At 41.1% G+C, this 144179-nt stretch overlaps 1 protein-coding gene across 1 annotated transcript; it reads left to right on the top strand.

Moving 5' to 3' along the window:
• Positions 1 to 38805: 38805 nt before the first annotated feature.
• Positions 38806 to 143952, top strand: SGPP2 (sphingosine-1-phosphate phosphatase 2). The gene is made up of 7 exons (XM_069466884.1): positions 38806 to 38993; positions 64023 to 64048; positions 72304 to 72313; positions 82031 to 82189; positions 114335 to 114514; positions 116308 to 116397; positions 143233 to 143952. Exons 1-7 carry the CDS (start codon positions 38811 to 38813, stop codon positions 143782 to 143784), a joined length of 1200 nt encoding a protein of 399 aa, XP_069322985.1. The 5' UTR covers positions 38806 to 38810; the 3' UTR covers positions 143785 to 143952.
• Positions 143953 to 144179: the final 227 nt, after the last annotated feature.

Raw genomic sequence — 144179 nt, 5'->3', positions numbered from 1 at the left:
CTCTTCCTCCAGATTTCTTTTGAACTTAGGGGTTTTACGGGATGCAAGACTTTTAGTGCTAAACTGGGAGAGTCCTAAGCACACTGGATGAGTTGGTTACCCAGCTAGAATAAATACTCGACAGTGGCAGGAGTCTTGGTTGTTTATTAGTGTTTCCAAAGCCCCTAGAAGAGAGTCTGGCATATGGTAGATGCTCAGTAAATATTTGTTGCAAGAATAAATGAATATCATGTGGAGCCAATTCTGGCAATGGGAGGCAGTGAGGACAGCCATACAGAGTTTGCAGAGGCAACATCCAGTATCAGGGTTGATCGTACTAGAGGAAAAAGATGCACTGTATAGTGGAGACAACCATGGTATTTCCACCAGATCACTACTGGGGGATTTTCTTGCCTGTGTAGCCTCTGAGCGTGGTTCTTGAACCCTCCCAATATATTATAAACTACCCAATATCACTGTAATAAAGTTGGGACATGGTTGTTTTAAAAGATGATAGGAAAGAGGTGGGTGCAGCCTATAGACTGACCCATTTAGATATGATGCAGTTGAAGAATCCACATCAGGGAGAGAGTAGATGAAAGCATTGACATAACAGAGGGATGGAAGGAGGGCGCGACTGTCTTGAGAGAGACCATCATTGAGACCAAGCCAGTATTCTAAGGCTTACTCTGAAGTAATGAGGATTCATGCCAACTAGAGTCATGAGGATCACATTAAGGGGGAAAATTGTTAGACTATTCAGGGCCAGAGATGAGGGATGCCTCAAATATAATTCCAGTTCAATGTCTGCTTCCAATTAGGGGGTAGAAAGTCATAATAGACTATAGTTATCATCCTAATAACCAAGTCAAGCTAGAAAAGCTACAAATAATATTTTTTACAAAACTTATGAGAGAGCTGAGGATGCAAACAAACCTAAAGGAACCAAAAGCCAGAAAGAGACAGGCTCTTTTTAGGAGAAAAGAGAACCACAGTTGCTCTTAGCCCTAACAGAGGGGCAAGAGAAAATGAATGCAGCTGAATTTTTAACAAACTTAATGGCATGTGTGAACAGATGTGACAGATGGGGATTCCAAGCAAATGCAGGCATGGAGTGAGTCTGCACCCACCTACCAACACTTTCCCATGGGTCTTTGTCAAGTTCACTGATAGAGTTTGCTGAAGGCTTACGGCAGGGCAGGAGAACTGAGAGAAATCTGTTCTGATATACCTGGATCCCCCCCATGTTCGAGGCAGCTGCCTTCTAAAGATGGGCAAGAGCAAGAGAACTGAGAGAAATTCTTCCAAGCCTCTCTAGGCTTCCAGCTACCAGTGGCTGTGGATGAGACAGGAAAGCAGAAAGCATCTGCGGCATTCTGGGCTTTCAGCAACTCATGACAAAGTAGAACAGAAAAGCTGGAAGAAATCAAGAAACCGCTTGGAGACACTTTTCTAAAGCATTTTGGATCTTTACAGAGTATAAGGTAGCAATCCTCTGAAGGCTGGAAGGAGAGAGATCCTTCAGCTCCAAAAACTGAGCATGAGATTGAAGAACAAAAAAACTCCCTAGTGAATTGAAAAGCTGGCAGCCACATTATAAAGCTGAAAGAGATCTCCCACCATTTGAGAGCTGACGGCTCAGATACAAAGTACAAAGATCTCTGATATCCTATAGCACTCAAATCCCAAGATCTGCTGAAAGGAAAGAAATATTAATACTATTTTCAAACTATTCGATGTTAGTGGTGAACTTAATCAAACTAAATCTGTGACAAAGTCCGGATCTAGCTCCACTACAGAATTGTCAGACAGAGGTTTTAAATTAACTGTAATAAATAATAAAAGTGTTATGTATATATTGTAAAAGATAGAAAATGTGAAAAAAGGGAAATTTCAGCAGAGAGATGGAAACTATGCAAAAAAAGAAAAAAAGAAAAGCTAGAAATGAAAAATATGAGACCGGAAATGAAAAATTCATTATGAGCTCAATAGCAGGCTGGATCCAGCAGAGGAAAATGTTAAGGAACCTGAATATAGGTCAATAGAACATACCCAAACTGAAACGCAAAGAGTGAGGCAGGGGAAAACTCAGAATAGAGCATGTGACATTTGTGTCACAATACCATTCAGTCTAATGCATATGAAATTTGATTTCCAGAACTAGAGGAGAGAGAGAATGGTGGCAAAAGAAATGTGTGAAGAGAGGATGTCAAGAACATTATAAAACTGATGAATGATATTAATCCACAGATCCTTGAAGTAACCAAAAGCAGGCTAAATAGCTCCCAGTATAAATGCTGATGACAATCACTGCAACCACCAAAATACTGTCCATTGCTCCTCACATTTCCAAATGCTCCTGAAGGCACCGTACCACTGGATATGAAAGGGCTCCCCAACCTTAGCAATATTGACATTTGGGGCCATATGAGTCTTGGTTGTGGGTGGCTGTCTTGTGCATTGTAGGATTTTTAACAGCACTCCTGGCCTTTAATCAGTCAATGTTTAGGAGCACCCTTCTCCCAGTTGTGATAACCAAAAAGATGCTAAGACATTGCCAAATGCCCTTTGGGGGTGAAATTCCACCTCCCTTTTTCCCCATTAAGAACCACTTGTATTTGAGATAGCAAAAAGGGTGAATCTTTAAAAGGAGGAAATGAAGCACAGTATCAGAAACAAGAAAGAGGTAAAAGAGAATGTTTGCAAAAAAGAAAACACTTTCAATACAGCAGTGGATACTGAGGTCAGCTTGTAGGGTGTTAAAAAGAGGATCGATTGTGTCAAAAGGCAACAATAGTCTGGATGTGGTGGCTCCTAGCACTGTAGGAGGCCAAGGTGGGAGGACCACTTGAGGCCAGGAGTTCAAGACCATCCTGAGCAACATAGTCAGACCTACAAAAAAAAAAAAAAAAAAAATTAGCCAGGCATGGTGGCACATGCCTGTAGTCCCAGCTACTTAGGAGGCTGAGGCAGGAGGATTACTTGAGGCTGCAGTGAGCTATGATGATGTCATTGCACTCTAGTCTAGGAGACAGAACAAGACCCTATCTTGAAAAATAAAAAAAAAAACTAGCTTTACTCTGAAATCATGTGAATACAGTTGACATTTGATTAAGCAAGTAGGTAGACATGATGTAGGAATTATATAAAGCAGTGTTTCTGCACCTTCTGAAACCCATCTGCCATTTTATAAAATAAGGCTGTTATCCCTACTTTGTTTATGACTGAGACAAATCAATGGGTCGGAGCTTTACTTTGTTTTTTTTTTTTTTTTTTTTTTTTTGAGACAGAGTCTCACTCTGTTGCCCAGGCTAGAGTGAGTGCCGTGGCGTCAGCCTAGCTCACAGCAACCTCAAACTCCTGGGCTCAAGCGATCCTACTGCCTCAGCCTCCCGAGTAGCTGGGACTACAGGCATGCACCACCATGCCCGGCTCATTTTTTCTATATATATTTTTAGCTATCCATATAATTTCTTTCTATTTTTAGTAGAGATGGGCTCTCGCTCTTGCTCAGGCTGGTCTCGAACTCCTGAGCTCAAACGATCCGCCCACCTCGGCCTCCCAGAGAGCTAGGATTACAGGCGTGAGCCACCGTGCCTGGCCTACTTTGTTTTTAATCTACGTATGACCTTCCCTCTCCCAGATCTAATACCCTCCCAGAGTGAAGTGCTTCCTCCAATCCCACTCCAGTTAGAGAATCACTGATTTGCAGCATAAAGGTAAAATCAGTTTTCTCACTTGCAGACAGTGACTAATGAGATGAAGGAGGAGGAGCTGGAAGGGAAAGGGGTCCAGAGAGGGTGAGGGTTAGAGAAAAAAAGGGAGAAGACAGAGAAGAAGGAAAGGGAATGAAGAAAGAGGAGGAAGTGGAGGAGGACATGGCTGAAGAGGAGATATTTAATAGATTTAGTTGAATTTTAGTGGTCTCAGTAGTTAATGTACAGGAACCACCCCCACTAGTAAGAAATAGAGAAAGATAGTAGATAACTCTAAATTCGATAGGGGGAGCTAAGTTCCTATCTCACCTCCTATACCAAAATAAATTCCAGATGGGCCAATATTAAACTTAAAAATTGAAATTATAAAAGTGTTGGAAGAAAATGTGGGTAAACTTTTTAAAATGATCCAGTCATATAGAAGACCTTCTAAAGCACATTACAAAATCTAAATTCCACAAAGGAAAAAAAGTGCTAAAAACAACCATAAAAATTTTAAAATTCTACATGGTAAAAACAACATCATAAAAGTCAAAATATAAAAGACACTGGAAAAAAATTGCCACACATATTATGGACAAAGAGCTATTTTTGTGACTATACAATGAACTCATAAGCAAGTAAAAAATATGGAAAAAGAATATAAAAATGAGCAAATGACTCAGCAGACCATAGCAAAAGAGATACAAAAGGGCAATGAACATTTATAATTACAAAAATGCAAATTAAAATAATATGCCTTTTCCACTTACCAGATAGGGAAATACTTAAAATATTGAAAATGCTCAATATTGGCAAGTGTGTAGCAAACTAATTTCATATCCTCTTAGAGGGCTTTTAAATTGATGACCTTTCTCTGTAGGATAATTTCAGAATATGTTTCAAAATTAAAAACGCACAACCCTTTGACCGAGCAAGTATACTCCCAGGAGCTTTTCCAGAGACATTAACAGAAAACCTGCACCAAAATGAACACCACATCCGAAAGCCCACTGCAGCCTTGTTTCTGAGAGCAAATGCTAGGAACAACCTTAAGTGTCCTGCAGCAAAACTGAGTCAATACTGATGCCGATTCCTCTTGTCAGGGCCAGGATTTTTTCCTAGAGAGTGAAGCAGGGCTTAGAGCAGTGAAGAGAAGGCCGGGGTAGAAAGTCACTAAAACACACATAGCATCACCCAATGCTTATTCTCAGCTATTTTAATTTTCTTTAAAGCATCAAATAGAAAAGCACACTAGCATTACTCTTACCACACTGCATCTTTAGTAAGCATAGGGGCTTGAAAAGCCACATTGAAATCCATCTGGGGGTCCTGCTCTAAGCCATATCCTAGTTGAGAACATGGTTGATATCAGAGCCCACATAACTCATCTTCCAATCCAGTACCTTTTCACTAGAAAAGGCATGGTCATATTTATTATTAATATCTTCTATGTTGGAACGCTCATACATTTGAATAGGACTTGAACTAAATATTCTTAGCATTTCCTACTGATTCTTGAAGCTTGACACTTTAAAAATAAACGCTGTAAACCTCTTGTTTTATGTTATCAGTGGCAAGCTACTCCTGTCTGTTTCACATGGGAGCGAATTTCTGGCTAATTATGCTAATGTGAAACTGGTTACCACGCTTAAAAGCAAATTTACATCAGCACAATTAATTACTGAATTAATTTCTCTAGTATGAATAAGCTCATGTCATATTTGATATCATTAAATTAGAGTTTGGAAAAAATGGTTGTTTCCATAAAGACATTTCATAAGGATAAAGTTGGTGAACCAAAGACTAAATATTTGAAAAAAAAAATGTGTATCCAAAATACTTAACATAAATTAGAATGGGTGGAGCACCTGAGAATCTTGAATAAATTATACTGAAACTCAGTGTTGCAGTTCCCATAAAATGGAGACAGATTGCAACGTCTCATTTGGAGAGTATCTCACATCAATGTTTGCATCACTTTTGGCATTTTAAACAATACCTACCTATGTCTCTTGCCCAGATTGAGTTCAAGATATGGATCAATACTTAATTCAATAGTTCTTAGAAGTTTACTCTGAATATATTCTATACCAATGAAAACATTTTCTATGTTTCAAAAGCACAAATCAATATATACTTTCTTAGGGCATGTTATTGCTGTTTTTGTAATTCGCCTAATGTATCTATGGTAAGGATTATATTATGGTCAATATAGAAGTAGAAACTTTTCATTTTGCAGTGAAAGTGATGGTCACAGTAATTATCATTTGTATGCCTGTATCCTCCTTCCTCCCTAACACACACACACACACACACACACACACACACACACATCTTTGTAAACCTTGGGCCATGCCCTAATATGACATACCCAACAAATATTTTTTGGATTACTGATGAAATGTTCTGTTCAACAGTGGGAGACGCCAACTGTTATCTAGTCAATATCCATTCTTGCCTCTGTTCCTCCTGTGAAGAAAACCTTGATTTCTTCAGTTGGTGACGGGTCTCTACCCCAACCCAAGGCAGAATTGTGATTGGTCTAAACCAGTCATTGTAATCTCATTCCCTTTCACCAATGTTGGTCTAAGAGTGGCCATGAAACCCAGTTCTGGCCATTGAGATGTAAGTGAGTCTTCTGAGTGAGGCGTTTAGAACGTCTTTTGCTTTCCCAATATAACAGATCAGACTCAGCTGGCAAAACCCTCTGCCCACCTCTTTCTTCCTGACTGGAATGCATGGGGTGCCTAGGGGGCAGCAGCCATCCTCCAATCACAGTAAATAAAGACAAAATGCCAACACCTTGGAAATGGCAGAGATTCAGAAAGATAGAATCCATGACAGCGTTCTAGAGCAGCTGCCCTGGCTCAGAGAGGGAAATTGCTTATGCTATTGTTAGTTGAGGATTCCATTCCTTGCAGTCAAAAGCATTCCTTGCTGATACCCCCCTTAAATGTATATAATTACAAGAAATATATGTATTTGCTGACAGGGGGGGCCACTACCAGCTCTTCCTGTCCTCTTACTCTCTGTAGCCCATTAGTTGCTGAGTTTCCTTTCGTAATATATCTTGCCCAAGTTTCCCTTGTACTAGTTTTCTATTGCTGAATAAAAATCACTCCAAACTTAACGAGTTAAATCACTAGCAATTCGTTATCTCAGAGTTCCTGTGGGCTAGGCGTCCGAGCACAGCTGAGCTGAATTCTCTCCAGGAGCACCTGGGCAGGCTCACTCTTGCATGTCATTGGTCAGGATTGGGGCGCATGACCACCCTGGCTTCGTGGGACGCTAAGAAAGCGTCTCTGGCAGAAGGCAGCCGAGGAAAAAGGAGACCAGAGGTATCTCTTGGGTTTCTGTTCTCATGGGATTTATAATTTTTTCACTGTATATGAGTACTTTGCTATTCTTTTTTAGAGACATTTGTATTTTAGTGAAGAGTTAGGGTTATGGTTAGCTGTATATAATGTCTCTCCACGAAGACAGTCATATTTAACTGACTCTCAGGAATTATTTGAGGATACGAAAATAGGATTGTGATTATTTCTAAGACCTCTATCTTTTAAAGATACCTTCTGAAATGCTTACAGGTGAAATTGTATGATATCTAGGATATGTACTGCAAAATAATCTGGGAGGGAGGGAAGCAGATGGGGGTACGATGGGGCAAGCGTGGGCTGTGGGAGGTGATTGTTGGGGCGAGATGAGGGGCATGCAGGGAATTCGCTACCCTATTCTGTCTGCTTTTGCATGTGTTCTACATTTTCAATAACAAAAGTATTTAAAAGATAACTCTAACATCAGTCACACTAGTAGCAGGCCTAACTAGAGCCTTAGTGATGGTGATGACCCGTCTGTGGAAAGACTATCTTCTGAGAGGAGAGCGCGTGCCGGCGGTCAGTGCAGCCAGGCTGAACCGTGTTCCCCCGGTATTGTCTGGGGGAATCTGCCCGTCATAGGGCTCGAGAGGCAGCCCCTGGTTCAGGTCAATCCCCGTGCAGATTTTGAGTCCTCAAGTTCTCTGACTAGACCCAGCTGGCCGTGAAGACTGCTCAGCTAGTGGCATTCCACTCTCTGCTCCCCAGAGGGACGTTCAGAGGGGAGAATATACAGACTCAGAATTCGAATGTCAGGCCCCGTGGGATTTATAGTCACTTTTTCTCTGTAAATAAATAATTCGGAATTTTTAAAATATACATTGGATTTCTAGTCATTTTTTTCACTGTAAATGAATAATTTTACACCAAAATACATTAGTATATTAGTATTTTGGTGTAAGAGTTAGGGTTATGTTTAGCTTCATATAAAGGAAATCCAAAATAAGAATGACTTGCATACACAGAGTTTCTGCTCACTTGCAAAAGTTGTTCACAGGTAGGTAGACCAGGGCTGGTATGGCTCCACAAAGTCAGTAGAGACCTCAAGCTATTTTTGTCTGTCCCACTGTATTAGTCTGTTTGGGCTGATATAACAAAAATGCCACACACTAGATGACTTAAACAACAAACATTTATTTCTTGTAGTTCCGGAGGCTGGGGAGTCCAAAAGCAATGTGCCAGCAGACTTGGTGTGAGGTGAGGATCTGCTTCCTGGTCCGTAGATGGCTGTCTCCTTGCTGTGTCCTCATATGGTAGGAAGAAGTGAGACAGCTTTCTAGGGTCTCTTTTATAAACGCACTTATCCCATTCCTAATTACCTAATTGCCTCCCAAAGGCCCCGCCTCCAAATGCCATCATATTGAGGATTAGGATTTCAACATAAGAATTTGGGGGTGGGCGGATACATAAATATCCAGTCTATAGCACTTACCATCCCTAGTGATCAACTCTATATAGTCACCTCTGGGTTCAAGATTGCTGTTGGAGCTCCCCCTATCACCTGTATTTCAGGAAGCAGGAAGAAAGAAGAATGTAATACTCCCCATTGGCCAGAACTTTGATGATGGCCACATTTATCTGAATGAAAGACTGAGAAAGGTAATTCCCAGCCGAACACACTGCCATTCCAAATAAAACAGGGTTTAATTACTAAGTGAAAAAATAGAGGGAAGGTACAGTGGGTTGGCAACCCACCCACTGTTTACTATGATCAGTCTTCAGAGTCTAGTTGACCACGAAGTTGACCCAAGTTGTTACACTTGCAAAATCAAAGGAAGGAACTGGTAGGTTCACCAAGGCAATAACTCTACGAAGAAATTCAAAGAAATTAAAAGCTTGGGTAAAGTGAGGGTATATTTGATAAAAGAAATTTAACTAAAAGAAAAATATAATAGAAAAGTCAGGAAATAATCGGGTTTTAGATTTAGTTTGATCCAGAGGTTCATGTGGCCATTAGGCTTTAGCCCTGTTTATTTGTGTTTCTTAAAGCTGTGCTCTCCTCCAGCTTCACTCTCAGGATGACTTTGGCTGTGGTAGTTAAGGTGGTTGACAACAGCTATGAAGTCATCTATTCTTTCCCTCCTCCCTTCCTTCCCTCCTTCTCTCCCTTCCTTCCCTCCTTCCCTCCCTACTTCCTTTGAAGTGTAAAGCCTTAGTGTCTTAATTCAAAATTTCCCAACCCTTTCCCAGCAACTTGTAAAGTATCTTTAATACAATAATGGCTCTCCAAAATGTCTACATCTTAGTCCTCATAACCTGTGAATATGTCACTTTCTATGGCAAAAAGGGCTTTGCAGCTGTGATTAAGTCAATCACCCCTTGAGATGGGGTGATTATCTTAGACTATTTAAGTGGCCTGGTATAATTGCCGGGGTCCTTAATAAGAGGGAGGCAGAAGAGTTGGAGTAAGGGAAGGAGAGACAAGTGGAGCAGAGAAGAATGTAAGCAGCCTCTAGAAGCAGAAACACAGCTCTGCAACACCACAATTTTGCCCCCGTAAGACCCATTTTGGACTTCTAGTGTCTGGAACTGTAAGACAACACATTTGTGTTATTTTAAGTCACTAAGTTTATGATACTTTGTTTCAGCAGCAATAGAAACTTAATAGTCCTCAAACCAATGCTCCAAATTATAATGTTCTGTGAACTTGCTTTACGTTATCCCTGCCTAAAGGGCCCAAATATTTTAATCCTATTTTAAAGTTGTTTTCACATATTTACCAATTGTAATATTTAGATATGTGATATCTGGTAGCACAAAATAATATCTACTGGATAGATCAATAAACACTTGTGAACCCACTGCCAATTTACAAATGAGAGCATTACCAATTTCGTTAAAGCTATCTGCATGCTTCATCTGATCTTATCACTCCCCCCAAAGATAACCATTAATACTATCCTGAATTTGCAATTTATAAAATCTTTATATATAATTTTAATATGTATCACTAAGCAAGACGTCGGTTGCTTAATTCTCGTTTTTGAAAAGGGTGGTATTGTAAGTTGTTTCCTATAAATTACTTTTTAGAAAAATTGTTTCTAATATTTACCCGTATACTTATGTGAACCTATAATTCATTTAACTTTACTGCTGAACTATATTCTGAGACTGTATCACAATTCATCCATTCTGCTGTAGGTGAATATTTACAATGCTTCCAGTTTTTTGTTGTTATGAACAATGCTACTATGGACATCTTTGTATATGCCTACTGGTACACACATGTAAGAGTCTCTCTACTTTACAAGATAATGCCAAATTGTTCTCCAAGTGATTATAACAATTTGCATTTGCACTAGCAATGCCAACATGCCCCCATTGCTCTAATTACCAACATATGGTATTTTCATACCTCTTTATTTTTGCCATTTTATGAGTATGAAATGAAGTTTCATTACAGTCTTAGTTTGCATTTTTATGACGACTAATAATGTTTAGCATCTTTCCACCATTAGAGTTTCTTTAATTATGTGTTTCAGGTCTTTTATTCATTTTCTATTGGATGGTTTATCATTTTTTATTGACTTGCAAATAAGATATTGTTATATAGACTTGTAAGTATCTTCTCTGAGTGTTGGACTTCTCTTTTTATTTTCTTTATAGCGTCTTCTGCTGTGCATAAATTATTAATTTTAATATATTCAAATTTATCAATATTTCCTTTCACAATTAGTAATTTTATCTTATTTTTTAAAAAATCCTTCCTATTCTGAAAATATATTTTCTTATATTGCCTTCTAAACATTTTTAAGGTTGGGTTTTCATGTGCAAATCTATGTTCTACCTGAAATTTATTTTTGAGAGTGGTGTCAAGTATGAGTTCAGATTTATTTTTTCTATGTGGATACCCAGATACTGGCACCAACACTGAATTTTCCATACTTTTCCAAATGATCTGCAATTCCATATTGTCATATTTAAAGTTAGCATAAGTAGGTAGATACATTCTGGGCTCTATATTAGTTTTTAAATTTAATTTCATTTTTAATTATTATGGGTACATAACAGTTGTATATCTTTATAGGGTATATGTGATGTTTTGATACATGCATATCATGTGAATTTATCAAATCAGGATAATTGGGGTATCCATCACCTCAGACATTTATCATTTATTGTGTTAGAAACATTCCAATTCCACTCTTTTAGTTATTTTAAAGTATACCCTAACTTATTGTTGATTATAGTCACTCTATTGTGCTATCAAATATTGTTCATTCTAACTATATTTTTGCACCCATTAACCATCCTCACTATATCCCCCATCCCGTTACCCTTCCCAGCCTCTCATAACCATCATTCTACCCTCTTTTTCCATGCGATCAATTGTTTTTAATATTTAGTTCCCACATATGCATGAGAACATGTGAGATTTGTCTTTCTGTGCTTGGCTTATTTAACTTAACACAATGTTCTTTAGTTCCATCCATGTTGCAAATGGCAGGATTTCATTCTTTTTTTGTGGCCATATATTATTCCATTGTGTATATGTACCACACCTTCTTTATCCATTCATCCACTGATGGAAACTTAGGTTGATTCTGAATCTTGGCTATTGTGAATAATGCTGCAATAAACATGGGAGTGCAGATATCTTTTCAATATACTGAATTCCCTTCCTTCGGATGTATACCCAACAATGAGATCACTGGGTCATATGGTAGTTCTATTTTGAGATTTTTGAGGAACTTCTATACCATTCTCTATAGTGGTTGTGCCAATTTACATTCCCACCAACAGTGTGCAAGGGTTCTCTGGGCTCTATATTCTGTTTCACTGGTCAATTTGTCTCTCCCTGAGCCAACACTAGTGGACTTAATTACTCTGGGTTTGAAATAAGTTTTGACATGTGATACTGTGGACATTTATAAAACTGGAAAACTATGTAATACAACAGCACAGGGCTGTGATCCCTGAGAAAATAAAACACAGAAGGGGAGTTCCACATCTGACTGTCTTTCTGCCTGCAGGCATTTTTAAAACCATAGCATAAAGAAGTAGAGCCTAAACAGAAAGCTGTGCTCTGGCTGAATGGAGGAAAAGAGATTAGATCTGGGGGCTGCTGAGGCCTGGAATTTGTGAAGCAGGTATGGGAAAGAAGGGAGATATTAGAGAAGGACTCTAAAAATCTGAGTGTTTGGTTGAATACTAAGCTCAACCTCTGAAGGTTTCACAGTGATGAGGTCACTAAAGTTCTAGCCAGCCAGAGTGGAGATCCCTTTCTGGACACCACAAGCAATGAGTTGAGATCCCAGAGAGAATACTTTAATGAGTAAAGCTACTCTAGTCTCAAAGTCAGGGCTTTTAAAGCTGATCTTTCAGCAAATTAACTTCCTGCAAGAACAAAGCTCAACATTCCTTAAAGGGGGAAAACAAAATCCAGAGTCTCAACAACATAGTACGGGTCGAGCATCCCAAATCTGAAAATTCAAAATCCAGACGTTTTTGAGCAACAACATATGATACCACAAGTGGAAAATTCCACACCTGACTTCATGTGATAGGTCACAGTCACAACATAGGTGCACAACACACTTCAAGAAACAAAAGGAAAAACTGTTCAAGTTTTATGCTGAGAGTGATGAACAGAAGTTAATTAAAACTAGAAAAAAAAAAACACTGCATAAAGCTAAAAAATGAAGATCTCAATTGCGTATTGAAAGAGTGGGTCCATTTGCATCATAGTGAACACGTGCCACTTAATGGCATGTTGATCATGAAACAAAAGGATCTATCTTAATGATCTGAAAATTGAAGGACACTGTGAATATTTAACAGCTGGTTGCAGAAATTGAAGAAAAAACATGGCATTAAGTTTTTAAAGATTTGTGGTGAAGCATCTGCTGATCACAAAGCAGCAGAGAAATTCATTGACAAGTTTGCCAAGGTCATTGCTGATGAAAATCTGATGCCAGAACAAGTCTATCATGCTGATGAAACATCACTGTCTTGGCTTTAATTGCTCCAGAAAGAAACTGATTACAGCTGATGAGGCAACCCCTACAGGAATTAAGGACGCCAAAGACAGAATAACTGCTGGGCTGTGGTAATGCAGCAGGCACGCATAAGCATAAATTTGCTGTGATAGGCAAAAGCTTGGGTTCTTGCTGTTTTTAAGGAGTGAATTGTTTTGGCATTCCGTTATTATGGTAACAAAAGGCACGGGTCACCAGGGACATCCCTCCTGATTGGTTTCACAGACATTTTGTATCAGTGGCTCATGTTCACTGCAAGGAAGCTGGACTGGGTGATGACTAAGATTTTGTTATTCCTTGACAACTGTTCTGTTCATCTTCCTGCTGAAATTCCCACCAAAAGTAATGTTTATGCCTGTACTTCCCCCCAAATGTGACTTCTTTAATTCAGCTATGTGACCAGGATATCTTACAATCAATGAAGAGCAAATATAAAAACACTGTCTTGAACAGCATGCCAGCAATGGGAGGTGTGGAAATTTTCAAAAGGAGTTCAGCAGGAAGGATGCCACATATACTGTTGTCAGTGCTTGGAAAATAGTGACTAAAGACACAGTTGTGCAAGCCTGGCACGACCTCTGGCCTGCGACTATGTTCAGTGATGATGATAGACAAGGTGGCGACTTTGAAGGAATACATATGTTAAGTGAGGAAAAAAAGTCTGACCTCCTTACATATGGAAAAAATATGCCTTCAGAGTCCATCAGTAAACTGGAAGAAGTGAATACCAAAGAAGTTTTAATATTGATAATGAGGTTCTGGTTGTTATTCAATGACCAATAGTGAAATAGCCAAAATGGTTTGAATCAAGGAGATTGTGATAATAGTGATGATGAAGATGACGTTGTTAACACTACAGAAAAAGTGTCTATAGATGACATGGTGTAAATGTATGATGAGCTTATTGAAGTATTAGAGCAGCATGCATTTGTAACAAACAAGAAATCCCATCAGTTTATAAAACCAAAGAGAGACCTCCAAGACAAACACCATTGTTAATGAGGCAAACAAAGCTGGAGGAAACATTTTAAAAAGCCATCCAGCAAAAGGCCTCCTCACCACTAGAGGACTCACTTTCTGGTCCCTCAACTGCTTCTGATGTTTCTTGCCACCTAAAAAAATAAAATACAGTGTACAGTATCTTTCTAATCAAAGCACAGAATCCTAGGTGGAGACTGAAACCCTGCCATTGTTTGTTGCTGTTGTGCAACAGCTGATATGGGTATGCTGGTGATGCTACTGTGCTGCTTAGTTACCCTGAACACATTTTTTTTCACAGTATTAATGATATGTCATATTTTGTGCCAAGTCCTTATGTGTAAGTGTAAGAAATGATTCCTTATCAATGGCATATAACTTCGGAGTCTGGAATGATGGTAATATCAAGCAACCACAGGTTGTCCCCATGGGTGGCTGAGACAGTGATACCTTTGCTTTCTGATGGTTCAGAAAACTTTGTTTCATGGACAAAATTATTAAAAATATCATATAAAATTACCTTTAGACCATGTGCATAAGGCGTATATGAAATAATGAATTTTGTTTAGACTTGGGATACATCCCTAAGATATCTCATTATGTATAAGCAAATATTTCAGAATCCCAAAAAAAAAAAAAAAAAAAATCCAAAATCTAGAACCCCTCTGGTCCCAAGAATTTTGGATAAGGGATTCTCATTCTGTATCAAGAATGGCCAGCATACCATAAAAAATTACTCACTATGTGAAGAAGCAGGAAAACATGAGTCACAACTGGGAAAGAGAAAGTTAGCAAACAGAGACCAGGAGATGACCAGATGTTGGATTTAATAGACAAGGACTTTATAGCCATTATAAAATATGTCCAGGACTATAAAAAAAAAAGCCAATCCATGAATATAATGAGAAATCAAAATGGGAAATGTTAATGCAGAAATGGAAATTCTAGAAATTAGTAATAAAAAATTTGAAATGAAAAAGTCACATTTTCAGAAAATAATGAATGGATTAAGATTGGAAATTGCAGAAGAAAAGATCATTGAACTTGAACAGAGATCAATAAGAATTCTGTACTACTTTGGTAGGGCTGCCATAGCACAATACCACAGGCTGGGTGGCTTGAACAAGAGCTAGAAGTCCAAGATCAGGGTGACAGCAGGGTTAGTTTCCTTTGAGGCCTCTCATTATCGATGGCCACCTCTTGCAACCTTTTCATATGGTGTCACTCTGTGCACATATACCCTTGGTGTCTCTTCTCTTATAGGGACCCCAGCAGGTCAGATTAGGACCCCACCATAATGTCCTCATTTTAACTCAATCACCTCTCTAAAGACCTTATATCTGACACATAGTATTTGTACAGGTCTATAAAGCGCATGTGATATTTTGTTATATCTATAGAATGTGTAATGATCAAGTCAGGATATTTGGATCTCCATTACCTCAAGTACTTATCATTTCTATGCATTGAGAACAATATCATAATGCTTAAACTATCTAACTGTTCAATAATTAAGAATATTTAAATAACCACAATGTGTCCACATAATGAAATGGCATGCAAGCATTAAAGTAATCGGTGTGGGGCCTTACTTTGGGATGATGAAAATCGTCTAAAATTGATTGTATTAATTGTTGCTTAACTCTGTGCACTGTAGTCTTTAAATGAATGAATTGCATGACATGTGAATTATGTTTCGATAAAGCTGTTACCAAATAAAAACTAAATATAGAAAAAAAAAGACCTTATCTCTAAATATGATTATATCCTGTGATGCTAAGGATTGGGACCTCAACATATAAATTTCCTGGAGACATAATTCAGTCCCTAACACTATCCACACTGAAGACAAGAGAAATTTTACAAAGCTGAAAAAAATGAAAAGCACCTCAGTGACCCGTGGCAAATACTAAGCATTCAAATATATAAGGAATTATAGTCCCAGAAGGAGAGAATCCAAATATTAGGACAGAAAATATTTGAAGAAGTAATGCCCAGAATTTTTCCAAATTTGATGAAAAATATCAAAAAGTTCAGCAAAGCCCAAGCAGGACAAACCCAAAGAAAAATACACCTAGACACACATTAGTCAAATTCCTGAATCAAGTAAAAAGATATTACATTCAGGAAATAAACATAAGAATGACCACAGGCTTCCCATCAGAAACAAGGGAAGCCTAAAGATAAGAAGAAAACATCTTTAAAATGCTGAAAGGGGGAAAACTCTGTCAACACTCTGGATTTCTATGTCCAGCTAAAGTATATTGCAATACAAAACCAAAATAAAGACCTTTTCACATAAATGAAAGTTGAGACAATTTATCTCAGTAGACCTGCATTGTAAGTTTTTCAGCCTCAAGGGAAATTATACCAGAAGAAAAGTTAGATCTTCACAAAGGAATGAAGAACACACAAATATGTAGGTAAATTGAAATAAATTTCATTTCTGGTAGAACAAATCCCTTTATTCCTTCCCCTCCCTATTCTTCCTTCTCTTCCTCTTCCTCCTCCCATTTTTTTCATGAGTGTCTGGACTATTCTTGGTCTTTTCTATCAATTTTAGAGTCAGCTTGTGTGATAGATATTCGTATTGCATAGACCTCCTTCAGGGAAGAGTTGCTGGCTCGCTGAAAGGAATGCAGTTGGTTTAAGGTCAGCCTTAGCTTCAGAGAACCACCGCAGACGAGGCTGTGCCTTTCCAGGGGCAGCCTGTATCTGGTGATTGAGTGGGGTGAGGCCATTTTGGCCTGAAGTAGGATGCTCCAAAGGGCAACACTTGTCTCGGAGCTCCCAGCAGGGTTGGCTGAGATTTGTCAGAGGTGCATCATAGTTTAACTTATTCTTCTGCCTAGTCTTGATTTCTTCTTGTTCCTATCACAGATTCCTAGTAAACATCTAGCACCCCAAACTCCATCTCAACGTCTGCTTCTGGAATACCCAACCTATCAAGTTCCTTGAAAAAACTTATTTTAATTTTCCTCGCAAATTCATTGATAGTACAGAACAAGTTAGAAGTGAAACGTTTTTATATTGTCATTTCAACTTACTAATATGATATTTCTTCATTTAGGTCTTCTTTAATATCTTTTCTTTATCTTTTTTTTCTTTTTTTTTTTTTTTTTTTTGAGACAGAGTCTCACTTTGTTGCCCAGGCTAGAGTGAGTGCCGTGGCGTCAGCCTAGCTCACAGCAACCTCAAACTCCTGGGCTCAAGCGATCCTCCTGCCTCAGCCTCCCGAGTAGCTGGGACTACAGGCATGCGCCACTATGCCCGGCTAATTTTTCTATATATATTTTTTTAGTTGTCCATATAATTTTTTTCTATTTTTAGTAGAGACGGGGTCTCGCTCTTGCTCAGGCTGGTCTCAAACTCCTGACCTTGAGCGATCCACCCACCTCGGCCTCCCAGAGTGCTAGGATTACAGGCATGAGCCACCGCGCCCGGCCAGTATCTTTCAATTAAGTTTTTTTTTTTTTTTTTTTTTTTTTTTTTTTTTTTTTGAGACAGAGTCTCACTCTGTTGCCCAGGCTAGAGTGAGTGCCGTGGCGTCAGCCTAGCTCACAGCAACCTCAAACTCCTGAGCTCAAGCGATCCTCCTGTCTCAGCCTCCCGAGTAGCTGGGACTACAGGCATGCACCACCATGCCCGGCTAATTTTTTCTATATATATTTTTAGCTGTCCATATAATTTCTTTCTATTTTTAGTAGAGGTGGGGTCTCGCTCTTGCTCAGGCTGGTCTCGAACTCCTGAGCTCAAACGATCCGCCCACCTCGGCCTCCCAGAGTGCTAGGATTACAGGCGTGAGCCACCGCGCCCGGCCTCAATTAAGTTTTTATATTTCTCATTAAAGGTCTTGCGCATTTTAAAAAATTGTTTTGATTGATACATAATAATTGTACATCTTTATAGGGTACATGTGATAGTTTGATACATGCACACAATGTGTAGTGATCAAATCAGGGTATTTTAGGCTATTTATCACTTTGAACATTTATCATTTGTGTTGAGAATATTTTGAATCTTTTCTTCTAGCTATTTTGAAATACATAATTTATTGTTGTTAACTATAATCACCCCACTGTGCTACCAAACACTAGAACTTATTCCTTGTATCTAATTGTATATTTGTACCCATTAACCAACGTCTGTTCATTATACTTCTTCCCAGACTCTGTAACTGTCATTTTACTTTCTGCTTCCATGAGATCAGCTTTTTTAGCTCCCACATATGAGCGAGAACGTGTGATATTTGCCCTTCTGTGCCTGGCATATGTCACTTAACATAATGACCTCTGGTTCCATCCATGTTGCTGCAAATGATAGGATTTCATTCTTTCTTATGGCTGAACAGTATTCTACTGTGTATACATACCACACGTTCTTTATCTGTTCATCCATTGATGGACAGTTAGGTTGATACCATGTCTTGGCTATTGTGAATAGTCTTGTACATATTTTGTTAGACTTTTTTCTTCTAGGTAGCTTATATTTTTTACTACATTTACATATACATGCATACACATATGTGCTTAAAACATGTTTTCTAAATATTTGTTGCAAGTTTGTGAAACTGTAACTGGGTTTTGTATATTGATGATATGTATTTTCTTATTGACACACAGAGCAGAGAGCTATTTTCATACTGTGACAACCAAACAAAAGAATTAAGCAACTACCAAACAAAAGAATTCAGCTTCACTTTGATTGGACCAACTTGACAAATATTTAGGTTGAATTCCCTATTTTATTTTCAACTCAATTTAGATTCAAGAGAAAAAGGATGAGCAGAGTTTCTGTCAGACACTCTGTTTTGTTATTTTATTCTATTTCCACAGTATCCATTGATTTTTATTAATTCCATTTTATAGAAGAGAAGACTAAGTCTCAGAATAATCCTGTGGATTCTTGCACTAAGTAATATGGCTACTAATATATTGTGACTCAAAATCTAGTATCTACTGAGTCACAGAACCCAATCAGGTGAATCTGGTCTTATTGTATTAAAATAAATGGTCCCTGTTACAATGACTATTTTGAGGATAGAAATTGTTACTATGTATATAGTATCATTTGGATTACTCACTCGTCAGATCTCACATTTCTGTGAGCATTTTCTTCCACTAGCGTGTGGATAATTTTGTGTTATTCTTCTTGATGTTCCTCGTAAGTGGAAAAGCTGTAGGAGATATTTTAGTTTTGCCAAATGGGGTCTGACAGCCAAGATACAGTGCTCTATTATTTCAACTGTGTCCCAGCGTACCTTGTTGCAGCTATTTTGCAAGGTATTCTTAGCTTCGTGCATATGGTCCTGTGTCAGCCCATTTGTTATCTTAAGAGCCAAACGCTGGTGTGTATTTTTAGCAACGTGATTATGCTTCTTCCTTTATCTGCAGAAGCCGATCTCTTTGCCAATTATAGGATCCATTAGCTGACCAGCTGCCATGTGAGCTCTGTCCCTGATAGTAGACACATTTTTCTTCTTTACGATCATTTTTAGAGGAGGAGCTATCCTCTCCTGAAACAACACAAGTTTTGCCGGATAATATACCCGAGGTGAAGGATTCACTTATATAATCTTTATTCATCTAATTACAGTGGTACAATGAAGCTTTTTTCCTTATATTTTGAGATTAACCTATTCAGATATGAACCATTTGAGAAAACAATGGATTCTAGCCCATTTTTATGGTGTGATATGAACCAAGCACATAATTTTTTTTTTTAAAATGTCCCATTTATGTGACCAACATCTACTGGTACTGACTTCTGAGCTAGGGCTAAAACATAGGGAAATCCTTTCTTAAAGTATTTAATCACTGCATGGGGACCCACTCTAGTTCTTAAGATGATAACTGGTTTCACTTTCATGGTTTTATTTTATTTTATTTTATCAGAGTAAATTAAATTTTTTTTTATTTCATCTTATTATTATGGGGGATACAGAATTTCAGGTTACATACGTTGCCCATGTGCCGCCTGTCCCCCCAAGTACTTTCATGGTTTTAAACCAATGCATGTTGTTTAGTGACTATGCTAGTGTTGAATAACAACATTTTTTGAAAATTTATACTTGGTAAAATGTTATCAACGTCCTTCATAATTAAGTTTACTAATTAGAAAAATATTTGTACTTAAAACTATCATATATCAATTTTTAAAATGTACAAAAAGAAAAATATTTGGACTATTGGCGAGAATAAAATGATTTGATATTTCAATTTTATCCTTATATAGCCTGTCTGTCAATGGCCACCATTTACTGAGTGCCTACTGTGTGCCAGGTACTTTCTAAGTTGGCAGGTTACAAATATTATCTCTAATTATTGCAGCAACTGAAAAATTAGGAAAAGTTACCACTGCCCTATTTGACAGATGAGAAAACTGAGATTTGGAAAGTTAAATCAAGTGGTATAAAATATAACTTTAACCTATTAGACACTATTATCAACACTCTAGTAGCCTAACCATTAAGAAATAATCAAGTACTTTAGTACAAAAAACCCAACTTTTCTTTCTTTAAGCTGCGGTTGGGGAAAAGTTCCATTTAACCCTCCTATCTAACTGGCAATCACCTATAAAATTATTGGGAAAGCCAACATTATATGCTAGACTGGTAAATAATTTTTTGCACAAAGTGACGAAGGCAGGCTTGAACTGGTCCATTCTGAAGGGATGCCCGGTTGGATGGTCTGCTCTCCTCTCCTCTCCAGTTGGTTTCCACCTTCCTTCAGGATGTGGGACTGTGTCTATGCATTTAGTGATTCCGTGTCTGTTAACACATTCTCCCAGTGTTGTTTAAAGGCCATTTTAATTCCAGGATCTACAAAAACCATGCAGTGGAATCCCAAATTCCTGTTAGAGAAGATCAAGGAAAAAAAAAAATAGGATTCCAATTCAATGCTGAATTTTTCAGCATCAGCTAAATGAAAAACACCATTTTAATGCTTTAAAAGTAGAAAGTTGAAAAAAGAAATCAATATGGTTCTTGTCATACATGAATAGTCTGTATATAGGTAGATATGGTAATAACTATAACAGCCAAACTGTGATCTAAGATGGTACAATAGGATAAGGGAGGTAGAAATTAATTACAATCAGGAGATTAAAGAAAGCATGATGATATTCCCTGAGAGGCTTGGAGTCCAGCAAAAAGGGTAGGTGAAGCGTTTTTTTTCTCCCACTCTCACATCTCTGACACTTGGTGGGCTTCCAAGCTGCTGGAGAGGCTTTCTGCCCCTGCGAGTCCAAAAGCTGCTGCCGCTAGGGAACTGGGAGCTTCCTGTGGACGAAGTACTAATACCAGGCTCCCAGCCCCTGTGGGGTGCTTCCCATCACCACAGAACGAAACTGAGACAGCAGGAGCCATATTGCTTCTCTACCTTTGTCCTCCCTAGGGGGCTTCAGCCTCTCAGTTTTTGGTTTGCTTATTCCCATGCAAACATTTCCCAACTCTGGCCCCAACTGCAGAAGTCACAGGGGTCCTGTGAATCCCCGGAGGATTTGCGTGACCCTGGAGCCTGGACATTCCAGGGAGGCTGCCTTGCGAAGAGGGGGACAGAGATGACCAGAGTACTAGCTTTCTCCATCCAGACCCTTTTCTTCCCCTTCCCCTCCACCATCTGCAGCTGCCAGAGAGACAATTAAGCCACCACACCAAGACTTCTGCAGAGAGTGGGGCTCAAACCATTTCCCCTTAAAGTCCTGCAGTGGACTAAGGAGTGCTTGGATTGTGAGCTCTCTGCTCACAAGCCCTCCCTGGTGCTCCATGCTTGGTAACTCCATTAAAGCAGGGCACACACCAAAATGGACGGACAGCAAACCTGTTTGAGTACCCCATTGGCAACTAGGAACCTGCACACTTCTTCCTGGCATGGTCAAGGATTAATCTTTGGGGACCCATGGGCAGGCCTGCAGGACTGATCCCATACCCTCAGGACTTGATTGTGTTGCTTGGAGGTAGGAAGGGGACATTTGTGAACTAATCTCAGGAGGTGAGGGAGCCTGCGTGGGCAGAACTGAGAGGAGAGTGCAGTGTGGGTCCCAGCTGTGGTGTACTCATGGAGAACCCCTCCCTCCATAGGAAGGCCATGCTCTCAGCCCAAGCTGGGATCTTGGGTGGGGAAGTTCCCCAGCCTGCAGTGCAACATGGGGGAACTTAGCTAGTTCAAGCTCCTGCCTGCTGGCAGAGGTTGAAGGAAAACTGTGGAGCAGGGAGCAGGGAGCAGGGTGAAGAGCCAAACCCACTCCTGACAGCCAGATTGTGAATCTCAGATGGCTCTGTCTCCACAAGCAGTCTTTCTGGTTGGGTGGGCCCACTTCAGCCCCTCCCTGGTGGCTTTCACCAAAAATTGGGAGTGGACTTTTGACCCCTGCCAACACAGCTATATTGCCAACTTTTATAGAGCCTGAAGGCAGGTTCACCCAACCCAGCCCTGCCCAGCCTCACTCCCCCACCCACCTCTGCTGTGGCAGAGAATGGGGACACACCTGGAAGTTCCAGGGCCCCACCCACCACTTGGGGCCTTTGAGTGCATCTCCTGAGGGACTAGAGCTGGTCAAAGGTCCCCAAAACAACAGTGCAGTTTATGTCTCCTGGCAAGTACCACGTATTGACAGGGAGGTCAATCTGCACAGTCCTTTACAGCATCTGTTGACTGAATCTTACAGGGTGTGGTTGGTTCTCACCCACAAGCACCTCCTACGGTCTCAGAGATTAAACTGGGTGTGCCAATACAATTCATACTGTTAAGAAGCCCACAGGGCTGGGGAAAGAGAAAGGATTTCAAAGACCTCTAGCCTCCCCCATCAAAGAGAGACAGGGAATCTGCCCACTCACATGGCTCACCTCTGCTAAGCCTACAAATGACTAGCAACTGAGGAAACCATCACATTAAGGATATCTATAACTAAGGTATCCATCAAGAAACTGGAGTGCCATCAAAGCACCCACAAACAAAGCCAAAGTTCTTACTCAACATACGCTACAAACATGCCCATACAAGTGAGGGAGGAGGGAAAAGCCCCACCTAAGCAAAAGAAAATTCAAATATAAGAAGCAACGGCTGCTCCAAATGAGAAAGAATCAGTGAAAGAACTCTGGGAGTATGAAAAATGAGAGCAAAAGGACACCCCCAAAAGGGAATACCAGCTTTCTAGCAATAGGTAGCAATCAAAACAAAAATATTGAAATGACAGATAAAGAATTCAAATATGGATTGCAAGGGAGCTCAATGAAATCCAAGAGAAAATGGAAAACCAACTCAAAGAAACCAGAAAAACAATTCAGGAAATGAATGAAAAATTCACTACAGAGGTCGACATGTTAAAAGAAAACCAAATGGAACTTCTGGAAATGAAAAATTCACTTAAGGAATTATAAAACACAGTGAAAAGTTTTAAGAATAGACCGTACAAGGCAGAAGAAAGAATCTCAGAGCTTAAAGACACCTCTTTTGAATTAATTCTGTCAGTCAAAAATAAAGAACAGAGAATTAAGAGGAATGAAGAAAGCCTCCAACAAGTATGGGATTATGTAAAATGGCCAAATATAAGAATCAGAGGCATCCCTGAGGGTGAAGAAGAACATGCACAAGGGCTGGAAAACTATTTGAGAGAATAATCGAGGAAAATGTGCCTGGTTTTGCTAGAGATTTAGACATCCAGGTACAGGAAGCTCAACAAACACCCAGGAGACTCATAGCAAAGAGGCAATGAGCCTTCAGGCTGGAACTACAACATTGGCTTTCCTGATTCTCAGGCCTTTGGACTCAGACTGGCACTTCACCATCGGGTCTCCTGGGCGTCTGGCTCACCGACTCACCCTGCAGATCCTGGCACTTACCAGCCTCCATAACTGCGTAAGCCAATTCGTTATAGTAAATCTCTGTCTTTGTATATACACAACCTATTGATTATGTTTCCCTGGAGAACCCTGACTAATACACTATTTGATGTAGCAAGAGGTTTAACACAGGGGTTAGAAGCTCATTACCCATCGGAAGGACTGGAGAATCGTAAATTATGGAATCCACCACTGACATTTAGATAATCAGAACACGAAGGAATCACAGGATCCTGTGGTGATTCACAGGATGTGGGTGATTCGCAGCGAGACACCCAGCCAAACTTCACGTCTGTCATCTGCTGAAGTGCTCACACCAGGCTGCCTGCGCTGCGGGAGCACGATGGCATCTGCGTTTCTCTCACCTTCAACCATCTCACCAGTGCCTCGCAGGAGAGGAATCAAAACCAGAATTCTGCCAGTAAGAGTGAGTGTGGAAATGTAGTTTTTAGGGCTCCAACCCGTGTGATAAAGGGGAGGGCTTAGAAGGATCATAAAGAAAACATTAGAGAATAAAAATGAATCAATAGGGTGAAATCCCATTGACCTGAACAATGACAACAACAACAACAAAATGTCTTCCTTCCTCACACACCGCAGAGGCACCAATTTGGGCGGGGGTGGGACTCTAGCAGGGGGTGTGAGCACTCCTGCTCATTGACCCTATGCAGTGTCCATGTGCAGTGTCCATGCAGTGTCCAGCACTCTGATTCACAGTGGCAAAGCCACTTTCTCCCGGAAGTCCTTGAGACATCATCAGCTTTCCTGGTTCTCAGGCCTTTGCACTGGGTAATAGTTGCTGTTTGTAGGTCAGTGACATTTGAACAGATTCGGCTGTACTATTTCCCTGACACTGACCACCATAGTGAAGGTGAACCAAGTACAGAAAACGAAATTGGAAATTTAAGCCAGGCTAGGGAGAAGATTTTACATTCACTAAAAAGTAGAACAAGCTCCCACAGCCCACTGCTGTGGAAGCAATCTGCAAAACAACTAAAAGAACTCTCTAGCATTCTGTCTAGTGGTCAGCGAATCCAGATATCAATTACATGTACACAAATGGTATTTATCATGGTTAATAAACTCAGTTCATGACAAGACTGTGGATTTATAAAGCTCCGTAAGTATTTATTAACCAAGTAATACACCAGTATTTTAATGGGGAGCACAATGTCAACAATAAAGCATTTTGTAAAAGCTGTAAGTACTGAAGACTCTACAACGTGCAGGTAATGCATGCAGTTCAGAAATCAAAGTGTGTCTGATCATCTGGTTAGCCTCCTGTGACCAGCTGATCATCACGAGGGCTGTCCTTCATTGCACACTAACCACAAAGGTTAGCAATAAGCAGAGTTTTATGGCATTCAAACAAAGCTTTTTATTTTGCCTAACAGAGTGGCTCCAACCACGAATTAACTTAATGATGTAGGTTAAACTGTGTTTACGGCAATGCAGATAGGAAAAAGTTTGCAGAGCTGGAGAAAATCCTATTATGTTTAAAATAAGGAAGAAAGAAGCATTCCATTAACTCCATGAAATGCTCCTTCGAGAAAAGTATCCCAGTGGTATAGATGGTTCAGCTGGGGCACAGAGAAGTAAGAATTACCAAGGACTAAGAGACCTGGATTTGGATCTGGGTGTGCCTGACTCAAAGCCATGCTACTAGATCAGTCTGCCTCCCAGCATTATTGGTAACAGAAAGGGCATTATTAGCAATAAGGAAGGATATTATTAGCAACAAGAAAATACCATGTGCAAAATTATAAACAAACATTCTGTTAATTATTTTTATGGGGAGATAAGTATTTACGTAAGACAACATACCTTGTTAAAATTGCTAGTAAACATGCTGACTCCCCTTGAAAGAAACTACCGCAAATGTCAAGATAGGTAAAATTTAAACATATGTAAAAAAAATTCAAATACAGGATCATTTCCTAACAGACAAAACTATGTGAAGGAAACCAAGATTTGGGAGCCAAATATATAACTAATTTAAATGATGCCTGTCCTATCTCCTCTGCTGTATTATAGATTCCTTAAGGCAAAGACCTGTGATTTCTTTTTGGATTAAACATTGGGAGATGGGATTCCAAATGAACAACATTGCTAATTGGCCTTTCTTGTTTTAAGTGTAGAGGTTGTAAATGCAAATGCTTGAGGGGGAAGCTGGCAATGAAATGAGCAATGGGGCAGGGTGTGGAATCACACAGGGTGGTGAGAACTGTGGAACCCCCCCCAGGCATGCCTTGTCTAAAGAGAGCAGCCGACCTTCAGCTCGGGGGGATTGTTCACGATGAATGCTGGCCCAGTGATGTCAGATCTTCCAGCTTTTTAAGAGAAGATAGAGATCTATATTCTATATTTTATATGAAATACTCTGATTCTTGATATTTTTATTTCTTTTTTTTCAAATTGAAAAAATTGCATATATTTATGGTGTACAGCAGGAAGTTTTGAAATAAGTGTATGGTATGGAATGTCTAAATCAAGCTAATGAACATATGCATTACTTCATATACATTTTTGGTATGGTAAGAACCCTTAAAATCTACTCTCTTAGCAATTTTCAAGTATACAATACATTGCCGTTAGCTATAGTCACCATGATGTATTAGATCTCTTGAACTTATTCCTCCCATCTAACCGAAATTTTGTATCCTTGGACCAGCATTTCCCCCTTCTTCTCTACTCGCAATGTCCTGGTGAGCACTATTCTGCTCTCTGCTTCTATGAGTTTGACTTTTTCTGATTCCACCTATAAGTGAGGTCATAGGGTATTTGTCTTCCTGTGTCTGGCTTATTTCACTTAGCTTAATGTCCTCTAGGTTTATCCCTGCTGTCACAAATGACCGGACCTCCTTCTTTTTAAAGGCTGAATAGTATTCCATTGTGTATATACGCCACATCATTTTATTCATTCACACATTGATAAAGACTTAGGTTGATTCCATAGCTTGGCGATTGTGAATAATGCTGCAATATATATAGGAGTACAGATATTCTTCGACATACCGATTTCATTTCCTTTGAATCTATACACAGTGGTGGGATTGCTGGATCATAATTTTAATTTTTTGAAGAACCTCCACACTGTTTTCCATAATGGCTATACTAATTTGCTTTCCCACCGATGAAACCATCTGATTTTTAAAGGTTGGCAATTAATTCCATTTTTAAGATGACAGTGTGGGCTGTCCACGTGGGTTCCCGCGTATGGGCAGCTCTGACGTGCGTCTGCAGCCTGTTCTGCAGACATTCACTCTGATGAGTGAACACCACTGGCTAAACTAAAGCCACAGTGTAGCCTGCAGTTCCTTCTGGTTCTGAGAACCTACACCGGCAGGCATGATAGCCGGGGCCTCTGTTTAGAGTGGGCGCTGGAGTCCTATGTGCACAGGCCAGTTATAAGATTGGTCACCTGCCTATTGTAGATAATAATTGGAATTACAGATTTAGTTGGATGAACCTCTGTTAACCTGCCTCCTAACATGGAAAACACCGAGATCCAGGGAATCAAGAGAAGCACCCAGCTCCTCCACACTCCCCTCCCTGCCCTGGGCCCCTCTCACCACCCCTAGATGACTTAGAGATCAGTCAGTTGGAAACCCACATGTTTAAAAATAATTTTATTGTTTATCAGGTGAGTTTGGCAGGCGTATTGTCAACTTTGCAAGAAAGATACTCTTGAGATGTGTGGTGGTGCACGGCCACCTTTCAATGACTGTAATCTCTCAGTGTAATTACTCACAACGATCTCTTTTGCATAAGCATCTTAAAAACCTGTTTCTCTCCCTAACCAAGCCTAACCAGTTAGAACAGTTTTAAAAGAACAATAAATCTTTTTAATTACAAAAGTAATACATGTCTGTGAAAAATTCAAACAAATCCCAAGTATGCAGAGTAAAAACTGGAAGTCCCCCTTAGCTCCTATTCTACATCCCTCCCTACAGGTAGCTACTGTTAGCAAATGGGTGTTTTTCTCTCCGGATCTTTTTCTATTCTTTTGTATGCAGACACACACACACGCACACATGTATACACACACGTGTATTTTAATATTTTAGACATAAATAACATGCTATATATGTGCTCTATTATTCTGGGATGTGCTTTGTTTATTAGACAATGTGTGTTAGAGGTAATTATCTGGGAAGTTGTCCAACCAACTTTTAGCTTTTAGATTATTCATGTAGTTGAATATATTAATGTGTATAAAATATAACCAAAAGTGCTTCACTTAGATTTGGAAGCTTATCCAGAGGGACATGAGGCTTTAAAATTTTTGATAACTAAATGGTCCAGCTCTACGCAGACTTATATCCAGCTCTACCCAGACTTAGGTAGTGAATGTTGTCTTAGAAAGTGTTGTTAGCTGAATTTGTAAACTGAATCATGTTATAAGTGTCCAGGAATCTGGCTATTGGAAAGGATTCAACAGTGAGTGATTTCTTTGAAAGAAATCAGTTCCCCCATATTCAGTGGCTCCTTATCTCACAGAAAAGTCAATGGCCTTACCTATCATCTTTTCAATTTCTCTATGACTCAATTTATTCTACTGCTGCTTCTCTCAGGCTGCCCTTTCCTCTTCCTGAATGCTCCCACCACACTGAAACCACGGGGCCTTTGCACCTGCCATTCTCTCTGCCTGAAAAACTCTTTCCTCAAATATCCAAGTGGCTTACTTCTTCATCGACTATAGATCAGTCCTCAGATATCACCTCATCAGGGCTTTCCTGAGGGCCCTAATGGAAATTTTATTCTCTCATAGTCCTGGAGGCCAGAAATCCAAAATTAAGGTGTTAGCAGGGCTATAATCCTTCTGAGACTCAGGGTAGAATCTTTCCTTGCCTCTTTGTAGCTTCTGGTAGTGGTGAGCGACCTTTGTCATTCCTTGGCTTGCAGCTGTATCAGTCCAATATCTGTCTCTGTCCTCCACATGGAGTTCTCCCATGTGTCTGTGTCTTCATCTGTGTCCAAATTTCCATCTTTTTAAGGACACAAGTCATATTAGGGCCCATCCTAGTCCAGTATGACGTCATCTTTTTAAAAAATTTATTTCATTGTGGCAAGGACACTTAACATGAGATTTACCCTCTTAACAATTTTTTAAGTATATAATTATTGTTGACTATAGGTACAATATTGTTCAGCACATCTCCAGAGCTTATTCATCTTGTTTAACTGAAACTTTATTCCCCTTAATAAGTAACTTCCCCCTTCTCCCTCCGCACATCCCCTGGAAAACACCATTTCAATCTTTGATTCTACAGCTTTGACTATTTTAGATACCTCATATAAGTGGAATCATGCAGTATTTGTCTTTCCATGTCCGGCTTATTTCACCTAGCATAATGTCCTCAAGGTTCATCCATGTTGCCACATATTACAGAATTTCCTTCTTTTTTAAGGCTGAATAATATTCCCATTGTATGTATATACTACCTTTTCTTGTATATATAATAACATTCATCTGTTAGTGCAAATGTAGGTTGTTTCCACATTTTAGCCATTGTGAATAGAGCTGCAACGAATATGGGGGTGCAAATATTTCTTTTGAGAGCCTGATTTCAATTCTCCTGGATAAATATCCCATAGTGGGATTGCCAGATCATATGGTGATTTTACTTTTAGTGTTTTGAGGAACTTCCATACCATTTTCCATAGCAGTTGCACCATTTTGCATTCCCACCAACAGTGTCCAAAGTTCCAATTTCTCCACATTCTCATCAACATTTGTTATTTTTTATCTTTTTGATAATAACCATCTGGACAGGTATGAGGTGATATATCACTGAGGTTTTGATTTGTATTTGCCTAAAGATGAGTGACACTGAGCATCTTTTATATACTTCTTGGGCATTTGTGTGACATCTTTGGAGAAATGTCTAAGTCATTAGCCCATTTTTAAATCAGGTTTCTTTTTTCTTTTTTTCTTTTTGCTATTGAGTTGTAGGAATTCCTTATATATTTTGGAGATTAACCCCTTATCAGATATATGGTTTGCAAATATTTTCTCCCATTCCATAGGTTGACTTTTCACTGTTGATTGTTTCCTTTTCTATGCAGAAGTTGTTTAGTTTGATGTAGTCCTACTTGTTTACTTTTGTTTTTGTTGTCTGTATAACTGTTTTCTCTTAAAGCAAGGTTTTAAGCTGAAATTTCCCCCAGCCTGAAAGGTCTTTATTTTTTAAAGAGAGAATTTATATTTGATGGTTTATTGAAAATGTCCAAATAGAAAAAAAATATTTTTCATTAAAGAAAAGAAAGGGGTTCCCCCTTAACGACATGGAATGAATTCCATGCTTTACATCCCAAAATGCCAGTGAACTGGATAGGCCATGCAGCCAAAGTTTTGACCAATTTGTCAACAAGTGATATGTCTCTAATCATCCTCAGCTACTTTATATAGCATAGACGCAAAGATACAAACGAGTGTTTACAAAAACCCTGCCTGTTACTGGATTCATAGAAAGGAGTCTGCATATTTTGAACGGGCTGTGCACCGAAAGTATGGTTGGCTCCCAAAATGCATTGCTCATATACAGTGGCTAGATTTCCAGCAAAGCCCAGGAAGCAATATGATTTATCATGAGGTGAATTAGTATCAATAGATTCCCTGAGTTCCAGAATCTCCTAGGAACCCCGGGCTCTGCAGCCCTCTACAACACCCCAAGGGGCTGAAGTGGGTAGAAACTGGTAGTTTCTATGGCAGCAAAAAGCTGCCTCAGCAGTGAGATGGGGGATGGGGGGAGTTGGCTTTGGTGATCCAATGACTGTGACATAAAGGTGGGAAGCAGCTCAGCTTTGAGTCTTAGAGACTGTCTTTCCATGCTCTGCCAGTTCCTAGAGTCTGAGTATGGCCTCTTCAGGCCACAAGTAACAGAAATAGGGAATTTGTTAACAAGAATTCAGGGGTAGCTCAGGGAACCCAAAAGCAGGAAGAACCTCACAGAGGCTGGAACCAGGCACCAGAGACTGTCTGTCAGGGGTAGGTCGCTCACCTTCTCTGATAAAACAACCCTGCCGACATATTGATTTTGGACTCCTGACCTCCACAAGTAAGGGTTCTGCTAATAAATTTAATAAATTTCTGTTGTTTGAAGCTACTCAGTTTATGCTAATTTGTAACAGCAATCCTAGGAAACTATAATACTTGATCAATTGATGAAAATTAACATTATTTATATTAATAATTTAGCTAACATGGCAATAACCTAACTTCCAGTGGTAAAGGAGGCAAGCAGTAACCACACAACTATTTTACTGGGAGGATTCTCTACAGCTTTGCTACCAGACCCACCGACTTAGCCCTGGGTTGGAGCAGGTTTTCTAGACCAGGTTTGGTCCCCTTCCCAGTCCCCAAGGTAGGCCTATGGCTTCCAAAGATACTCCAGGACCAGCATCAACTCTAGCACTGTGGTAAACATTGGACTGGAGCTTCCTCACATAGTAGAGTGAACATGGCATTCAAGTCAGAAGACTAGGGATCTAATACTTTCCCTGCAACTGACTGGGATAGGACAGTGTTCTTACCCAGATCTGTCATTCAGGGACGAGAATAGACCCTGATGTTTCTATCCAACTCCATGAGAAAAAGGTGGCTAGCCTCACTCACCATAAGAGATATGCAAATTAGAATTACCATGAGATTCTGCACTTGTGATAGCAGATTGGCAAAGATCAAAATGTTTGGTAATATGGTGTAGCCAAAAGTATAGAGGAACAAGCAATTTCATTGACTGAAGTGGAAGTTGGTACATCATTCCCTAGAGGTCAGTTTAGCAATATCTAACAATTACAAATGCACGGATCTTTTGACTCAGGAATACCATTGCTGAGAGTTTATTGTATAGAAGTATAGGTGGGGACAAAGGTTATTTATTGCAGCACTATTTGCACAATAGTATCATTGTTTAGAAACCACCCAAAGGTGCATCACTGGTAAAATAAATTAAAACATATAGAATAGAATATTGTGCTCAGTAAAAAAGAATGAAAGAGGTATTTTTATACTGAATTGGAATAATTTCCAAGTCTATTGTAAACGAGGAAAGCAAGAAGGAGAACATTATGTAAGAATGCTACCATTGCCGTAAAAAAAGAAAGAGAGAAATCAGTAGATTCATGTTTGGTTACATATGCAATTGAGTGAAATTTCTTCCACTTGAAAAAGCCCTTTTAAATCTGAATTATAGAAATGGGCTTGTAATGAATTCCCACATCTCCAGCATTTCCCTGATTCCGGACACCACTCATCCAATAGCAAACTGCCCAATTAATTTTATGGAAACACTGCCTTTTTCATGTTCTTTATTTTCTTTTCAAAGACTTCTCATTGCCTCAAACATATACTATAAACTCTGTAAGCTATGAAGCCTGGAATTCAGGACTTATTGCTGGGAAGTCATGATTTATCTTTCCCACATTATCTTCCATTACTCAAATACATAAACTTTCCACCCACCCAAAAGCATTTGCCCACTGACCCCAGACACACCAAACATTCCTCATTTAGTAAGGAGTTTTGACAAGAGTGAGTGTTAAATTTTGACAAATGACTTTTCTACATCTGTCAAAAAATTGTGCATTCATTTCTTAGTGCTGTTATAACAAAGTACCACAAACTGGGCGGCTTAAAACAATGGAAATGTGTTGTTTCACAGTTCTGGAGGCTGGAGGTCCAAAATGAAGTGCCATGCTCCCTCTGAAATGTGTGGGGGGATCCTTCCTAGCCTCTTCCTAGCTTCCGGTGGTTTGCCAGCATCTTTGACGGTCCTTGGCTTGCAGCAGCAAAACTCCAACCTCTGCCTTCATCATCACAGGGTGTTCTCCCCGTGCACGTCTGTCTTCACATGTGTGCAAAAGCACATAAGGCATCATGCATCACAGGTCCACTCTGTCCCAGGTCCAGTATCTCTTATCCAAAATGCTTGGGTCCAGATGTGTTTCAGATTTCAGTTTTTTGGATTTTGGAATATTTGTATTATACCTACTAGTTCAGCATCTCTAATCTGAAAATCTGAAATGTTCCAATGGGCACTTCCTTTGAGCGTCATGTCATTGCTCAGAAAGTGTCAAATTTTGGAGCACTTGCAATTTTAGATTTTTGGATTAGGTATACTCACCTGTAGAGTATGACCTCATCTTCTTGACTAATTACATCTGCAATGGCCTTATTCCCAAATAAAGTGACATTCTGAGATATTAGGGGTTAGGATTTCAACGTATCTTTATTTTTTTTTATGGGGTGGGGTGGGGACAGTTCAATTCATAACAGAGCATATGATTTTTCTCCTCAGTAGTATTAAAATGATAGATAATATTGATGGATTTTCTAATATTTAACCCCCTTGCACTACTGGAATAAATCTCACTTAGTCATGAAGTATTGTTTTTTAAATGAGCTGCTGGAGTCTGACTGCTGATATTTTAAGATTTTTGAATCATATTCACAAGCAAAAGTATTCTGTTGTTTCATTTTAGTATGATTTCAGGTTTTAAGATCAATAAAATTGCTTTATAAAAATAATTTTGGAAACTTTCTTCATCTATATTCTGGAGTAAGTTAAGTAGCATTGAGATTATCAATTTCTTTATTTGGAGATAGGGTCTCTCTCTGTCACCTGGGCTAGAGTGCAGTAGCATCATCATAGCTCACTGCAACATCAAATATCTGGGTTCAAGTGATCCTCCTGCATCGGCCTCCTGAGAAGCTGATGGTGTGTGCCAAGGTGTGCACCACTATGCCCATCTAATTTTTCTATTTTTTGTAGAGAGGGGTTTGACTCTTGCTCAGGCTGGTCCCAAACTCCTGACCTCAAGCTATCCAACCGCCTTGGCCTTCCAGAGTGCTGGGATTACAGGGTGAGTCACTGTGCCTGGCCGGATATTATCCATTCTTTAAATGTTGGGTAGAATGTTTCTGTGAAACCATCTAGCCCTGGTGCTTTTTATGAAAAAGTATTTTAACCCGTTCTCTAGCTGTTTTATGATAAGTAGTCTGGTTAGATTTTTTTTACTGGGGTCAATTTTAGTAAGTTGTGTTTTCCTTTAAAAGTATCCATTTCATCTATATTTTTATTTTCACATAGGTATACAAAGTAGTCTCTAAAGCCTTTAAAAATTTCCATGTTTGTAATAATTTTCCCTCAATATTTATAATTTTGTGCTTTTTTGTTCTTTATTAGGTTAGCCAATGGTTTGTGTGTTTTGTTGATTTTTTCCCCAAGGACCATATTTTGCATTTATTTATTTCATTATTTTTCTCTTTTCAAACTTAAGAATTTATGCTTTCTTTTGTTTTAAGGTATCTGTAATTTTGGCAGATTTGTGAGGTAATTCTGATCCCAGATTTGGGAATTACAGCTGTGGTACCTGTAGTTTTTTACAGGAAACTAGTCATCTGATGCCCTATTTCTTCCATTATACCATTATTTTCAAATTATTGCATATTTTTTCCTGTGTGTGTGCATCTTATTTCTGCAACAGATGGAAGCCTTTTGAAGTCAAGACTATGTATAATATTTCCTTTGGACAAAAAATACTGATATTGTGGCTAAGTTAGAGAATTAATGGAAATGTGAAGAACTTGTATTAGGCAGCTTCTGAAATGGCTCCCAACAACCCCTGCCTCTCAGTGTTCACATTCTTGTCTCACTCCCTCTGTCCTTGAGTGTAGGCTGGACCTAGAGACTTGCTTCTACGAAGTAGGATATGACAAAAGTATTGGGATGTTACCTCCAAGATTAGGTTATAAAAGACTTCTACTTTATCTTGTTCGGATTCTCTGTATCTCTAGATTGGCTTGTTTTGATGAAGAAAAGGGCCATACAATGAGCTGTCCTATGGACAGGAAGGAAAAGCAGCCCCTGGACAATAGCCCGCAAGGAACTGAACTCTGCCAGCCACCACTTGGGTGATCATGGAAACTGATCCACCTCCAGTTGAGCCTTGAGATGACTACAGAGTAGACGGATGCCTTAATTGCAACCTTGTGAGAAGCCCAGTGCCGGCTAAGATGTACCTGGATTCCTGACCCACTAAAACTTCGAGATGGTAGATGTTGTTTTAAGCTATTAATACTATTTATGGGGTAATTTGTTATGCAAAAATAATCAATACAGAGCCCAAACTTTGTATAACTCTCTTGAACCAGGAAACATCGCCCAGTTGAAAACCGAGTGGTCTAGTTGTAATTTGGAAGTAACCTGCTCTGTAGAGAAATAACTCTAACTCAGAATTTAAAATGCAGTAATGCAATTAATACCCAAACTTTTCATTTAAAAGTGAAGGTATTTTAACATCATTTTCTTTTAATTCTTTCATTGTAATTCATTAAAGCCATATCAGTTGTCCCTTAAAATGATTTATTTTTCACACCTTCTTTTAAAAAAATTGTATCTGTACATGAGTATTTAGAATGTGCTGAATTAATCACAAATTACCTAAATAAAATGCACAGATCATGGCTAAATTATAACACAGAATTTTATTGTACAAAATTTTAACCAATATTAGTTTGTTTCTATACCCTGGTAGAGACTGCTGGTTGACCACCAAAAAATATATCCTCCTCTTCTTGTTGTTTTTTTTTCTTTTCTTTTCTTTTTTTTTTTTTTTGTTGTTATTGTTGAAACAGAGTCTCACTTTGTTGCCCAGGCTAGAGTGAGTGCTGTGGCATCAGCTTAGCTCACAGCAACCTCAGACTCCTCGGCTTAAGCGATCCTACTGCCTCAGCCTCCCGAGTAGCTGGGACTACAGGCATGCGCCACTATGCCCGGCTAATTTTTTCTATATAGATTTTTAGTTGTCCATATAATTTCTTTCTATTTTTAGTAGAGACGAGGTCTCGCTCTTGCTCAGGCTGGTCTCGAACTCATGACCTCGAGCGATCCACCCGCCTCGGCCTCCCAGAGTGCTAGGATTACAGGCGTGAGCCACTGCGCCCGGCCTTTTTTTTTTTTTTTTTTTTTTTTTTTTTAAATAGAGATGGTGTCTCTGCTCTGTCACCCAGGCTGGAGTACAGTGGCACCATCATAGCTCACTGCAACCTTGAACTCCTGAGCTCAAGTGATCCATCTGTCCTCAGCCTCCCAAGTTGCTGGGACTATAGCCAGAACACTGTGCCTAGCTATCCTCCTTTTCTTCCACGATAATATAGTTTATGCTGGACATAAGGCTGTTGTGCTAGAGATGACATTTCCAATTCTTTCTTGAGGCCATGTGACTACATTCTCACTGATGGAATGTCAGTGGAAGGGATGGGTGAACTTCTGCCTCACTTGCTTAACAAGAAATTGCTGCTCAGGACACTTGTTCTCTTCTCCCTTTCAAGAGTTGGACCTCAGATGTCCTCTGACTCAATTTCAACCATGCAAAAGAGGACAATGACCTAGGGCTCAGTCCCAGGGCATGGTGGAGCAATAAGATAAAATGTACCTAAGTCACTGAGTGGGGTCAGGGAGCAGAGCTTCCTACCAACCTCAACTGCTGGCCTTGGAACTGTACTATGAAAGGGAAGTATTCTTTAAGCCATTGAATTTTGAGGTCTCTTTGTTATAGTAGCTTAACCTTTACCCTAAGTAATACATCCATCATTGATTCTTTCAAAGTATGTCATTTTGTATAAAATTGTTATATACACACAACTGAGTGAAGTACAAATAACTGGATTTCTGTTCTGGGGGAAAAAAAACAAAACATCAAAATGTATTCTCCCAGGAACGACTAATATTAAACTACCAAAGAACTACAGGTTATTTCTTTGGCATCAACTTTTTGTTTTGTTTTGTTTTTTGTTTGACTTCACACTATTATTAATATTTAACATCTCTGCCCTGCTAGAGCAGTCTTTTAGCCCTATCACTTCTCAAAGATATTGATTTTTGTTAGATTGGTTGAGAAATTTACGTTCATCGGCCTGTGCTTGAGAAGAAAGGCTCCGGGAAGTGTCCCCACCACTGCCCACAGGCTTCTCAGGATCACTCAAGGTGTTTAGAGCCAAATTCTCCTGAGGATTCCTCCCTCAAATGATGGGTCCAGCACAATACACATTGTTATGGCTATCTCACCTTATCTTGAGATTTTTCACAAGAGCCTTACAAGAAAGATAAGAAGTGAGGACTCTTGTCTCATTACAGGAATGAACCAAGGCACCGGTGACTTGCTCCAGGTGATGCCATGAGTCACTGGAAGCTACAATCAGTACCTGCTCCTCTAAGGACATAAAATGCTCTGCCTGCAAATACACTTCTTTGGCATTAAACTTACGCCATGTGTGCCACATTTTGCTTTGTTTCTTTTTCTTAATTGGGAGAAAAAAAATGAAGCACTAAATAGGGGAGGCACACCATGCCAGTGCCTTCGTGGGAGAACATATTTCTTTAACACAAACAGAACAGGTCCTGAACTACTACAACTCCAGCTTTTAAAATTAAACCACAGGGTTTTGTTTCAGTGCCTTTCGATGACAGCATTGGGGAGAGAGGCTTCTGCCTCCTGAGCAGGACAGCTCTGTGTGTGACACAGCTGGGGTATGACAGCGTCTCTGTGTTCCTTCTGTAAGAGGAAAATGCTGTCCCTCCAGTACTTTCTCAGTCCCCTTGACCTTGCTCTCCAGGCAAGACTGAGAAGCAAGAAAAGCAGAAACTAGGGCTTGGGGGAGAGCAACTCATGGCAGAAAGTCACACCCCAAAGACTCCCAGGCCTAAAAGGACAACTGGTTAAGTATTTACAAGGCAATGGCAGGTGTTCACTCATCATGATTTATACAACCAAATACTTAGTAGGCTTTGCACGGGCAGCCAGGAAATTCGCAGCCGTCTGCTGCAAACTGAAGACAGGAGGACTGAATTGCACTTTTATTGCAGGCTGATCACCTGGGCCTAATTTGTTGCCTCTCACTCCCTGTGAGGAGGTGCAGAGGGCCTCTCCCGCGGGATTTCAGAGCCCCAGGAGGGAGATGGGAAACCCAAGGCCTCTCTGCAGGTCATTTCCCTGCTGCTCTCCCGTTGAAAGCTCTAAAGCTGGCGCAGGTGCAGGTGAGATGCCCAATCCTCTTCCTAGTCCGTCAGCACCTTGTTTTCTTTGGGCCTGAAGTCCCCAAAGGGTCTGGGTCGGTTGTCCCAGGGTCATTTTTTAAATAGAGCGAAAAGAAGTAGGAGAGAGGAGTAAGCATCTTCGTTCTCAATGCGGAAAGCCGGGAAGGAAGCGCGTCTCCTCCCCACCCACCTAAAAGTGTTCCCCAGTTGCCAAATCACAAGGGCAGGGGCAGCTATGAGGAGGGTGACTCAAGGTCCGCTTTGAACCTTTTCGGTTCTTGAGCAAGGTCGAGGGTGCTCGGGCCTCTGGGGAGACGTTGCATCACGCAGAGTTTGGAAAGGACTTGGGAATTTTCCCTAGGGGGCTCGCTGTACTTCCTGGGAGCGAGTCTTGCAAGAAGCCACAGAGGTGAAGTAGTCGGCTGGGTGTGGGAAGCCGGCATGGAGGGAAATCCGACCTCACCTTGGGCTCAAGAGTTGAAAGGAAGGTCGCTACGGGATGGGCCTGCGCTTGGAAGGATGGACTCGCGCGGGTGCTGGCGTGGGCGGCTGCTCCCCATTAGTGTCACATCTGAGCCCGGTGGGAGGGCGGAGGGCGCGTGCATGCAAAGAGAGGCGCAGTTCAGACACCTGTACTCCTCCTCCCAGTTCCCGGCGGGCCGGACGCCGTGACCGCCCGAGCACGTAGGGTCGGAAAGGAAGGGGGACGTGCCTCGCGCAAGGTGGAGGCGGATACCTGGGCATCGCGCGCGGGGGGCGGGCGCTAGGACCCGGGCGGCGCACCTGTTGGCCCGGCCCAGGGCCCCGCCCGGACTGCGGGCCCCGCGTGTGCCAGGCGGGAGCAGCGGCGTGAGCGGAGGGCACCGGGCGACCCGGCGTGGTGGCAGCGGCAGCAGCGGATCGCGGGCCCGGGGCTCACCATGGCCGAGCTGCTGCGGAGCCTGCAGGATTCCCAGCTGGTCGCCCGCTTCCAGCGTCGCTGCGGGCTCTTCCCGGCGCCGGATGAAGGCCTGCGGGAGAACGGCGCGGACCCCGCGGAGGGCGCGGCGCAGGCCCCCGGGATCGGGCATCCCCCCGCGGCCAACCGGCTGCAGAGCGCCGCAGTCCCGCAGGTAACCGCGGGCAGGTGTCCGCCGGGGAGGGAGAGGGCCGTGGCCCCGCAGCCTGCGGACGTGCGGGGCTGGGTGCCTCCAAGACAAGCCAGCGGGGCGGAGAGGGCGCCGTCCCCGGCCGCGACCTGGCTCCCGCAGCTGTGTGTGGAGGGGGCGGCCTGATGGTTCCAATCAGCAGGATGCCACCCTCTGACGCTGCCAGGTGGCAACGGGGTCTAGTCGGACTCTAAATAGACCCAGAACATTTAAATGCAGTCTATGTAGTCTTTCTACTTTAAAAAGTAGTTAAATTCACGTCCATGTATATTCCAGCAAATATGCAGGAGTTACGTAATTGAAAAGAGCGCAGATGTCCTTGGCACTTACCTGGGGAGACAGTCTTAGAATCTCCGTGTATTCTTGAGTTTCCGTCACCCCCTCCCCGCCCCCCGCCCCATCCGCACAAATGAGGGTGTAGCTGGGCTCAGCGTGCTCTGAACCTTGCTGCACCGCCAGCCCGGAGGACGGAACTTCAGGTTTACATATTACTCCCAGAGAGACTCACAACCTCCTGGGCTACCCACCCCCCTCCGCCGTGATGCTGTTCTAGCAGCACCTCCCTCTCATCCTCCCCCTGAGTTTCGGGGTCCCTGCCTGGTGGGTCTTTTATTTAACTGGCACTAGTGACTTTTAATAGATGCTTTTGGGAGGGAAGCTCCCCACGCTTCCCGCGAGGTGTTCAGAGTGTGATTATACAACTCACTGCAGCTTTGGGGAAACCAGCATGTGTTGTCGCAATGCACAGGGACTCCAGACAGAAGGGACAAGACAGGCTGCACATGGCTACCGAGGACAGTATCTACCCTGGGCACTGGCAGAAGCTGCCCTTTCCCTGGGCAAAGTAAAAAGTGTAGCAAATGAGAACAGAAACAACATGTTAACAATTCTAATTCCTTTCTAAAAAGCCACATTTTGTTCTTCCTGGAAGATTTTGGTGACAGGAAGGTGGCATTTATTTATGTGTAGATTTCTAGATCTAGTAACTGAGGAAGAACCTGGCTTCTTTTATGTGAAAAGAAATATTATGGGCATTGAATTATAGAATTAGTTGGGGAGGGCAGGGGTGGGATGTGTGTTCCACTCCAGAGAAATCCCCCTCTGTGTTTTTTCTCCTTTTATTTTCCTTCTTTGTCCCATGTGACATTCCACTAACTTTTAGATGAGTTTGAGACACTCACCTTTCCTCTTGCCTTGTCTTAAAACCGGGGCAGAGTAGAGGGATAAGAACCAGTCACATGGCTGAAGGTGCCATGGCATCTGTGCACACACTGTTTACACCCACAGGTGTAACAGACGGACACATTTCTTGCGCTCTCTCCACTAGTTTCTACCCTGTTTCTCTAATTTAGGAAGCTGAAAAAGAGTGAATTGTTCCACTAGTGCTTTTCAAACTGTTTGAAACATTACCCTTGGTAACTTAATTTTAAATTCGAGAGAGGGATCCTCTTTTAAAAGCCAGATAGGCAGATTTCTTGCAGTGTTGTCTTCTTGCTGCTGGAAGGGCCTGGGTCTTCAGTGAGTCAAACTGTAGGGATTTCCCCCTTCCCGTCCAACACAGGACTTCTGCTCACAGATGGAGAAAAAATAGGAGAGAGCTAAAAATCCAAGGTGCTGGTATATAATGGGGAAAAATGAACTTGAGAGCATTTGATAAATGAAAGGTTAATGAATGCTTTTAAAGGTGGGTTGCTTTCAACCCATTTGGAAGATATTAATCTTTACAAATACACATGGATTTCCCAAAAGAAAATGATTGCCTACCTGCCCCCAGGTAATTTACAGGACTTTAAGGGGACAGTTGGGAAAACTTTTCTCCAGCAGCTTTGCTTCCCTCTCTGCCTCAGGCTGCACCAAGGCTTGGCCCACCTGAGCCACCTCTTCTTTCTCTAAATTCCTTCCACCCACGCTTCAGTTTCCAAAGGTCAATTCCTTGATAGGCTAGCTAGGAACTGACCTTGGAAGCTAGCTCCCCCTTTTAGAAGCTCTCTCTGCTTGCTGTGTTTCTTCATTCCTGCATCGTGTAAATATGCCTTTGTGTGGTATCTGATTAGTGCCAGCTCCTCTAGTGGATGGTAAGCTCTAAGAATGCAGAAAACTGGTCTGTTCCACTCATTATTTTCTTTCCATGATCTGGCACATAGTAGGAGCTCAGTAACTTCTGTGAATACGTGAGTGCACATTGCAGTATAAATATAAAGTCTGTAGTTTTTTTTAAACAGAAGAGTGAATGCTGAAAATCAACTGATTTTTTGTACAGCCTAGAAGGCAGCACTAGGACATTGATTTAAGGCCCTTCCAACAATAGAGAAGTTGTTTTCTTTAATTGAGTGTCTTTAGATCTCAGTGAATCTAATGCACCTTCTATGTTTTCTATATTTATTTTAATCCTTAAAACAGGAAAAATGCGAAAATGACTGAGTAACGACTTCCTCTACAAATTCTCATTATAACACACAGCTAGTTTAAAGCTTAACTGGGTCCTTTAGAAACCAGGACTGGGCTGGGCTTGCATAAACCTGTCATGAATAAATTGGACTGGGTCTTGGAGACTGCCTAGTAGACATGAATTTCACAGAAAGTCTAAGTCCTAAAGGGTTAAGTGATTTGTTGAGTACTTCTCAGATATCCGCACAGTAAGAGGAAGCCAGATCTTTTGACTCCCAAGTCTAAACTTCTTTCTACTGTGCAGCTTCCAGGGGAAAAGTCCAGGGCCTCACGTTATCTGGTTCACTGAGAAAGTGTGAGGTGTTGGTGCTGGCTGGGGGTGAAAAGAGGCAGTATTGCTTTTAGTTTGCAAGAGTAACCCGTTTGTGAGTATAACCATAGGAGGACATTCTTGGTAGTTGCCTTGGGAAGTATTGCCCTGAGCAAAAGGCAGGGCTCCTAGGACCTGGCTATGAAGGCAAAGTCATGTTCAGAATTGTTTATTTATTCTGGGGTAAAGCCAGCTTTAGATACAGTGATATTTTGATTTTCAACATCTTTGCTTGCCCAATATAGTTTTATTTAGTTAGACTTTGCAGTTTCTTTACCCCTTATTAGAGTAGAGCTAATCTTTCCAAATATCATTATGTTCAATATTTTTTGATAACTGCTCAGACATAGTTCTAAAGTTGGATTGGGAAGAGAATCAAAGATAGGTTGTTTTTAGAAGTCTATTCTCCTTGCTTCCCTCTTGAAATATTTGGGGCTTTCTAAATGTGTTAATCTATAAAACCCCACCCTTGATTTCACTGGATTGCTAAAGTGCAGAGAATGTATCTTCAGTCGGGTGTGGTGGCTCATCCCAGTAATCCTAGCAGGAGGCCAAGGTGGGAGGATCCCTTGAGCTCAGGAGTTTGAGACCAGCCTGAGCAAGAGTGAGACCTTCTCTCTACTAAAAATAGAAAAAATTAGCCGGGCGTGGTAGTGTGTACCTGTAGTCCCAGCTACTCAGGAGGCTGAGGCAGGAGGATCGCTTGAACCCAGAAGTTTGAGGTTGCTATGAGGTAGGCTGATACCACTGCACTCTAGCCCTGGTGACAGAGTGAGACTCTGTCTCAAAACAAAACAAAACAAAACACCCCAACAATACATCCTGCAAATTAGGAAACCTGAGTCTGGTTCTGCCTCCATGTCATTTTGGACTTTTCTGGGATTCAGTTGTTCCATCTGCAAGATGGGCAGAGTAGAAAAGAACCATGGTTTTCCAACCATGCCTCTACATTACAGTCACTGAAAGGAGCTTTAAAACAAACAAAAAACCGATGGCCGGGGACCAGGTCAGAAGTGAGGCCCAGATAAGCTGGCACAGAGAGGTGGAAAGCTCTGAATTCTCTTCTCCTGAGACCCATCACCCTTAGTGTGTTCAGTATAAGGATGGGAGTGGCTGGAGGCAGAGGTCATGGCAGGTGTGATATTTTGGCTTCATCATAACTAAACTGGCCAACAGGTCAAACTTCAGGCTTTTTAAAAATTATGATTTCTTTATTTTTTGAGATGGAGTCTTGCTGTGTTGCCTAGACTGGTCTCGAACTGTTGGGCTCAAGCAATCCTCCCATTTCAGCCTCATGAGTAACTGGGACTGCAGGCACACACCACTACACCCAGAAAACTTCAAATTTTGATTATCCTTAGTTGTATGTTCAGATCTGAAGTGGCAAAATGAGCCACTATATAAATATACTTTTGATCATTTTCTTTCAAGTTACAGATATCATTGTTCACAGGAGAAACCTAGGGGGAAAAAAAACAAAAAGTTAAATCTATGCCCATTATACCATTCCCAAAGATAATCACTCAGTAAATGTTCAGCCTGATTTTTAATGGCTATGTATTCCTCCATAGCATGGATATGCTATAATTTAGTAGGCCAGTTCCTGGGCCTTTATGTTGCTGCCAGTTTTTGCATTAACAATAACATCTTTGTATGACTGTCTTTCTACATATCTTTGATTATCTTCTGGATAAAATTTCCAGACTTGAAATTGCTAAGTGAAAAATATGCATATATTATGGCTTTTAATGGATATTACCAGTTCTCACAGAAGGGTGTGCTAGGATAAACAACTATGAGTGCAAGTGTTCCCACACCCTCACCAACAGTAGGTATTAATACTCTGTTTAATCTTTGGAGAAAATAGGCTGCTTCTGTTTCTGCTCATCTTTGCTTCCTTTGTTTCTAACCAGCATTAATTGATTAGCTGTTATATTCCTGGGATAGTCCTAAGCCTTAGAGATATAAAGAAAAATAAAATTTAGCTTCTGCCCTGGGAAAGCCCAAATAAAATGGTGCAATACAAAAAAATACTAGGAAAAAAGCATGAATACAGGGACTGAGAGAGAGCAGGAGGAATTTGCCTTCCCTAGGGGAGCCCATGAAATCTTGAGTTGGTGCTTAAAGAGTGAGTAGGAGTCAAATAGGTGAAAATGGAGGTCTTTCTTTTACCTGGAATTGTCCCGTGCTAAAACAGAAAGATACATGTCATTTTTGGTGAATGGTGACAAGTTCAGCTTGGGTATCATCAGAGTCTCAGCAGGAAATAGTTGGCCTACTTAACAAGGGCAATTGAAACACTTAAAAATAGTTAAAATGGTAAAATTTTATGTATATTTTACCTTAGTTAAAAAATAAAAAGAACATAGACTCTACTACCCCTTTAGGGAGGTGAAGCATAGCTCCCTAATTCTTAAATGTAGGCTGCACATGGTGACTTCCTTCCAAAGTGTGCAACATGGAAAGAGGAGGGAAAAAGTAATTTTACAGCATAGAAACTCGCAGATGATCAAGGTTAACATCAACAGTGGTAAGTTATGTTGATAGTATGTTCTCTCGGTGCGTATTGCAATTATGTACTCTTGATACATGTTGAGGGATATTCTACAAAATATGTGACCAATACTCTTCAACACTGCCAAGGTCATCAAAAACAAGAAAATTCTGAGAAACTGTCACAGCCAAGAGAGGCCTGAGGAGACACGATGACTAAACGTAATGTGGTATCCCAGATAGGCCTGTGGAACACAAAAAAGGACATTAGGTAAAACCTAAGGAAGTCTGTATAAAGTATGGACTTTAGTTAACAATGATGTGCCAAATTTGTAACAAATGTACTAATGTGAGATGTTGATAATAGAGGTAATTGGCTGCAAAGTATCTGGGAAGGATGGAAATGTATGGAATTCTCTAGCATCTTCTAAATTTTTCTGTAAATTTAAAACTGTTCTAAAAAATAGTCTATTTAAAACTTTTAAAAGGTGGAGGTAATTGAAGGGAGTTCAAAGATGGGACCATTTACAAAGATGTAATCAGGGTCGGGTGGGGAAAAACTAATACGTGAAAATGAAGCGTCTTGGAGCAGGCAACTTCAGCCTAAAAACTCAAGAAGCAGGCGTAACCCTAGACCCAGCAAGAGCTTAGATGTTAGAGAGCAGCTGAGGCTCTTAGTAGAGAAAGGCAGCCCCAACCAGGCAGGGAGGAGTGGGGGAAATACATGTCAAGCTCATTCCCCATGTGCCCACTCTCAAACCCCGCACCTCTTTAGCCAAATCCAGTCAGAAGCCAGGGAGCTTAGGAGCCTGGCTGATACAGTCTATAAAGTTCAGCTTCCCTGGAGAAAGGGGGAGAGTGGACCCGGAAGGACAAAGGGAGACTGTCTAGCACAGGTTGTGTAAGGAAATTAGTGTGTTAATGCAGCTGAAGTTTTGGGCTGCACCCAGAGTCTTAGGCTGAAACCTTAATGAGGCTTACTGCGGAATTTGGACTTCATCTTATAGACAGGGGGTTGGCAAATCAGCCTCATCCCACGTGCAAAATTAGAATTGGCAACTTGAAGCACTGTGTAAAGAAGGGATTTCAGGGTGTCTCTGTGCTAAGTGGGAAGGAGTGTGGGATTGACGGGGATGCCTGCATGAGTATTGAGGGAGCCTAGTGCTGAAGCCCCTAGGAAATGGTGATGTTGAAACCAAATGGCAACAAATATAGGACTAACATGAACTCAAACCTTAATGTCTGTTTTGGGTTCTTTTTTTTTTTTTTTTTTTTTTTTTTTTTTTTTTTTTTTTTTTTTTTTTTTGAGACAGAGTCTCACTCTGTTGCCCAGGCTAGAGTGAGTGCCGTGGCATCAGCCTAGCTCACAGCAACCTCAGACTCCTGAGCTCAAGCAATCCTCCTGTCTCAGCCTCCCGAGTAGCTGGGACTACAGGCATGCGCCACCATGCCCGGCTAATTTTTTTCTATATATATTTTTAGCTGTCCATATAATTTCTTTCTATTTTTAGTAGAGATGGGGTCTCGCTCTTGCTCAGGCTGGTCTCGAACTCCTGAGCTCAAACGATCCGCCCACCTCGGCCTCCCAGAGTGCTAGGATTACAGGCGTGAGCCACCGCGCCCGGCCTGTTTTGGGTTCTTCATGTTACTTGTATTGTCACTTCTAACCATCGACGCCTTGCGGGAGAGAGAGCACAGATGCTTTCTTAAGATATAGGTTGCAATGTCCTTAGTCCTGGGACCCCATCATTATGGCTGCAAGCTGGTGGGATCAGGGATCAGCCTGTGATGGAAAGGCAGCTTTCCATTGTCTGGTCAGCATTTTATGGCATGAGAACTTCATCCAAGTAAGATGTTGCATATTGGATACGCAATAGTGACTAACAGAGTCAGTCAGATTACTCCCTTTAGGGAGCCTGAATGTAAGACCCAGACACAGGGGCATAAATGGTAGAGTCCTCCCAAACCTCCAAGAAAAGGGGGAGGCCATAGACAGAAGCCTCGAGATTCAGAAAGCAATCGGAGCACAGAAGCCCAGGGTAGAGAGGAGAGCAAAAACTCTGCAGAAATAATCAAAGCAGAAGAAAAATTTCTTAGTGGAGAAAGAAGCCGAGACTAGAGTATGGTAGATTCCACTTCTGAGCATGAGCCGCTGGAGGGATAGTCGAATTTCAGGGTAGAATTGTTTGGGGGGGACCTTGGGAAAGGAACTGGCTGCATGGCTGTGGGTGCTGTTTCTTTACTTTTTGAGGAATCATATGCAAACCTCTCACTGGAGCGAGCCTGTGTGCATCTCCCTGTGCAGCCCGAATGTGCTGGTCCCTACGACTTTGCAGGGTTTGCACATAATTGCAATTCGGTCATTATTTCTATCACTGTTGTTTAGTTGTGAATGGTACTTAGCGGGAAAGAATAATCAGGAATTGAAGTTAGTGCCCTCCTGCTCACCTGTGTGTTCTCAGGGCCTAACCTGTGCCTGGAGCACAGGCAGGTACTTAATACTGCCTTTGAATGGAAGCTTGAAGGGAGTGCTAAACTTGCTCTTTTCCTACTTGGCAGAAATGCGATCTTCTGTCTCCTCTCAAAGGAGGGGTAATTTTATCCCTGAACACTTTACCTGGTTGTGTTTTCTTTTAGCGTGATGATTTTTTTTTTTTCCAGTGTTGGTTCCTTCCTTTTTATCCAGGAAACCGATAGAGGGTTTTGATTAATGAATAACTTTTTAATTGCCTTCTGATAGACACGGTGAAGGGAGTTTAGATATTTCTTAAATGTTGGTTAATGGTGAAGCATCTGTCAAGCTTAAAAGTGTGGCTCAATTACTATGTTTTAGAAAGGCCGTTGACAGCAAGCCTAGTCTAATTTTAACTTTCTTGACTTATAATTAAGATGTCAAGACGTTTGCATTTTGAAAAAGCACTTTCACTTCTGTTGTTATAGTTTTTGTTAATGATTAAATCCTCTGTGGTTTCGATAAGAATGATGTCTCGAGCAAAGGCATTCTTGCATTTTATTTAGCAGGAGATTTTCCTGGGAGAAAACACTGTTGCTGTTTCCAGGCAACACATTGGGAGCACTCCTATCTATGTTAGAAATCTATGAAAATGCTAAAATTTGGGGCAACCACTGGTTTTTATTATTCTTCTTGCCTGGTGAGATACATTCCATATATTGAAAAAATGAAATATTGAAAAATCCAGCCAAAACCAATTTATATTTTTTTGTAATTTTTTATAATTACTGCATAATAATTGCACATATTTATGGGGCACAATGGGATGTCTCAATGTGTGGGTATGTGACTCACATTTTCCCCTCTTGTGGCAAGCATAGTATAGACTAATTGGCAAAGTGTTTGAAAAACAAAGAAAAAATCCTTAGGTTTAGACCTTGGTGGATGAAAAGAAAACGCAGGCATCAGCCACCTAAGATCTTGAGGATGGGGCTTGGGAATCTTGGGAAAGGGCGGAATGGTTTCCTTGAACTGTTTTAAATCCTACCTCTAGATGTTCACTGGCAGTGTTATACACCTGTTGTTTAATTCAAAAACAAAACACCCAGTTGATTGCTGCCTTTGTTCGTGCTGTTTATTTGGTAATCATGTCTTCCTGAGAAATGCCCTCTCTGTAATCTCCAGGTATGTTTTGATTTCTCCAAACGACAAAAGCTTTGTTTCCATAGAATTTTATGGGAAACAGCCCATCAAGGCAGGGATTCCTGTAGGTAGGAGGAAGAAGAGATGATGGTAATAAGAAGCCTCCTGGGGATAACATGTTAGGAGCTCAAAAAGGCCAGGCCTTAACTGGCAGAGAAAGTGCTTAGGTGAAAGATGACTTAAAAGGTGACTATGAAATAGAACATCAAATATTTTGTTAAAAGCATGAGAAAGGAAAGGAGGCTTTGTTAGAAGTTGGTCAGTTTTCTTTTTTTCTCTCTTTCTAACTTTTGATCTCTGGCCGATTTTTAGCTAGGAAGATACCAAATTTTTTGAAATTAATTTTTGTAATTTCTAACTAGTACATAATACATGCTTATGTCAGAAAATCGTGGAAGACACCAAAAAGTATAAAGAAGAAAACCAAAATCCCCTCATAATTTTGTACCCCAGAGAAAAAGATCATGAACATTTTAGAGTATTGCCTCCTTTTCTTTCCCTGCACATATAGAGTGTTTAAGTTACGAACATGCTATGTACATACAATATTGGAAGTAGCTTTTTTCACTCATTTCGTGAGCATTTTCCCACATCACTGAATGTTCTTTATATAATTTTAATAGTTGCATAATAATTCATTATATGGTTATACCTTTTAAAAAACTATTTCCTGGTATACGTATTTAGATTGTTTCAATGTTTATATCTCAACTTGAGTCCAAATATCGACAAGCTTATTTCAGAGTTCTTCACACTTCCACTTCACATTTACTGCCAAATGGGCTTTTGGAAAATGTGTATCAATTATTGCTCCCAATAGCATCCCAAGACTGCTCGCCTAACATCAGCATTTAGTATTACCCTCTTTTGTTATTTTTATTTGTATTTATTATAACTTTCATATAGTAAATGTGCAGATCTTAAGTGTACTATGACTTGATAAATTTGACTATACGTCTGCATCCTCATCCAACCAAATGAAGACATAAAACAATTCCAGAAACTCCGAAGTCTCCTTCAGCCTCCTGCTAGTCAATACCACTCTCACTCCTGGTAACAATTATTTTTCCCTTTATTACCATGAATTAGTGTCACCTCTTCTTGAACTTCACATAAATGGAAGTATATAGGAGGAGTAGCAGTAGTGTTTTCATTTTTCATAGTGTATAGTATTCATTGCATGAATATATGACAATTTATCCACTGTATTGTTTATGAACATTTGGGTTAGGAATAAAGAGCAGCATGAAGTATTACCTTTAATTCTTTTTATTTTTAACTTTTTGATATAATTTCAGACTTTTAAATTTTTGCAAAAATAGTTCAAAAAATTCTTGACCCATGTTCTTCTGATGTGAGCATCGTACATAATCACAGTATAATTATCAAAAGGTGTAAATATGTAATCTATGGACCTATGGACCTTATTCAAATTTTGGTAATTGCTCCACTAACATCCTTTTGCTCTTCTAGGCCCTAATCCAGAATCATAAATTGCATGTCATAAGTTGATTTGTCTCTTTAGTCCAATCTGGACAAGTTCCTCAGTCTGTCTGTGTTTTTTTCTGACTTTGACACTTGGAGAGTCCAGGCCGGTTATTTTGTATCATATCCCTCCATATGGGTTTGCCTGATGTTTCCCCATGATTGCATTCAGTTTCTGTATTTTTGGTAGGCATACCATAAGCAAGATATTGCGTCTGTCCTAGTGTATCATACCAGGAGGCACATATTGTTGATTTATTCCATTGCCTGTGATTTTAAACCTCTTTAAGGAGGTGTCTTCCCAGTTACTATTTTTCTCTTTGTAATTAGTAAGTATCTGGTAGACTGATATTCTATAGTATTATAAATATCTTGCTTCTCTGCATATTTCTACCCAATAATTTTGGCATCCATTAGTGAAGTGTTATCTTTTACAAAACCAATCTGCCAATTTGATAGCAAAATAAAAGCATCACATTTATTTTACTTTTGTATATCTTTTATCTCTAATAAGACTGAATATTTTTCTTATGTTTGGTAGACATGTGTATTACTCTTTTTGTGAATGATCTGGTTATGGACTTTACCCACGTTTTCCACTGTGATTTTAGTAGTGCGTCCATTGTGCATCAAGATCTTCCATTGTACATCAGTTAACAAAAGCTTACTGTTGATATATTTCTACTTTTCCTTATAAAGAGAAAATATCTGGAATCTGAGGGAGAGAAGGGAAGTAAAGCGGGAGTGGTAACTCCTTGGAGGGTATCTGCGGGTTTGGATAAGTCATGCTGGTTCTCTTGTCCTGCCAGGTGCTTTCCAGGTAAGGCCCATCATTTGCATGGTGTGAAATGTTTGTGACATTTGAGTAATCTGGGGCAGGGGTTGGGGATTCCGAAAGGGTTAGGGAAAGCGTACATTCACTGGCAACTCTTAAACCAAGAAGACAATAATATATGCTTGGAGGGTATTACCTGCATGTTGTAATATTATGATATTGAAACAAGAAAATGAATTAGTCCTGTGCACTGCAAGGGTGGCAGACAACTCTGGGGACCACACCTTAGTCTCCTAACCTTGGGTCTCCTCCTGGATGGCTACTGGGGTGGTTTCAAGGGCTTCCTTCTTGCCATTCGCAGTGATATCACACGTGTCCACAGATAGAGTAGAATGGCTGTCCCCTGTAGTTATTCAGTAGTGTATTTCTGAATAATCATTACTTTTGGAGAGGAGGGACTAACATTCCTTGATGACTTCATTTTGCTTCCGTCTAAGCCCATTTGATGCCACATGTCATATTTTATTGTCTAACAATTTTGCTCTTGAAGGAATTGCCTGAATTTTTCTGATATGTTAGGCTATAAATGGTCCAGCCCTGATTTCTTCCTGCTTTCCACCCCGGGGCCATTGCAGGGATAGAAAGGGGACTTCCCACACTAGACCCGAGTATTTCCTGGTATAGCAGGTATACCTGCATTGATTATGCTGCCCGTGTGTCGTAATAAGGCCCAGCCACACAATATCCTTGCCTAGATCTAGAATGATTTATTTGGTAATCAATGCCTTTTCTCCCCAATGCCACCTGACCCCAGGCCCAGTTAACTCACTAGATAAATAATCTGTTATGGGAAAATATTACTTTAGAAAAGAGAAACTTATGTCTTTAATATTTCAAAGTTAGTACTAAATGTACATTTACCATGTAACCCACAAATTGCACTGCTGGGCATTTGTCCCAGAGACAGGAAAACTGATTCACACAAAAACCTGCACATGATTGCTCACAGCAGCTTTTTTGTAATAGTCAAAAGCTGGAAACAACCAAAACGTCCCTCACAAGATGAATGGCTAAATAAACGGCGATACATCCGTACCTTAGAATACTGCTCAGCCATAAAAAGGAGTGAACAATTGGCACACACAACAGTTTAGATGAATCTCAAGGGCATTAGGCAGAGTGAGAAAGCCAGTCTGAAAAGATCACGTACTGTATGATTCCATTTATGTAACATTCTGGAAATGACAACATTATAAAGAGGGAAAACAGGGATAAAGAATAGAGGGATGCCTACAAAGAAGTAGTCTGAGGGAGATCATTGTGGTGGTGGAACAGTTTTGTGTCTTTGATCACGGTAGTGGTTCCAGGGATCTGTACCCGTGACAGTGGCATAGAACTATGCACACACGTGTGCCAACATCAGATCTCTGGTTTTGATATCACGGTATAGTTATGTAAGATGAAATCATTGGGAGAAAATGGGTGAAGGGTATATGAGACTTCTCCCTTTGCAACTGAGCTGCTTGTGAATTTATAATTATTTCAAAACAAAAAGCTTTTTTAAAAAAATTAATACTGCCTTATAAAAATTGGTTCTGCCATCTTTCTCCCAGCTTTCCCTGTCGGCATTCTTTGCACACTCTGCAGGAAACCGAGGAAGGGTAGAGTAGCGTTCGGGAGATTTTCCTCTGAGGTGCCTTTTGAGCCGGCCGTGCTGCTGCGTGTTTGCAGAGCCTCAGGGCTTGGCTGGGAGCCTCCTGCTCACTGACCTCTGCTATGTGCCAGGGAGAGCACACAGAAGTGTTTCAGTGTCAAAACGCCTTTGTCCTTAATTTTATCTTGACTGACTTGTTTTATAGCTTCAGGTATTTTGTGTGTTTTAAAAAAATTTTTTTTTGTTGTTTTATTTTGTTAAGCTACTTTAAATTGGTGTTGCAAGTAGGTCAAATCCTCACATTGCATCTTCGGTCTCTCTTCCAGTTGTCTTTTTTTCCCTCAGTGTACAAACATGCTCATAATCATTAATCCCCTTCTTCACCCACAGTAGAACATCTACTTTCAGCCTAGCAGCCCTGGAATCTGATACTCTCTCACCTTCGTTTAACCACGAAACATCTTAAAAAGAGTCATCTGAAATCTACACTCCCTTCTACTTTTTCACCCATGTTTATTCCTGCTGTGTGGCTTTAGCTGGTATAGTATGTATGAACTACAGTAAAATAAAACCAGGAGAGCATATTTAGCATAAGATATAATTTTTGAGGCTTCCTTTTTCCATGGGTAATTTCATTGAAAATAAATTAAAATTATGAAAGAGATAATTCTCTTCTGATACACATAAAAAGTAAAGTCTATTTCTCTTTATTAAACTGCACTCCAGATACAAGGCCTGGGGCTATGGCAGGGAAGCTGACTCATACTTTAAAGGCTGCTTTTCCTGGTCCCAAGGTCAACAATATCTAGTCCCTGGCTGGGTATAGTGGCTCACGCCTGTAACCCTAGCACTCTGGGAGGCCGAGGTGGGAGGATCGCTTGAGCTCAGGAGTTCCAGACCAGCCTGAGCAAGAGCGAGACCCCGTCTCTACTAAAAATAGAAAAATTAGCTGGGTGTCTTGGTGCATACCTGTAGTCCCAGCTGCTTGGGAGGCTGAGGCAGGTGGATCGCTTGAGCCTAGAGTTTGAAGTTGCAGTGAGCTACAGTGATGCCACTGCATCCTACCTGGGGTGACAGAGTGAGACTCTGTCTAGAAAAAAAAAAAAAATCCAGTCCCCAAGTGGTAGAATTATTACATTTTTTTAATTGCTAGATTTATTTTCTTCTCCCACAGGTAGTTTTCATCACCAGGAAGTGTTTATCAAATAACTCATTGTAAAAGGTTTTTTCAACTGTGTTCTGTAAAGGGAAAACCTTAATCATAATACCCAAAGGATATAAAAGGAATTAAAATTCTATGTATTTCTAGACATAGGAACACATTCAACCAAAAAAAAAAAAAAGACTAAAAAGTGACGTTTTTAATATGACCCAAATTTTAAAACTGTATACGCATATATTTGAATATGTTTTTAAAAAAGATCTGGGGTGATGAACCAAACGTCACCACTGGATCTCTAGGCACAGTGATTTAAAAGTCATGTTTATTTTCTTATTCATGCTTTTCTGTATTTTCTGCATTTTTTACTGTAAGAAGGTAGGAGTTTTATGCTTAGAAAAAATTAAGTTCTTTTTATTGTATATAAAAAAATTCTAGATTCCAGGGCTGCTAGATGTACTTTTGAGGAGTATTAGATAGTTACTGAGATTACTACCATTGTTTCATATTAGAACAAAAATTATCATTGATGTCTTTGTAACAAAGTGCCAAATATCAGCTGTATTGATTATAGTCCTTACCTTGAGGGCACTATTCATTAAACTGTGTGAAGTACTCCAGTAGCCGTTTTAAATGGAACAAAACGGTGCCCCCTCTGTCTCTGCAGAAAGACCTCATGTGAAATTCCAGTATATCTTTTCTTACCCCGTCCAAGCAACCATATGAAATGCCAAGAGCTTAAAATACACAATGTTCTTTTGCACTAATGGGAACTTCTTAATGTGCTGAAAGATTTCAGCCTCAAAAAGATCTCTTCTTGGCCAGAAATGCATTATTAAAGAACTCAGGAACATCTTAAGAAAAGCAGATGTTGAATGATATTTCACCCCCTCCCTTCAGGAAATTTTTGGCACGTATTTCTTGTAGTTTCTTCAAAATTTGCTTTATGACACCTCTTTTTGATTATTGTAGGTCCCGGTTCTAGCTGTTTAGTCACCTTCAGGCAATGTCTTGGGCATGTTTTGTGTTGGATCTTGGTTTCTCTTAATCTGGTGACAGAGGTTGAAGTAAAGGAATCTTAAAGTAGGATGCAATTTAGGAGCATCACAACTAATATTTTCAAGTAGTCAATCTGGTTCTTAATTGAAGAACAGGAATTTTTTCATTTTTATTTTAAAAATAAAATGTAATTACTGACTTTAAAAACTAGAATGAAAGGATTTTTTTAATGAAAATTCTAAGAATAAAACCTTTTTTACTTTCCCAGAGAAATGCACAATAATTTAGAGATATTAATTTTCATGAAAGTTGTATTAAAACTGTAGGTTAATTTGGGCATAATTGAATCTTTATGATATAGAGTCATCTTATCTCTAAATATGGTATGTCTTTCCATTTACTTTTTAAAAATGTTTTTCAGTAGAGTTTTATAATTTTCTCCACAAAGTCTTGCTGGATTTATTCCTAGGTACTTTATTTTCTGTTACTATTAAAATAACATTTTGAGATCGAATTTTCTGTTTTCTACTGGTGTGTTGGAATGCAATTGAATTTTGTGTATTGACTTGGTAATCTTGCTAAACCTTTATTAATTCTAACAGATCACATCTTATTTTGGGGGAGTTGCTATGAAAACAACCAAAAGAACAAGGTTGGTTTCTTCTCTTTCAATTCCTATACCTTTCTTTTCTTCTTCTTCTTTTTTTTTTTCTACCTTACTGCACAGGCAAGAACCTCCAGTATAATGTTGAGTAGAAGTGGTGATAGCAAACACTCTTGTTCTTGATTTTAAGTGAATGATTTTAACATTTCACCACAAATTAGTATGTTTTATATAGTCTTTTTTCCTGTTAGAGCTAGTTTACTAAGAGATGTTTTCATGAATTATGATTAAATTTTATTGAATTTTTTTTCTGTATCTAATAAATAGCAGTATGCTTTTTTCTCCTTTAATCTTATAAAAGGGTGAGTTAAAAGAGATTTTTCTATTATTGAATCAACCTTCCGTTTTTGAAATATACTCAGTCTTTGTCATGATATAATCAATAGCAACATTTAGTGCTTATAGCAGACATTATAAAACTATTATCTAATAGACTTTTTGTACTAGTATTATTTTAAAAGTATCTTCTTACCCCCACCCTTGACTTTCTTGGATGATGATTTTTCAAAAGCACAAAAAACACTGGACAACTTAATTGTGTAATTCATCTTTATGTGTCCATGAATATTGGACACCAGAATCATAAAATTTGCTTAATTATGAAAACATCCATGAACATAAAATATCCGGTTCCTAAGGTGATAACTAAATTAGTTTCCTTTCGTTAAAAATCCAAAATTTGTTTTAAGATGTAGTTTCTTTTTGCAATGTGTTTCTGTACTGATATTTGAACTCTGAGGCATCTAGCAGTTTATGACTCCACTGTAATACGATGGTGTAACATTGGAAAGATTTGACTCAGGGGACCCTTAACTTCATCCTCCCTCAGAGCAGACACTGTTTTATAGTGCTCAGTAGTATTAAGGTTCAGACCACAAGTTCAGCAAGAATCAATAGATCAGTTAGAGTGAAGCCTGGCTGGACAAACCTGAAATTAGAATGATCAAATATTGAATCACAATATTATACTAAGGAACGCCTCAGAAGGAATTGTCACATTTGAGTGTAGTGACCTTTATAAAATACCCACACTCGAAAATGACATTTTTAGGAGCTTCTCCCCTAAAAATTATCACAATCTTAAAATTGAAAATATACTACCAGGATGGTGGTGTGTTGTGAAGGGGAAGCACTACATCATGAAAAGGAAGTGTACTTGGCTCTGCCCTATGAATCATGTTTTTTTAAATTTCAGCTTATTTTATTTCTGGAGGAAAGGATTTATGAGGGGCCACCAGAGAGAGAAGGAGTAATATCCTTTCCTATTATTTCTTCTCTCTGGGGGTTCCTTTGGAAATCTGCATTATGCCAGAAGCAGGTATTGTAGTTTGTTTTCCAGTTTTATTGTTTTTGGTGCTGTTGGCATAGTTTGTGTGCTGCAGGGAGTGCTGTGCTTTGGGCAGTGTGATAGGCTAAGGTGGTGCTTGGCTTCTTACACGTCCCAGCAGTGTCACCTTGGGCGTGTCACATAACCTCTACTGCCTTGGTTTCCTTCTCTGTGAAATGAAGGGGAAACAAGCACACATAACTCCGAGATTTCTGCAGTATAAATGAGATCATCAGTGAGAGTGCTGAACACACGGTGTCTGGCATCAAGTAAGCCCTCAAAGCCCTCACAGGTTATTTTCACTATTGTCTCTCCCATCCCTCCACCACCGGTGCTGCTGCCACTGCTACTAGTGATGCCACTTCTACTATTTTCTGGAATGAAGTTGATCTCTTGGAGGAGGGGCTTGTACCATATAGATGGTGCAAATCTACCTTTTTATGCCACTTCATGATGGTAGACCCCAAAATTTGGGCTAATCATATGCTTTAAATTGTTGCATTGCAGCACATTGAAGCATTTAACCATGATGTTTTCCAGAATTTGCATGGTAGGAATTTTATAGTCCTTCTTTCTAGTAGTCTCTGTGACCCAATCATTTGTCATAAAAATGCTTTTCCAGGTTCTGTTTCCCTTTATCTAAACTTACTGAGTTACGGAAGGTATACTTTAGAGTGTCTCTTATTCTGAGATAACACTAGTAATATTCGGCCAATATCTATGAAGTGCATGCGATGTCCTGGATTCTTGAATTACACTCTGAGCCCCCTGGGAGGGATGTGCCTGCTGCCCCTACTCTTAAAGAGCTCTCAGTTCATCAGGGGAGACAGGTAAACAGATGAGCATCACATAAGAGGGAAGAGGACAAATTCTTTTTCAAAGATCATCAAAGTTCAATTGAACAAAACCTTTTTTCCCCAGATTCCTTGGTTCCCCATAAGAAAACACTCAACCAACATCGTGAGAGAAGTTGCATCTAAGATTTCTGATGGAAATGTTAAGAGGATTTGAAACTTACCAAACATAGAATTAGGTACAACAGAAGATCCCAGGTTTTAGAAAACAATACATATGGACTTTGTATGGGGAAAAAAAAATCCTTGGAGATTTTTTTTATTAGAGCATATGAAATATAGATTTCATGTTTAAGACTAGAATATTTTAAGTTAAGAGAATTTAAAAATAAAAGAAATTTTTTTTTTATTTCATCTTATTGTTATGGGGGATACAGAATTGCAGGTTACATACGTTGCCCATGTACCGCCTTTCCCCCCAAGTCAGAGCTCCAGGCGTGTCCGTTCCCCAGGTAGTGTGTGTTGCACCCATCATGTAGGTATATGTCCCTCGCCCCCACCCCCCCTTCCCGAGTCAGCACCTTCAAGTGTTACCATTCCCCGAACGGTGTGCAATGCACTCATTGTGTAGGCATGCACCCATCCCCTCCCCCACCCCCCACCTCAGTCTGATATCCGATTGGTGTCGTTCCTAGATGTGTATAATAAAAGAAATTTTAAGCATGAGTACTAAGATAAAGCTGCGGGCATGTGAACATCTGGACTCCTGTTAGTCTGTGGCCAGACCCCTGACCCAGGAGAGAGTTAACTGTTCAGTGACCAGGAAAAGGAGGCTCTTTTAACAGTCCCTGACTCTGTGTAGAGGTATGAGAATAGAGCCACCCCTGTAGAGCCCCATGTGGGTAATGGTCATCCCTGTAAGGTGAGGGTAGTAGCTTAACTGGTGCTGCTGGGACCTGGCTTCGCTGAAGCTGGTGGCCCTCATTGAACCTCAGAGCTGGGGTCACAAAGCAGGACCTGTTGGACCAAACATGGACCACAGACATGCTTTGTTCACGTGTGGTTTTATTTGCGTGACCTTTCTAGATCTTCTGGCTTCTGTTCTTTAAGCAAATGGGAGACACAGCAGCACTGGCCTGCATCCCTGCACAACCTTGAGAGGTCGGTTTCCAGTTACAGTTGCCTCCTTGCTCCATAGCAGACCTCCCAGTCCCTGCCACGCCTGCTTGTTTCATACTGGCAATTGTTTTGTTGACTTACCCCCTTTGCTTGACCCATGCAGGCATTTGAATTTGCTACCCCTGGTCTAGCAAATTCTAGAGAGAAGAAGAATAGCCAGGGTTCCCAGGGTAGAAGCTACCCCAGGGACTAGGATGTCCCTAGCTCATGCTCTCTGATGTAGGTGGTGGTCCCCAGGGGAGAGGCTCAGGATCACTTTGGAGTGATTAGGCCATACAGAGCCACTGCTGTTGATAGGAGTGTGTGTGGAAAAGGCTGATGGCCACTGATTGGGTGTGAAGTCATTCCGTGCCTGCTCTGTGGATCCAGCAGCCTTGAACTTTGTCTTCTCCTCTGAATCTTCCCAGTCCCTGGCTTAAATGCTGCCTGTCTCATCCATGCACCAGTCCAGGAGCTCCTTTCTCGGACTAGGCTTGTGAGAAAGGATACAGTAGGGCCGGGTGCCATGGCTCACACCTGTAATTCTAGCACTCTGAGAGGCCGAAGTGGAAGGATCACTTGAGGTCGGGAGTTTGAAACCAGCCTGAGCAAGAGCCAGACTCCCCCCACCCCCCATCTCTACTACAAATAGAACGAAATTAGCTGGGCAACTAAAAATAGAAAAAATTAGCCGGGCCTGGTAGCACATGCCTGTAGTTCCAGCTACTTGGGAGGCTGAGGCCGGAGGATCACTTGAGCCCAGGAGTTTGAAGCTGCTGTGAGCTATGATGATGCCACTGTACTCTAGCCCAGGCAACAGAGCAAGACTAAGTCTCAAAAAAAAAAAAAAGAAAGAAAGAAAGAAAGAAAGGATGGATGGATATGGTGGGCTTTGAAGAACATGATGGATTCGGGTTGTCAGCAGTGAACATTCCAGGAGGAGGGAACCATGGAGTAAGGTACCAATGGTGGGAATAAACGTGCCTTGTGAAGGAATATTTGGGAAACCAGACTAACGAGAATAAAGGAAAGTGTGGAAATAAAGTTGGTTAGGTGTCTGCGCAATCTGTCCTTGAATGCTAGGCTGAGGATTTAGGGGGCTTAATCCTAGAGGAACCAGTTAACTTAAAGAGAGGAGTAGCATGAAGAGTGTAGATGATGAGAAGGGTTAATGTGGGGGCTAAGTACGGGACAGGTTGAAATCGTGAGATAAGAGGTGGGGGAGCCTTCGGAAGGCAGTGGCTGAAGGGTTCCCCTTGGATTCTGATAATGGCAGGAGAGTGGAGAGACAGGGATGAGTCAGAGACACTAAAGACAAAAACAAAACAAAATAAGCAAAGCTTTTTATTCTTATTATACAAGGAGTGTGTTTACTACAGAAACTATAAATACTCAAAAGTTTTAAATAAAACAGTCAATCTCTTGGCCAGGCACGGTGGCTCACGCCTGTAATCCTAGCACTCTGGGAGGCCGAAGTGGGAGGATCACTCAAGGTCAGGAGTTTGAGACCAGCCTGAGTAAGAGCGAGACCCCGTCTCTACTAAAAATAGAAAGAAATTATATAGACAACTAAAAATATATAGAAAAATTAGCCGGGCATGGTGGCGCATACCTGTAGTCCCAGCTACTCGGGATGCTGAGGCAGGAGGATTGCTTGAGCCCAGGAGACAGAGGTTGCTGTGAGCTAGGCTGACACCACGGCACTTAAGCCAGGGCAAAAGAGCGAGAATCTGTCTCAAAAAACAACAACAAAAAAAAACACAGTCAATCTCAATACCCAGATCACTCAGAGATATTCATTGTTACTAGCTGGGGACATAGCTTTCTAGACATCTTTTCTATGCATATGTTATATCCATCTTTAACAAAAATACTGTCTTCTAGGCCGGACATGGTGGCTCACGCCTATAATCCTAGCACTCTGGGAGGCTGAGCTCAGTAGTTCGAGACCAACTTGAGCAAGAGCGAGACCCCATCTCTACAAAAAAAAAAAAAAAAAAAAGGAAGAAATTAGCTGGACAACTAAAAATATATAGAGAAAATTAGCCGGGCATGTGACGCATGCCTGCAGTCCCAGCTACTCAGAAGGCTGAGGCAGAAGGATTGCTTGAGCCCAGGAGTTTGAGGTTGCTGTGAGCTGGGCTGACACCACAGCACTCTAGCCTGGGCAACAGAGTGAGAGAATGTCTCAAAAAAAGAAAAAAAAAGTCTTCTAGCCTGATTTTCTAAATAACATATCTTGGGCTTTGTTCCACATCAATAAACATTCATTTACAATATTTTAATGACTGTATAATATTTCACTTCTATCCATTATTTATCATGATTTATCTTTGCCAGTCAGTTAAGATCCTTTCCATTTTTGCTAATGTAAACACAGATATCTTTGTGCATATCCCTATTGATTAGACCGAGACATTTTAAACAGATTGACAGGACTTGGAGATGGATGCCTTCTTTGTGCTTCATATTCAAAGATAACATTTTGAGCCTGAAAGATTTGGGGCCTTGATAATGATATTATGGATACAAATGGGAAAATAAGAAAAAAGGAAGACTATAAACTCAGTAGATCAATTAAGGATTTTTTGCTATAGGTTAACGGTAAACTCTGCTGATAGTTGTTTGAAATTTTTATTTTTCTCATATAACAAGAGGTTTAAATGTTGGTGAATTCTGACATTTGTCCAGCAGCTCCACGATATCATCAAGGACTCATGCTGCTGCTTTCTTTCTGCTCATCCATCTTACGCTTGTTGGCTTGTTGCCTCGCGATGCTAAGATAGCTGCTGTTGCTCCTGGCATCAGAACCATGTTCAAATTAGGGACAAGATGGAAGTAGTGACAGCTGCCTATATCCTTTTTACAAAGAAAACAAAAGCATATCCAAAAGACTCCCCCACCCCAATTCTCGCTGACAGGACTGGGTCACATGGATACCCCTAATTGCAAAGGAGGACCTGTGTCTGTGTTCTGCTAGCAAGCCAAAAGGAAGTGAATGATATCTAGTAAGCAATTAATGGTGTCTGTATGCCATGCTTTGAGAAATTGAGTTATACTGGGACATTCAGGAGGTATTGCTACAGGCAGCAAGGAACCCTGATATCGAGGCCAAGGCTCCACAATAAAAGAGAAGATTGGAGTGATCATTGCATAACCATGGAGGTAACCCAGGTGGATAAATCAGACACCTAAGACAAAGTTTAATAGCAGATTATTCAGTGTGAAGGAGAAAACCTTGTGAGAAGTAGGAAGAGCTAATCTTCACTACATTTTACATAGGTGGTTTCATTTAATTCTCCTAGTGATAACTTAGTCAACCTACAAATACTTACTGAGTGCTTACTGTATGCCAGGCCCTGAGCTAGGCACTGGGGATACAGTGGTGAGTAAAACAGACAAAGCCCCTTCGCTACTGACCTTACAGTCTGGTGAAGGAGCCAAAAACAAAAACAAAAAACCCCCAAGAGAAGCAAATAACAAGGAACGTCAGGTAGAAATAAGTACAGTAAGGAAACCTACAGCTAGACGCAGGGATAGGGAGCGGGGAGAGTTGCACCTCCAACACCATGAAGCAACTTCCACTCTCACCCTGTTACTGCCAAAGACACTGAGGCGGGCAGGCCGGTATCCAAAGTGACCAGGTGGGATTTAGCTTCTGATCCAGGCTGGACTCTGAAGCACACACTTGGGAGTATATGATACAGCTGGGAATTGGGCGACCATTTAGTGTGTACATCTAAGTGGAGACCCGAGGTCTCTTGTAGGACTCTGCAAGAAGAATTCAATCTCAGTGACATAAAGCTCTTTTGGGTTTTATCTTTGCACTAAGTCAGGAGCACCACATCTGATTTTTACCATGACGACTTGGTCTCTCCTGGCCATGTGTGGCTGTTGAAATAAAAAGACTGTATTCCACCGTGTCGTGAGCTGCGTGGATGCACCAGCCCCTGGTTCATGTGCGGGATGGAGGGCTGGCTGAGAGAGCACAGGCTCTGGAGTCTAACTGCTTGGGTTTAAACACTTCTCTCCTATTCATTGGTTTGTAAACATGGGCAAGTTAGCCCCTGTGGGACTGAGTTCCCTTACCTGAAAGTGGGACTAATTGTAATTCCTAACATGGTGTTGTGAAGAGCATGGCAGATTATGCCGATAATGGAAGCACAGGCAGCACTTAATAAATGCTAACTTGGTGTGTTGTTTTCGTTGGTGGCATTTAGAGACTCTTTGCATTATCCGATGTTATGCTCATGTTGCGGAGCTAGTGTTGTTGTTTTTCCATGCAGAAATCTCCCATTCACAAGGTTATTAATTGTGAACAGCCTGGTGACATGACAAGGGACTGTGTTCCCCTGATGGCACATTTCTGAAGCACAGCACGCTCAAAATTTTATCTCCCCGTTTTACATGCTTTTGCAGACAGCGCAATATGGAAACGGTCAGACTCCTAATTATGACAGCAGTCCAGAGCCAGAATCCAATCATCCAGTTGACAAAGAACTTGGTACAGAGAACGGTGACCAGCTGTTCCCCATCTCCAGTGAGCATCGAGTAAGAGGAAATAGGTTTAAGCTGCATGAAGGATTTGGGTTATTTATGGCAGAATTTCCTGACCGTGAAGGTTGCTCTGCATTAGGACTGGATTACAGAGAGAGGTTGCAGAATTCCCGGCTGTGGGGATTTTGAAAACATGTTCTTGTTTGTGAGATTGCTCCAGACGCTGCCGCCCAACTGTGCTTTCTGTCTTGTCCCCTCCCTCTCTACCCATATGGTCCTTGTAACCACATGAACCTTCTCTGAAAGACCAGGGAGGGGGAGACCGCTATGTAGAGAGGGAAAGAGGGTTTCCAGTTAACATGTCAGAATATCATCCACTTTTTGACACTTGGATTGCAGGCTTTGCCATTCTGGGTGAGGACACACAAACACAATTTTATTTAGTTAACCTAGGACTGAAAGCCCACCCGGGCCAGACGAAAAATTAAAATGGTCAAAGGTCTATGACTTTGATGAACATGGAGAACACGTGCCCCATTCTTAAGGCTGCAGCCCTTACTCACATCAGCTGGTTCCTATTGCAAGTCCCGTGGGAATGCACACTGTTGCCAACCTGATTTTCAAGAGGGGTTATGAAATCTGGGGAGTTTTAAAAATTCTGGCAACTCATTTTTTAAAAGCCAATTGTGTGCATGCCAAAGTGAGTGTAGATCTGGGGGTCATAATTCTGTGTGCGGGGTGTTCGTTTGTGACCTCCGATCTGTGAGGTCACCTGGGCACACTGGCCCCATCAGCCAGGAGAAGGCTGAGCATCTTTTCAACTGCAGACATGGAGTTGAGCTGGCAGAATTCCTCTTTTAAAATGGAGAACCTCTATATTTATGAGTTGAAACATAAGAAATTGACATCTTCTGGGTCAAAAATAAATACTGTCAATTCCATATGCTTCAGTCTAATCATCCACTTAAGGAAACTAAGGATATAAAATATAGACTGTGTTCTTTCCTGCCACATTGTAGCGCCTGTTCTTCCAGCCCCCCACTGTATTTACCAGCAAACCGCGCCTGGCAGATGAAGATGACATCAGCGATTGCCTGAGTAACACCCTGTCTCCTCTGTACCAGGCAGCTTCGTGTCCGCCCTCCCAGGACTAATGGCTTTAACGTTGCAGCTCTGTTCACAGCAGCACAGGCATTTGTGGAAACTCCTCAAAGAATCATCATCCTTCTCTTCTTTTCTCTTTCTTTCACTTAGTTATAGGCTACCATTTTCTACCAATATCGTTAGTCTGGAATCAACTAAGCATAGCTGAGGCTAAAGTAATTATCTGCAGGCAGGCAGATTTCCCACTCCAAAGGCAGGGAGAGTTCAGTCTCTTCTGGGATCTGCAACTACGGTGATTCAGCTGGACTCAAATTGCTCACTGGTGGTGCTTTCTCTTAAACAAAAAAGTGTATTGGGGAGATGAGGCTGGCAGAACTCCTGATCGGGGAGGTTCTCTCTGATGCCGCGTCTCCCTGCTACCCCCAGCCTAACTCCTGGGGAAGGACGGGGGCCCGTGCCAAGCCTTTGTCAGGTTTGAGGAGAAAGACGTGAGAAGAACCTCCCTTTTCTCTCGGCTTTCCATTGCGTCCTAGAACTCAAACTCTGACGAAAGCATTTCTCCAGTTCCGAGAGCTCCCTGGATGAATAGGGTGACAGGTTTCTTTTTCTTCTCTTCTTTTTAACCATTTAATGTTTACTCCATATTGATTTATAGATATTATGCCCTTTGTGTATTTTCTTCACGATATAGAGCGGGTGTTTTGACCAAATGCATAATGTGTTCTATTCTCTTAATTAATTGGAATTCTAACACCCCTTCCCCCATTTCTTCACTTTCAGTGAGAAGTAGCAAATGAATTAAAACCATACTAAACAGAAGAGAGAAGGAGGGGGGAGCTGTAACCAGAGACTTAATAAAACTCCCCACTAAAACAAAACTTCCCAGAAATAATCTTCAAAGTATCTATGAAATCAATCATCTGGGGGATATTTTGAAAAAGGAAAAGTGACCTGTAAAATTATTAGCTTATTTTCTTCATGTGACCTAAAAAGTATAATGTACTCGGCACCCCACTGATGATGAATACCTTGAAAGTCATATTAATCATTTAGAAAACATGTGACCACACATAACACTCTCCAGCTGCCTCTTTCTCTAGTCTAATAAGTGTGTAAAGAATTATTTTGATGTGCCCATCGAGCCTAAACCCTACACGTTGTGTGGCTGAGAAATGGCAGAACAGACGCCTGGAGGGCTGATGTGCGGAGCCCTGGGCTGTCCTGTGAGCCACAGCCCTCTCCAGATGCAGCCGACGCTCCTCTCCTCTGAGGGTGCAGAACCTGGTGCTTGCTATACTTTCCTGCAGCCTCTTAGCTTTGTGCCTTAGTTTGCACACTGACAGCTTTACAAGGGCTTTAAGGCCAGGCGAGGTGGCTCACACCTGTAATCCTAGCACTCTGGGAGGCCGGGGAGGGAGGATCACTCAAGGTCAGGAGTTTGAGACCAGCCTGAGCAAGAGCCAGACCCCATCTCTACTAAAAATAGAAAGAAATGACCTGGACAGCTAAAAATATATAGAGAAAAAAATTAGCCGGGCATGGTGGCACATGCCTGTAGTCCCAGCTACTCGGGAGGCTGAGGCAGGAGGATCGCTTGAGCCCAGGAGTTTGAGGTTGCTGTGAGCTAGGCTAACACCACAACACTCCAGCCCAGGCAACAGAGCGAGACTCTGTCTCAAAAAAAAAAAGGCTTTAAAAGTAAAGGAAGGTAAATATCAAACTCTTAAATGAATGGAAGGAAGGAAAGGGAGGGAAAAAATAATATGTAAGTTTAAAAAATATATTTTCCTGTTCACTGAGCATGGTAGCAGAGATACATGGAAACCTATTGCCTTGCAATTGTTTAATGTCTTGCAGGGTGAAGTAATCATCATTATTATTAACATCAACAACTTACATTAACGTCAAAAACTTTCTTTTTTAATCAATTAATTATTTTTAACTTTTTTTAGAGACAGGGTCTCATTCTGTCCCCCAGGCTGGAGTGAGCTCATAGCTCACTGTAGCCTCAAACTCCTGGGCTCAAGTGATCTTCTTGCCTCAGCCACCACCATGCCTGGCTAATTTTTTAATTTTTTGTAGAGACAGGGTCTCACTATGTTGCCCAGGTGGGTCTTGAACTCCTGGCCTCAAGAGAGCCTCCTGCCTTAGCCTCCCAAAGGACTGGGATCATAGGTGTGAGCCACCACACCTGGCCACTCAGAACTTCCTATACATTAGGCACTGTCTAAAGGCTTCACATACATTGATGCATTTGATTTTCACAGCTGTGTAAGTTAGAGAGAGTTGACCCTTGAACAACACAGGCTTGAACTGTGTGGATCCACTTATGTGCAGATTTTCTTCTGCCTCTGCCACCCCTGAGACAGTAAGACCTTTTCTCTTCTTCCTTCTACTCAACGCGAAGACACGAATGAAGACCTTTATAATGATCCGCTTCTACTTAATGAATAGTAAATATATTTTCTCTTCCTCATGATTTTCTTAATAACATTTTCTTTTCTCTAGTTTATTTTAAGAATATAGTATATAGCATATCAAAATATGTGTGAATTGACTACTTGTGTTGTCAGTAAGGCTTCTGGTCAAAGCTAGGCCATTAGTAGTTAAGTTTTGGGGGAGTCACAGTTATATGTTGACTTTTGACTGCACAGAGGTCAGCACCACTAACCTCTGCATTGTTCAAGGGTCAACGGTATTATATTCTCTATAGGTGAGGAAACACAGAGAGATTAACTCACTTGTCCAGGGCCACACAGCGAGTGGATGGTAGAGCAAGGATTGAAACCCAGGTTCTTAACCAACCGTTGTCCTGACCTGCCTCTTTTGATAAGGGTGCTTTTGGAAAAAAGCACAGATGCATTTTGTGATCCTTTTCTTTTGTTAACAATTACCATTGAATTTTCCTCTGTAACAAGCAGGTTCTTTCGAAACCTTTAGAAATGGGACCATTTTTACTTCATGTCTTTTTTGCCAATACAAATCAGAAAATTTTCTCTTTATCCTGCCAGCATCTAAAGATAAAGAGAGGAGAACCTGGAAGAGTTTATCTTTCTCAATAAATAAATAAATAAGGGAAGATAAAACCCAGGTGGCTCTTGGTGGATACGCTTCCCATTGTCACTGTCCAGTGTTTTATACCGTTCTATCGGGGTTAAACTCTGGAGAAAAGCATCCATGGTGAAATGTGCTGCAGCTCTCTGCTGAGGTGGAAACCTCGATACTAGGAGAACTTGGAAGAGGAAGGAGGGAGTTCAGGCATAACATGACTCTATTTTGTGATTAATTTTAAAGTGGCCTGTTATGAAAGGTCTTTCCAGACCCGTGGTTCCAACTAGGTTTTCCTTAATGCGCCATGGAGATCTCTGCAGTGGAGGATCCAAAGCACACGTAGACTTGTTCCTGGGTAGCTGAGCTTCTCGGACTTGACAACCAGGCTTCTTGCTTGACTGGCTAAAAACTCAGGCAGGTCTGAGCCTCGTTACCTCCTCTGAAAATCAGGCAATTGGACCAAACAGCAGAGCTTCTTAGAAAACAGACCAATTTAGGCCTCGCTCCAGATGTAGGAAATCAGACTCTGGGAGTGCAGTGCAGGCGTGTGTATTTTCCAAAGCTCCCGGGTAGTCATCAAGAACCCCTTGGTGGCTATTTTCCAAGCAGAGTATGTGCTGATGGTGGGCTCACTCTTTGTCTCTCTGTGTGTTCTTACACCAAATGTTTATTGGATGCTTACTGTGTGGTGGGCAGAACAGCAGTCATTGTGCTGGGTGCCAGGAATTCCGCAGGAACAAGGTGGTTGAGATCCCTGCTGTCAAGGAGATTGTGGTCCAGTTCAGACAAACAAACTAGCAGGTACAGGAGTGAGGGAACTTCCCGTGGGCTACAAGCTATGAAGAAGATAAGGCCGTGCTGGGGAGCTATGGAGGTTGCAGCCCAGGAAGGCATCTCTGAGGGTGGAGACATTTTAGGGGACATCATCTCAGATGAGAAGGAGCCAGCCAGGAGGAGAACATGCTCAGGACAAAGCCATGAGGCTGGAATATGCTGGACATGCACGAGTAAGAGATTATACTATAAGGCCAGAGTGGCTGGAACATAAAAAAGGAGGCAGGAGAGATGAGTGGAGCTCAGAGCTCAGCCTTTGACCATGATCATGCATTTGCACTTTATTCTGAGTGCAGCTGGGAGCCATGGCAGGATGGGGTTGTTTGTTTTTAAAAATAAATCTGTTGTCTCCGATTTACATTTGAATAAGACCATCTTGGCTGCTCTATATGATACTTGACAAGATGGTTATAATATCATTCCTTGATATTTGACCAATTAGGCTTTATTTAAAAAATTGGGGTATAATTTATATACTGCAAAGTTTACCCATTTAAAATGTACAACTCAGTGGTTTTTAGTGTATTCACAAAGCTCTGCAACTATCACTATTATCTACGTCTAGGATTTAAGAATAAATTGCTTTAGGTTGCAAATATGTGATGGTTTGGGAAATCACAGTACCAATGCCAGAGTGAGTAAAAGAAGACCTGACTGAGATTACAGAAACAACATTCAGACTCTTGTATTCAGCACGTCCAAGAGAACTTTCCAGTGATGATGGGCAGCTTGTACATTGCGCTGTCCAAATTGGTAGCCACCAGCTCATGTGACTGTTAAGCACTTGAAATGTGTCAAGTACAATCAAGGAGCTAGATTTTTTATTTAATTAAATTTAAAAATAGCCGCATATGGCTACCATATTGAACAGCATGGCTCTATGGCAATTTACAAAGTCGTAGTCTTATCTGAGATCATTTTCCCCATCTCCCCTACCTGCCCAGTGTCTAAAATGATTGAAATTCTGAAGCATGTGCTATACAATTTGTTGTATTTAAACCTAATCCTCACTACAAAGAAAAAGCTGGAGAGCTCCCACAAGGAATCCAGAGGACAGGAGGCATAAGGGACGGGGTAGCATGTTCTGAGTGTCTTCTGGGCTAGGATATATCTGAGTGGGTGTCAACCCCTCTGGCACCAGGCTTGGGTAACATCTGTGCGCTCAAGGGAAGCAAAGGGAAGTTGTGAGCTTGGCCTCAGCTTCTCAATTCACAAAGAATAAACACAATTCCCAAAGCAGAATATTCTGAGAGGGCAATAAAGTAAGGTTGTTCCTCCTGCTCAAGTTTTGGGTTGACACATGACAACAAGAACAAAATCACCCCTTCTGGGATTATGTCACCGAACTCTTAGTTAAGAAGAATCAAAGAGCCATGAAAGACGCTTTAAACCCTCATGGTTAAACTCATTAAGTCCCCCCTCCCCAAGTTCCATTTAAGCTCTTTCTGTTATTAAAAAAAGAAAAGTCTCCAGAGGCTTGAATTTTTTTTATAAAAGATTTGCTCCTTCAGAAGAAGAAAAGTAGCCCAAGAGGAGCCTTAAACTTTATCAATATTGTAAACTATTCAGTGGTTTTTTTTCATCATTTTTCATTTCCTGTTTTATTATGTTTTTAACTACCATGTTTTGCAAATATGAGGCATACGTGAAAGTAAACATATTTAAGATGCTCCTTGTCCTACAACTTCCTATATTGTTTTGGAACAAAAAATAAATCTTTGGTATTTATTATGTATGAAGTCATGAAAAGATGAGATGGCCTTTAATGCATAATTAATATTTACTTATAAAACAGCATGTTGAGGGGAAGACCAAAAATACTCACTTATTGCTTGACAAACTTGGAAAGAAAAAACAATCAGGCGACCTCTAAAATTGCAAAGTTTTAAGGCAAGGGCACACAGGTAGACTGAGATTCCATAGGTCAAAATGTTTTAGAAGTTATTTATTAAGCTAACCGTTAAAAATAATATTTGACTTCCTACTTTGATGTCTGTATCTTCATGTGACCTGCAAAGTGAGGCTCAAATTTAGAATTCTCCGACCGCGCAGGGTTCACCACTGAAACGTGGCAAAGCGAGGGAGGCAGCCTGTTGCTTATGGGACTGTGCAAAGGCTCCGTCTGGGTTCTGCGTTCCCACGAACAGCCATGCTCAGCTGGGATGTTGTGTCGTCATCCATCCTGGGGAGGACAGACCTGGGGCAGAGACCTGTGTAGGCATGGGACGTGGGCTCGGGCATTTGGGTAGGAACTGCTGGAACTGCAGATGCCTAAAGAATGGTCTAGAAGACTGGGCATCTTCTCTTGCTTTGTGGGGCAGAACATGGCTGGAGGAGCATCAGAATTGGGTGTCTGAGTCACTCTGGACATGCACGCTAGCTGCCTGGGTTTAGGGGAGGTGCTGAATCTTTTCGTTTTAGGAGCCAGTGACCATTTTCGTGCCTCTTCGCTGAAAGAAACTCCGCTCCCTAACATTCGCTTTATGGAACCTCACTAAGCTGGGACGATAGAGCGTCACTTATTAGAGTTATTCCTTAAGATCTGGACATACAGGTGGTCTCTGCTACAGTCAGGAGTCTTCAGTTTGGTATTTCCAAGGCTGCTGAGTGCTTTTCCTTTTTTTTTGAGCTTTATTGAGACAGTTCACAGACCATGTAATTTGCCTACTGAAATGACTTTTTGGTATATTCACAGAGTTATGCAACTATCACCACAATCAATTTTAGAACATTTCAACCCCCAAAAGAAACCCATGCCCGTTGGCAGTCACTCCCTTTCTCCCCACCTCACCCCCAGGGCCAGGCAGCCATGACTCTACTTTCTGCCTCTGAATATTTGCCTGTTACTCACTGAGTGCTTTCGTGCTTGTAAGTAGTTTCCCTGCGCATGTGTGCACATCAAGTAGGCCCAGGTAGAACAGCAAAATCTCAGTACATTCAAATATTTTCTTTTCTCAGTAGATGTGGATCGGTGCTTCTCAAACTTTAATCTTCTCAAACTTAAATGTGCGGGAGAATCACCCAGAGAACCTAATTAAAATTCCCAGTGATTCTGCAGGTCTGGGGTAGGGCTGGAGATGCTGAATTTCTGACAAGTGGTGCCCATGCTGCTGGTCTGGAGGTCACACTTAAAAGGACAAGGACGCAGATGATGCTGACGTCATTATTTTGCCCAGAGCAGCCTCCATTTCAGACAGTGTCTCAGGACCTGAGATTTATAACTGGTTTAGTATGGCAGGTTCTTATTACAGCATATGAAACAGGGTGGAGGAGTGTGGCGGGTGTGTGTGTGTGAGAGAGAGAGAGAGACTTGGGCAGTAGGTAGGGGCCTATGTCCATGGACCTCTGTCTACCATTCTGAAATGAGGGCTGTGAGGACCCCAGACATTCTCTCTCTCCCTCTGGCCGCCAAATCCATGCTCTCCCTGATCCTCTGTCATCCCTGTGTAAGCAAAGATACCGCAGGTTGTTTACCTTGGTCTGGTTCCCTTCCTTATCAAAGCTGCAAAACCATGTCTCTCTGCCCATCTCTGACGCAGCAGGGTCATCATTTCTGGTCACACAGCTCTTTCTGGAAATTCCTGTGAAAAGAAATGATAACCACATTTTCCACACTTTGATATTTTCAACGAGTTTTGTTTCCTTGGGTCTAGGAACCGCAGTCCCTGTGTACAGAGGAGGAATCCGAAGCACGCGGCACTCAGTGATGGAGCTTGGTTAAAACCCAGGGCCTCCGGGTCTATTCAGGGTGGGTCGTCGCACAGCCTGTGGCATTCGGTCGCCATCCATGGAGGGAGGACTCACTTTCTCTGGGTTTCATCAAATTGTTTTTGTTTCTGTGGTTTCTTGCTAAATAACTGTATCATCAGATGCCACATGGCAAAGCCAAGGCCAAACACAGAAACCAAGCTTTATTCATCTTCCAGGACGGCCCACAGAGACTCCTGAGCCCCTAGATGTTATTTCAGACGTGAAATGGGAGCACGGGGAGGCCCAGATGGGCCTGCTGGGCTATGGGTGGCGGAGGCCAAGTTGTGTATAAAACCCTCTGAGAACACTGCGTGAGTGGCTGAGGCTCATGGGCGTGTGCAGCAGCGTGTCTGCGACTTCTCCTTAAGGCAAATTTGCATCTGAAAAAGATGCAGAATCACTGAGGAAGGATAAGAATATGAGTACAGTGGTAGCCAGTTAAAGTAGCGCATCTCTGATCACGTCATTTCCTGGCTGAAGCACTTTCAGGGGCTCCCCGTTACCCATGTGTGAAGCCCGACCTTATTACAACTGCCAGGGCTCTTCCCGCTGGCTCTGGGCTCTACTTCCAGCCTCGCCACCTACAACTCTGTTTACAAGTACCTTATACTCGGGCTACACTATCCTGGGCCATTCACTGCCCCTGGAACGCTGTGCCTTGCAGCTTCCATGCCTCTCTTCCTGCTGTTCCTTCCTCCTGGAATGTCCCTCTTTTCTTCCTCTTTCTGGCAAAATCTGGGTCATCCTTCCAGGATGAATGACCTGCCTTCTCCCCTGTGATGTATTTTCAAAAATCTTTTTAATTTATTTATTAATACCTTCTTTCTCTCCTCTGTGTTCTACTCTAATGGGATATTCTTCTGACATTTTATTATTATTAATATTTACATTGTTAACAAAGCAATGCCAAACACAACTACCATTTATTGAGCACACTCTGTGTGTCTGATATGGTATGATGTGGTTCACATAAGTGACTGCATTGCATTTTCTGCATACCTCGATAAGGAAGCTGGTGTTATACCCGCCACGCAGGTGAGGAAGTTCAAACTTCCCCAGAGTTGCCAGCAGGTCTGACATTGAGCCCAAGAGTGGTGCCAACCCCAAGATCCCCTCCGGTTCTGTTCGTATCTGTTTATCTCAGCCAGAGCTGGCTGAATCAGACAAAGGCAGGCTGTGGTTCGTGTACAAATCCCCAGGACTTCCAACCATAGAGGACTTGGCTTTACCTATGCGAGATGGCACAGGGGACCATCCCTCCACCCCAGCATAGCAATTGTCATGGGCCATGCCTGCCCCCGGGTCATTCTTTATTTCCTCAGCAGCGTGTCTCTGAGCTGTCGCCCTTGGAAGGCGTTAAAGTGTATCCCCAGAGCTTTCGAAAAACATGGCAGGGAGACCTTCGGTCCTGGAAAACAAAACAAGCAAGCATCGGCAAGTCCAAGAAATTCAAGCAGGTGGTTGCAGGAAACATCAGTGTGGATGCTTATTTGGTCAGGTCAAGGAATGATCGAGGTGGAGAGAGAGGCCTATTGGTGCCTCCGTGTGCCCCAGCAGACGTGGGCAGGGAGCTGGTTAGAAAGGGTGATAAGATTCGTGCTCACATCAGCGTCTGCCCTCTGGCAGGCTCAGGCAGCTGTTGGATCTGCTGTGAGAACAGGTGAGTGAGAAGGTGGAACACAGCAAACATGGAGCTAAAAAGTTGAAAAGTAAAGCTCAACCAAAATCATCTAAAATAACATTTGGGGACCTAGGGAAATACTTCAAAATGTAAGATTCAGTGCAATCACAATGTTGTTAAAATACATACCGCCACAGGCATTCGCATTTATGTGTGGGGAAAAAGACCAGTGGGGACATTCAAAGGGATTGAGTCTGAGGGGTGGGACAATGAGCAATTTTGATTTTATCTTTATGTAGTTTTTAAACTTCCAGATGTTCTGAAGGAAAATATGTTAATCAGGAAAAAAATAAGTAATAATCAGATAATCAGGAGAAAAAAAAACCCTAAGTGATATAAAAAACAAAAATCCAAAACTTTAACTCAAAAAAATTAAGAAAAAAAAAAAAACAACTTTCCAGGGCACAAAGAAATCAGAGTGTCAGGGACGGGCAGGTTGGGGAGGACCATTGTTCCCACCCAGCATGGTTTTCTTCTTAATGTTCTTTTATGTGTGTACACACAATTTCAAAGCTTTTCCTGACTTTATTTTTGCAACAAATGGCTTTAAAGTTCCTCAGAGATAGCCTTCCAGTGGGGTTTGAACATGTGACGGAAATTGATGGAATGTCTTGAAGTTTTTAAATAGACAAGGCTCAGGAGGAGCGTGGAGAGAGCGAGACCCTCTTGGCAAAATGTCCTCTCGCCTTCATCACGTTCCTCCTTGGTCTGTGCCATCCCTGCCTGACCACAGGTATCCACTAGCACATCTGGACATTCACCCCAGGCACTGAGATGGATCAAGAAAGGAAAACCATTCCCAAGTGCTGTTGTCACCATTTTGGGTTCCAGAGCTCTGGAAAGTGAAGGGCTGGACTGAAGAAATGGGGAGGGAGGATGTACCTTTTCTCTTCATCCTCCTTCGCCATCTACACACACACCTACTTAAAACGATTGTCTTAGATAAAGAAAATCCCAAGCTACAAATTTTGTGGCCCTTTAGCCCAAATAAAGAGAGAAGCAGGAAAGCACTTGGATAAATCCTCCTTGATTTTAGTGACAAACTAGTGAGACTTGAGTTTTGTTTTTGTCTGATTTAAATGTTTGCTTTTAAAATCTTCGTATGTAGGCCAGGCGCGGTGGCTCATGCCTGTAATCCTAGCACTCTGGGAGGCCGGGGAGGGAGGATTGCTCGAGGTCAGGAGTTCAAGACCAGCCTTAGCAAGAGCGAGACTCCGTCTCCACTAAAAATAGAAAGAAATGATCGGGACAGCTAAAAATATATATAGAAAAAAATTAGCTGGGCATGGTAGCACATGCCTGTAGTCCCAGCTACTCAGGAGGCTGAGGCAGGAGGATCGCTTGAACCCAGGAATTTGAGGTTGCTGTGAGCTGGGCTGGACGCCACATCACTCTAGCCCAGGCAGCAGAGCAAGACTCTGTCTCAAAAAAAAAAAAAAAAAAAAAAAAAAAACCAGAAAGAAAATCTTTGTATGTAAAAAATTATCAAGAAGAAAACCATATATGTGCCTAAATAACCTTCTTACATTTTGCTGGTGCCTTTTAAAGCTTTAGAAAATGGTTTTGGGAGGGAATTAGGAATGGGTGAGGACACGCTGCCGGATTAGAAGACTCTGAGTCTACCCTCCCAAGTTCTGAATTCTATGTATGTACGTTGGGGTGGGGGGTTGGGAGATTCCTGGATTAGAACTAATGAACCCAAGTTCATAGGACTCCTTCTTGAACATCATATAGCTCTTCCAAATGTCATTTTGATAAGTTAATATAAGAGAATCAGAAACATGTGCCCCCCGAATTCCCCTGAACACACAAGGGCTTAACAATTAAATGGAAGAATGTTCAGCACAATGTGTTTCAGGTTTTAGTGGATCCAAAATGTTTTGAAAAACGGTTAAGTTCTTAAGACATTTTGATTATTTAAAGGGCAGCTGGTTCTCCCACCCCCTTTACAAAAAAAATGGCAATGGTTATTTCTGCTCTTTGTGTCGATTCCTGTTGCTCTTACTGTCTGTGGAAGAAATTCTCTAACAGAGGCTCACGCTCTCTGGTCTCTGAAATGATGGCTGCAAATTGCTGTTCTAGCCAGACGGACGGCTCGCTTCTGACCCTCCCCTGTCCTGTTCCTGCATTTTCTTCCTCAGCAAACAGTGTGTTGCAGGTGCAGAGTTTTAAAGGTGATGATGAGGCAGTGTTTTGTCCAGTTGCAAGACCCGTTTCTAGATTCAGGTGGAGGGGCATTGTTGCCACCATGGGTCACTGTCTCACAATTTCAGGGATTTCTCAATTTGTAATACTGGTTCAGCCTTTTCCAATGTGATAGCTGGCCCTTGAGGAAAAGAAAGAGGAGATATATGTTCAGAGGATGAGCTAAAACCTGGTAGATTTTCAAGAGGAAAACAGGGCTCAAATTGTGTAAAAGGCTACAACTAAGACTCCGCTGTAAATATTAATAAAAGCCACCTTGGCCTCAGTCCCCTCAGACCTCCCTCACGTTCTCGAACACAGCTGAGGGATCCCAACAAATGCCAGCTAAGCAGGTGAAAGCGATTTGTGTGCAGTTCCCTTTCAAGCCCTCTTACTCGATGTTGTCCTTCCATTCTATTGACTTTCGGTCTTGCCATCCTGAAATTTTAATCACCCAAGCACTGTGCAGACATCGGTTAGATCACCCAACTTGTAATTCTATCTGGACTCGAGGCTGAAAGAAGAAACCCTTCCACTTTCTCCTTCCTCCTGTTTTCCCCTTCAAGGGACACTGCCAATCGTCCTTAGGCTTCCTGAGTAATCATCATTTAATTTTCTTTATAGGGAAAGTCCTGATTCCCGAAACTTAAAAAAAATATATGAGTAATTAAAAGTGATGGGAGCATGTTAGCAAATAGATTTGTGAATTCAGGATACCACGTCTCCCTCAGTGGTAGAAGTGATGTGACTCTGCCCCAGTGGCTTTTTAAGTTCAGCACTGTTCATTAATGATGTTTCCCCACTAAGTTGAAGAAATCAAAACCAAAAGAATTAAAGCAGGGCTTCACCCCACTGTTTCTAAGCCAAAATTTGTTTTAGTCTCCCTAGAGTAGAGCAAGTCTTGCTCCTATTTAAAGCTCCCCCGTGGCTTACAATTGCTTCCAGCCTCAACCTCACACCTTGGCGTGGTCTAGCTTCTGCTCTGACTCCAACTGTCTTTCTCCCACACCTGCCATGTTCCAGCACATACAGCTGTGTCCTGCTCTGGGCCTTTCACTAAGCGTGTCTCTGACCTGCAGACCCCAGCAGAACCAAGTCCTCTCCTCATCCAGGGTTCAACTGAAATGGCTCCTCCTTGGAAAGGATCCCCTAACACACATATATCACTTTGTAGCACATTCTCCTGCCTTCATTTCACCAGCGTACTTAGTGCTAAATGAAATAGTCTTGCTTATTGTCAGCCTCCTGTCACTGAAGGGTGAGCAGTGAATGAATGGTCTATGTAGACATATTCTGTTTGGAAAAGATTTGCTGTTTTCAATTTTTTAAACAATTTTGGGCATTGCTGGGTTTGCACCTGGTGTCTTAACATGCTAGTTGGTATCTTATAATAGCTTGGAGAGAGTGTTTATCTGACAACTATTCCATCTCTACACTGTTTCATGGCTTGCCACCAAAGCATAGTCTTTCAGAAAGAGGTAGCAGGACCAAAACTCTGCAAAGTATGGGTTCTATTGAAGAGTCATCATATTCCTTAGATTTGCCCTTCCCATTCTCTAGGCTATCAACCAGAATTTCTGTCTGAGTGTACACAGAGCATGAGAATCAGTGAACAAGGCTATGGAGAGTTTTAGTTCTTAATCTCTTCCCTTTGGGAACACCACTCTGACCTTGGAAGGAATTTTTCCAAGGAGGCCCTGGTCTCCATAAATGGCTATCAATCTGGAGACCATAGGCTGATAACCCATCTCCTCCTACAATCACAATCCCGATCACCTGAAGATGTTGCCTACCTTGAGAATGATCTTGGGCGAGCATGTGGCCATGAGTCAGTCCTCAGGAGCTGTTAAGAAGGAGTGTGCAGGCCTACTTAGGTTGAATGTATATTATTGCAGATGTAGCTAGAAATGACAAAGAATTTCCCAGCCAGGCTGAGTTTAAAAAAAAAAATGTTTAGAACTTCCAAAAACCAAAACCATTGATCATAATGGGATACTCTCCTCTTAGTTTTTATTTTCAGAGAATATTATGGCAAATGTTCCCTGCGGAGGTCTGAGAAACTTGTTTCTAAGCCAGGATTCTGACAGCAGTGCAAAAAAAAAAAAAAAGCCCTTTTTGGTGTTTGGTATTGTGATGGTCTGAGAGGTTAAGCATACTTTTCAAACTTCATGACTCCTTCTTAACTAACTTTGGATGTGTCATCCTGGAATTTATGTAAACCCCTCTCGGATCAAGGCAAGAAGCTTGCTGACTTATTTCTTTCTGCATAAACAGTTGGTCTTGTGGTCAGGCTGCTATTTCAGTGGGGCACGTCTCACGTGTGCTCTTCCCCTGGGGACTTTCGATAGGCCAGCTGTTTGCCTGGGCTCAGGTCCTGCGTTGGGACTGAGGCAGGATCCTCTGCAGAATTTGCTAACTGTTCCCCTCTGGCTTGTTACCAGCATTTTTATCTGTCGCTTTTATCATGTTATCATGATCTTTTAATTCTAGTTGAGGCATTCTCTAATGCTGAGAATTAAACCTGAGAACCTTACTTTTGTGTTTAAAAACCCTTCACCTGGGTGTCCTTGATTCCCAAGCTACTCAAAGTGTGGTCCATGGGCCGGCAGCATCAGCATCACCTGAGAGCTCCTTAGAAGGCTCCGCCCTGCCCCAGGTTGACTGCATTAAAGTCTGCATAGTAATAAGATTCCCAGGTGATTGCATATTGGAATCAAGAAGTGCTTTCCAGAATTCCTCACTGCCTCTGCTGCCACCACCACCACCACCACCACCACCACCACCACCACCATCACCACCATCATCAGAGCCAAAAGCTAAGACTTGCTGAGAAATCTCTTTGCCGGCTCTAATGTGAGTACCTTGCACATACCATCAACACTCTCTCATTTAAACCACCAATGTCTCTATGTGGTATGTACCATTATTATTCCCGTTTGCAAATGAGGAATTGAAGCTCAGGGAGATCAGATAATCTATGTAAAATTGTGCAGATAGTAAGTGCAGGTAGCCTGCGTTCTGTCTGAGATGCAGGGTCTGTGGCCCTCTCGCTCCCCCGCTCTCCTGTTGAGCGCACTCTGCATGCATTTGCTTCCTTCTCACGTCAGTCTATAAAACTTCCAATGTGAGGCCTCTGTGAAGGGAACGCTGCTGCTCGGTGTGCTCTGTAAAAGAGCTTTTGGATCTTAACATCATTTTTAAATAAGACTGAGTTGTACCCTGTATAGATTTGATCTCTCTCAGCCCCAGAGAATGAGCTCTTTCTACTGCTTCTAATTAAAGTAGATCGCTTCGAGTTGCAGATTACCATCCTCCGGATGTGAACGCCTTCTGGCTTTGTGGAAGGCTTTGTGGAGATAGTGGAGTATCTCGGGCTTGTCCTTTGGAAGAAAACTTACATTTACAGCTCTAATCTGGAAAAAATGGAGACAAGAAATATGACCTTGTCAATGACATTGGTCTATGGTTTATCAAATCCTTTAAAGAACTCCAGCTTGGAATATGTGTAGCCTGTGTACTCAAGGCCAGAAGTTAATTACAGGAGAGTGATATCTGGGGTCTGGAAGAGGTGTTAAGGTCAGTGGTTTTCAAACTGGTCACTGAACTGCTCCTGCTCTGTGGGGTGTTCCAGAGAGGGACTTGGGGAGGGGGTGTTGAGATAGTGGTTCACTGGGTCCTTCTTCACTTTCAACCAATCAGTACAGACTTTACAGACTTTTAATCTTATTTCATATGGTAAGCCCTGGGGTAACACTTTATTTAATGGGCCTTTCCCTCACTGAAAAAAAAATTTTGTACCATAAAAAGCAACTGAACTAATCCTGCTCCATACTCTGTATTCTTTGCTGTTGCGGCCGTTGAGGTTCAGAAAGGCAAATTGACTTCCCCAAGGTCACACATTGTTTTGACTAAAAGCTATTTCTTGTATTTCTCCTTTCCAAGCTCAAAAGCTGGGCCAGCTGCCAAGTCTGCTGGGCATTTGCTCCTCTGCCATCTGAATCAGCCCTTATTATGTCCAGTGGCTCTGATCTGGGTTTATTTCCTTTGCAGATAGGACTCCTCAGTGTGTGCTTGGAAAACAAAACACCGTTCAGGTGTTTGGGGCAGAGCTGAGTGGAGAAGTCACACTTTCTCAGTGTTCCTTCTCTTCCACCATGCAGCCAATCTGCGTACCTCCCTTTCTTTCCTCATTTGTCTATACATTGAAAGCAGCCTTGCAGAGAACACAGAATACTCTGATCTCGGCAGAGTAGAGCAGCTCGTCTGCAGCTGAAAGGTTAAATTATTGAAAACTCCATTGTAGGAACATGTGCGCTTGAAAACTCATGGCCGAAAAAGGAAGGTGGGATTGGGGGACTGAGATCACAAGGGACCCCATGAAAAAAAATTTTTTTAACTTTCAGGAAAGTATTAATACATAAGATACACTAATGAGAATATCAATGACGTTTTGCTGTTAGTAATAATGGATACCTGGGTAATTTTCATTGTATCATCCCTTGTTTACCAGACACTTCATCATCTGGCTGTGTGACAGGTGATATGCATACTAAGCGTTTCATATCTATGAGTGGCTCTTCACCCACCTAGAAGTTCAATGCTTCCCTGACTTTTGTCTGAAAGATTACTTGCTAACCCCTGCCTCCTCAGTGGGTGCCCTAGAGATGCTGCCCCAAAACCTGGGCCATAAGCCCCTTGTGCGTGGCCAGTTGGAAATGCAGAAGTAGATTTCTAGGACTTGGTTTCCTTTCTCTCAGATTTTGCCTTTCTGCTCTCTGCCCTTCCACTTTACCTACCACTTCTATTTCTAACCCATTTCTTCTTTCTCTAATTATTCCCAATGGGACTAACTCATGCACCAGAACTGAAATTCTTGCTAATACAAATATAGATTGAAGTGATACACAGTGAGATTTCCTGCAAGGGAAACTCAGATTCTTGTTCTGAAGAGACAAGAACTTACTGCTTTATTTAAGTTGTATCTAATCTCCAGGAATTTGGAGGTAAATATTGGCTCTCAAGCTATGTAATCAGGTATACAGAGAAGTTATCTAAGGAATCCTTTGGTTGTCCTCTATAGATGTTCATATTTTAAATTTCACCTTTGGTTCTTCTGTTCCTAAGAAGATTTAGAGAATATTTAGCTCTCCCCCAAGAAAGAGAATTTCTGAGAGATTGTAAAAAAATGTCTAAAGATATTAGTTAGAAATATTAGCACTGAAGCAGTTTGCTGTCATCCTTGATGCTCTTTTCAGTTGTTTGCTAGGATTAAGATATGGAACTTGAGCTCAGGTAAATCTCTAGAGTCGGGGAAATGATTGTCACTGAGTATTTATAATGTCATATAACACTTGGGTACCATGAAATGACACCAGGGAGGGATTTGGCCCTTGCTAAAGTTTGGCAAAATATCTCCTTGTAAAGCTCCAAAGCAGGACAGATTACCAGGTGTACCTGGCAGCTGGTGGGTTGAAATAACTGACCTTTATGTAAGGAGGAACTCTTCCTAGCGTTTGCCTCAAGGTCAGGCCTGTTGGATGTCTATTTATAAAACAGAACCTGCAGAGATCAGTTCTGACATCAGGTAGCTCTTGGTTCTGCTCTAGAGAGAGGCATTTGTCACTTATTTATGTGTCACAGTCCCTTGACCGTCTTTGGCAGATCCAGCCATAACATCTCAGCAGAGAGGAGAAACTATATACTTCCTTATCTAATTCATTTTGTGCATTATTGTGTTTTTCCTACTTAGGATGGATCTATTGCCATTCTCTCCCATTTGAATTCATTTAGAAGTCAAGTTTATCTCTGATGAGAGACCCCTTTTTAGCTCACAACATGTGCTCTGTCTGTGATCGGCAACTGTCTCGAAGGTAGTCTGTGCCCTGCATGGCTTGGGGCTGAATTCTTGTCCTTACCAGGACTCCTTTAGATGAATCCAGATTCACTACTGGAGCGGAGGAAAGTGTTGACTTCCCCCGAGTCACAGGGCTCTGTAGGGGAGGTAGAGATGCTGGAATAAAATTTGGAACCTCTTAGGGAGGAAAAAGAGAAGAATGCATGCTTGGCAGGCAGCCAACAGTGTCAAGTACAATTATATCCTTGCAGTTTCCAAGGTCATCTCTTTTTATTCCTCAAGTATAAAAGTACTCTAAGCCTTTTTTAAGGCCTCAGACATCATACTGGTCCCTTTAAAAATTTATTCCCCAAACCATACTCCTTGGTGCCCTCTCTCTCCACCCAGAATAAGAACTCCTTACACAGAGCATCACGCCTGGCTCTGCGGCAGATGCTAGCAGCCAGCACAGGTGCTGGATGTCATAGGTGCAAATCAATATTTACAGAATAAGCACATATAACTTGTTCTCTGAAATCCCCCAGGATTCGAAAACCTCAGACTTTGTTTAGAATGAAACAGAAATCCAGACTAACCGAGTTTTGACCAAATTGCCCTGTAACAGTACTGCCTCTTTTCTTCCCCATTTGGAGTGTTGGCATTTTACTTTGATTTTATTTTTGTAAAGTTTATGACTACTTTAGCATTAAAATTCTACTTTTTAGGCCAGGCATAGTGGCACACACCTGTAATCCTAGCACTTTGGGAGGCTGAGGCGGGAGGACTGCTTAAGGCCAGAAGTTTGAGAGACCAGCCTGAGCAACATACGGAGACCCCATCTCTGTGAAAAATAGAAAAATTAGCTGGGCGTGGTGGCACAAACCTATAGTCCCAGCTACTCAGGAGGCTGAGACAAGAGGATTGCTGGAGCCCAGGAGTTTGAGGCTGCAGTGAGCTATGATGATGCCACTGCACTTAAGCCCTGGTGAGATCCTGTCTCAAAAAAAAAAAAAGATGGGAAAGGAGGAACTGCCTTGGCAATGAAGACCTATGAGTTTTAGATGGACAGTTTTTAAAACTTGCTCCATAGTGACATGTTGACTGAACTCACAGAATCTTCAAACTTTTGTCTTTTAGGCTTATGTACAGAAGTACATTGTGAAGAATTATTTCTACTATTACTTATTCAGATTCTCAGCCACTTTGGGTCAAGAAGTGTTCTACATAACATTTCTCCCATTCACTCACTGGAACATTGATCCTTTTCTATCCAGAAGGCTGATCATCATTTGGGTGGTAAGTGTAGTTATTACTTTTTAACTACTACTATTTCTAAGGCAACTACCTGCTTTGGTATTCAAGTCCTTGGTGCATATGTTCTTTGTTTTTTTAACCACTTAGAGTTGGATTTGGTGTCTGATTTACTTTGGAAAAATTAAAAAGATGCGAACACAACTTGTTTGTAAAGCCTAAACAAAACCTATAATTTCTTGTGCTTTGCATACCTTCCCATGGGTAAACCAAACTAGGAGAGGAAAGAAGTGATGAACAGAGAAGAAAGGGCCTTTCTAAAAACCCATAAAGGAGTATAAAATGCATCCTCCCAAGGGGCCCATTTTAGTAAAACTTGATCAGAAACGAAAACCAGAAGCTGTTGAGTAATAATTCCAAGCAGTATTAAGCAACTACTCTATGTACGTTGAAGAGACTAAAATGCAAGGCAAAGAACCTTCCATAAGTAAACTTCTAATGAGTGGGGGCAGCTGCAAATACACAAATACCTGATGACAATCCTGGGTAGACAGGTGGAGTCCCTTTTGCCTCTTTTGCTGTTGATCATATCATTTAACTTTGTTCAGGGCCAAATGAGTTCTGGTTGTTGTTGTTGTTGTTGTTGTTGTTTAATTGGGGGAGATGGTGGATATTTGCAAGGCAGAAAGGCATACTGCACACATACAGGTTTGTATCAGATAGGCCTACGTTCAAGTGCGATTCAGCCATATCTGTGTACTCCTTTCCAGAGCCCTACCTGCCTCATTTGTGAAATGTTGTCAATAATGTGCATCCCCAGAACCGCCAAGAAGATATCTAGAATGTGCACAGAGCTCAGGGCCTGGCATAGTAGGAGGACTCTACAAGTCGCTATTGGAGTGTGATCACATGTAATGACTAGTCCATGACAGCGAAGGAGTCTTGAAGATCAATCAGTTCTAAAATCAAAGATTGTTTAGCTGGCAGGGGGGTGCTTCAGGGACAAGACCATTTCCCTGACTCGAATTCTGCACTAGAGGTTCAGAAGTGCTTGGCTGGGTATAAAAGTGAAGCTGTGTGATTTTTAAGTGACCCGGACACTGGGTTTTATTTTTCTCATTTGTAGAACAAGTTAGAGCAGACTTATTTGGAAGCAATAAACTCGAATGTCCTCAGGGGCAGGGGAGAGAAGTAAAACAGTGACGTCCTGGGTGGGGAGGGGGTATCTGTGCAAATCATTCTCAGAGTGGCCGCCTGGAGGTGCAAGGGAGCAGCTGCCCATGGCTGTGCCTGTGACTGCCATGAGAAAAATGGGCCCAGAGTTGCCAGATCTCCCTGTTTTTCATGTGAAATCTCCCAGTTTTTAAATGTAGGTTTACATTTTAAAAACATCATATGCCAGCTGAACAAAGACTCCTTGAAGTCCAAATATATGGGCTGGGTTTGAAGCCTCTAGTCTAAAGGACTGCTGAAGCTTATGGTTAGGATTATTTGACGCCAAATTCCTTCTGACTCTTTTATCCTTTTTTCTCTAAAACTACCAGCCATTTTTTTATTTCCCATACTTGTCTCCCTGTAGCTCTCTTCTGAAACCTAGAATCTGCAAAAGCATAGGCATCTTGCAGATCAGAAAGGGAATGTTGGTCCCATTGTCCCCCTCCCTTTCTGAGGCCAGCGTCTGTGTCCTTGGGGCAGTCGGTGGGGCAGAAGGGAGGGAGCGGAAGGTTTCTTTCTATTCTTAAGATTTGAAAATCCATGAAAGGCCCATGGTGCTTGAGTTTCTGTCCCTCTGTCATTTATTTTCTAAGAGACATATATATTTTTAAAATGCCAAAGCCTTAATGGTGTTGAGTGGGGCAGATGATGTGAAGTACATTTAATAACCCAAGAATATCTTATAATATGTCTGTTCAGCTCAAGGACAGTGATTTCCCCCAGTGAGGGTGGAAGACTTTTCCTGAGGAGCTGGGAAGACCTTTAGACTTGATAGGAGGCTGTGGGTAGGGGATTGTGATTGTCATTGTTGTATTTTATACTTTGGACTCCTCATTTCAAAGTGCTCAACGTGCCTGCTTTTTGTCAGAGTGTGCAAATAAAATCTTTGCCTGAGAAAGGAAAGAGTAACGGATGAGTCTGCAGTTTGCTGCAGTTTGTCGTGAGGTTTGGTGGCCTGTTGCCTGTTTTGTTTTGTTTTTTTAAATGGGTACACGGCCTGGTCCACAAGGCATCCATGCTCAGAGTTCCATAGTTAACTGTGGGTGGGCAGCTGTATCTGCAAGGGCAGCGTGGGAGGGGTAAGGTGGTATGCACCTTCCTACGAGTTCTTGGAGGAGAGAGTGGAAGCCATTCCTGGGAAGGGAGAGGGCGAGGGAGGTGTAGGAGTGCTCTTGTGTGTTCATGCATGTGCTTGTGTGTGTGTGTGTGTGTGTGTGTGTGTGTGTTGGGACGGGGGCTGCTCTCTGCTGGGCTGCAGAAACAATAATGAGAGCTGTTTGGTTTGGCTCCAGTGCTGAAGGTGGGTAAAAGGTCAGGAAATTCCTGGTGGGGTTGGGGCTTGAGAGGGGAAGTGGGGTGGAGCAGGGCGTAGTTCTCCTACCGGGGCCAGCCAGGGCAATCAGCTTCCTGCCGAGGCAGCCTTTTTCTCTAAGGGGGACCCCTAAATGAGTGACTACCTGTTCAAGGAGTGGAGATCAAGAAATGTTAATTACATAAGGGGCAGAGCTGAACATCTTATCTCACCCAAAATTCACTGAAAAGCAGCTGCGTTCAGGAGTGCCAAACCTCTTGTCAAATTTTATATCAATCCAACAGTTGTTACTAGATGAAGAGCCAACAAGTTTTATTGCTTTTAAAAATCATTTATTATGTTAGCAGTGATTCACATTGTCTGAAGTAGCTTAGCAGAATTCATGGTTATATTAACTGCTCTCTCTCCACAATCATGATTATTCCTCCTCTCTGTTGTACATCTTTTTTTGCTTTTATTGGCGTCTCTGTCCATTAGCTCATTTGAGCTTCATAACAATGGGTTAGTATCATTTTATAGATTGAGATAGTGACACTTCAGACATTAATAAGTCATATCATGTGTTGCGAATTTAGTATCCATGCCATGCACTGGAATATTGCTTTACATACCTACCTCTTTAGTCCCGCCAGCAATCCTGTGACATAATCGTTAATATTACCAGCCCATTTAATAGATCATGAACCTAAAATATAGAAAAGCTAAATAACTTGCTCAGAACACACTGGATGAAGCAGCAAGTGAATTTGATGCTGCCCGTTGGGTCTCCTTTGCCAGAGAGAGCTGTCATTAAGAACACAGCCAAGTGGCATGAAGAGATCCACTGTCAATTTTTCTTTTTAAGATATTAAAACTGGGGCTTTAAGCATTAAAATGACTTGCCCAAAGTTCTCTTCTATTGCATATTTGTTTCGGTTGTGTTTCAGCTTTGCCCTGATGGCATTTATTAACCCTATATTCTACTTAAGTAGACTCCACCTTTCTTGGCAAGCCAAAGGTATTTCATCCCAGAAAATTTAGATAAGCTTTTGTTCAATTAGCTGAAGGACATCCATCAAGTCATTATTTCTCTTTTCTGTCCTGTATCAAGGTTTTAACCTATATTTTTGGGCTCAAAAGAATCTCAGACATTAGGACAGACGAGCCAATGAATGGTTATCTGATTAGAATGCTCATCGAGAGATAGTGTGGATGGTGTTTTACAGGATGAGCCACTTTCCCGTGGAGTGATTATCTTATCTTCTGACTTTCACTTTGGCATGGTGACAGCCCTATCAAAAAAATAAAAGCTTTAAAGTTATCTTGCTGTATCTTGGGGAAAAAAAGGTTAGAGGCAATTTCACTGAAACTAGATGGTGTTCAGCTTTGTAACATGAAGCAAAGTCTCACTCACTTTTTGCTAAATAAAGTTATTCCCCATTTTGTAAAATAGCAATGCAAATACTGATGCCACAACTGATTCTTCAGGGCTGCAAGCCTCATTTTCTCTGTTCTTATGATGTTTTACTTATTTATATTCTGCTGCTTTTCAGATATTTCATGGCATTAATGATGAGATGTTAAAAAAAGAAAAGAAAAGAAAAAGAGGTGGAAAATAAGTAGATAAAAATCAAAATTAGGGGACTAAAGCCCAGACTAAAGTTAAATGTAGTTAGCTGGTTCAAAGGTGAGCCACAAATTAGTCTTTGAACTTTGTCTTGAGGAACCGAAATGAAATGAGATTACATTATCCGCTAAGAAATTATAGGCATATTCCTAAGAGAGCAAACCTTTTCCTGACACGTAGGATTGATAGAATTGTTGAGGCTAGTGATACACATTACTAAATTATTTTCTTAGAAATATTGCTTGGTATCATTCTGACTTCTCTTCCTAACCTTTGTGCGTTTTCATTTTTAAATCGTTGCTAATTTAACGAATGAAAAAAATGGTATTTCAGTTCATATTTTTAACCATTTGTATTCTTGCAAATTGCCATTCTGACTTTTGAGTATGTTTTTAAAAGGAGCTTTAAGTTTTTTTTATTTCTACCAGTTGTTAACCCAGAAAGATAAAGAATTTTCCCTGTATCAGAGGCCATGTGCCTATATGTTAGATTTTTAGAAAGTCTAGACTTTGAAAAATAGTATATAACTTTATAATATCATCAGTAGTGAACTAAGGAAAATCCTTTAACATGGAATTTGTGTCTACGGCCATACCACCCTAAAAGTGCCCCTTCTCAATCTCATCTAAAATAGAATTCGAATGCTTTTGTACTGAGCGTTTCTTTAGTTTAGGCACAGACCTAACCACTCCCTATCGTCTTACCCTTTGTGACCTCCCTGGTCCTTTTAAGGCAATTGAATTTGGGACTCCTGTCTTCATGTTCTTGATATTTCTAGCGTGTAGTTTCCCTGGCCATCAAATAGCTTACTCAAAGGTGACCAATCCTTAGAAAACCTGGTTCATGCTTCCTGAACTCCAGTAAAGTTAAAATTTGTGTTTGAGTTTTTCCTTGCCTTTTTTTTTTTTCTATTTGAAAACAAAAAAAAATTAAAAAACTAAAAAAATTTATACATCAAAAGATATTTCCCCCTCCATTCTAACATATGTGTGGTTATTTTTAAGTGAGTCTTTATCACAGACAAATGATTCATTAGAGGTTTTCTGATTATGTCAAAGGCCCTGGTCCTGAGAGTTTCTAGGCAGGGTTAATCTGTCTCCTAACAATTCGTGGCTTTTAATTATGTCCCTGATAGGAAACAAGAAGTATCTGTGGGGGGAAGAGGAGTGGTTGCTTCTACCTACAACAGCAGCTTTGAGGTTTGGTCAGAGGCTTATGGTCCTGTAATGCCATGAAAGGATCACCGGGTTAATGTCACATAGTTAGTGTTTTTTAGTTTCCAGAAACAGAGACTCACTTAAACTAACTCAGCAAAGGGGGGATTTGTTGCAAGGTTATCAGGAGTCCGAGCACCAGAACATCACAGGAACTGAAGCTACTGCGTGGTTTGCCTGCTACAATTCAGCTGTCTTGTTGGCTGGTAATTTTCTCAAATGTCTTTTAGTTCAGATTTCTAAGACAGCCCGATGCAGCTCATTAGGTAGCCCGGTTGCACTATTCCATCCATCGACATCCAGTCCATAGATTGGCTGGACTTGGTCCAAACAGCTGTGTTAGGGGTGTGGATGGACAATTAATTGGGGCCCCAGAGCCATGGGCCAGGTTCTGGAACATCAAGAGACCTAGACTGTAATCCTAGCAGGGAAGCCTTGTTCAAGGCACTTCTTGATTCTGGCCTGCAGTTTCCCTGGCTCTAAAATGAGAGGACCCAGCTAGAAGAAGCTTGTGATATGGTCATGAGTCTTCATTATATGTTTGCTGTGTGACACTTAAAAGAGGTCCATCCACAGTGTGGAGGAAAAGAAAAAAACAGAAGCTGGGCAGAATAACATTTAAAAAAATATATAGACTATAAGGTATTTCATCTCTTTTGCATATTGAATGCTAATGTGGCTTATTTTGTTTTGGTTTTCTGAATCCCCTCAATATGAGACAGTGCATTTGAAATGCATATCAAATCCACTGCTAAATAACTGTTAGTTTGCCTGCCCTTTTGTATTCAACATGACTGAAGGAATCCTTTAAAGGAAAATGCTTAATTGCTTGGCAAATATAAATTCCATTTCTTTATAGACCCAAAGCTTGGTGACAGGGAAGCCATCACTGTAGCAGATTCCTTTTGGCAGGCTCTTCTGTTCCTATTCTCCTAAGACAAATTAACTTATGTTAGAGAGCTCCAATCTCAAATGATGGTTTTCCACATCTCTCACGTTCTCATTATTAGCAGCTGGTTAGCCGATACATACAGTAAAAGACAGACCAAAAATTTGCCTTTAAATTGGGCCTACTATGTAGATAGTGTCTTAACTTTTGTGGAGTACAGGGTATTATTTTATAACAGTCACATAAATTGATTAAGAGGTGAACTTTGTAATAATATGTCAAAATAGAGGAGTGTCTTTTTGGATGTGGGCAGGCTGCCATCTGGCTGCGTCACAAGGGAGTCCGTCACCTGGCTGGGATGTCCGTCACCTCCCTTTCCCCATCCCTGTAATTCACTAGACTGGGGTCAATTTTAGTGCTGAAAGATGACTTTAAATGTGATTATCTCTTAATCCTCTGTTTAAACCACTACCACCGTTCACTTCAAAAGGTTGCCCTGCTTGTTAAGTTGGTTCTTGCTTGAGATTAATGAGTCTTTAAAAGTATTCAACAATGGCCAGATTGTCACCCTCACTAACTTGCATTGAATGAAATAGAATTAGGCGTCAGAGATTCTGCCCAGTCCCTCTGAAGTAGAATCTGTAATTTAGCCTTGGTTAAATATTAAGTAGATGTCTCTGGGGGGCGGTTTAGACAAACTGCTTTGGTTTGGTTTTGAAACACAATAAGGAAAACTTTTGGTTTTGATGTAAGTTTAAAAAAATCCTTAAAACTAGACTCACGGTGAACAAATAAATTCGGATCTCTCTATATCACCATCATTACCTGTTTTTTTTTTTTCCCCCTAAATGTTGATGACTGGAAAATGTGCCCACAGCCTTCCGTAAGTCTCTCCCTCCTTCCCACTGTCCCTGCCCTACACCCCCTAAGGCTGCAATGCTGTTTATTGAACAGAATCCCAGCTCTCTCAGATAGAGTCCATCACCCCCTCAACTGCAAGTATCTCTTCTAATGCTTATTTAGTTCATCGCGTGGATGGGTGATTGCTTTAAAGCTTAGCTAGGTATTAGATTGTATGAAACTCCAGGGTCTTGGAGGCAGGATATCTTTGAGGATGAAATTAGGTTGAATCTGCTGAAATGATCCAAAGAACTAACCACACTTTATATACAGTGTGGTTATAGAGTTAGTCCTTCTCTCCTCTTTTTGGTTTTATTCTAGCTGTGAATGTCTTATCAAAAAAAAAAAAAAAACAAATAGCCTTTGCCAACTCATATCTAGACCCCAAACCAAGGAGCATCCTGATATGGCAGAGGGTAAGGAATGCAGTGTGTGTCTTCAGGGTTAAACCTGCTTTCTCCCCCATTGCCTGCAGGCAAATCGGTCCCTTAGAGTCTTGACAAAGGCTCCATTCTGGACTAGATTTGGTTCCAGATTCTCTCCCATTCATTTGTAAAATAAAAGGAAAGAGAATGAACTAATCAATAGACCTGGGGAATCGGGGAGGGGCTTTCAGATAAGATTTTCAAATAAAATCTTAATTCTCTTTTTCTCTTTTTTAAAACCAAATCAATTCCATTTGCCAAGCTGCATTCTTGAATGGATATAGTCCTCCAAGCTGCTCTTTCCTGCATCTCCACTACACGCCAAATACTTTACATGGAAGAACCTCATTTCACAGATGAGAACACCAAAGCCCAAAGAGATTGAGTGACTTGCCCAAGGGGACACAAGCAGTAAATATAAAATAGAACCAGGTGTTAACATTCCCTATTCTATCTCTAAACCCCATCCTTTCCACTGCACCGTGTTGCCTCCAATGGCTAAACTTTAATTTTTTCCCCAATCCAATTATTCAGAAATGTGTTTTGCCTATGTGGTTGGAAAGGCTCTAACATCACAGTCTCATTTGCAAGTGCCTGTATGTACAGCAGCCATATGTCACATATTCTCCAGACATTCTCTTGTCAACCCTCTGTGCTGTGGTCCCTGTGAGTGTTCCACCCCACTTTTGTTGGACACTGTGTCCCAAATTTTTTACACTTACTCAAAGGCCAGAGCATCACAGAGACCTAGTAAGGTGGACGAGGGCTTTGGTACTTTAATTTCCAAGCTGGAAGCCTGCAGAGGGCTGCCTGCTAATCCTGTGGGTTTGTCATTCCTGGGCCATGCTCCACTTCCTTATCCTATTTTGCAAAGCAGCCAAGTGGAAAAGAAGGAGTGAGGAACAGAGTGGCCCTTTGTCCCTATTAGGAGGTAGGGATTTGACCTCAGGGGTCTGGGCATTTTTCTTGTCTGTGTGCCTCCTACTTCCCAGGCTTACTGCCCCTGGGTGCCTTCATCTTCCCTGTGCCCCGCGCCTGTCCAGTCCAGTGGGCGTGATGAGCAGCCTGAAATTCCTCCCCACTCTCCTGGAGCGTTTGGGGATTGGGAAGCGTTCCCTGTGCCGGGAAAGGAGGGGCTTTCATCAGTTCAGTGCTCTGTCAGTTCACAGTGGTTTCTTTCCAGGCCTCGGTTTGACCATCTGTAAAATGTGAAGTTGAACAAAATGACCACAGGTCCCCTCCCATTTAAACAGTTTTATGATAATAAAAATAGGGGTGGTGATAGGATATCCAGTCTGTTTAATCATATGCTCTGGCTTCAACAGTGCATCTGCCCCTATAAAATTTCTTCCGGGTGTTCTCCATATACCTGGCTGGGTTGGCTCCTACCAGTTTTCTTGTGGTCTCCTGTGACAGAGAGAGGGAGCAATAGTCAGTGATCCTCTATGAAAAGTGTCCTTAGGGAGATAGCAGGTGAACCTACCCTGAATCCAAGTCACTAGGAATCACGAGGCCTTGCAAATGCAAGCTGAAGGGCAGTGGAATTCAGTGAGGGTCCAGACACAAAGGTGTGGGGAACATCAAGCACACAGGCCTTGCTGGCAGCATCATTTAGAGTGCGTGTGTGTGTGTGTGTGTGTGTGTGTGCACGCACACATGTAATTTCATTGTTTGCATTACATATGCTCAGATTTAACTAGAAAAAGATGTTATGTTTTTGTTCCTTTTAAAATTAAATTTCTTCTGGCATTCACAGGCACTGAAATCAGAAGGGAAAAAATGTTTTCTTCAATTTGAAAATGCTTTTCGAACACATAGCAATTTGACTCTGGGGGTTGGGGAATGACATTCTGAAGGTTTAAAAAAAAACACAACCTCTAACTTGTAAATTAGCAAGTTATGAGCAGCATTAAGCTTGCTTCCTTTCAAACTAATACTGGTAAACAAACAAAGGCTAAACAAGCAAAATAAGAGAGCTGATTTCTTTTAATAGGCCATAATAGAAGCTCCAGGCAAAGGAGAGCATTAAACCCTGCATTTCAGACGAACTCTACCATCTATTGCACACCTGGGTCATGCCACCAGCAGGATAGAGCCCGTCCCAGTCAGCCTGTGAGGGCTTCCTACACATGTGCTGTGTGAAACAGAGGTTGAGCAATTTTCGATGTTTGTCTGAATAATTGGAAAAAAAATACTTAGCTAGAAAGAATAGACACAGGGTGATGAACTAAAAGTCTCCATTTTTTCTGCAGCCAACAAGGATTATATCTTGGCTGTTTAATCAGAATTCATTTTAAAAAGAATAAAAGAAAGACCAGGGGCTCATTCAGTTGGGTAAGTGTTCAAACAAGCTAAATGTTATTCTAGGCCTCTGCCATTTTGGAGGCTGGGTTCAGAAATTTAAACCTGAATTTGTACTATAGAAAGCTTTTAGAATGTATGTTAAAGACTAGGTTTTATGCTTTTTTTAAAAAAAGTCGTCTAATCTACAAAGAATGTTTGATTATTTGTCCTGGAGGGCAATCAGAAGGGTGTGTCTTCAACACTGAAAGGATTAAATCATTAAAACTGTCAAGGCCTGGGTTGCAAAAAACCAGATGCCTGTCTTTGTTTAAAACATTTCAGCTACCTAAAAGGATGTGTTTAAGGGTGTGCTAATCTATTATCTAGCTTTCTTATGGATGATAATTTTGAGTAAGTTTCTATGTTCATGAGAAAAATATCTTAAGAAAATTCTATATGAGAGATATGAAACCACTTAGATCCTTTTTAGGGTGTCACCTTTAAGATTAAAATATAAAAAGCCATGCATGGGATGGACCCTGGTTCAGAAAATATGCTTGGTAAATGGAACAGAGGTTTTGCAATTGAAATCATTCTAAAAGTTAACACAAACTGGCACCCAAATCAAAACCCAAGCAATGATACATACTCTTTCGGGGTCATTTGGACATTTATCAGACTTTGCAACCCCAATTTCTGAGATTATGTGCATTTAAACACTAGAGGTTGATACAGGTGAGAAGGCAAGCATAGCAATCTTTTTTTTTTTTTTTTTTTTTTTTTTTATTAATCAACATAGAGTCTTGGTCTGTTGCCCAGGCTGGAGTGCAGTGGTGTGATCACTGCAGCCTCGAATTCCTGGGTTCAAGCATTCTCCTGCCTCAGCCTCCCAAAAGTGCTAGGATTACAGGCGAGAGCCATCTCATAAAACGTCCTCTGAGTCTTGTATTCTTGCAGATACATCAAGCCTGGGTCCCCACTTGTAGTTCTTGGTTTAGGGGTCTTGTAACCATGAGCATGATTCATTAGTTATCTATACCAGCACCTTGTCCCTAAACTATTTCTGGATGCACTACCACCTAGTCTGAAAAACGTGTAAAAGAAGATGATGTGCTTGCCCCTTAAGGTGATGTGATTGTACTTGAGTAATAATTGTCTCACTCCAGCTCTTCACCCCTACTGAGAAAATGGCTGGGCATAAGCATACACAGTACTACAGCATTTCTGTGTCTAAAAATATGTCCAGAGCACGTAAATAGGGAAGAAGAATATAAGAACCATGAGTCTGTCATTGATCTCTTTGGAGCATTAAATAAAATGTACAGGCAGTCAATGGTTTGGACTGATCTCCTCCATTAGGCCCAACAGACCAAACCAAAGCAGAGTCACTCATGCTGAAGTTCCATCACCAAACCGAAGCTGTTTATCTGATCTTCCAAGAAATCAGGAGAATGAGAGCTGATGGCCAAATTGCTAAACAGGCCAGTTTCAGTCCGAATGATAATGAAGTCCCCTCTGTGTTAATCCTTACAAGAAAGTAACCTGATGTCAGCCAATCAGTTATGTTTCTATTGTTCTGTAAGAGAGTAGCTTTTTGTTCTTTGTTTCTGCTTTCTTCAGCCCTTCCCTGTCTGTGAAACCAGTTTTCTCTGCTCAGCTCATGGGAACACTCATTCCATTTTAGGGAATGAAGTGTCACTTGATTCTAGAATCAAAAGCCAATTAAGATCTTTAGGCCGGGGTGAGACGGCTCACACCTGTAATCCTAGCATTCTGGGGGGCCAAGGTGGGAGGATCACTTGAGCTCAGGAGTTCGAGACCAGCCTTAGCAAGAGCAAGACCCCATCCCTACAAAAATACAAATAAAAAAAGTAAAGATCTTTAAATTAGGCTGATGCCATCTTGGACTCAGCCCGTCTGTATGCAGACATTAAAATAAACTTCTTTTCACCAAAAAAAAAAAAAAAAAAGAAAAAAAAATCTTTAAATTGGTTATCTTTTGACCAGGAGGAAATGAAGAGTTTTGGAAAAGACCCAAAAGGCTGGACCGTATGTAGTCGATATTGAGGGAATGTTCACTGAGGGGAAATGGGCAGCAAGGCCGACTCGTAGGGGAAAGGCTGAGAGGTGGCAGCTGTGGTCTCTCAGGTCGCCTGCCAGCCCACAGCTGCCCGTGGCTAGACATGTGCCTTCACTTAATAAATGTGCACACACAAGCAACATGCCAAAGAAGTCGAGTCAGCCCTGCATGTGTGTTTAGGCAGCTGTCACCGGGGACCTGCAGTCACCAGCCATCTGAAATCGTGGGGTTTCTCTAAGGGGAGCTATCCGAGAACGTAAGTTACCCACCCGAAACAACTACAGAACTAGTCCCTGCAAGATATACTGGGCGAATCAGGGCAGGATTTAAAGACATATAAACGTTCGCTAAAGGCTTTACTTCTTTATTTCTTTTTTAGTTTTTTGAAAAGAGGTTTTTCTTTAAATTTTAAAGGAAAGTTTGAGCTTTTCTCTGTGCTGGAAGGACTAGCTTCACCAGGTTGGGGCCTCTCAGTTCCTGGAGGCTTTTCTTCTGTTTTCACTTAACCCAAGAGTTGCTGATGGTGAGAGCCTGAAGGACTTTGCTAATGTCAGAGCTTATTTTAAGCTACTTGCACCAAAGCCCCTTTTATATCCACACTTTCTCCTGCAAAGGAAGAACTGATTACATGAAGTGCTCAAGGTCTTGTCTTAAAAATAAAGGAGGAAGAAAGGTGACCTTGTTGAATTTTTACCTGAGTTCTCCGTGCTCTTTTCATGGTTTTCAGAAACCGTGAAAATAATTCTCCCACCCTTTTGTGTGTTCCAGGAAAGGATTTGCTTAAAGGAACTACCCTTCTCCATGTGGCTTAGCTAAGAGTCACAGGTGCCCCCCACCCCCTATTTACCTACGACAAGGCCAGACACAGACCCTCCAAATTCCCATGTGTTATCTCATAAATGGTTAGCTGAACTCTCTCCCCACTGGCCAATCTGGGTAAAATACCTGCTATGTCGACTTGACCAAACTTTAGTTAAGGTTCTCTCCATCTGCACACCCCTGAACTTTGACCTTCCTCCCACCCACCCACCTCCCCCAACTCCCTACCCCAGCTACAGCCCCTTCTGAGAACAGGCTGACCTTCAGGTGAATGTGTCCTGGTCTCCTGACCTAACCCACCTACCTCTACCCTTCATCCCACTTCCCCTCACCCAGTTGTTGCTAGCCTTGTTCATTCTCCCCTATGTGATAGAAAAGCCCTATTCTGCCTAACCTTTGAGACATTAGAAGATCTCATGGTTTTTATATTGTAATACTCCTTCCACCGGTTTCTTGCAAGAATCCTTTCGAATATCTTATTTCCTTTCCTAAATCCAGATTTGTTTCTTACCTGACAAAGATGATAAGGAAGCACGGAGAATTCAACCCTAGAGTAGCTCTGAGTGCCTGCTAAGATCCCTCCCAACACAGGGAGATATGAAACACAGATATAAAGCAGTCTTCACCTCTCAGATTGAGATGTTTTCTAAAGTAGTGAGCAGGGTCTGCCTCTCTAGGGAATCAGGGTTTGTGCATTTATTCATCTAATAAAGATTTATTCTATACCCAACACTGGTAAAGTTCTCACTTTCAAAAATTACTTTGTGGTCAAATTTACTTTGTGTTTACTCCCCTTACAAACCCACAGTCTTTTATATGGCAGCATTTGCATTTCTCTAAGCAAAACAATATATAAATAACAAAGAGGAGTCACTTCCTTTAGGCTAGTATTTAGCATACTAGATGCAGAAACTAGGTAGAGATCTCTACATTGCTGCTCAAACACAAAGTAGTTTCCTAACTTTCTTTTTGGTGTTTTTAAGCTACTTATCTTGAACTACCATAACTTTATTTATATAGCTCCAAATTCACAAGCAGCAGCTATAGTTATATTCAAATGTAACTACAAAAGCACCTTCCACAACCAAATATTAAGTATTTATTTTCTTTCTGTTTTAGAGCTGCCGTCTACTGCATTAATAAGATTCACTGAGAATTTGCTATCTAGTACCTCCTCCTCAGTTGTGTCCACAATTTTATTATTTAGCATTATTAGCCTATTTTATTAACTTATTTAATGTTTCTAATGAATAAATAGTTTACAAGCCATAGAGTGGTTTTAAGGAGTGCTATATCACTTAATGTATGGAAAATCACTTTTAATTATGTTAGGACACCCAGGCTATTGATTCACTGCATCAAATACGTGTTCTGCTTTATCTACCAGTTAATTCCATGACATATACATAAAATGATTAAATAGTACAGACCTAATCATACATTAAGGATGTGGAATTTTACATAGGTATACAGAAATATATACATATGGGGAGAGGTAGATATAGTTGTATGTGTAGATATAAATGAGGGACTTGTTTACTCTTCTTTGTGAGCTCAGTAGATCCAAAACGGCAGGGTTTTTAAACCAGAACATCTGAATGGTTTCTCTCTACACAGGGCGAGGTGAAACAAAAGCTGCACCATAAGCACAACCAACTTAAAACAGTTCCTGTCCATGAGGTCTTCACTTCTCAGATTGGGACGTTTTTTATAGTGAGCAGAGTCTAGTTTTCTAGGGAGCCAGGATTTGTGCATTTATTTAATAAAGATTTATCCTCTATTGGACACTGGTAATTTTATATTCCAAACATTCCTGGAAACATTCTGGCAGTTTCAGCCTGCATCTTTATTTTGCACATTTTCCTGTTATAAAGTCTTTGCTTATTTTAGAACACTGTATCAAAATGACATTCTAATCAGTCTTCCTTTCAGCTATTTTTTTTTTTTTTTTCCCCTCCAGAGACAGGGTCTTACTCTGTTTGCAGCCTAGAATACAGTAGCATGATCATAGCTCACTGCAGCTTCCAGCCCCTGGGCTCAAGGGTTCTTCTGCCTCAACCTCCAAGGGCTACAGATGCCGCCGCTCCTGGCTAATTTTTAAAAATTCTTTCTGTAGAGAAGGGGTCTCTGTGTTACCCAGGCGGGTCTGGAATTCCTAACCTTAAGCTCCCAAAGTGCTGTTCTTGGCCAACTCCAGTTTTTGTTATTAATATAACCTTAAGTCCTTCCTCCCCACAGCATTTTGAGTGATCTATCTCAAGTGCAAATAGGAACTTTTCAAACATTTTAATGTCCGAGTACCTTAAAATTACCTATAAGGCCTTTCACAGTCGGGCTTCTGCCTGAATCTCCACTTCTAGCCCATTCCCCTTCCATTCTGTCTCTGGAGTCATAGGACTGCTGACGAGTCCCCACCCCTGTGTGTTGGACACACACGTGTTCTACTGCGTGCTGCTTGCTGATGCTGCTTTGCCCTGCCCTGCCCTGCCCTGCCCTGCATGCTCTCCCTGCCTGCCTGCTACCCCTTGACTCTGGCTAAGTCTTAGTGCAGGCGTTGCCTCTAGAAAAGCTACCTTGGCACCTGTGTCTGCCCTCCCTGCCAGATGGTTCCTTATTGTTCCTTGAACCTGGCGCCTGTCAGGAATTCACTAAATAAGTGTTAACTAAAAATGAAGAAAGACTGCTTCTACAAAGATGATTTAAGAGATGTCCCTTATAGGAGTAAAGGAGACACACATGAAAAGAGGTAATTGCAGTTCAGGGCAATAAATACACTAGAAAGACCTGTAGCGGTCTTTTTTTTTTTTTTTTTTAAATTTTATTTTATTTTAGAGACAGAGTTTCTTTCTATTGCCCAGGCTGGAGTGTAGTGGCTTGATCATAGCTCACTGCAGCCTCGAACTCCTGGGCTCTCGTGAACCTCCCACCTTGGCCTCCTAAAGTGCTGGGATTACAGGTGTGAACCACCACACCCAGCCTAGAGGTCTTTTTAAAATGGAATTTTTCCCATCTGGAATGGTTCCCTGGTAGCCCTGATGGAAAGGTGGGAAACAAATTTGCTTAAGGTTTCATCAAGGTGTTTTCAGTATGAAAGTAATAATTCTACATGTTTCTGAACTGCTGAGGAATCTTTGAACCAGAAAGATTTTATTTGCTTTTTTAAAAAGAGCATCAGGTCTCTTTCTTACCCTGTTATTGATGAGCAACAACCTTTAAATTTTTTAGTCCTTCATTTAACAAACATATGGCAAGTGCTAAGTGGTGAGGACTGAGCAATGAACCAGACTCCATCCTGCTGGAGGGTTCGCGTGCAGGCAAAGCAGTAACAGGTAGATCAACACAGTAGTTAAAGACTGTATGGCTACCATTTAGAACACGATCAGGGGAAAGCAGAGACCTGCTTTAGAGAAGGAGGGCAGGGAAGGGCATTTGGTATCATTTGACTTAAGGCTTGAGTGTGAGAAGGCGCCAGCCACGTGAGGAACTGGCGGGGAGAGCCCCCGGCTGAGAAAGTCCTGCAGTGAGACAGCGAACCCTGTGGAGGCATGAGCGAAGCTAACGTGCCTGAGCAGAGGCAGAGGTGGCCTTTCTTCTGAAAGCTTCCAGGAGACCACAGGCCACACGTTCCTGGTGTACTCACACAGGACCCCTTCTCGGTGTCCCTTTGCGACTGCAAAGGTTGTGGCTCCTTTCTTCCTTAGACCTGGTTCGCTGTCGTCTCAGCCATCACCTCGCCCTGAGACCTCGGGTTGTTGCCTCACTGATTTACACCTGGGTCCTCTCATATGTGAAAGGAAGAGGTTGGGCGAGTTGATCTCAACTCTATAGACCATGATGCTGTTACCATTCATTATGAAAAGATCCCTGAATCCCTAGAGGCACTGATCGTTCATTCAACAAGCAATGTTTGAGTGCCTGCCAGATGCTGTTCCAGACCCTGGGCCGCACCGAGGCAGAGCATCCACTCAGGGTGGGGATGGGGCTGATAAATATACATACATGTAGTCTGAGTGCAGGCAGAGTAGAGTTGGATGAAAAATAAAAGGCTGTGGGGAGAAAGAGTGCGAGAATCATGCCGTGTTAAGTAAGGTGGTCAGGGAAGGCCTTTCAGAGGAGGTGGCCTGTGGGTCCAGGGCTGACTTGCCTTATAATTTACTTATAACTCACATTTAAATTGTTTACAGAAGGTCTAGAATGTTTGAAGTTTATCAACATCCTTTCCACTGGTTTCTATATTTATTCAGAAACAGTGTTCCTCAGAAGTCTATGCAGCCTTCTGAGAAGATAGCTAGATTTTAAAAAGTGTAAGGCCATCATCTTTGAATTGGTCTTTCCATCTTTAAAATAAAACATGTGCTGCAATTCCAATCTGATAAGGCATTTCATCAAACAGGGATCTGTAAAAATACTTGCATTGTCGCCATCACATGAACCTCAGCCTCGGAGTGGATGTGGAGATTGCAGAGAGAAGAGTCAGGATGTATGTGCCTGTCTGCCCCAAGGCAGACTCGGACAGTCAAGCCTTTCTCATTAAAAAAGGGTCATGGGGAGGTTACAGCCCTGGTTACAGTCTCATTTGGGAGGTGCTGATGGTGTGACCAACAGCCCCTCCTAACAGAGTGGAGTTAATCACTCACTGGCCAACTGGAAAATCAATGGCTTTCTCCCCTCTGCCTTGGTCAGCCTCTTTCCTCCCTGCGGCAAACAGGCGTCAGGCAGGGGACTCAGGGACTCTTGTCCCTTCTTGCTCAAAGACCGGCTCTCCGGGAGGACAGTCATCTCACCCCAGGAGAGGAGAGCTTGTTCCTCTCTGCCTGGGAGAAACCTCATCGTAGAGCGGTTCTGCCAAAGAGGAGGAAGCAGGAGAGAGGGAACTCGGGGGGGAAAGACAGTCTTTCAAGGAACGACAACATTGCAGCCAAAATGGAAAAGAAACAATGTTCGAAGATGATGGGCTAGAGAACGGTTAAATGTCTATGGCAACGTGTCCAAGTTGGTGTGATCTTAGCTCTTAGCACCTTTTTTTCCATATAAGGAGGTGGCGAGTCACCGTGTTTGGGTTGGATCTGTCCAAGTTGATGTCTTATGTTTACCCCAGCAAGTCCCTTGGCAGAAAGTCTGGAGAACCAGGATGGCAGTGCCTGCACCAGACCTTACCATGTTAAGTTCTACCATGGGCCTGACTAGCAGTGTATCAGAGCCCTTTGGTTGGCAGAAAGGTGTTACCAGCAGGAAGAATCACACCTTAGGGTCAAGAGAGCTGTTCCTTCAGATATCCTGGCTGAGAGGTGTCCCTCCCTGAGGTGTGAGAGCCTCCACCTGAACTTCAGGGCTTGGGTGCTCCCTCATGTACAGAAGGGACTGTCTCAAAGTCTAGAAATTTCCTAGGAGAGAGGATAAATCTTAGACTAGGGGCCAGGACATTTTCACGAGCGAGATGGGAAGGGCTGGTCCCTGCTGGTGGTGACAGTGGTGGAGGGTGGGACAGGGCTGGAAGCGTGGAGGGCAGCAGCTGAGGAATGCAGTATTGATCCTGGCTGCCATCTGGGTGTCTCTGTGTCCAGTTTGGAAGGAGGAGAAGTGATAACCCGAAGCTGGGAGGGGAGCAGTGAGGAGTGAGGTATTGGTAACAGACAGCTGCTTGGAGGGTGTGCAGGGAGATACAGTGTACTCCGGTCTCTGGACTTTGGAGTGATTCTGCCACACACAGTTGGTAGCCACCCCTGGTCATGGCCATCACGTTGAGGGTTGTTTGAAACGAGTATGAAATCACCTTTTCCCAGTGCAGACAGCACAGCCGTGAATGTCAAGCTGAGAATGGAACTGCGTGTTGCGTAAAGAAACGGAAGCGTCCATTCGGCTGTGCCCCCGATTAGTTGAGCAGATACACATCCAGGGCGCCCTCACTGATTACTGGCATCGTCTGCTTTGGCTTAAGTGAATTTTCGTCCCTACATCCTGTGATTACAGCTCCCATAATTTCGTTAGCCTTTATATTGAGTTTTTATTCTTTTGCATTTCCTTAGCTCTTCATTTCCTTCGAAGCATCTTAGCTGGTAATTTAGTTTGCTCGTGGCCAGCTGCACAGCAAAGCACCCCTCGTGGAACGGGGCTCCCCCCACACACGTGCAGCGGCTCTAGCGTGAGCGGACACAGCCGGCAATGCCAGCTTCCAGAGACAAACCCTACACCTGAGGTTTGGGGAGGATCATCCACGGTTCTCCTCACCATTTGGCTCAGTTTAAATTACCTGCCACGTGAGAGGAGGGGGAAGACTCGGGCATTCGTGAAGGGAACAAAATCCAGGCAAACAGAAAGCCCGTGACCCTGGAGCTTTCTCAGACAAGGCCCATTTGAACAGGTGCTTCTGTGACGTTGCTTCACTGTTAGACATGGCTTTGACCCCCTGGGGTATGGCAGGAATCTCGTGACCCTGCACCATAAACCCAAATTGCTTTCTGGCAGCACAGCCAGCTGCTCTTGGGAAAGGCAAGCCACTGCAACTCGGTTGAAAATTCAGCACTTGGGTGGATGAGGTTGCTGTCGCCTGACTCCTTGGAGTCGTAATCACTCCAGAAATAAATCTTTATTTCTTTCAAGTGACCACCACTCAGATCTTTTTCGAATTTTATTAAGAATGTAAACCTGTGACAGGTGCACTGCGGTGTCTCCAGCTCTCACGGCTCACAACATGAGGGGTTCTTAAACCTCAAAAGCTGTCTTTTCACAGGAGGCCAACATGAAATGACCCAACTCTGACCAAATGTGGAAGGAGATTGGACAATTGCCTGAAAAACTAGGTGTTTGATATTAATGACCTGAAGCCTACAGTCAGGCTCTTGGTCTATCAGGTTGGCACAAGGGCTCACCCAGCTCATCACACGAAGAGACTCTTCCTAAAACAAAACAAAAATACTGCCATAGAAAGACAGGCAAATGAAGTGTGTTCATGTGCTCTCTTGTCTCAGGGTAATTCAAAACTAGACACTCTCTGAGGCTAGATCTATTTCAAGATATAATGAGCCCAGATCTCATTTTAATGATATCTGTGCTTTTTCAACTAAAATTTTCCCCCACAAATTGTAAGACATATTAGAAAAACCCAAATATCTTAGTCTACAGAGTTGTTTTTATTTTGTTAGGGTTTAGGTTTTTGGCGACAGTGGAAGTGAGATGGACACAGGTAAAAATATTTGTTTTTCTGACCAGCATTTTTTTTTTTTTTTTTTGGAGACAGAGTCTCGCTCTGTTACCCAGGCTAGAGTGCCATGGTATGAGCCTACCTCACAGCAACCTCAAACTCTTGGGCTCAAGCGATCCTCCTGCCTCAGCCTCCCGATTAGCTGGGACTATGGGCACACCCCACCATGCCTGGCTAATTTTTTCCATTTTTAGTAGAGACGAGGTCTCACTTTTGCTGGTCTCGAGCTCCTGACCTCAAGTGATTCTCTCACCTCTGCCTCCCAGAGTGCTAGGGTTACAGGCATGAGTCACCACGCCTGGCCCTATGACCAGCATTTTTGAAACACATGCTTTCTCAATCTTTATGGTGAAACACAGTTTACCTGGGTGCAATTAGAATTGACTAGAGCTGTAAGAAAGGTCTGGGCAGGTGTTGCTTATGCCAGTCTCACAAGTTTTCCCATTTGTTAGGTGTGCTCAGAGAATACAAGTGATTCAATTGGTTTTTTAAAAATAGATGTGAAATAAGGAAATTGGCCTAGGTGGATTGGGAGATTTGCTCAATTAATTTTTTTAAAACCACCAGGAATCAGGATATATATGTATTAAAGTGTCTTGAGAAAATTATGTAAGTTTATAATTTAGATTTAACTTAATCATAACTACTTTTTATTACATCTATGGAGAAAAATTAGAATGACTTTCTAGGATAGTTTGAAGCAGGCAGGCTCCTTTGAAGGTGGAGAATTTTGTTTTCCTTGAATCACTGCCAGGTGTATCTCATGCAGGTTGAGCGTCCCTTATCTGAAATGCTTGGGACCAGAAGTGTTTCAGTTTTCAGATTTTTTTAAATTTTAGAATATTTGCATTCAGCATCTCTAATCCAAAATCCAAAATTTGAAATGCCTCAATGAACATTTCCTTTGAGCATCATGTCAGTGCTCAAAAAGTTTCAGATTTTGGAGCATACTGGATTTGGGATTTTCCGATTAGGGATACTCACCATGTATTTGCTTTATATCGTGGGCTATATAGAAGTTGCTGCTCACAATGTTGATTTTAAATATCTAAATTGCTCCCAAGCTGCTGTATTTATAAATGATGATTTAGATAAAGGCAGCAGGAGCTCAGTATTTGTGCACCATGCTGAGAAGCTCTTGCTTGTTGCTGCGAAAGCCAGGACACTGGGGGAAACGGTAGCTCATCTTGGAGGCTAACATTGGAAATGGTTTGTATTGGAAATGGTACCACTACCGAGAGAAAGTTTACTCTGAGTAAACTCAGACAGACACAGTTCTGTCTTTTGACAATTCTTCAGTTAGAGAGTTGTATTGCCTCTTAAAAATATAAAGGAGAGGAAATAAAAATTTGATGTATTCTATGTCTTATTTTTGAGTTGGTTGTTAAGTATTAATAATATGTAACTGGTTTATTTCTATTTAAAGAAAAGGTATCCACTCTAAGGACATGACCTAGAACGTCTTTTTACCCTAATCACCTGCTATGGAACATTCTGCTTTGGGAGACCTAGGGAAATATTGAAACTGTATGATCCTGGTAGAAAGATCTCTAATTCAGATTAGATAACCCATTCAGGAATAACCAAGTAATAGACCAAAACAGGGTGAAAACCAAGAACATTGTGTTGCTAAGTACAATGAGAGATGATCAGGAAGTCCTTCTGTTACAGCAAAAGCTATATAATGAAATAATGATGAATTATAAATTTCATTAAATAGATTATTAAACATTTCAAGCATATTAAAGTTAAAATAAGGAGATGGAAAAGAGCATGGCGAATTCTTGTTTTATTTTAAATGATAAGAGCCTGGATTTATTTATATTGGTTCACTTACCTTCAACACTCTTCTTCCTTTCAAGGAAGATGTGAGGCCCAAGTGTTCTAAGTGCTGTTCCCATTGTGAGATAACAAGTATGGCAAGTCCCTGGTAATACTTGCTTTGAATCAATGTATAAGTAAATTACAGACCATCAGAGGTTTTTTTGTACAGTGTGTGAGTTATAATGTCAGTGATTATAATGTCTATTTCATATGTCTCCATGGGTTTTATTTTCTTATCTGCACCCCCAGAGCATACAGTGTAAATTTAATTGGTGGTACCGGTGGTTCTTGACACAGGATGATTCTTAAGTTCCATTCGTTGGTGGGATGGTAGGGATAAGCGCTTGGCAATTTTCTCACCAGATGTGACATCTTAATCTCTCAGCCCCCAAGGGCAGTCAGTGTCCTCTATTGAGCTCCAGATGGATCAAATGGATTAAGATAATAGAATTTGGGTTCCTTAAGGATAGATGTATGTTCTCATGTATTATGTATGCTCTTGCTTGACTTAGAGGCTGTAAGTAGTAAGTTTGTTAGATGCTAGATGGTGTGGTGTGGTGAAAAGATGATAGTACTTGGAATCAGAAAACTAAATTCAAGTCCAGTTCCTTCACACTGGTGGCATGATCGTTGGCAAGATACCTTCTCTATGCATCAATTTGCTCATCCGTAAAATAAGGATGATGTGAACATTAAAATAAATGTTTGTGAAAGTATACTTTCAAAAGTTGTTGCACAAATGATAGTTATTATTTAACCCAAATCCTTCCTAAATACTCCTAAATACTTCCTAATACTCCTAAAAGGAGGCATAAATGTTTTGAAATGATTTTCCTAAACATATACATGCATCTATGACTTAAATTACCGATCTTTGTACCTTTACTGTTTGTATTCAAAAATTTCAGAAGCCGATCGGAGCTTGAAAAATGCAGCATCAGAAAGAGCAATAAAATGTTGTAACTTAATTATTTTTCTTAACCTGCCATTTGTGCCTTAGTTATTTTATCTCCATTTTTACTGAACTTGGAATACATAAAGATCAGTTTTCTGATTGTCTTCTGTGATATATGGTATTTACTCTATAAGTTCATTGTTTTGGTGCTTCAGGCACGAGTAAAGTTTTGTTAATTTGAAATTATGATTCCTTCTTTCAGTGATTCTCTCTCTCACATACACACAGCAAAAAAGCTCTGAATTTAAAAAAATAAAAATAATGCCAGAAGTATGAATGGACAGTCACCAGTTGAAAAGAACTTTTCACACTGGATGGTAAGCAGTAGTCTCTAGACTGTTCCCAAATAATCATCACAAAGAAATGCTTTTAATTCACTCCCTGAAGCCAAACAGGAGACCACAGAGCAGTCTGTATTCCAGGGAGGAAAAAAAAAAGTCTGAATGCTGAGTAAATAAAAACACAGGCTGGTGCAACCAGTCTCTTATTTGTAAAATTGTTGATCTGAAAAGCCTCCACAATGTCCCAACATAAAGGAGTGAGTTTGGGGTGATGGATGTCCCAGCTGTTCTGGTTTGATCATTACACATTGCATGCATGTATCAAAATATCACATGTACTCCCAAAATATGTACAACTATTATGTATCAACAAAAAAAGTGTAATTTCACTCACATATTATATGATAGAATATTTTGAGAGCAACATTTTAGACCTTAATATAATGTACCTTTTTAAAAAAGCCTCCAAGGCTAAAAATTGCTCTTAAATGAATCCCACAGTCATGGTTTTGAGTTGATGGATTTTAGCAGCTCTCTGTTGAATGCGTGTTCACCTCCTCAGTGCCCTGTACAGGGGCAGAGTTGGACAGGACTTTCTTATTTTTATTTTTTATTTTTTAGAAGAATGAATTAGTAGATTTATTTTAACTGAATTTATAACAGTGCTGTCAGGTTTCAGTCTGAAATGTTGGTTCTTGATACACTTATGGCCAAAAAATGACCAGACACACCAACGTAAGGCAAGCATGAAAATGAGGTTTATTGAGGAGAGAAGGATAGGATTATAGAGCAAGAGCAAGATACAGGTCCGCAGAGCCTGATACATATACCACAGATGATGGTCCGACCCACGGTTGCAGCAAAGGGGGAGAGCAAAAGGAAGGGCACTAAAAAGGCCTGGTTATGGTCTGCATCTTGTTTTATAGTGTCTGGATTGGGACCTCCCTGTGGTTCTGGACAGGACTTTTGAAGAAAAGACTATGAATAGTCCCAACAGCTTGCTTCTGTTGGAATCAATATTTGAGGCATTGTCGATCCCATTTTGGAACAAAGGGCTTCAGGGATACATAAAAGAGGTCCATCGGAACTCATCTTGATGTGTGGTTTCTCTTTCTTTTTTACAGTGAGATATAATTCACATATCATGATAGTCATCCTTTTAAAGTATACAGTTCAGTATATTCACTAAGCTGTGCAATTATCACCGCTATCTAACTTCAGAACATTTTAATCACCCCCAAAAGAAGCCCCATATCCATTAGCACCCACTCCCATTACCTCCCTCCCAACCCTAGGCAACTGCTAATCTACTTTCTCCCATCCAAGTACTAACCAGGCCTGACCCTGCTTAGCTTCCGAGAGCAGACAAGATAGGGCGCGTTCTGGGTGATATGGCCGTAGACTTTCTGTCTGCATAGATTTACCTATTCTGAGCATTTCACATAAATGAAGTCATACAACATGTATCCTTTTGTGTCTGGCTTCTTTCACTTAGCATACCATTTCAAGGTTCATCCATTTTGTAGCGTGTATCAGCACTTCATTCCTTTTAATTCAAATAATATTCTGTTGTAAGAATATATACCACAATTTGTTTATCCATCAGTTGATGGATGTTTGGGTTGTTTAAACTTTTTGGCTATTGAGAAGAATGATGCTGAGAAGATCCAAATGCAAGTTCCTGTGAGGACCTATGTCTTCATTCTCCTGGGTATGTACCTAGGAATGGTTGGGTGTCTGGTGTCTCTTTATCCAAATCATACTATTAGTAATCTGAGAAATAAAGATAGAATGAGTTTAATTTGGATGGATTAAAAAATAGGATTGGTATGTACTGGTAGAGAAGCTGTGGTCTTGGGTTAGGTTATATCTCATTGTTTTCTTGTCGCCAATAGTTAAACAATGACATAACTGTTAATACTTCCCGACTTTTTGGAAACAAGCCCACGGATCAACTATAAATCCCAGTGGTTCACAATGTTTATACCCCATGAGATGTGAGGGGTAATCATACACTCCTGTTAGTTAACAGTGCATTGCTTGGGCTGAGATTTCCCGATGGTGGAGGGGGGCTATGGGTGTAGCCAGGGGAAGGAAGAAAGATGTTAGAGTTTATCAAAATTTTTTTGTATGTGTGTTGGGGCATAATTTAAAAGAGCCTCTTGGTGCTCCCTTCATCCTGCAGAGGACTCAGCTTTTTATCATGATCACAGTGGAGCCTTTGCTCTGTTGGGATGAGGGGGCTTTGTGGGTAGGAGGACAAAGAGGGGGCATCCCACAGTCCACAGTGTGCAAAAATGAATGTGTGGCTTTGCTGCTTTACTAGTAATAATGTTTGAAGGATCTATTGAATAGGGTTTTATTTATGCTAGTGTGAAGAATGAAGTCCTGCTGATTACAGGTGTGTTAGACACTGCACAGTTGGCACTTGGATTGTAATAACCAAGAAAAGGCCACTACGCTAAGAGAAAAATGTGCTGTGTTCTTTACCACCCTCATCTAAGCCCGGCCATCCAGAACAGACCCTGCACTGAAAGTTCTTCCACACTGTGAGGGCACATTTTGTATTGACAGAACTGGTTCACTGGAAAAGCCTTTTGTCTACCAGGGGTGAACAATAGACTATCCAGAAAACCAGATTTCCTTTCTACCTGTATATCCCATTTATCCTGCAATGAGAGCAGAAGAAAGAAAACAGGCTAATTTCTCTTGGTGAAAACCTACCGGGCCTCTGCGCCATCCCTCAGAACCACGTCGGGGACCCAGACAGTTGGCTGAGGCAGTAATGATCTATAATTGCTTCCTGTGTTGCCTCCTCGAGGATTTTTGCTTTTATGTACAGGCCTTTGGGGCCTCAGTCCAAAGGAGTGTGATGGATGATGGCACTTAATTGGGTCCCTTTAGGTAGTAGGACCCTTCAACAATACAGAGCAAAGTCTTCCATTTAGGGCAAGCCATGTTGGGTTAATCATTACACTTTTTAACTGAGAATTAAATGGAAGAACAGTTCTCTTCTGCCATAGCAATTTTTAAAATAGGCTTTATTTTTTTAGAGCAGTTTTAGGCTCACAGAAAAGTTGAGGGAAAAGTACAGAGTTCCTATCCACCCTCCTTGCCCCACAGCCTCCCCCCCCCCACCAACACCCCCCACCAAAGAAAGTGGTACATTTGCTACAATCAGCGGCCTTACATTGACACATCATTATCACCCAAAATCTAAAGTGTACATTAGGGTTCACTCCTGGTGGTGTACATTTTATGGGTTTTGGCAAGTGTGTAGTGACGTGTATTCACCATGATAGTATCATACAGAATAATTTCACTGCCTAAAAGTTCTCTGTGCTCTGCCTGTACATCGCCCCTTCTCCCAACCCCTGGAAGCCACTGATCTTTTTACTGTTTCCATGGTTTTGCCCTTACTAGAATGTCATATAGCTGGAATCATATAGTACGTGGCCTTTTCAGATGAGCTTCTTTCACTAAGTAACATACATTTAAGTTTCCTCTGTGTCTTTTCATGGCTTGATAGCTTATTTCTTAGTAACACTGAAGAATAATCCATTGTCTGGATGAACCACAATTTATCCATTCACCTACTGAAGGACATCTTGGTTTTGGCAATTATAAATAAAGCTGCTATAAATATCCACATGCAGGTTTCTTTTTGTGGACACAAGTTTTCAATGCACTTGCATAAACACCAAAGAGTGTGATTGCTCAATCATATGGTAAGAAGAGTATGTTTAGTTTTATGAGAAACTGCCAAATTGTCTTCCAAAGTGGTTGTAACATTTTACATTCCTGCCAGCAACGAATGAGAGTTCTTGGTGCTCTGCATCCTCACCAGCATTTGGTATAGTCAGTGTTCTGGATTTAGCCATTCTGATAGGTGTGTAGTGGTATTTCATTGTTTTTTTAATTTGCAATTTCCTAATGACATATAATATTGAACATCTATAGTAATGTTTTTAAATCTTAGATCAAATTTTTCAATTCTGTTAGACTGAGCATCTTTTTTTTTTTTTTTTAAGCATGATGAGGCTGTTTTATTGGAAAAAAATCCAAAGAAATTAAGCATGCTTTTGCTGATGTTTCAATTTCTATGTTCTATGATAAAAGCGATCTTATTTGTCTTGTTCTCCATAGTATTCCCCAAACCAGCACAGCACGTGGTCCATAGCACTTCACTCACTAAATACATACTGTGTAGTGGGTCGAATGGTGACCTCCAAAAAGGTATGCCCACATCCTAATCCTCAGAACCCGTGAACATTACCTTTTCTGGAAAAAGCGTCCTTGCAGATGTAATTAAGTTAAGGATCTTGAGACAAGGAGATCATTCTAGATTATCTAGCTGGGCCAATCCAATGCCAAGTATCCTTGTAAGAGAAAGGCAGAGGGAGAGTTGAGATAGAAGAGGAGGAGACAGAGAGAAGAGGAAGAAGCGATGTGACCACAGAGGCAGAGATTGGAGTGATACGGCTGCAAATCAAAGAGTACCTACAGCTACCAGAAACCAGAAGGGGCAAAGAAAGGACTCTGCTCTAGAGCCTCTAGAACAAGTGTGGCCCTGCTTACCCATTGATCTCAGACTTCTGGCCTCTAAGCCCTAGGCAGCCACTAATCTATTTTCTATCTCTATGGAGTTGCATATTCTGGATATTTTATTATACATAAATGGAATTGTACAATGTGTGGTCTTTTGTGTCTGGCTTCCTAAACTTAGCATAATAGCACCTCCTTTTATATTCTCAATATGTTATTATATTCCTTTTATTTCCTTGAAATAAAATTCACAGATTCTTTGGCCTACTTACAGATATAACTTTTAAAAAATAACATGACTTATTAAAAAAAAACCTTTAATTTAAAATTGGTAAGTGTTAGGGCATATCTACACTAGGATATTTCATAGGGCATCAGGATCCTTGACTCTACTTTACTGTTTATAAAGCGGTATCCCCACGAATGTGCCAACAACTGTGGCTGGCACACAGATGTGCAGTGTCGGAATCTCAGATACAGCAGGCAGCATTTCCACTGCTGACCCGATTTCTTCCAATGGTGAACAATCCTGATAAAGTTCCAAATAAACTAAAGTTCAAGCTTCCCTCTGTCTACACAGTAGTTACAGTCTTGGGAATTTCAGTGTATGTTCACACCTTGCAAGAAAGTATTTGGTGTTTACTTGTAAAACAGAGTTAGGCTCTTAATTCAAAGGATTACAAATGGGTTTTTCACCTACATAAATATCTGGTAGAACACTCTAGAGTTACATTAGACACAAAAAGCTGTTGTCATAGAATGGCACTGTCCTATGTGTTGGAAGGCATGTTGTATCCCTGGCCATCTCCTTTCCAAATGCCAACAGTGCCTGCAGTCACTGAGCCCACCAAGAATGCCTCCCAGGAGACCACCCATGTGTCGGGGACTGGTGGTTCAGCTCTTCTTACCTTAAAAAGCATTTCCACGTTCCTGATCACCTCTGGGTCCATATTCTATCCATTTCTTTTTTCTCTCTTACTGATGTAATTTCTCCCTGTTTGTCATTCACCCTACACTTGTTCAACATTCTTCCATCTTACAAAAGAGAAAAAAGGAAAACATTTTTCAAATCTCTCTTCTACTCCACTTCTGCTGTCCTACATTATGCCATTATCTCTCACCCCAGTTTTGCAATAGATCTTATCTGGTGTCCTTCCTTCCAGCCCAGATGTCCTCATCCCCACTCTACCCTTGGCATCAGAGGGATCTGTCAGATCGCAGATCAGCTCTGGCAATCCCTCTGCCCCGAATCTCCAAGTAGGCTAAAGGGCCATTCTGCAACATGGTGCCTTGTTGCTGGGTCCACCCCAGACATCTGTTCCTCACATTTCAGAAAAACTTTGAACCACTTTTTGAGATGTGATTGACATATAATGAACTGTACATATTTAACAGCTTTATTGAAGTATAATTCCCATACTTCACAATTCTTCCATTTAAAGCATACAATTCAATAATTTTTAGTGTATTTACAAGGTTTTCATGTATTTAAAATGTATAGGTTTGCACATTGTGGCATATGTACCTCTCCCTGAAATAATTCCCACAATCAAGATGGTATCTGTCATCCCCAAACATTTTCTCATGCCCAGTTGTAATTTCTTCTGCCTTCCCTAGCACCCACTCAACTGCTTTCTGTCACTGTAGTTTACATTTTCAAGAGTTTTACATGAATGAATCATTTAGCATGTACTGTTTTGTTATTTGTTTTGGTTTGACTTCATTCAGCATAATTATTTTGCAGTTCATCCATGTCGTAAGCATGTGTCAATAGTTCATTCTTTTTTTCTTGCTGAGTAGTATTCAGTTGTGTGATTATGCCACAATTTGTTTATCTACTCATTGATGAAAATTGGGTTGTTTCCAGTTTGGGGCTATTATAAAAAATCTGCTGTGAACATTCACGTTCAAGTCTTTGCGTGACATATGCTCTCATTCCTCATGGGCAAATACCTAAAAGTGGCATGGCCAGATTATACGATAAGTATATATTAAGAAACTTATCAAGTGATAAGTATATATGTTAAGTATAGTTTCATACTTTTAAAGAAACTACCAAACTGTTTTCCAAAGGGGTGGTACCATTTTGTGTTTCCTCCGGTGGCGTATGCGAGTTCCAGATGCTCCACAGCCCACCAACAGCTGACAGCACGTAGTGGTGTGCCTCATAGCTTAAATGCTAGTGGTCCTCACCTCCTAGTAGCTCCTGCCGTATACCACCCAGTGTCACTTCCCCAAGCCTTTGCTCCTGCTGTTCTTGCAACCTGAATATTTCTCTGCCTGTCCCTCATCTTAGTTAAACCATCTTCCTTTAACACACAGCCCGGTGTTCCTGGCCCTCCAGGTTGAATTAGAGTTTCTCTCTCTATGTATATATACATACCCATAGAATTCTGTGGGGGGAAAAAAAATATATATATATATATATATATATATATTTGCATTACGATGAAATCCTCTGCATTACTGTTTTCCATATTTGAGGACAGGGACCTAATACAGGGCTTGGTACATCATAGGTTCACTGTCACGAATGGCAATGGCAGAGACAGGATTCAGCATTCCCAGAGTGGAGCTCTTCCCCCGAGACTTGAAAAATGTTAACTCTTGCTTAAAGAGGGCTGTGATTACAGTCATTGTTATGTGGAATTTATTATTCAGAAACAATTTATAGCTGTGGTAATATTTTTAAACGAATGAACAATTGTCCTAATTCTTTAAAATGGCCTTCAAACATAGCAGGTGAAATATAAATGAAGTCAAACGAACTCATAAACTTCGGAGAAATTAAACTTTATCTGAGCGCAGGTCACCCAGTCAGTCTTCACTTTATGATTTTAAGATTTCTGGTCTTTGAGGATTTTCAGTATTTTTGAGTGAACCAGAATCAGTCGTTGTGCCTGTAATATTTTGTTTATCTTGGTGGCTGAGGAAGGGGCGGGGCTGAGAAATACATTTCAAGCAGCTTGTAAGAAATTCTCAGTCAATAGTATCTGCAAGTTTTTCAACTCCCCAGATAATAGTCAGTTATAGATGTGGCCTTTACAGGTTCCCAGGAGGGGGCAAAAACATAAAAAGAGTGAGCTGGTTTCCAGGAGAGTAGTTCCTGGTAATAAGTGATGGTAAAGAGGTTAAGTTTCAAAGTCTGATTAGAAATTGCAGCTATGGAATTCAGAACCATTGTCGCTGAGGCTTTGTAGCCTGCGGATTTGGCCTGCTGTGCACGGGCAGTGGTTCTTGGTGTTTAGCCCAGAGCACAGTGGCAGTGGAGCACAAAAACATATGCAGCGCCTTCTGGGGGGACACTGGGTGTGCTGGAATAATGCTTAGAATTAACCGGCAAGTAAAGGAGTTAAAAGAAAGCACCAGAACGTGGGAACTCCTGAAGCATCCTAGCTGACTAATTGAAGTTATTTTGAAATAGTCCCTCATGGACAATTTGGTTCCAAATCAAGATAACTTTACGCATCACAAGCTAAATAAAACCCTAGCAAGATCAGTACAGTCATGAATAAGTGTTATGATAAAAACCCATGACAATGTGATCTGTGCAAGAATGTCATAGAGGACGGTGCTTCTCACATTCTCCTGTGCGCACAAATCAGCTGGCAATCTTGTGAAAATGGAGATTCTAATTGAGCAGGTCTAAGGAGGGTCCTGGATTCTGCATTTTAAAACAGCTCCACATGGCTCTGGTACTGCTGGTCCTCAGATCAAACTTTGAATTGCAAAGGCATATGCTGCTCTTTCTTTTTTCATCATAGCTCATAAAATTGTCCTGTAATTTTGTCTTTAACAAAATAAATTAATCTGCTGTTAATATTACATCAAATTCTGATTTCTATCTTCTGCTTAAAAAAAAAAGAGAGACAATTTCTTCATTAATGGCCTCATGGTAAAAACATTTGAAAACACTCCATATTGAGTTGTCTTTATTTTAGGGTTGAAAATATTCATGCCACTTATTTGACGGATGCTCTTGATTATGGAATGAAGTTAAATTAAATCCAGTATGTTGCCTACATACAAGAGTGGCATTCAAAAAATGTTTAACTAGAAGTTCTGTAAGAACAGTTGCTTTTGTGGTTAAAATTTGAAAACAAGCACTGCCTGGTTTCGGTACTGGATTACCTTTAACACAGGACTGTCTTGGGTTTGGAGGTAGGATCTCGGGGTAGTATAAAGCACAAAGTCTGAAGCCAGAATTCCTGGATTCTAATCCCAATTTTGCCACTTACTGACTATGTGTCTGTGTACACATGTGTGATGGTTTACTCACCTGTAAAATGGGTCTGCATTCTACGGGTCTTATTGGATGAAGTGAGTTCATATCTATCTGTAAAGCTCTTAGTGCCCCAGTACACTATATGATCTATATAAGTGGGTTTTTTTTAAATATGTGATTAAAATAATGTATGTGTTAACAGCATATCTTAGTAGCTCAGTGGTCTGTGGAATCCAGAAAGCCTGTTTTCTTTTTACCAACTAAAACATCCACACGACTTTCCCAATAAGTAGATGGTCAGAGAGAAAAGAGACTTCAGCCAGAAAACTGGGAATCCCGAAATAAATCCATGACATTTAGAAATTTGTTCATTTTCCATACTTGGTTAGACTTACCTCAGCCCTTTGGTTTTGCAGTTGGTGATGTATATTGGTCAAGTGGCCAAGGATATCTTGAAGTGGCCCCGTCCTTCCTCCCCTCCCGTTGTGAGACTGGAAAAGAGAGTGATTGCGGAATACGGAATGCCGTCCACCCACGCCATGGCGGCCACCGCCATCGCTTTCACCTTCCTTATCTCTACTATGGACAGATACCAGGTAAGGAGGCCTGATTCTCCCTCCAGGGTTCAATGCTCCCAATATAATGAGGCAGCAAATTGAGGTTGCGCTCCAGAATTTTCTCTTAAATCTGCTTTGAGGGACTTTAAGTTTTATAAAATAAACAACGAGGGGAACTGAAACCAATTGAGCTGTTGATGGCAGTTGCCTCATAAATAATTGACCATATAATTTAGCATCCCAAACAGGTTGTGCCTGAGTGTGAATGTGGGCACCATTAATAATGACACCAGGACGACTAGCATAACATGGGTTGTCCCGGGTGACCTGCGCATGTCATCTCCCTGAGCTGCCTGACGAGACAGCACTTGCATCAGTGCTCTCATCCTCTGTTTGCAACACACACAAAGAGTTTGTGGTCCTAGTGAATGATCCTCCAGGGCTGAGATGATTCCACCAAATCCCTCTGCCAGACTCCCCAGGGCCCAGGGCAGCAAAGAATCTATGCCCAAATTAGCCTCCAAGGATGCCGTGGCCCTGGTTAGAGCTCGGCCACTAGAAATGATGGCACTTAAGTTTTCTAGAACTCTCTAAATGATAGGAGATTAATAAATGTTGAAAATAGAAGAATTTCACTGAATATCTACTTATATGCCAATTATAGTAAGAGTTTTTAAAAGTTACATTATTACTGCAATGAAAGTTTTTCTTTCTCCTATTTGAGACCTATTATGCTGATTTTGTGTTTAAGTTCACAAATTTTACCTTTTGCTTGTTCGAAGTTTTAGATTTCATTAAATCTAGCAGTCATGTAGGTAAAACGCAGTATGGTTTGCCCCGCCCCTTTACCCCAGAAACCCAGGGTCATCCCATATTCCAGGTTGTGCAGAAACAGGGGAGTCAGCCCAACGTGGTTGGCAAGGTCAGACTAGTGTAGGGTCCTGCTCTACGACTGCAGCTCTAGACCCCATTTCCTAAATCAGAAAGGGACATTTGTAAGGAATATATTTGACTAGATACAATCTTTTGTCATAAGCTACTTAAATGCCATGGATCAGGAGGAGGAGAAGTTGCTTGTTGTGACTTTCAGATTACAGCACTGGCCATTTACCGTGCCCCTTGGTTAAATTGTTTCTTTCTTAGGTTCTAATTTAAGAATAGGTAGAGGCCGGGCGAGGTGGCTCACGCCTATAATCCTAGCACTCTGGGAGGCCGAGGCGGGTGGATTGCTCAAGGTCAGGAGTTCGAGACCAGCCTGAGCAAGAGCGAGACCCCATCTCTACTAAAAATAGAAAGAAATTATCTGGACAACTAAAATATATATATAGAAAAAATTAGCTGGGCATGGTGGCACATGCCTGTAGTCTCAGCTACTCAGGAGGTTGAGGCAGGAGGATTGCTTAAGCCCAGGAGTTTGAGGTTGCTGTGAGCTAGGCTGACACCACGGCACTCACTCTAGCCTGGGCAACAGAGCGAGACTCTGTCTCAAAAAAAAAAAAAAAAAGAATCGGTAGAAATAAAATTTATTCAGTCCACTAAAACTGCCAGCACAATAGTTGTGGTCACAGGTCTTAGGGCCAAGTTCGACTGTCTTATTTGCATGTTTACATGGTGTGAAACTTCCTCCTGGAACTATATTCCTAGGCCTCTCTCTCTACTTTCCTTCATTTCCCCATTTAAAAAATGTTTTTAGATAATCAAATTGCTGGTATGTGGAATGCAAGATTCAGACTAGCGATCACTGCACGATGAATCCTTTTTCTAGCTGTGACATCAAATGGTATATGCCTGAGTGTGGTCTAATTTCCTTGTTTTCCCTTCTACCCCCGCAGTACCCTTTCGTTTTGAGACTGATGATGGCAGTGGTGTTTTCCACCTTGGTGTGTCTCAGCAGGCTCTACACTGGGATGCACACGGTCCTGGTAAGGCTTTGTGGTCGGGTCTTGCGGTGATTGTTTAAATAACATGGTCAGTGTGTCAGTGTGTTTCTCATGCTACTTATTTATAAAACCATTTGCATACGTAATTATGTTTTCATCAGGCCAATGAGTTAAGTGATTATGATGTTAGGGCACGTGCATAATAATGAAACACTGAGGTAATATTAATGAAACGGAGCTAGGCTAGACCCTCAAGGCTTTGAAGATGGGCTAAAATGGCAACAGAGACTCAGGTAATTTATTTTCACGTTGGTTTACCGATGCTGCAGCAAGCAGTACAGAAAAAACACCCGGGGTCAAGGAACCAGAGAGTGGTCACAGTACCCACTTGGATTTTTACAGAGATGGGCCTGAAATTCAGGGATCTGCACTGCTCTTGCAGGTTAAGGGTCATGCCAGGTCATAGGAGTCCAGAATCACGGTTTTGCTCCTTCCATGCTGGAGTGGGTATCGGGAACAGGGGGATTATCCACATTTAAAGGTGCATCCACCTTGTTACCATATTGGGAATTTTTCCAGGGCTGCCAGAGTTAGCACGGTTAAAATTACTTAAGAATTCTATTTCCCAGTACATCCACGGGCTGCCTTGAAGTTGCAGTCTACAGCTGGCCGTGGCTTACCACAGGGGCACTATTTATCATCCTAATTGCTACACGAAAGATTTCTTTAAAAAGAAATGGGTCCTTGCTCATTGTGTGTTCATCTCAACTGTGAAGCTCAAAAATGAAGTTAGCAAAAGACCTGGGAGGGACAGGCCACCACGCTTCACGGGCCTTCTTGCTTCTCTCCCCAGTGCGCAGGGTGGGTTTCACGAGAGGGGCGGAGGGGAGGGGGCGGAGTGGGCAGAAGCGACAGAGCAAACAGATTTAAGGGTGTCATTTGTCAAAACAGGAACAGGCAGAGAACGGAGGGGAGGTACACCCAGAGAGCGCGACATCGTGCTTTCCTCCGAACGCAAAGGGTGCTGAGAGCAAGTCGGGGCCAGGCCTCGCCAGAGGCCAGTGAGGCACAAAGGTTAAGCGGTGCTAAAGACTCAGGAATCAAGATAAATAATTTTAATGCAATTTTTTAAAAAAAATGAAAATTAATGCCCCAAAATCCATGATGAACAAAATATTCAAATTTTAAATAAGGACAAGGTCTGCCCCTGCCTCGCCTGCCTCCCCTAATCCTGGCCCTGACTAGTGGACTGTTTGGGTGAGAGGGGTCCCAGATCTTGGAAATACTAACAAGCGGTGAAGGGCCAGCCGTGTTCTACCCACCGAGGCACATCCGCGCCGTCCCCATCCAGTCCCGTCTGCCCCTCGCCTGGTGGCTGCGGAGAGGAAGCGGGAGGGGGCAGAGCGCATTCTCAATTCGCTACACTACTGCTTCGCGTTACAAAGAGCCTCTCTCCAAATATGTTCGCAGACTGCAATGTGGAACTAAGGAGCATTCTCTCGGGTTTTTTGGCATTTCTTTTATCTGGGCCTACTTTTTAATTTCCATCGGTTTTAATAAAATGATGATTTGGGAAACTCAGGTTAAAATTAAAACCAAAGTAAACACGAGAATGTAGAGCTACAGACGTGAATAAAGGGCCCACAAAATCCACCTCGGTAAAAATACAGCTACATTTTTTTCCTTCTCTTTTTAAAGTGGGTTATGGGGATGGGGGAGCAGATATTTGCGGAAAGACAGATGAGGCCTCTCATTCAGACGCAAGGAATGAGTGCAGCTACTCTTTCTAGAACATCGTCCCGGAAGAAACAGGAGCAACGGGCCACAGCAACCGGGGGACCCAGGGCTGCTTTGTCCCTCTTGATGCCACTTCACACAGATCTTAGGCCCCGACTCAGGCTCAGGCCCGGGTTCCAGTCAGGTTACAGACCAGATTTTGGCCCAGGGAGCAATGGTATGTGACTTCTAGGAGCAGAAGGAGATGATTGGTTTTAATAGAAGGATAAAGTTAAATTATGGATTAGCAATCTTCCTTACTCAACCGCCACTTAAGAAGTTCCTACTGGGTGACAGGCTGGGAGCTAGATCTGGGAGATACTGTGGTAAATGAACATACCCCACCCTCCTGGGTCTCCAGTGTATTCGCTGCTGACTGCTTGTATGATGAATACTGTAATTAGCATGGAACAACCGGACTGAGCCAGCTAAGGTAGCTTACTTCTTCCCTGGACCCGTGGCAATCTCCAGGGACTGCCCTGGGTAGTGGCTGTCAACCATAGCTGCAAAATGAAATCGTGTGGAAACTTTTAAAAGATATTTGTTGGCCGGGCGCGGTGGCTCACGCCTGTAATCCTAGCACTCTGGGAGGCCGAGGTGGGCGGATCGTTTGAGCTCAGGAGTTCGAGACCAGCCTGAGCAAGAGCGAGACCCCATCTCTACTAAAAATAGAAAGAAATTATATGGACAGCTAAAAATATATATAGAAAAAATTAGCCGGGCATGGTGGCACATGCCTGTAGTCCCAGCTACTCGGGAGGCTGAGACAGGAGGATCGCTTGAGCTCAGGAGTTTGAGGTTGCTGTGAGCTAGGCTGACGCCACGGCACTCACTCTAGCCTGGGCAACAGAGTGAGACTCTGTCTCAAAAAAAAAAAAAAAAAAAAAAAAAGATATTTGTACACCCAAGTGCAACATCATTCACAAAAATGCAGCATTAGTCACAATCCACAAAAGGTGGAAGTAACCCAAATGTTCACTGACAGATGAATGGATAAACAAAATGTGATATACAGGCATAACACGGAGATATTTCAGGTTCAATTCCAGATACCCCAACAAAACAAATACTGCAACAAAGCAAATATCACAATAAGTCGAGTGACACAAAGTTTTTGGTTTCCCAGTGCATATAAAAGTTATGTTTATACTGTAATGTAGTCTGTCGAGTGTGTGATAACATTGTCTAAAAAAATGCATATACCTTAATTAAAAAATACTTTATTGCTAAAAAATGCTAACGATCATCTGAGCCTTCCACAAGTTGTAATCTTTTTGCTAATAGAGGGTCTTGCCTCAATGTTGGAGGCTGCTGACTGACGGGGTGGTGGTTGCTGAATGTTGGGGTGGCTGTGGCAAGGGCAACACCGAAGCTTGCTGCGTCGATTGACTCTTGCTTTCACAAAAGATTTTTCTGTAGAATGCAATGCTGGTTTTCTTTCTTTCTTTTTTTTCTTTTTCTTTTATATACGCCAAGCCGTGCAGTGCTGTTTGATAGCATTTTACCCACAGTAGAACTTCTTTCAGAATTGAAGTCAATCCTCTCAAACCTTGTCACTGCTTTATCGGCTAAGTTTATGTAATATTCTGAATCTTTTGTTGTCATTTCAACAATGTTCACAGCATCTTCACAGGAGTAGATTCCATCTCAAGAGACCACTTTGGCTGGGCGCAGTAGCTCACACCTGTAATCTAACACTCTGGGAGGCCATGGCAGGAGGATCGCTTGAGCTCAGGAGTTTGAGGTTGCAGGGAGCTATCATGATACCACTGCACTCTAGCCTGGATGGCAAGAGTGAGACTCTGGCTCAAAAAAATCACTTTCTTTGCTCATCTGTAAGAAGCAACACCTTGTCCATTGAAGTTTATCATGAGATTACAGCAATTTATTCATATCTTCAGTCTGCACTTCTAGTTCTCTTGCTATTTTTCATACATCTGCTGTTACTTCCTCTACTGAAGTCTTGAAGCCCTCAAAGTCATCCATAAGGGCTGGAATCAACTTCTTCCAAATTCCTGTTAATGTTGATATTTTAAACTCCTCCAATGAATCACGAATGCTCTTAATGGCATATAGAATGGTGAATCCTTTCCAGAAGTTTTCAATATGCTTTGTTCAGATCCATCAGAGGAATTACTATCTATGGCAGTTACAGCCTTACAAAATGTATTTCTTAAATAATGAGACTTGAAAGTCAAAATTACTCCTTAATCCATAGGTGGGCTGCAGAACGGATGTTGTGTTAGCCGGTACAACATCCATCTCCTTGTATGTCTACAGCAGAGCTGTTGGGTGATTAGGTGCATTGTCAATGAGCAATAGTCTGAAAGGAATCTTATTTTCTGAGCAGTAGGTCTCAAATGTTCAGTAAACCATACTGTAAACAGATGTGCTGTCATCCAGGCTTTGTTATTCCATTTATAGAGCACAGGCAGAATAGATTTAGCATAATTCATAAGGGTCCTAGGATTTTCAGAATGGTAAATGGGCATTGGCTTCAGCTTAAAGTCACCAGCTGCATTAGACCCTAATACGAGGGTCGGCTTGTCCTTTGAAGCTTTGAAGCCAGGCATTAGCTTCTCCTCTTTAGCTATAAAAGTTCTAGAAGGCATCTTCTTCCAATAGAAGGCTGTTTCCTCTACATTGAAAATCTGTTGTTTAGGGTAGCCACTTTCATCAATTAATTCTTTAATTAATTGATGAGAATTGAAGAGAGTTAGGGCCTTGTTCTGGATTAGGCCTTGGCTTAAGGGAATTGTTGTGGCTGGTTTGATCTTCTATCTAGACCACTAAAATTGTCTCTATATCAGCAGTAAGGCTGTTTTGCTTTTTTATCATTTATATGTTCACTGGAGTAGCACTTATAATTTCCTTCAAGAACTTTTCCTTTGCATTCACAACTTGGCTAACTATTTGGCATAAAAGGCCCAGCTTTTGGCCTATCTCAGCTTTCGATATACCTTCCTCACTAAGCTTAATTTCTAGGTTTTGATGTAAAGCGAGAGGCATGCAACTCTTCCTTTCATTTGAACACTTAGAGGCCATGGTAGGGTTATTAATTGGCCTAATTTCAATAGTGTTGTGAGTCAGAGAATAGGGAGGCCTGAGGAGAGGGAGAGAGATGGGGGAATGGCTGGTCGGTAGAGCAGTCAGAACACACACAACAGTTTGTTATCTTATATGGGAGTAATCTGTGGCACCCCAAAACAATTACTATAGTAATATTAAAGATCACTGATCACAGATCACCATAACAGATAAAATAATGATGAAAAAGTTTGAAATAGTGTAAGAATTACCAAAGCGTGACACAGAGACACAAAATGAGCTCATGCTATTGGAAAAATGGCGCCGACAAACTTGCTGGGCAGGGGTTGCCACAGATCTTGCATTTGTAAAAGCAGTATCTGTGAAGCACAAAAATTAAAGTGCAGTAAAACAAGATATGCCTGCATACATACAATGGAATATTACTCAGCCTTAAAAAGGAAGGAAATTCTGGCACATACTGTAACATGGATAAACCTTGAAGACATCACGCTAAGTGAAATAAACCAGCCATAAAAGGATAAATATTGTATGATTCCACTTACATGAGGTATCTGGAGTAATCGAATTCTTAGAGACAAAAAGTAGAATGGTGGTTGCAGGGGCTGGGGAGAGGCAGAAATGGGGAGTTATTGTTTAATGTGTACAGAGTTTCAGTTTTGCAAGATGAATAGAGTTCTGGAATTGGATGGTGGTGATGGTTACACAACAATATCATGTTCTTAATACTGCCATATACTTTAAAATGGTTGAGATGGTAAATTCTATGTTACTTATATTCTGCTACATATATATACACAGTAGAATATATATGTGGAAGTGGGTCCTAGGCTTTGGTATTTTTTTAAAGCTCCCTGGTTGATTTTAATGTGCAGCCAGGATTCAAAATCATTGATTGGACTAACAGAGTAATCATGGGCATGCACCTGGCCAAGACTGGGCTGGAAGATGGTAGGAAGGTGGACACAGATATTGTGTAGGCACCCACAGGGTCCACATCATGAACCATCCTGATCGCACGCAGCTTTGATGCCCGTGGCATGTGAGTGCATCATTTCGGTGGCTGCCTGTTGTATATAAATGATTCTCTGTGCATAAGCAGGAAGAGCAATTCATGGAGAGAAATAATTTGGTCGTCTCACCTCTTAAGAAACCACTCCTTGTTAGATGTGGTTTGCTGTCCCTGTCAAGGCTTTGCTGAGGGGCTCCAGCTAGACTCCTGGGCAGGCCCGAGTGAAGCGCAGGGAGACACTAAACCTGCACGGCGGTGTCACCATTCTTGCCAAACCAGATCTAGGCCCACCAATGGGAAGGGCATCCCTGTCTACCAAGATGCCCCAACAAGAAATGTGGGCAACACCCTGGCTCCTCCCTTCCCACACCTCTTTCCGTCAGGTAGTCACCAGGCTGAATCAGTTCTGGCTCTTAAACATGTCTCAAAGCCGTTCTGATGCCACTGCCAGGGTCTGATTTCCAAGTCTGAGTATGCTGTTCTGTGCATGGAGGAGTTTCTGTCTCCTGCTGGAGGTGAGCAGCAACACAGATGGCCCCGCTTGTAAGCAGCAGCCAGCTGGGGATGTTAGGGGAATCGGCCTTTGAGAGAAGTCGGCACCATCTGTGCCAAAACATAGAAAAAAACACGGGGGTCCTGAGGACATCACTGAATAGCTGGTTGTGCCATACCTGGGGCCACCCTCCCTCTGGGCTCGCCATTCAAGGTAAAACAAAGTTCCTTATTGCTTGAGCCAGTTTTTCCCACAGTGGAAAGCATTCTAAGTGAAGCAATGATTTACAGAAACAGTTTTTTGCTATACAATTTCACATTCTCTTGGTTTGAAGAATAAACCAATTGGAGCCAGCTGAAGGAAAAAAGAGGAGGAGGAATAGAATGTTTTGGAAAAACTGGGGTAGCTCATGAAATTCATCATGGGGTCAAATAGCTAAGCCTCAGGAAAGATGGGAAGCGGGTGGCTCTGAGGAATGTTATCTTTGTCCCTTCAAAGTGTCACTGGCCACATATCCCAGCACTCAACAACTCCTCCCTCAGATCAAAACTCTAACATATAGAGGTGGGACTTTGGTTGGACACCCACTAGTGAGCCTTGGAAGGGAGACCGAGTCACAGAGCAGAAATGGGACCCTGGAACCCCACCCCTGTTGGGTACAAAGGCAATGTCCTAAGAATAGGGCCTGGAAAGAGCCCAATAAGGTCACCACAGTGGAGTGTGCCCACACATCAAGTGGTTAGCATCTGCACAAGTCAGGACGCCTTGAATGCAAATAACAGACAAATTAGTTTGGGTTTAAAGGGAAATGTATTGGTTTTTATGGCCACAGTATAAGGAGGTAAGAGGTGCAGCTGGCCACTAGGAGAGTGGGACCCACAGCCTTGACTTTCATCAGAAGCTTCCCACACCACTCTTTCCCAAGCTCCTCTCTCTCTCTGCATCATTCTGTATGGCAGGTTCATGGTCTTGGGCTGCTCTTCTCCCTGAGGTTAGACCCAGGGAGCTCTGGGTTTAAATTCTTTCTGTTTCATTCTTGAAAGAACTTCAGTGAGGAGAGTTTCAGGAAAGATCTCTGGTTGGTTCTAGATAACAGGTCCATTGCTGCACCAAATGCCAAGCCTGTGTGAGCAAGGGCTCTGATTGGCAGCAAGGGTCAGGGTTAGGACTGGCATCCAGGAGGGCCAGTTCTCGAAAATAAAGTGCCTCCTCTTCTCAGAAGAGGAGAGCAGACAGAACTTCGGTGGTACACTTTCTGCATTGACATCGTGGCATTTTTCCTACTCTTTTGAAGGCTCAAAAACTGGACCTAATATTGTATTTGTGGGGAAAGGAGGACTAGAGCAAATCAAAGTTGATCATACTATATTTGTGATGTCCTGAATGGTTTGACTTATCCCAAATAATTAACAGTAAAATTAGCCAGAATTTTTGTTGTTAGTTACGTAAAATATGAATAAATAGTGAATGGTTATTTCGTTATGTGGGATGGAACTGGCTGAAATGCTGCTCTCTTTTATTGTCCCTAAATTGTTTGATCTGTGCATAATTATATAGATATCAGGTTTTATTTGCTTACTCATTTATTTTTCCCCCTAAGTATTGCTTTAGTTTTGGTTGGAGTTGGAGGATATTGAAAGGCTTCTCAAATATTAAATTATCTGCAGACCATACAAAACTGTGTCCTGGCTTTGGACTAGAGCATTTTTGGTATGTTTTTTCATGTTGTCTGAAACTACTTTTTTTAAAAAAAAACTTCAAGCTGCCTTACTTAATAGGAGAAAAAAGCTGATTATAACATAAATTATACCCTAGCAAGCCTTACTTTCTGTTACACCCTGTTGGTTGAGTTACTGAGATAAAAAAGGGAATTTGCTTATGTTTTTGAGCATCAGTCATCATGTTATTATGCCCATTGTTTTCTTTTTACCCAGAAGAGAAATATTTCTACCCTTTTGTAAAAATAGAGAATTATTTCTGGTTTCGAAAGTAATAAATACTCATGGTAAAACATTCATCTCCTCTTGTTTTTAAAGGGTTTTTTTTTTTTTTTGGACAAAATAAATCATTAGTTAACCACCAAAGGAGAAGTTCAGACAGCTGTTGTTGGGATGATTTTTAAAGGGAAATTGAAGGCATTTTATGCTTCTATATTAGCTGAAATTAGGGCTTAGCACAATTTCCAGCAAGAACTGTTTGTGGTATGTATTCCTAACAGGAAACATAGGCAAATTAATTTTTTATCTCCTTTCCCAACACTGTTCGAAAAGCTACAATTGGGGCGTAATTCTCGTGTGATCTGTAAGTGTGGGGTGCATAGGCTGCCGGAAGGGCTCTAAATCCGGGCGGGGAGCTGGAGTGAGCCCTGAGTGCAGCCTGCAGAAGACGTGCAATGACAGAAGTTGGTGACGGCACCAGAATGATGCCAAGATCAGAGGTCCCTACGTGGCAGTGAGCCAAGGTCTAAGGGCCGAAGCAGGCAGGCTGGCCCTGGGTCACTTTGCCTCAGACCAGAAACCACTCATGTCCTTTCTGCTGCACTGGACACCGGGTGGCCTCTGACATTCTGCGGTCTGGCACCTCAGAGGCTGCTCCAGTGGGGTGTGTTGTCAGACGCAAAGGACTCGCGGCAGTGAACTGACAATTGGCCTGACTGGGAAGGGGAGGTGGGGAGACTCCCTGAGGCCAGTGGCTGGGTAGCCAAACGACCTGGGACTCTAGCTATGGAGACGGCCCACTGCGGCTGAGAAGTTAGTCGAAGTGGCTTTTGGGAAGCAGGTAATTTACTTTAGTGAGAAAGATCAGAAGTGCTACTTAAATCCCAGATTGCCGAATAGGAAGCTCGGTGGGGAACGTGCTTGCAGGTTGAATTGAGGATGCCTCCACTTTTCCCAAATAAGTAGAAAACAACCACATTCAGGGACAGCAGATTTGAGGTCTAGCACTGCTGTGTGTTGCATCTGTGTTTCTAGGTAAGTCCCAGTTATGGGTAAAATAATTAAGGGATTAAACCGTCCATAGTAATCAGTCTCCATTTGTTTTGTCTTTTTATTAGGTACTTGCTTTTTGGATTATAAATGCAGACAGACATTTGAATTAGGTTGTAGTGTTACTTGAAATAGCACAACATCGGAAACAAGCTACTATGCAACAGTAAGGATTTACCCAATTAAATAATTGATATATCAAGATACAGAACAATATTCAGCTCTTTAACGTTCCTCAGTTAAATATTTATTGATATAACAGCTTTATTCCTAATTTCTAAAAGCGGAGAACTACCTGATGCCCTTCAACTGGTGAATAGATAAACTATGGTACATCTATTCAATGTATCACCTTGGATGGTTCTCCTGTGAATTTTGCTAAATGAAAGAAGCCAACTGAAAAGGCTACGTACCGTTAGATTCCGTTTCTGTGACATCTGGACAAAGCAAAGTTATAGTGATGGAGAACTATCCAGCGGTTTCCTGGAGTTGGGGTGGTCGGAAGGCTCCTCTAGAAATGGGATACATGAAAGAGTTTTTGAGGGGATGATATAACCAATTGTTGTGGGACCCAAGTCTAAACACAAAATTCATTTATGTTTTCCACACATCTTATACATATGTCCTGCAGATAATTTTATACACTAGTTGCAATAACATGCGACCCATCACATTAAGTCAGGTGTGAAATTTTCCACTTGTGACATCATGTCAGTGCTCAAACAGTTTCAGATTTTGGAGCATTTCAATTTTGAATTTTTGGATTAGGGATACTCAATCTGTATTGCATTTTAGTGTATAAGTACCAGTTTATTTACAGTAAAAGCAAGCTATGCTATAAGCATATGGTTGGTTATATTCATGTCTGTTCATCCCACTAGATTGTGGGTCCTTTCAGGGTAAGAATCTTATTTCCTTCGCCTTTGTATAACCACCCCCCCGCACACACACACAGTTCCCAGCAGCGTGCCTGACAGTAGCGTACAGTAAATGTCTAGTGGGTTGCAATGGATGTTATCTGTCATCTGTTGGTAAATACATTTTTTCTATTATTTTTCTATACTTTATTGAGTCAGATTTGACAAGATTCATCCATTAGTCTGAATATTGCATTCATCATGGGAGTCCAAGCTAGATCATTCATCTAATATTCTTTTCAACATAATTTTGTTTTGCCTGTAGGAATAAACTTTAATGTGAAAAATGTAATAGAAAGTGTCATGCAGTAGCAAATATCATTCAAGCATGGATGTTCATGTTTGTGTTTCTAGAACTCAAAAGAGTTGAGTGTGGCAAGTGTAGAGATGTGTAAGAAGTGACCTCGGGATGGTGGGCCAGCAGCATGAGGCTCTGGGGCTATTTGAGGGACCAGTTTTTAGAAGAGAGGGAAGACTCCTGGCAAGAGCATCTCAAGACATGCTGCTTTACGCTTTGCACATTTCATTTAATAAATGGGAGGATGATGTCACCAGGGATGGAGAAGAAAGTTCTGCAGTTCCTAGTGGATTTGAGCATTTCATAAATAGAGATCTGGTACCTGGTTCTTGGATATAGGTGTGTAAGTGGTACCTAGAGATTAAGGAGAGGTATTGGTATGTTACATGTGTAGGACAAGAAATCTGGGGCTCCACTTTTTTGGGTTCAAAACAAAAAATTTTTAAACTTAATGATACTTTATTGATGTGTAGCATACATAGAGAAAGGGCACAAATTACAAATGTACAGCTCAATTAGTGTTCAATCAAGTAAACACACTTAAGTAACCATCACCCACATTAGGAAATACTGCATTATCAGTACCTTGAAAATTCTCTTATGCCTTCTTCTCCGCATCTCCCCAAAGGTACCTGCTTCCCAGATCTCTGACACCATAGGTTAGTCGAACTTCATATAAATGGAATTATACAGTATGCTTTCTTCTGCACTGGGCCTCTTTTACTCCCTGTTATGTTTGTGAAATTCACCCATGTTGTTGTATGTAGTTTTAGTTAATTAATTTTTATTATTGTATAATACTCAATTTGTAACTACATCACACTTTATCCCTTCTAATATTGATGCACATTTGGGTTGTTTCCAGTTTGAGGCTATTATAAATGATGTTAAACCCAAACTTTCTTTTACAAGCCTTTTAGAGCAACTATATGTTTTCCTTTTGAATATGAATTTAGATGGAAAATTGCTGGGTAACGTGGCATGCATATGTTCAGCTTTAGTATGTACAGTTGTGTTTTCCAAAGAATGTTACCAGTTTACACTCTCACCAGTAATGTATAAGATTTCCAGTTCTTCACATCATTGTCTGCTCTTGTTAATGTCACTTTCATTTTAGCCATTCTAGGGGCTGTGTCTTTGGATCTCATGTGGTTTTGACGTCTCTGAATAATGACATTTAGCTTCTTTTCATATGTTTATTAGCCATTTAGATATCCTTCTTTGGCAGGGTTGAGGGTGACTTTTACTGATTTTTTTTTATTGGTTTGTTTATCTTTTACTTATTTATTGGTGAGTTGTTGGTCATATACATATATTGCAATTTTGCCCCTACTCTATAACTTGCTTTTTCACTCTAAAAGTGGTATCTTGGCCGGGCGCGGTGGCTCACACCTGTAATCCTAGCACTCTGGGAGGCCGAGGCGGGTGGATCGCTCAAGGTCAGGAGTTCGAGACCAGCCTGAGCAAGAGCGAGACCCCGTCTCTACTAAAAATAGAAAGAAATTATATGGACAACTAAAAATATGTATATAGAAAAATTAGCCAGGCATAGTGGCGCATGCCTGTAGTCCCAGCTACTCAGGAGGCTGAGGCAGGAGGATCGCTTGAGCCCAGGAGTTTGAGGTTGCTGTGAGCTAGGCTGACGCCACGGCACTCACTCTAGCCTGGGCAACAAAGTGAGACTCTGTCTCAAAAAAAAAAAAAAAAAAAGGTAAAAAAGGTAAAAGTGGTATCTTTTGGTGAACAGAAGTTCTTAATTTTACTATAGTACAATTTATCAGTCTTTACCATATGGTTTATAATTTTTTGTGCTCTGTTTGAGATATTTTACCTACTACAAGATCATAAAGGTATTCTCTTATATTTGAGAAGTTATATTATTTTTCTTATTTAGAGCTACATCAAATTGATTTTGTGATTCATTGTTGATCTACGTGAATACCTAATTTACTCAGCACCATTTGTTGAAAGAATTATCCTCTATCCTTTTACTGAAGTAGCAACTTTGTCATAAATCAAGTGACTGTTTATACTTTCTCTACACAGTAGTCTCCCCTTGTCCAAGGGGGATACATTTCAAGACCCCCTGTGGATGTCTGAAACCACAGGTAGTACTGAACCCTATATATACTGTGATTATTCCTATCCATACATACCTGTGATAAAGTTTAATTTATAAATTAGGCACAGTAAGAGATTAACAATAGTAACTAATAATAAAATAGAACAATTATAATATATTGCAGTAAAAGTTATGTGAATGTGATCTGTCTCTGCCTCTCTCTCAAAATATTGTATTGTACTCACCTATTTTCAGAACACAGTTGACTGTGGGTAACTGAAACTGCAGAAAGTGAAACTTGCAGGGCACGGTGGCTCACGCCTGTAATCCTAGCACTTTGGGAGGTCGAGGCGGGAGGATCACTTGAGGCCAGGAGTTCAGAAAGTGAAACTGCGCATCTGTACTCCACACTCTTTCCATTAGTCTGCTTGCCCATCTTCGTGCCAGTATTACTGTCTTATTTACTGTAGCTTTGTTATAAGTATTGACGTCAGGTAGTGAAAGTCTTCCAACCTTTGTCTTCAAAATTATCTTTGCTATTCTTGGCCCTTTGTATTTTCTTTCTTTTTTTTTTTTTTTTCAATTTAATTTTACAGAATCAAAGAGTCTAACAGTATATCTTGTTAGATACAGTATGTCCTCATAATGTATACATTATTTCTTGTACAATGATATGAAATATGGGAAATATTCATGATAAATTATTAAGTGAACAGTGCAAGTTAAAAACAATAGTTTCATATTTTTTCCCCACCCCCCCTTTCCCGAGTCAGCACCTTCAAGTGTTACCACTCCCCAAACGGTGCGCAATGCACTCATTGTGTAGGCATACCCCCATCCCCTCCCCCACCCCCCACCTCAGTCTGATGTCCAATTGGTGTCGTTCCCAGATTTGTATTTAGGTGATGATCAGGGAAACCAATTTTCTGGTGAGTACATGTGATGCTTGTTTTTCCATTCTTGGGATATTTCACTTAATATAATGGGTTCCAACTCTCTCCAGGAGAACCATAGAGATGTCGTATCTTCATCATTCCTTATAGCTGAGTAATAGTCCATGGTATACATATACCACAGTTTACTAATCCAATCATGTATTGATGGGCATTTGGGTTGTTTCCACATCTTTGCTATTGTGAATTGTGCTGCTATAAACATTTGGGTACATGTGCCTTTGTTACAGAATGACCTTTTTTCCTTTGGGTATATGCCCAGTAATGGGATTGCTGGGTCAAATGGCAGGTCTACTTGAATCTGTTTAAGATACCTCCATAATGCTTTCCACAGGGGTTGCACTAGTTTGCAGTCCCACCAGGCCCTTTGTATTTTCATATAAATTTTGGAATCAGCTTACCATTTTCTCCGATGCTGGACTTTTTATTGGGATTAAATTGAATCTATAGATGAATTTGGAAGAATTAGTATCTTGTGCAATATTGAGTATTCCAATACCTGGGCATAGTACATCCCTTTATTTACAGCTTTGCATTATCTCGGTAATGTTGTTATTTCTGTGTAGAGGTCTTGCATATCATATATTAGATATATTTCTAAGTATTTTATCTGCTAGGCACCATTCTAAGTATTTTACATGTATTAACTACCTCATAGAGCAGTTAACAGAAACGATATGAGAGAAGTACTATTATTATCCCTTTTTTACAGGTGAGGTATAGAGAAGTAACAGACCAAGGTCATATAGTTGGTGAAAGACTGAACAGAGATTTAAAACCAAGTAGTCTGACTTCAAAATGCATGCTTTTAATTACCATTCTATACTGTGCCTCCAAGATATTCATGAATGCATTTAATTGTAAGCAATGAAAATATATTAATATTAAATGTCCATCAATCAGATCTAGTTAAATAAAGCATGATATTTCCATAGAATAGAATATTATACAGCCTTTAAAATACAGTTGTCCCTCAGTATCTCTGGGGGATTGGTTCCAGGACCCCCCATGGTTACCAAAATCCATGGATGCTCAGGTCCCTTATATGAAACATCATAGTATTTGCATATAACCTCCACACATCCTCTCATATATTAATACTTTAAATAGTCTCTAGGTCACTTATAGTACCTAGTACAATGTAAAATCTATGTAAACAGTTGTTATGCTTTATTGTTAATAATGACAAAGAAAAAAAGTCTGTGCATGTTCAGTACAGATGCAAGCATCCATTTTTCCCCCGAATAGTTTTCATTCTGAGGTTGGTTGAATCCATGGATACAGAGCCCACAGATACAGAGAGCCAACTCTAACATAGCTCTGTTATGCTCTGTTATTATGGAAAGGTGTCTGTGACATATTAATTTCTAAAAAGCAGATTGCAGAACAGCTTGTACAGTACGGTGCTACTGTTGTAAAAATGTGGGCATGTAGGGGGGGATGGGCACAGGCCTCTGAAATGCTTTTTTTAATAGTGAGCCTGATTTGTTATTGAAAAACAATAGAGCTATTTTTGCTTAATGGACAGATGGTATGTCTTATTCTCTCTCTATCCAAATATATTTCTTGGTAAATAATAGCTAATTAAAAATAAAAACACAGGATAGCTATTGAATGATTGAATAAATAATTATTTGAGGTCTATTATTATTTACATGAGGATTTCCTGGAAGAGAAGGAAGATTTTAGACTTTACTGTGATGAAAGCTAACTCTTTCGTATTCCACCAGTACTTGCATTTCTTATGATTTTTTTTATTTTTGCACTGTATCTTTTTAAAAAATAGAACAACACTTAAAGTAAATTTTGGCAACCAAATGAGTACATGGGTTTCAAAGAGCTTATGTCTTTTGTCCTCTTTATTGTTTGAGAATCAATTTTAAAACTCGTAAACCATTGATTTGCAAAATTCCTCTTGAGCATTGCAACCTTACCTCCCAAATGCAATTGAACAAGGGAACCAAGTTCTCAACAGAATTAATATCCCTCCTTTCTCTCTCTGTGGTGGCTGTTTCAAAATGAGAAATTCCACCTTAAAAAATTTAGAGACTAGAGCTGGGCCAAGTCGCCTGTGAAAAGAAATAGCAGTAGCCAGTCAGTCACAAAAGGGCAATTGGACTGTTTATCTACCACGACCATAAAACTGCCCAAGAACTGGTCTATTACCAAAATATATCCTGTTGGTGATCTGACAAACCTTCACTGGAGTGCAGCAGACAGATGCAGAAGAGCGACATAATGGGCTTGCATCTACGCTCTGAAGATCAGCTCAAGGTCTAGAACTTCATTTCAATCTCAAAACACTACTGAGGTCTGTGTTTATGTACATCTGTGCGAATGTTCCTTAAAACACACTCATCTGGGAAAGGAAATAAACACTTCTTGTATCATATGTTTAAATGCACATAGGGTTTCCTGTAAGGACTGTGATATATTTGATTTTTCTTTAAGCCCTGACACTGGCATAAAGTTATTTCACGTGCACAGATCCATGGCATAGTTTGCTCTCCACACCATACTCCTGAGCTCTCACTACATTTCTGAAAACAAAGGGTCACCCAAGCACCACAATCTTGTGCCTCATTACATCTTGGATGTCATTTCTCCCTCATAATAAAGTTTAAATGGCTTTAACTTCTTTTCACTTGATACATACTTAATGACAAGGAAGGCATGAATTCTATACTTGAGATTGTCCAGCCTCATCAAAGAGAGAACATGGCTGTATCTGACTTCGCTAGATCAGTCTGCAAAGCAAGACTGCCCTTTTATATAAACATCCAGTAATGGCCACCCCTACCATGGTAGAAAAGCTGCAAAGTATTCCCCCAGGGAGTTCTGCTTTTGGACAGGAGCCAGGCCTCAAGGGCTCACGCCATCATTCCCCAGGGGGTCAGTGACAAAGGACTAGGATAGATTTACTTTTCCTCTAAATGTGAGCACCCACATCACCAGGTCTACAAAGAATTCCCAAATCTTTCTCTTGTGCCTCTTTGCATACAGTTATTACTACATTGGAATATCACTTTAGGACTTTCAAAGACTACAATAATAGCACTAATAAAATTCACAAGTTTGTATTCTTTTACACATGTTTTCCAAAAGCAGGCCAGAAGCTCTGACATGCCACTTTCAGCATGAAGAGCTCACACTGGCCTCTGTGATTTAGGTGAGACAGTGTTCGCCATCCACAGGTGTGATCCGCTGACGCCTCAGCATCACCGGGGAGCTTGTGAGAAATGCAGACTCTTAGGCCCTGCCCAGACCTACTGAATTAGAACCTGCATTTTAATGAGCTTCCCAGCAGATTTGAATGCAAGATACAATCTGAAAAGCACTGAGACAATCTACACACATCCCAGCAAATATGGTGACAACACCAATTAAATTTCAACATGCATGGGCCTGTTTAACAATTATATTACATTGAACGTGACTCTCTTTTTTCTTGGTTCTCAGAGGCTCCTCTGCCCACCCCGATTTGAGAAAAATCACTTAAATATTTGACAGTATGTTTTGTGTCTTCTACCAGGTTGCCCTTCCCTATACTTGTCATTCTCACAAGCTGCTTGGCAGTTGTCAAAGATGATGTTATAACCTGTCTGGAGGCTTGTTTGATCTAATGTCATAATCCCATTGATCTGCCAAATCCTGTGATTCATTATAATTAGAACTGTTCATATTAATGTGAATTATGGGTGGGGAAATTTTGTCTGTTTCATGAAGAACTACTGTTTGGACTTGTTAGATTCTGTGAAGCCAGAACAAGCAAGTGATCGTTTCCTAAATCATACTTACATTGAATAAAGCTTAGGAATATCTAGTATACCCAAATACCTTTCTAGTTAATATTGATATTATAATATAAAACACATGTAATAATACCTTTTTATATCATCACATTAAGAAGTATAATACCTGCCTTATTTACCTTTTTAGCAAACTAGTGCCATTTAAGGAGAATATAAAAAGGAAAACAAGATTAAAATTATAATTTTCACTACATGGAATGTGCATATGCAATCATCTAAGATAATTTTCTTTATAAATCTTCAGTCATATGAATAAACACTGAAATAATTATCCACTTACTAGAGTATATTTTTAAATGATAAAGTCAAAACTTTCTTCTAAATATAAGATGAATATGTGGCAAAGATTTTTTTATTCAACTCATTAATTAATGAAGGTACAGTAAGATTTAATAAAAGAACTAGTAAATAAATTGTATAGACAATTTAATAAATATTACATTAAGATTGCTGGGTTATATACAGAACTGGTTATATGTTCTATGGAGTTACTATTCTATATGGCAACAAACTGTAATCTTTGGAGGAATCATTTCCACTGAACAGAAATTATTTACCTTTCAACCAGATAAAAATCTGCCAACTAACCTGTCACTCTACTAAGTCTGAGACCTTTAATTAGTAGTAAACAGTAAGTTGAACAAAGTATTTTCTCTTTTATAATCCTTGGGTGGCCTTTGCCTCCGTATGACGTAGAAATAAGGTTTTACCTTATGTCAGTATTTTGTATAATTTTTCTCAAAATACTCATAGAAAACCATTTTCTGTTTTTAAAAAGTCAACATAATTTCTACTGAAGGTTTAAATATATTTACTCTCCAAGTGACATTCCTTCTAAACTTACAGAAGGTGCGAGCTGACATACCTTTTCCTACCTCACATAGTCACTGCTGAGCTTCAGGGAGTTTTCAAAAAGTTTTATAACCATAGTCTTCTGGAAAGAGGAAAAGAAATAAAAAAAAGAAAAAATAAAAAAGAAAAAGAAAAGTTTTATAACCATAGATGTCCATGCCTAGTGTCCTTAGTTCTTAGATTTGTAACAATGCTAGAATATCTAAAATGGCTCAGAAAATAGCCATGACGTGGAAAGGAAGGGTTTCAGTGATAGAGTACCGCACTCAAAGACCTATTAATATCAGGAGATTCTATTGCTTTTGCTCACACCTTGTGGCCAGGTAAATCGGCTTCCTGCTTTTGACTCATCTCCATGGACATTGATGTACTTTAATAGGAAAGTAATATTTTTGAACTTACGTGTATTCACTTTTTCTTCCCTATGCATATGCTAATTATATAACTTGTAGGTTTCTTTCTGTAATCATTTATATTCATATTCATGAACAATCTTGCCTCCTTCTTGCCATTTGGCTGCTATTGAATCATCTGCGTTATTCTTAGAAATCGAATTGTGAGCTAGCATAGAAAAGAATAAATATTCTGAGTGTCTTAACTAGGAAACACTGACTGATCTATAACTAACAGTTATTTTCTAGAATAACTGCAGGGTTTGGGTTTGTTTTAGTTTGTTTTAATGTCAGTGTCTGCTTGCATTCAAAGCATTCATGGCATCTGCAAAGAAGTAGGTCTTGGCTTTTGCTCTGCTCCTGGCTTCAGCTCACTCTGTGAAGGCAGCCAAGGGCAGAGAAGGCCCTTCACATTCTCAGCAGGGGACCTGGCAGAGGGGAAGATGCCAGAATCATAGTGTTCTCAGCATAAATAGTTCCAAGATCTGAATGCATTCTTTCCTAACAATTGAATGAATGGGTTTGTTCTCACCCCTTCTTTCTAGCTAGCTAACCTTGTGCTGCGTTGGCCTGTTCAATAGCATTCTTCAGTGAAGATGTTTGGAGATAGAATGTAAATTTGTCGCAGGAAACTGCATATGGGAATGTGGTGATGTAGGGTCAGAATTCACAAATGCTGGGAGTTCTCAGGGTTAGGGCCTGCTGTTGAAATACTTAGAAATACTTAGAGGTGTTTACTAAAAAGAGGAGTGTTTCTATTTGGCCAAGAATAAAAATGCCCTATTTTATGTGTTTATATAAGCATTCACTAAAATTTGTTCTGATGCTTGGGATAGCTCTATTAGCATTCTTTTCTAAACACTTAGATTGCTTGTCTCTATTATTGTTTCCCGTAATGAGATATAATAAAACTCAAGCTTTTATCTAAACACTAAGTTTTATAAATGTGAAAATGAGAAAGGTATGAAAATCAAAGGGATTTAGATCTTACATTTTAACTTTGAAAAATATTAGTTTCATGTAATGATTTTTTTTTCAAATAATTTAAAACCTTGGATGGTAAATTGAATTAAATGTTGATTATATTTTAAACAATGCAATCTGTGGGGTAGCGCTGGGAACGCTTCTTATATGCCTTTATTTTAGATGTTACTTAGATCATGGAGGGATGGTATGTTGATTATTGTACAGATTCTTGGGGGCATTTCATTTTTTTGGCATGTGAAAAATTATAAGCCTTACTTCATTATTCCTACTTTAGTATACTTTGAAGCGTTCTGATTTTAACATTCTGTTTTTTTCCTCCTAATTACATATTATTATAATAATAATAATAAAACAGGCATTGACTGTAGAAAATTTGGAAAATACTGTAGAGCATAGAGAAGATAATAATTATCTGTAATACCCTAACACAGAAAATGACTCTTAACATTTTTATTTTCCTCTGATATTTTATCCAAATATACAAGTATATATTTATATAAAATTAGGATCATCCTTTATGTAAAGTTTGTAACATTTTACTTATGGTTACTTTGAAACCATTAAAAAAAAAAAAGAGGTTGCAGAAATCTACCTTTTCAAATGGAAAATATTCCTGCTATATCATTAAATAAAAAAGCAGGATGTATTTTTATCTCATTTTTGGAGTAAGCAACATAATATGTTTGATTTAGATCTTTCTAGATTCCTATTATGACATGTGCTCCATTCTTTATGCCATTTTTGCTTGTTTATATTTCCTGGTGTTTCTGTAATGGAGCATGTGTTCCTTTTGGGGCTTAATTGGCATGAGTTGAAGTAACTCAGCAAGAATCATCCCTATATGTAAATCTTTGGGAGCCACTTTATTATCTTCCCAGATTATTTTCTTAGAATAAATTTCTAGGGGTGGAATTATTGAGCTTAGGGGTTTGAATTATGTTGTGTATTTTGTATACTTCGTAGTCTAATTATATTCCTCTATGAAAAGGAGTTTTAAATTTGTTCTTTGCAAAGTAAAGAGTATTTATTCTGCCATTTTTGCTCTCATGTCTTTTCCATATCATGCCTTTTGCACAATTATCTTTACCTATCTTCTCTATATTTCATCTGTCTTTATAAACTATATGCTCTCCTTCCTCTCTTCTCTTCCTTTTGCCTGTGCCCCAAATCCACCCGTTCACGACAGAATTCTCCCATTGCTGGCTAGTTTCTCCCCATCTCTGTTTTTGTTCTCTATTAATTGTCACTTGCCCCACAGTTTGCCTTTGCTGTTCTATAGAATTGTGAACTGTTTTCCCTCTGGCATCACGTACGTGCCAAACACTGCGGTTCCAAAGAAATCACCTCCTAATTCTGAATTTACAAAAGAAAAAAAAATGAAAACAAGAGATCCAATTCAAAGATGAACATTTTGTGAGCTTTTATGTTTCTGCGAATTTAGTAACTTTAAAAAAACTAATGCAAAAAGTTGTTCTCAAATTTTCGAGTATTTACAGTCCTTATTTTTAGAAGCTGTTTAAAATAATTTTATTATAAGAAATTTAGAGCCCCAAATTAGAAAACTCATTAGCTATGGTTTTCCTTACAAAAATACCTAAAAGTCTTATTACAATATCACCTTTTATGGCTGAAAATCCAACTGTGTGGTTAGAAGGAAAAAAAAAAATCTACACCAACACCCATATTGACTAAAATTACTTTTGCCTCAACTGCTGGGCTGTGGACCAAAATAGTCTAGGTTCCTGATGCATTCAAGACAAACAGAATTCGTTTATAAAGAATGTTCCAACCAGATGTCTGGGAATTTGGTAACTGCAGTTACAAAGCAAACCAGAGGGAAGGAGGGCACATTTTTATTTATATTTTGAAACAATGGGTACTAACTAGTATAGATATTTAGGGTAAGAGAAAGCATTCCATTCTCGCAATCACCATAACTAAGTGTCTGCTACATGTAGGCCCCGCGCTGGGGGCTTTGAGGAATAATGCAAAGATGTAAGAGCCCCTGCTTTGCTGACCAACTTAGAGGAGAAGCAGGCAAACACATAGCTGCAGCAACAGGCAATACAAGGAAGGGCTTTTTGAGTAATATTAAGCAAGTCCCTCCATGTTTAATTCAGGGACAGGGAAAGAGAGGTTATTTCCAACTGTGATGATATATGAAGATATTTTGGAAAGGAAGTAGCTTTTGAACTTAACCTTACAGGAACTGAAAAGATCTTGATAGAGATGGTTAAAGTATGCTGTACATAGAAAGAACACGAAATTGTATTAGGCATGTTTGGGAAGAGCAAGTAGACCTATTTGAGGGGAGTGGAAAACTCAAATGTGAAAGTGAGGGAAAACCTGGAATAATAGGTTAAGGAAACTCATATCCTGGAGGACTTTGACAACAAACCTCTAGGCTAACATTGTCAGCGTAGATTCGTTACATCAGAATTACCTTGGAGTGTTAAAATGCAGCTTCCTGGACCACACTTCGGATCAGAATCAGAGGGCAGTACCCTGAATCTGTATTTTAACAATCTTCTTAGGAGATCCAGTGCACACTGGAATTTGAGGACATCTGCCATTGAAACAGCCATCAGGACTCTGTGGCCTACAGGTATGAGGAAGATGGAGTCTTCCCTTTGGAAGTTCCTCTGCCTCCAAAGCAACATTCTTTAGCTCAGTGCTTTATAGATTTAGATAAAATGACTCCTTCATCTTCCCTAACTTCCTCAGGGCTCAGATATGAGTCCAGTGGAGCTGCCTGGGAGACAAACTAAGTGGCAGGATCTTCTCTCCCCGACGAGAGAAGAGAGGCTTGCTTGTGGCTTGCGGTCAAGCTGTTGTGCCTGGCTCCGCTCCTTCCCTCAAAATTCTTGTTCCTTTAAGAACACACAAACAAACTGTCCTCAGACTTCAGCAGGTGACATTCTATCACGCCATCCCCTGCAGAGGACACAGGAAGTGTCCCGAGATTCCCACTCATAAGGAAGTTGAAAGGCAGACACTGTTTGGAAGGAGAGACTGAGTTTCATTTCACTTTCTTTTTAAGGAGGTAGTATATTCACATGATACAAAATTCAAAAGGTACACAGGGTGTCTTGTGAAAAGTCTCCTTCCCAACTGCGTGCCCCAGTTATCCAAGTGCATGTCTTTGTGTAGTCGAGTAAAAATGTATCTATAGATTTCCCCAGGTTTTAAAATAGAAATAACATACTAAATGATACTGTATGCAATGGTCTGCACCTTGCTTTTTAAAGTTTCATATTAGAGCTTCCTCATTCTTTTTGCAGCTGCGTAGTATTGTATTTCATTGTATGACTCTATCGTAGTTAAATTTAACTGGTCCTCTATAGATGGAACTTGGGTCATTTCCAGTGCCTTGCTGTTACAGACAATAGTACAATGGATAACTTGTGAAAACCTCATTTCAGACATGGGCAGTTACATCCCGAAGGTCAAGTCCCAGAGTGAGATTGTTGGGTCAGAGGATAAATAAACGTGTAATTTTTAAAGCTATTGACAACTTCCTCCCCATAAAGGTTGCACCATTTTGCAATCCTATGATTAATGAGAACGAGTCCTCCTTTCCCTCTGCAGTTTCATTAGCAAAATGAAAACCCTTGGGTTTTTGTCAGCAGGGATATGTGAGGAGCGGATTCTCCGCATGGCTTGTGTGGAAGGTGGAGGCAGGGAGCCGGCATGTTGGGAACCTCGCTAGGTGGCCAGAGCCTGGTTTGTAGACAGCATGGGCATCAGTGCCAACAAAAGAGCCCACCAGCTTTCTTATTTTTGTTTATTTGTTTGAAATGTATTACATTCTTTTAATTTTATTTTTTTAATTAACAGATTGACTTTATTTTTGTCATAAAATTCTATGAATTTGAACACATGTATAGAGTTGAGTAACCACCACATTACAGAGCAGTTGCATCACCCCCAAAAGTCCCTCATGCCAGCCCCTTGTGGTCACACCCTCTCCCCACCTCTAGAGCCCCTAGGCAACCACTAATCAATTCTCTGTCACCATGGTTTTATCTTACAGAGAATGTCATGTAAATCGACCCATATAGCATGTAACCCTTGGAGCTTGGCTTTTCCCGGTCAGCATAGTTTCCTGGAAGTTTCATCTCAGTTGTCACATTCATCAGTAGTTTGTTGCTTTTTACTTTTGAGAAGTAATCCATTGTCTGAGTGTTCCACAGTTTATTTGCCCCTTCCATCCACTGAATGACATTGGGGTTGGTTCCTGTCTGGGGTGACTAATAGAATGGCTGCAAACATGCGTGAGTACTGATGTTTGTGGGGACGTACATTTCACTTTCTCCTCAGTATGGCGTAATTTTCATATCTTAGGAGTAAGTTAAGGGATATTTTCTTATATTTAAAAGGCATTTATGTTTCCGTTTCTGTAAACTACTCATTTCCTTTACCCATTTTTCTCTTTGGTTGTTAGTAATTTCCATTTTAGACAAGTTGGTTTCGGGGGGCTGACGGGACATCTGGATGAATGTATTAATTGGATCAACACTTGTGTGCACATATGGGAAGTAACATTCATGGGGTGTCGGGCAGGGAGGGAGGGGGGAGGAGGAGATGGGTAAATTCATACCTGATGGGTGCAGTGCACACTATGTGGACACTTGTAGCTCTAACTCAGGAAATGCAAAGGCAATATGTAACCAAAGCGTTTGTACCCTCGTAACGTTCTGAAATAAAAAGAAAAATAAAAAGAAATGCAGGCCTAGAGTTTGAGAGAGATGGCTGAGGATACAGATTTGAGAGCTGCACAGGTAGAGAATGGAGAGATAAAGCCATGGACCCACGCAGACTCTTCAAGAGAGAAAATATATAAGGCTTGAAGATAGAATCTGTGGAAATGCCCATGTTTAGGATATGGAAAGAGGAAGATCTAAAGGAAGAAACCAAGAAAGAGACTTCTTACAGATCACAGAAGAAGTAGGATAGTGCAGAGTAACATTAATAAAAGCAGAATATTAAAGGTCTGCTAAGTAAAGAGTTTTAATCTCCAAGGCACAGTGTTCAGAGGAAGAGAAAACATCTCTCTCTGAGAATTCCAAATAAAAGCCCTGTAATTCATTCTGACTGGACTGGCTGGGTCACGTGATCACCCCTGCACTGTTGTGGGGGGGGTCCAATGCATGGATTGGCCTACATAGGTCACGTGCTTCAACTCCATTAATTTCTCAGAACCTCATAGGGCCCCAAGGAGAAATATGGGGCTGTTGGTCGGAAGACATAGATGCTAAAGAAAAAACCAAGGAATGTCTAGTTAGTGGTCTTCGAGAGTAGTGTATCATCTAAGTCAGGAGCTTAGGCAGCAGCTGTATGTCAAGTTGAGAAACTGGAAGTAACGTGTAGAAAATTCAATGAAAGAGTTTGGTTCAATTTGGGCAACCAGGAAGCTTAAATGAAGGATTTTTCTTTTTTCCTAAATCAAGACAACATCCCTCCCTATTCTTAGGTGCAAGAAAACGAACCACAGAGAGGGAGGCCATGGAGATATGGAGCCCGAGGGCATAATGGAGGGGAAGGATGGTGCAGGAAGTGAGAGGCTGCCCCCAGGGGGACAGGCAGGCTCCGCACCTCTCTGTACTGCAGTCAGAACCACCTTGTAAAAGAGAAGATCTAGTCGTGTTGTTACCCAGTGAGAGCCACTTCAGGGGTTCCACGCTTCTCCCAGGACGTCTTCCTTTCAGAGTGGATTGGACGGTACGGCCCTGTGTGGAGTGACCCCTGTCTGTGTTTACTCTCTCCAGCCCCAGGGGGCTGTCAAGATCCAGGCACTGACTGGCCTCTTCCCCTCTTAGATAACGGTAATTGTCTGTCTCTCACTGGACTGCAAGGTCTGCGGCATAGGTGGGGATTGTGTTTGTCTGGTCCACGCTGGTCTAGCACTGGGTCTGGCATACAGCAGGCGCTCACGCATGCTCACTGGAAGAATGGATGGATGCCTGCTACTCTGTGAAACTTGCTGCTGCCTTTGTAACTATTTCTAAGATCTAATTCCCACCCATCGTTTTACCCAAATCAGATGTCATTTATTAGACACTAAGCAAGAGAAAGAAATAATGAAAAATAATGAAGTTATTAGAAAAAGAAAAGACCAAGCTTTAGAATTTTAATATATGTATGTGGGAAAAAGAGTGGAAGGAAACATGCCAAAGTATAGACAGTGTTTAACTCTAGGTAGTGCAACTATGGATCTATTAATTACATTAAAACTTCAACTTTTAATAAATTTTGCAACAAGAAGACTAAAAGGAAAAGAAAATGTACAGCATCGAGGAGTTAAAGATATTTTAAGCAGGGAAGGAAGGGAGGAGGAGGAAGGAAGAAAGAAAATCACTGTCCCAAAGAATGGGATTAATTAAATAAAACTTGGTACATCCACTCAATGAAATTTTATGTACACTATTTGAAATCTTGTCTCTGAAGACAGGGTGATAGTGCCAAGGCTGAAATGGTGAAGCTTTGATACCATCACATCCCAAATGTCTTCTCAAGCCTCCCAAATGAACATATCCTCTAAATAACAATGCTGTGCTCGCTGTGAATATGGCTTCCCCCTCCAGCCGGCCTACAGCCCCAACCCCTGCCGCCAAGAGAGGAGAGCACCACCTCTGTGCATACGGCGACAATGGCTGTGGTTATAAGTATTTAAATACTTACAATATTTATGTAATAAAATAAGATTGAAGAAACAATGAGATTATAGCTATTCATTAAGAAAAGGCCAGGCATAGTGGCTCACGCCTGTAATACCAGCACTTTGAGATGCCAAGGCAGGAGGATCATTTAAGCCCAGGAGTTCAAGACCGGTCTGGGCAACACAGTGAGACCCCATCTTTACAAAACAATAAAAACATTAGCTGGGCATGGTGGCTGGCACCTATAGTCTCAGCTACTCAGGAGGCTGAGAGGCAGGAGGATCACTGGAGCCCAGGAATTCAAGGTTACAGTGAGCTCTGATCGGGCCCCTGCATTCCAGTCTGAGTAACAGAGCAAGATCCTATCTCTAAAAAAAGAAAGCAAATACAGAATTTATTCCAAAAGTTGGAAAAACTGGAAGAAAATATATAGCATGATTGTTGTGTGCATCTTCTCCTATTTTCATTTTAATTTTTTACCGCCTTAAGCTTTCTTTGAACATGTACTATAAAATGAAACAATGCAAAAATATTTTAAATATCAAATCATCCATATGTGACTCAACATTTTACGTATATACAAGGAAGCACCTGTTGGCTCACACTGTTCTTTTCTCTCCTTCTCAAAGGATGTGCTGGGTGGCGTCCTGATCACCGCGCTCCTCATTGTCCTCACCTACCCTGCCTGGACCTTCATCGACTGCCTGGACTCGGCCAGTCCCCTCTTGCCTGTGTGTGTCATAGTCGTGCCATTCTTCCTGTGTTACAATTACCCCGTGTCTGATTACTACAGCCCAACCAGAGCGGACACCACCACCATTCTGGCTGCCGGGGCCGGAGTGACCATAGGATTCTGGATCAACCATTTCTTCCAGCTCGTGTCCAAGCCCGCTGAATCGCTCCCTGTCATTCAGGACATCCCACCATTCATCACTGACACATTACTTTTGGGTCTGACCAAATTTGCGGTGGGAATTGTGTTGATCCTCTTGGTTCGTCAACTTGTACAGAATCTCTCACTGCAAGTATTATACACATGGTTCAAGGTGGTCACGAGGAACAAGGAGGCCAGGCGGAGACTGGAGATCGAAGTGCCTTACAAGTTTGTTACCTACACATCTGTGGGCATCTGTGCTACAACCTTTGTGCCAATGCTGCACAGATTTTTGGGATTACCATGAGTCTCAAACAGTTGGAAATGAGCCCACTGGACATGAGAGCCAAAACAAGTTGTTGGTGGGCAAGTCTTGACAACTCATTTCTCTTAAAAAAAAAAAAAAAAAATCTTAAGTCACATTGTGATGCTACAGTTGAACCCAGGTTAAAAAAAAAACCACAATTAAGATCTTTAAGGACGGCTCTCCCCACCCCATTCTCTTATCTGGACTTGGGATCTAGTCATGAGCTGGAAGGAATTGTGGCCTGGCTTAGGAATGGCTCTGAGCCCTGCTGGGTTCTAGAGAGCCAGCAGAGATGGGTGATCTGGGAGGCTGGAGGAAGAGCTTTTCTCAGTTATGACCTTGCCCAGCCCTGAATCTCATTTCCAAAGTGAGGACTTTGGTCCGGGAGAAAGGGT

This window comes from Eulemur rufifrons, chromosome 1, assembly GCF_041146395.1.
Source record: "Eulemur rufifrons isolate Redbay chromosome 1, OSU_ERuf_1, whole genome shotgun sequence".
In the NCBI taxonomy this organism is placed as follows: Eukaryota; Metazoa; Chordata; class Mammalia; order Primates; family Lemuridae; genus Eulemur; species Eulemur rufifrons.
Note: the sequence above shows the minus strand (reverse complement) of the source record. Positions and strands in the feature narration are given on the sequence as shown.

What these genes read in the sequence shown, in the direction of transcription:
- SGPP2 (XM_069466884.1), top strand. Translation starts at nt 38,811, where the DNA reads ATGGCCGAGCTGCTGCGGAGCCTGCAGGATTCCCAGCTGGTCGCCCGC. An exon ending in GGCTGATCATCATTTGGGTG is followed by an intron (nt 82,190 to 114,334) that starts GTAAGTGTAGTT and finishes TTGGTTTTGCAG; the next exon opens with TTGGTGATGTATATTGGTCA. An exon ending in CTACTATGGACAGATACCAG is followed by an intron (nt 114,515 to 116,307) that starts GTAAGGAGGCCT and finishes CTACCCCCGCAG; the next exon opens with TACCCTTTCGTTTTGAGACT.